The sequence below is a fragment of the Nerophis lumbriciformis genome, linkage group LG09 (genome assembly GCF_033978685.3).
Source record: "Nerophis lumbriciformis linkage group LG09, RoL_Nlum_v2.1, whole genome shotgun sequence".
NCBI lineage: Eukaryota > Metazoa > Chordata > Actinopteri > Syngnathiformes > Syngnathidae > Nerophis > Nerophis lumbriciformis.
Genome location: NC_084556.2, coordinates 39,051,343 through 39,180,478, shown reverse-complemented (window position 1 = coordinate 39,180,478; position 129,136 = coordinate 39,051,343). Strand labels below are relative to the sequence as shown.

General features: G+C 40.0%; 4 protein-coding genes across 6 annotated transcripts; all 4 read right to left on the bottom strand.

Moving 5' to 3' along the window:
* Nucleotides 1–16,495: 16,495 nt before the first annotated feature.
* Nucleotides 16,496–30,030, bottom strand: thap12a (THAP domain containing 12a). Of its 2 annotated transcripts, XM_061961816.2 has the most exons (6): nt 29,810–30,030; nt 27,119–27,176; nt 22,875–22,989; nt 22,657–22,755; nt 20,021–20,051; nt 16,496–19,944 (listed from the first exon to the last, which is right to left on the bottom strand). In XM_061961816.2, the coding sequence occupies exons 4-6, from the start codon at nt 22,735–22,737 to the stop codon at nt 18,140–18,142; spliced, it is 1,917 nt and encodes a 638-aa protein (XP_061817800.2). In that variant the 5' UTR covers nt 22,738–22,755; nt 22,875–22,989; nt 27,119–27,176; nt 29,810–30,030; the 3' UTR covers nt 16,496–18,139. The 2 variants fall into 2 exon arrangements, with proteins under 2 accessions (XP_061817800.2, XP_061817798.2); XM_061961814.2 differs by lacking the exon at nt 27,119–27,176.
* Nucleotides 30,031–35,557: 5,527 nt separating this feature from the next.
* On the bottom strand, nt 35,558–51,018 carry LOC133607079 (uncharacterized). The gene is made up of 7 exons (XM_061961538.2): nt 50,919–51,018; nt 47,482–47,545; nt 46,752–47,413; nt 42,957–43,263; nt 42,833–42,893; nt 39,582–39,831; nt 35,558–36,614 (listed from the first exon to the last, which is right to left on the bottom strand). Exons 2-7 carry the CDS (start codon nt 47,524–47,526, stop codon nt 36,350–36,352), a joined length of 1,590 nt encoding a protein of 529 aa, XP_061817522.2. The 5' UTR covers nt 47,527–47,545; nt 50,919–51,018; the 3' UTR covers nt 35,558–36,349.
* A 2,006-nt stretch (nt 51,019–53,024) lies between these two features.
* Nucleotides 53,025–90,869, bottom strand: stt3a (STT3 oligosaccharyltransferase complex catalytic subunit A). 2 transcript variants are annotated; one of them, XM_061961823.2, is made up of 18 exons: nt 90,728–90,869; nt 90,055–90,166; nt 86,792–86,852; nt 86,592–86,713; nt 74,390–74,535; nt 72,147–72,237; nt 71,953–72,059; nt 69,074–69,238; nt 68,809–68,989; nt 68,569–68,724; nt 66,576–66,667; nt 64,777–64,932; nt 62,872–63,060; nt 59,972–60,088; nt 59,798–59,900; nt 57,921–58,109; nt 57,657–57,772; nt 53,025–53,393 (listed from the first exon to the last, which is right to left on the bottom strand). In XM_061961823.2, the coding sequence occupies exons 2-18, from the start codon at nt 90,140–90,142 to the stop codon at nt 53,355–53,357; spliced, it is 2,118 nt and encodes a 705-aa protein (XP_061817807.1). In that variant the 5' UTR covers nt 90,143–90,166; nt 90,728–90,869; the 3' UTR covers nt 53,025–53,354. The 2 variants fall into 2 exon arrangements, with proteins under 2 accessions (XP_061817807.1, XP_061817808.1); XM_061961824.2 differs by lacking the exon at nt 90,728–90,869 and adding an exon at nt 90,579–90,623.
* A 730-nt stretch (nt 90,870–91,599) lies between these two features.
* On the bottom strand, nt 91,600–119,927 carry ei24 (EI24 autophagy associated transmembrane protein). The gene is made up of 11 exons (XM_061961817.2): nt 119,789–119,927; nt 117,637–117,773; nt 114,623–114,768; nt 112,744–112,804; nt 112,575–112,641; nt 112,374–112,498; nt 109,209–109,328; nt 106,786–106,897; nt 106,589–106,700; nt 92,750–92,824; nt 91,600–92,677 (listed from the first exon to the last, which is right to left on the bottom strand). Exons 2-11 carry the CDS (start codon nt 117,676–117,678, stop codon nt 92,515–92,517), a joined length of 1,023 nt encoding a protein of 340 aa, XP_061817801.1. The 5' UTR covers nt 117,679–117,773; nt 119,789–119,927; the 3' UTR covers nt 91,600–92,514.
* Between the last annotated feature and the right edge of the window lie 9,209 nt (nt 119,928–129,136).

Below are 129,136 nucleotides of genomic sequence, written 5' to 3'. Positions count from 1 at the left end.
TGTTTTTTAAACCTTTATTTATAAATTTCAATTACAAACAGACGAGAAACAAAAACAGTACAGAACAGTGCCAGGGGGTTATAAATTCAAAGTAACTAAAATGGAATACAAAAAAGTATATATACAATAAACCTTGTTGCTGCTTCTGTATCTGCCGCCTAATGATTGAGCTACATAATTTTCTGGGATGTGTCACAGGGCATTTCCTGTGAGACGGGTTCGTTCCCAGGGATTCGAATAAAAAAACAACTCTTTTTCTTTACTATAGTGGCCTCGATAATGGGAACCGGTCCTCAAAAAGGGATTAGAGTCCATGGAATCGGTTCTTTTCTTATCGAACAACTGAGAGAACCGGTTTCGAACATCATCCCTAGCCACGGCACACAGTGTGCCGTGAGATACAGTCTGGTGTGCCGTGGGAGATTATGTAATTTCACCTATTTGGGTTAAAAATATTTTTTGCAAAGCAGTAATTATAATCCACAGGAGACGCCGGAGGCTGTCGTAATTTTAGAGATGCAGATGAACTAGGTAGCAGTGTAAAGTTAAAAAAGGGGGTATTTATTAATGAAACAAGCAAAAACAAAAGGCTAGAGCAGAAGGGAAGTGCTCTAACCGGCCAGACTATGACAGACACAAAGCAAAATGCTGGAACGCAGCAAAAAGCACTTACCCTATTTTCCGCACTATAAGGCGCACCTAAAAACCTTCAATTTTGTCAAAAGCTGAGAGTGCGCCTTATAATCCGGTGCGCCTTATATATGGACCAATATTGAGCTTCCAACAGGTAAAAGTTTCAATCAATCGCAACTACGGTAAGCAGCCGCCAACTTAATTTTCCCCCGTAGAAGAAGAAGAAGCGTGCGGTGCATGCTGGGATATATGACTGCGCGAGGCTTGCCGTTTCATTTCCATTTGTTTGTTTATGTAAAGACCCCTAAATGGCTCCTATTAAGAGACACGCCTACGACGCAGAGTTTAAACTTAAGACGATCAGTCACGCAGTAGAACATGGGAATAGAGCAGCAGCTGCGACACTGACTCGATTAATGACGACTTCGACGAGACGGAGCCGGGCATGTTGGATGCCGTATTCGCCCAACTGTTTAATTCGGGCACTGAAGAAGAAGAATTCGAGGGATTCGTGGATGAGGAATAACTTCATAAAGTGAGCTTTACATGTTTATTTTGTGTGTTGTGTTGTGTGACATTAACGTTTGAACAACGTTTAGTTATTGATATATTGTTATTGCTCTGCACTATTTCGAGTGTTGCTATATTGTGATTGCACTAACGTTTGATTTACCGTAACAGTATCACTCTTTTTTACCTGTTTATTCAATCAGGGAAAAGTTCCCCTCCACTATGTGATATAAATGTTATACCTTGCTGTTGTTAAAAGATAAACAAAACACCACGTCACTGACTTTACCTCGGGGTAAATAATAAAACAGCTGTTTATTCATTTTGGGAGTGAACAGAGTTGTCAGAACGCTGGTTTGTAATCTATTAATAAAGTTTGACTGACCTATCTGACTGTTTTGTTGACATTCCCTTTAGCGCAGCTCCATCTAATGGAACCCCAGCCTCTACTGTAGCGTCTACTCTATGCGCCTTATAATGCGGTGCGCCTTATATATGAACAAAGTTTTAAAATATGCCATTTATTGAAGGTGCGCCTTATAACCCGGTGCGCCTTATTGTGTGGAAAATACGGTACTATGAAATGTGGAGCAGACGGCGTCCACAAAGTAGGCGCGTACTAGAGCGCAGCTTGAAAAAAATCGTCTGTAGTCACCAGATAACAGCAGCATCAACAAACAATGTCCCGACAACCGAAGTAGAAAAAGGATCAACTTAAATAGTCTTAACAGGTGAGGTGAAATGCGCTGGGACAAAAGTGAAGTAGCCACGGGAAAAACACCAACAAAACTGGAAGAGCCACCAAAATAAAAGCACAGGACAGGAACTAAGACAAAACACCGGAGAACACTAACAAAACTCAACATAAAGGGATGGCTATGGAAAACGAAACGAAAACTGAACTGACTGCAAAGTAAACAAAAACAGAATGCTGGACGACAGCAAAGACTTACAGCGAGTGGAGCAGAGACGATGTCCACAAAGTACATTCGTACATGACATGACAATCAACAATGTCTACACAAAGAAGGATAGCAACAACTTAAATAGTCTTGATTGCTAAAACAAAGCAGGTGCGGGGAATATCGCTCAAAGGAAGACATGAAACTGCTACAGGAAAATACCAACAAAACAGGAAAAGGCCACTAAAATAGGAGCGCAAGACAAGAAGTAAAACACTACACACAAAAGGAAAACAGCAAAAGACTGTAAATAAGTCATGGTGTGATGTGACAGGTCATGACAGTACACCTACTTTGAAACAAGAGCTATAGTGATGCATGGTTGGTTATGGTTTGAATTTGTATCCAACAATTGCGAGAATGACTTTTTACTGTCAATATCGCCGGCTGAGTTACATTTTTTAATGTTTTCTGCTAGTGGTGTGCCTCTGGATTTTTTCAATGAAAAAATGGTGCCTTGGCTCAGAAAAGGTTGAAAAACACTGACTTAGATAATGGGTTTCACTATGTAAAGCGCTTTGAGTCACTCAAGAAAAGCGCTATATAAAATATAATTCACTTCACTTGTAATAATTTCACTTCGCTAAACACAACTGTATTTTCAAAAAGTACATTCCCCTTCAAACATTTGTATAATTTATTTACTATAATTTGCTTTTTTATGTTTAGTTTTTTCCTGCTGGCCCCACTATGGACTGGACTCTTACACTATTAACTAGCACCACTCGACGTCTATTGCACCGGTTGCCCAGGGGGTTGTTGGGTGTTCCTCACATCTGCGGTCCCCTCCAATGTTTGTCATTGTCATCCCATTGGGTTGAGTTTTTCCTTGCCCTGATATGGGATCTGAGCCAAGGATGTCATAGTGGCTTGTGCAGCCCTTTGAGACACTTGTGATTTAGGGCTATATAAATAAACATTGATTGATTGATTGAGTATATCAAGCCGAACATTTTCAATTAAATGAGCCGTTGCATAGGAGTGCTTTGCAGTAAAAGTAAAGCTAAGCAAAACATATGTTATGTTTGCAAATGACCTCACCTGTTACTGAAAGTGACTGAATTTGTATTATCGGAAATTTGCAGCAAAGTTTGCGATTTTTTTTTTTTTAACATTGAATTAAATTGTGATTTGATGAATTTGTTATCATTGTTTTTGGGAATTTTGCCTATCGTTCACGATCCCGGAAAGGTACACGCGGTAGAAAATGGATGGATGAATGGATGGATGGATGACGAATAGATTTTTTCTTGTAAATAAAAGTAAATGCGAGTCCGCTTACAGCGGCGCCAACGGGAGCTACCTCTATTTCGCCCATAAAATCCAATAACTAATTTAAAAAGCGCCAACAATACTCCATTTACATTTTGGGATTTGAATATTAACCAAGTATTAGTGATATTGTTATAAGCGCTAACTCAAACTATAGCAGCGCCGTGATCACTTCCATGTGTCCCTGTTTACGTCGAGTGGTCTGCTGCTTCCCCGCTTCTTTGCTCCCTGTAAGTTTATTGTAGATCATAAATCATGCATCTCACCTGGACAGAAGAAGTCTGAGTAGGTATTCCGAGAAGTCGGGACACTTTGACAACCATTTAGGACCCAAAACTGGCAAGAACGACACGAAAAGACGCTTGGTCCCCCCCGCCCCACCCAGTTTCTTTGTGAGAATTGAGTCATTCTTCACCTAAATGGGAATTTATTAACATCCATGCAGTCAGCATCCTAATGACAGCAGACATTGTACAGTAAGTCATGTTGGCTCTCATGGTCTGCAGTGAGTAATAATCAGTGATGAAGTAAATTAAATTAAATTTAATGTGCCACGTATGCTTAAAATGATCAAAACATGTAAATATTAAACATAAATGTACCTGTTACTACATTACATATATTTACATCATGTATATAAAACCTCAATGGAAGTGTTTGGATGTTTTTAAGGGCTTTATAGGCTCCATTCCATTGTAAGCAAACTTTTGATCGCATGTATTTAATATTCATGTGGCGAAGTAGCAATTAGATAATAGGAAACAAAGCTCGATAACGACACCTATAGGGGAAATTTCACCCACCCAGGAATAAACTCGCCCTCGAAAACCAGGGTCATTAACTTAAGGCACACATGTTCATTGACACAGGGCAGAGACGTTATAAAAAAGATAAAACATACGTTTATTTAATTGTTTTAAAAGACAGAACAATTCTAAAATGTAGCTGGGACACACACGGCGGAGGAGGCAGCAAGTGAGGTCTGGGGCTTACCACGGCGGCAGGGCAACCAAGGAGTAAATAACCGAACCAAACATCACCAGTGAATCTAACCAAATGACTTGTGATAAAAACCACCACCAGGATGAGGGACTGCTGCTCATGTTGGCCCGCAGCACCTCTAAACACACAGATTATATTAACAAAACAATCAATCACTTCAATATCAAAGGACACCAAATTGACGAACAATTAAACGAAATAGCGGATTCTTGTTCACGAGTGGGGGAGGAGTGGATCGTAAGATCGACAGGCGTATCGGTGTGGCGTCTTCAGTAATGCGGACGCTGTATCAATCCATTGTAGTAAAAAAGGAGCTGAACCGTTTGGAGGTAGCGGGGGTATATATTTCTAACAATGTTAGAGTTGCTTATACGGCCACTCTCAGTGTAAACTGTATCGCTGTAGATGAAGTATGCGTTGCATTCATTGTGTGCGTGTAGAAGCCGCTTATATCTTGTGACTGGGCCGGCACGTTGTTAGAAGGGATGAAAAGTGGACGTGACGTCAGCTCGTAGAGGACGTTAAAAGCGTGCCTTACCAAGAATGTGGAATACGAGATATAATGACTGATGAACACCTTCGTTCGATAATGAAGGTTGGCTCAGCTCAAAGCGTGAGCCCTGACATTAATGAACTAGCATCCAAGAAAAGATGGCAGGTATCTGGCTTGGGCACATCAGATTAGATCAGTGTGTTGCAAACTGAGCAGTTTAAAGTCCTGAATGGTTGGTTTATTCATTATTTTATTTTCAAATGTATTAGCCTGTGGAAAAAGTTAATGTTGATATTTACCTCAGAAAGTTGCAAATAGAAAATAGGCATTACATTTTTATTTAAATTGTATTTGATATGCCATTGATATTTTTTTATTATTATTATTATTATTTGAAACTCGATTTTGCATGTCACTATAAAGTTATATAAGCCTTGCAAGTTCAATATTTAATGCAAAACTGGTTTGGGTCCCTATCAAAAAGGTTAATTTGTTCAACCTTGGCCCGCGGCTTTGTTCAGTTTAAAATTTTGGCCCACTCTGTATTTGAGTTTGACACCCCTGCTTTAAGTCATTTTCTCCTCAAACACTACACCAAGAAATGTAAAAGTTTTGACCCTTTCAATTGATTTGTTTCTGACTTTTTATACCCAAACACAACATACTTTGATTTGAAAACATGTCATTAATAAATAATACCGGGCTGATTGTGGGGTTCCGTTGATAGCGGTTTTTACAGAGGACAGGGCCCCTCCCACTCTTACTTGAAAGGTTCTTTCCCTCAAAAAAATATTTTATCCAATCCAACATTCTTCCCCTAATGCCACACCATGTCATACGCCTCTATACCTAAGAACAGGGGATGGCGTGGCGCGGTTGGGAGAGTGGCCATGCCAGCAACCTGTTCGATCCTTGTCCTTGTTTGAGCCCCACCTTCTACCAACCTCGTCACGTCCGTTGTGTCCTTGAGCAAGACACTTCACCCTTGCTCCTGATGGGTCGTGGTTAGGGCCTTGCCTGGCAGCTACCAGTGTGTGAATGGGTGAATGTGGAAATAGTGTCAAAGTGCTTAGAGTACTTTGAAGGTAGAAAAACGCTGTACAAGTATAACCCATTTACCATTTAACAGCCATACGACCCGCCCTATATCCACTTTGATACGGAACGAAAAAACCCTGCGTTTCAAGCGTGTACACCAGCCTATCTGTGACCATGCGTTCCATTATTTTACTTATTACAGCTGTTAGTGCGATTGTTAGGTATGATGCAGGCTGTGTGCTGGCTTACGTATAGGAACAATGATTGCGTATATTTGGCAACTTGCCTTCCTGCCATACTACATTAATTAACGTCAGAATGTCATTCAGCAATTCTTCTTCCAGGTGTTTAAATATCTGGTATCCCAGCCCGTACCTTCCAGGTGATGTATCTTTACCTCTCTGAAAAGCTTGTTTTAGTTTGCATCCTGAAAAGAGAATGTATTGCACATGTATTGTCATGGCTGTGTTTAAGATTATTACTTTCTTCCCTACTCTTCTCCTGTCTTCTACAATTTTCTGAGCTGTGCACTGTTTCAAAAGGTTTTACCTAGCATGTCTCCCTTTGTATGGTTATCTGCTGCCTCCTGCACTAGAACTGGTACTATAATTGGCCTGTACACTCCTGCCATTTTATGAACCATTGCCAATAGCTTTTTCACTTCCATTTGCAGCCCTAATGTACTGCAACATTTCTGCCAGGTCTTTTTTTTCTGTCTTTTATAACCCTCCTGGCTTAGGCTCTAAATTTGTTGTATTCCACTGCATTATTTTCAATTGGGTTTTTCTATAATCTCTTACATGCTTTATTTCGGGCACCTATGGCACGCTTACACACTGCATTCCACCATGGCACCATCTGAAACTCTTTTAGCACATTTGTTCTTGGAATGCACTCATGATCTGCCTTTGTCAACATTTTGCACAAAGATCTATTCCATTCCTCTATGTCATTACCCACCTCCTCCCAAGTTTTTAATCTAAATTCCTCCCACCTAGCTCTTGAAAAACTATACCTCCCTGGTGTCATGTCTGTGATCATGTTTAGTTTAGTTATGTTTTGCTTGGTTTTTGGACACTTTTTAGTTCTTGTCTTCACTCCTTTTGTCACCACAGTAACCATTAGTTTCACCTGGTTCACATCGTCATGTCACGCACCTGTCTCACATTTTCACATTTTGAGTCACGCACCTGTTTTCACTAATCATGTCATCACTATTTAAGCCTGTAGTTGCCAGGCAGTCAGCCTGGCGACATCACTCTTGTCACACTCCTGACACTCTGTTTCATGTTCATAGTCCATGCTGCCCTGTTCATGTCATCGCAAGTAAGTTTTGTTGATTAATGCCACAGTTAGTGTCTTTTGTTTTTTTAGTCCATAGTTCTTCCTTTGTGCGAGTTTTTTTGTTTTTATAGCCAAGTTTTGTACTTCCGCCCTTGTGCGCACCTTTAGTTTATTCCTTTTTTGAGTGTTAAAATTAAATATGTATTCACCTTCACGCCATGTCTGGTCCAAATCCTTTGCACCTCGGGAAAACAATCCACGCCAAAGTCCAAGTCTTGACACCTAGCCTATTATTATGCTCTTTAATTTACTCCTTCCCAAACCTGCTTAGAATTGGAGACTGATTGCTTCCCATTGTGTATCTGTCCATTACTTACTTACCCCCAGTTTGGCCGGTCTGTTCTTACACTTTTCTTACACTTTGATACCCTTGGGATAACAAACTCTAAACATGGCTTAAGCCAGGTTTCCTGCACACATATAAAATCAGGTTTTTCTTTTAAATCATTAACTACTAGACTCCTAGCATTCCACTGTAGTATAATAAACATAATTCATTTCATTTTCATCTGATTCTGCATAGTCCTCATCTGAATTTTCTCTACTATGACTTCTAGGTTTTTGCTGACTGTGTCTTACTGCTGCATTCATGCACGTGTGTAGTGCTTCAGGAGAGAATTCACTGCCACTACTTCCCTTGCAACATCTGACCTGTGTTTTGCCACTTCTTTGATGCACCCTTTTTTAAAATCACAATTGAGTCTTCTGGTTCTGCTGACTCACTGGACTTCCCAGCTTTGGTCCCTCAATTATTCTCAACGCCTCTGCATATGAAATCTTGTCTTTGTCTCTGACTCACTGAAGCAGTTCAGCCTTTTGTCTTTGAGGACATTCCCGAAACCCCCACCACAATTACAGCACATAATTTGACCATGGCACTCTTTGATGTCATGGTCCTAACCACATTTCCCCCTGCACACTGCTGCCACATGGCCAAATCACTGGCATTTGAACCACCTCAGAGGTAGTCTTTCTTGTGCTTTAACTGAGGAACATACCTAACCCAACAATACTTTTTCTGGCAACTCTTTCCCCTCAAAGGACAATAACTCAGGTGAGCTTCTTCGAACTTCACTTTGACTTTTCCGCCTGCGAGTTGCTTTAATTACTTTTCCTCCTTTTAAATGAGCTTTCAATTTATCTTCTGAGATATCTTTTGATTATAAATCTTTCCTTTTATCACCCAAGCTCCAGGGATAAATGCTTTCCCACAATGCTGTTTATTTTTTCTAGCTTTAGCTTGCTGCTATGCAGACTTGCAGAACACCAACATCATTTCATTTGACAACATTTTAACTTGGCATATTTTCCCAATCTCTCGTTTATCATACTTGTTCATTTGAGGGGTTGATAGCTACAAATCCCATTCCTGCATCTTTATTTTACATTCATTGCCACCATTGCTTTGTTCAGTCTTCCTACACTTTGCCTTTATATCTAAATCAGTCTCCGCTGAGACTTTCGCATCTGCAGTTACCTTCCACCCTCTTTTTTCCTTCTTCCTTCCACCACTTCCCTCCATCTTTCCATTCCACCCCACGCTCCCCCGGCATTATCGGACTCGTGGTGAAGCACGCTGATCGTGCAACAGGTTTGCAGTGAGCAGTTGGCTTATTACTCACATAATTAGCACAGAATTTGAGCTCATTGTCAAGTAACGGTACTTTTTAAATTAATTACAAATAATAATAATAATAACACAAAAATAATTAATTATAAATACAGAAAAAAACACCACCAAAGGCTTTATGTTTTTTTTCAGCAGTCGGCTCCGTTGTCAACAAGTTGCAGACATCCAATTATATTACTTTTACCCAAGTACGTTAAGAGCATTTGCAAACTGTTAATGCTAAATTGTGTTGGTAAATGAGACGAAAAGAGATTATCATCACACGTCAACATCTCTATCACGTAAAAGCTGCCTCTTTGCGAGGTCACCATCACAAATGAGAATAAGTTCTTAATTGTCTTACCCTGGATAACTACATGTTAAATCTATAAATACGTGTAAAGTAGGAAGTGAGGACGGCGGCGTGTTGCTATTTGTTACGGATTGCTTATTGCAGCTTCCTAAAGGATATGTTGTCATGGAATCATCGCCATTGGCTTTAATGGCGTCTCCTTAAAAGGCCCTTTGATTCACCCCGGCCTCCCCTTCAACCCTACTGACAAACTCTGAGTCTTGGGTTGTGAGTGGATCAATCATTTTCAGGACTTTTCTGTTTATCCTTTGTCAATTTCAGAAAAGAAAAAAAAAAAAACATTTCAGCATGAAAAAATAAAATTATTCTCTTTAAAATGTGTTTTTCGTTAACATTTTTGGGTGTCTGGAACAAATTACATTTACTGTAGTTCTCCCGGGAAGAATTGTTTCAGACCCTTTGGGAACCAATAAGTGAGTTAATGCTGTAACTTTCAAAGGATACTTGATATCCATCCATCCATTTTCTACCGCTTGTTCCTTTCGGGGTCGCGGGGGGTGCTGGAGCCTATCTCAGCTGCATTCGGGCGGAAGGCGGGGTACACCCTGGACAAGTCGCCACCTCATCGCAGGGCCAACACAGATAGACAGACAACATTCACATATGAAATGAAATAATGAACGACAAAAATGTACCCCTTTAAAACAATCTTACACTATTGAAGGTGACAATATATGGGATGCATCGACTTTAATATGTATATGGTCATGTGATTCACAAGCATTAGGTACACATCCCATTAGGTTTTGTATTAATCTGAATAGAACTTTAGTTTTTTCCATGCAGGAAAAATGAACAGAAGACCCTAAAACCACACAAATCCAATTGAACGTGGAATCAACATGGAAGTGCTTTTTTATGAAGCCCAAGTACAAATTACAGATCATCCTTTCCTACCTTACTGCAGGAGTTCACAATCTTGTACTGTGTGGTTAAAAACTTTGATGAATATGCAAGTTTGGCACTGAATCAACAAATCCCGTTTAAAAATCAAAATGACGATATGAGAATTACCAGCAATATCACGGCGTGGCGCTGTTGGGAGAGTGGCTGTGCCAGCAACCTGAGGGTTCCTGGTCCGATCCCCACCTTCTACCATCCTCGTCATATCTGTTGTGTCCTTGAGCAAGACACTTCACCCTTGCTCCTGATGGGTCGTGGTTAGGGCCTTGCATGGCAGCTCCCGCCATCAGTGTGTGAATGTGTGTGTGAATGGGTGAATGTGGAAATACTGTCAAAGCGCTTTGAGTACCTTGAAGGTAGAAAAGCGCTATACAAGTATAACCCATTTACCATGTATCACAACACATTTACTAAGTAATCGACAGCGTACACAGTGGAACTCGCTTACGTCAACATAACCAGATATAGCCCTCACTTGCACATTTACTTGAGACTTCCATCCATCCATTTTCTACTGCGTGTCCCTATTGGGGTCGCAGGGAGAGAGTTCTGAAGTTTTGAAGGTAAGTGGTATACTTTCCTCCCTCGCCATATCGCGCTTTAAATTTAGCAGCCTCAAAATCACGTTTTTTAAAGAAAATGTTCGATGTTTCTGGCCTAAATTAAGTGTGAAATTAAAATACCATGCTCATGGTTACATTTTTCAAACCAAAATTATAACTTTGCTGCCATTGGTGGTTTAACAGAATATTTATACATTTTTAAATGTCCATATTTGTCATAATTGTTAATTATATTGAATAAAAATTGCTCATCAGTCCAAGAAAATTGTTTGCCATTCAGGCTTGTCCCCTCACCACTATCTCATACACATACATGCAGGGAGTGTGTGCATATACATACATAAAAGCAGTTACAGAGACACAACTAACCATTTGCTGTCATGTTGTTGTTATGATAGACCAGGGGTAGGGAACCTACGGCTCTCGGGCCAGATGTGGCTCTTTTGATGATTGCATCTGGCTCTCAGATAAATCTTAGCTGACATTGCTTAACACGATAAGTAATGAATAATTCCACTGGGAATCACAGTGTTAAAAATAACATTCAAAATATAGAACATTCTCATGCATTTTAATCCATTCATCCATTTTCTACCGCACCTGTTCAAGAAGTCGCATTAATGGTAAAAAGTATTTTATTTATTATTGGTTAGCTTCAGAATACCAATGTTATTAAAAATAATAAGATAATTATTATACTCTTTTTGTTTTAGCTGACCACAGAACTTTCATCCATCCATCCATCCATCTTCTTCCGCTTATCCGAGGTCGGGTCGCGGGGGCCGCAGCCTAAGCAGGGAAGCCCAGACTTCCCTCTCCCCAGCCACTTCGTCCAGCTCTTCCTGTAGCACCCCGAGGCGTTCCCAGGCCAGCCGGGAGACATAGTCTTCCCAACGTGTCCTGGGTCTTCCTCGCGGCCTCCTACCGGTCGGACGTGCCCTAAACACCTCCCTAGGGAGGCGTTCGGGTGGCATCCTGACCAGATGCCCGAACCACCTCATCTGGCTCCTCTCGATGTGGAGGAGCAGAGGGTCTTATCTTTGTCCATGTGATGTCAGATGAAACAAAAATTGAGCTGTTTGGCCACAATACCCAGCAATATAATTGGAGGAGAAAAGGTGAGGCCTTTAATCCCAGGGACACCTTCCTACCGTCAAGCATGGTGGTGGTAATATTATGCTCTGGGCCTGTTTTGCTGCCAATGAAACTGGTGCTTTAAATGGTACAATGAAAAAGGAGGATTACCTCCAAATTCTTCAGGACAACCTAAAATCGTCAGCCCGGAGGTTGGGTCTTGGGTGTAGTTGGGTGTTCCAACAGGACAATGACCCCAAACACACGTCAAAAGTGGTAAAGGAATGGCTAAATCAGGCTAGAATGAAGGTTTTAGAATGGCCTTCCAAAAGTCCCGACTTAAATGTGTGGACAATGCTGAAGAAACAGGTCCATGTCAGAAAACCAACAAATGTAGCTGAACTGCACCAATTTTATCAAGAGGAGTGGTCAAAAATTCTACCAGAAGCTTGTTGATGGCTACCAAAAGTGCATTATTGCAGTGAAACTTGCCAAGGGACAACCAAATATTAACATTGCTGTATGTATACTTTTGACCCAGCAGATTTGGTCACATTTTCAGTAGACCCATAATAAATTCATAAAAGAACCAAACTTCATGAATGTTTTTTGTGACCAACAAGTATGTGCTCCAATCACTCTATCACAAAAAAATAAGTTGTAGAAATGATTGGAAAATCAAGACAGCCATGACATTCTGTTCTTTACAAGTGTATGTAAACTTTTGATCGTTACTGTACATTTTAAAATATTTGGCTTTCATGGCTCTCAGAAAAAAGAGTTCCCGACCCCTGAGATTTTACCATGAATTGATTTACGTGGACCCCAAATTAGACAAGTTGAAAAACTTATTCGGGTGTCACCATTTAGTGGTCAATTGTAAGGAATATGTACTGTACTGTGCAATCTACTAATAAAAGTTTCAATCAATCAAAATAGACTATACATGCAATGATAGGCTAGCTAACATTAGCTAGCCAAATCTCGATCATTAGCTAACAACAAACAATGCTCATGCGAATGTTACGTATTGGCGTAGTTATGTCTTTAGATAGTAAAAGCCATTAGAGGGCAGGATATACAAACCCCGTTTCCATATGATTTGGGAAATTGTGTTAGATGTAAATATAAACGGAATACAATGATTTGCAAATCATTTTCAACCCATATTCAGTTGAATATGCTACAAAGACAACATATTTGATGTTCAAACTGATAAACTTTTTTTTTTGTTGCAAATAATCATTAACTTTAGAATTTGATGCCAGCAACACGTGACAAAGAAGTTGGGAAAGGTGGTAATAAATACTGATAAAGTTGAGGAATGCTCATCAAACACTTATTTGGAACATCCCACAGGTGAACAGGCAAATTGGGGATAAGTGGGTGCCATGATTGGGTATAAAAGTAGATTCCATGAAATGCTCAGTCATTCACAAACAAGGATGGGGCAAGGGTCACCACTTTGTCAACAAATGCGTGAGCAAATTATTGAACAGTTTAAGAAAAACCTTTCTCAACCAGCTATAGAATTTAGGGTTTTCACCATCTACGGTCCGTAATATCATCAAAGGATTCAGAGAATCTGGAGAAATCACTGCACGTAAGCAGCTAAGCCCGTGACCTTCGATCCCTCAGACTGTACTGCATCAACAAGCGACATCAGTGTGTAAAGGATATCACCACATGGGCTCAGGAACACTTCAGAAACCTACTGTCAGTAACTACAGTTGGTCGCTACATCTGTAAGTGCAAGTTAAAACTCTCCTATGCAGGCGAAAACCGTTTATCAACAACACCCAGAAACGCTGTTGGCTTCGCTGGGCCTGAGCTCATCTAAGATCAGAATCAGAATCAGAATCAGAATCAGCTTTATTGTCATTACGCAAGGTAACGAGATTGAGGCCATTCCATACAGTGCGATGTGTGCATGCTAGAAAAACAATGTGCAGATATATAAGAATATAAAAAATGTAGAAGTGCAATGAATATGGTGTGAAATGAATATATACATTTAAAAAACAAAAACAAAAACAGGGTGGTTGGTGGAATGGGTTATTGCACCGAAGAGAAGGCAGTTATGAGGGACAATGGGGCAGTCCGTTCAGGATGGTTATGGCCTTGGGGAAGAAGCTGTTCTTTAGCCTGTTTGTTTTGGTTTTAATGCACCTGTAGCGCTTCCCAGAGGGCAGCAGGTGGAACAGGTCAGAGCCAGGGTGGGTGCTGTCCTTGATGATGGCACTGGCTCTGTTGAGGCAGCGGGAGGTGTAGATGTCCGTCAGAGAGGGGAGAGGGCGGCCGATGATCTTCTGAGCCGTCTTGACCACTCTTTGCAGCCTCTCCCTGTCTGCTGCAGTGCAGCTACCGTACCATACCGTAATACAGTAGGTCAGCAGGCTCTCGATGGACGAGCGGTAGAAGGTCAGCAGCAGGTCAGGCTTCAGGTTGTACTTCCCGAGGACTCTAAGGAAGTGTAGCCGCTGCTGAGCCTTCTGATGATGGACTGATACAAAGTGGAAAAGTGTTCTGTGGTCTGACGAGTCCACATTTCAAATTGTTTTTGGAAACTGTGGACGTCGTGTCCTCCGGACCAAAGAGGAAAATAACCATCCGGATTGTTATAGGCGCAAAGTTGAAAAGTCAGCATCTGTGATGGTATGGGGGTGTATTAGTGCCCAAGACATTGGTAACTTACACATATGTGAAGGCGCCATTAATGCTGAAAGGTACATACAGGTTTTGGAGCAACATATGTTGCCATCCAAGCAACGTTACCATGGATGCCCCTGCTTATTTCAGCAAGACAATGCCAAGCCACGTGTTACATCAACGTGGCTTCATAGTAAAAGAGTGCGGGTACTAGACTGGCCTGCCTGTAGTCCAGACCTGTCTCCCATTGAAAATGTGTGGCACATTATGAAGCCTAAAATACCACAACGGAGACCCCGGACTGTTGGAACAACTTAAGCTGTACATCAAGCAAGAATGGGAAAGAATTCCACCTGAGAAGCTTAAAAAATGTGTCTCCTCAGTTCCCAAACATTTACTGAGTGTTGTTAAAAGAAAAGGTGATGTAACACAGCGGTGAACATGCCCTTTCCCAACTACTTTGGATCGTGTTGCAGCCATGAAATTCTAAGTTAATTATTATTTGCATAAAAAAAATAAAGTTTATGAGTTTGAACATCAAATATCTTGTCTTTGTAGTGCATTCAACTGAATATGGGTTGAAAAGGATTTGCAAATCATTGTATTCCGTTTATATTTACATCTAACACAATTTCCCAACTCATATGGAAACGGGGTTTGTAATACTTAAAACACATTGGAAAGTTAGCGCCCTCTAGACAAACCACGGTAATTATGAAGCCAACGATGCTGCAACACATGAACATAAGAGTTTACTTCTTTCATAGAAATTATCCCTCTGGGTCTTGAATTTGATGTCAGCGGGCACTTTTTAGTAAGAACGGTGGATTTGATGAGTTTGTTGGTTAGCTTGGACAGGTTGGCTGGCGACAAACGGGTTCCATTGTAATAAGGAATTGTATATTACAGTATGTATACAGGTGGTCATCGGGTTAGGGGCAAGGTTCGTTCCTACAACTGTGATTTACTGTAGGTCACAATTTTTACCTGAATTAGTCACTCACACTTAAAAATTTAACAAGATTATACAGGAATATTTCAAACTGAAATTAAAAGAGAACTTACCTTCATCCCTGTGGTTATCTAGCGCAGTCTGTCTCCAACCCCCAGTCAGACGGTTCGTATTGGGCCGGAAATAAATTTGTTCGAAATTACATCCTTTTTACTTTTTTAAGCAAGCCTCATCCATCATTGCATGCGATTAAAGTAAGCAAGCAACATGTGTTACAGAGAAACAAGGACAGGGGTTCCACTAATGTTGCATTAAGATGAGTTCCCCCTTTGTTCATATTACTATCTGGCACCGTCACTTTATGTGAGAGGACTACAGGACCGAGAGCCGGTTTTTGGGCTCAAAAAGTTTTGGGACGACTGGTCTAGCGCACTGGAAGGGGTGTTGCAGAATGGGACAGACATGAAATGTCAATAATGAGCCCACTACACTGCATAGTTGTTGCAAGATAACATATTTATTCTTGATGATGGTCACAGCATTTGAGGGGCCACAAAGCCAATGTTGACTTCACCACCGAGCATCTTACGAGGTCTAATTTTGCTCCACTTCCACTGTCTTTTTTGTTTAATACCCTACATGACACTATTACACATCTGTTTTGTACAATAGAGTGGTTTTTGTATGAATTGGTTTTTCAATGCAAATATTTGCCAAAGATTTTGTCTGCCGTCTCGGTAATCCTAAAACCAAACATTGCGCGTAACAAACTACGGTAGTGGGTTTGCCCGCATCCTCCATCCATCCATTTTCTACCGCTTGTCCCTTTCGGGGTCGCTGGAGCCTATCTCAGCTGCATTCGGGCGGAAGGCGGTGTACACCCTGGACAAGTCGCCACCTCATCGCAGGGCCAACACAGATAGACAGATAACATTCACACTCACATTCACACACTAGGGCCAATTTAGTGTTGCCAATCAAACTATCCCCAGGTGCATGTCTTTGGAAGTGGGAGGAGCCGGAGTACCCGGAGGGAACCCACGCAGTCACGGAGAGAACATGCAAACTCATTCAGCGGAATTTAGTGCCTATAACAAAGAATTCCATACGTTGGTAACTCAGTCTCTGTGCTTTTTTATTGAGTACAACTGCAAAATAATTCACCATGGGACCAAAGAAAGTTGCGAGTGGCAGCACTCGTAGTTAAGTACAGATAAGGTTGCATCTGTGTGGCTCTCCCCTCCTCTTCCATCTCTCCGCTCAAAAGGCTTCAACAAAAAGGTATGTTTAATGTTCATTTATACATTGCATTGGTCATTTCTATGTGTTTTCCATGGTTCTCTACATGCAAAACTATAATCACTCTCTAAAAGTGTTGTGTGTTCATATTTTTGGGTGTTTGCAACGGAATCATTTGAATTGCATTGTTACTTATGGGAAAGATGATTCGGTTTTTGTACAATTCATTTTTGTCTAACTTTTTGGAAAGGTTCACTAAACAAACCTGAGGTCGCACTGTATTGATAATTCATGCTTTCACATTTAAAGGGGAACCACACTTTTTTGGGAATTTTGCTAATCGTTCACAATACATGAAAGAAACAAAAAAACATTTTTTCATTCTAATTTGTAATACGTAATCGGCTCGAGGTGGCTGGCAATGCAGCAAAATGGGAGCAATCAATTCTGCCTCTAAATCACTTTGAACATAATCCAAAAACCGCCAACAAAAGTTACATTCTGTAACTTGTATAATAACCAAGCTGTAGATACATTGTTTTTGTAAGCGCAAACACAGAGGAACTGTTTTTCTAGCGTAGTAACATCGCTTTGACGGCATGCTATGGCATTAGATGCAAGCTAGCTTTTGCGTCAGTAGCTGAATGACTTGAGTTTGTAATGCACAACACAATACAATACAATAGGACACAAATCTGTACTGACTGAAAAACATGAACAGTCAGGTTACAGTATCTGTAAAGTATTAGCCCACATTTCATGTTTTGTTTGTACACAGCTAACTCAACATTGTATGTAGTTGTACTAACAAGCATGGCGTGCTGCATGTTTCAGGATCAGTATTACAGTGACTGTTGTCTGATTGGTCAAGCTGGCTGGGGACAGTTTTTTTTCCCAGCTGATTTTGGGTATGCACTCCATTTCTGGCTCAAAGTTCCACATTTGCAACGTGAAGTCATGTCGGTCCTGACTATCTCGACTACCATCTGCTCCAACATTGTCACGCTCACTTCGTGCTCGCTAAATTCTATAACCAGCCGTTTATCCTCAGTATATTCAGTTTCAAAACGATAAGGTTATAAATCCTCATTTGTCTAAAAAGTAGAACTACACGTTTGTTGCCGTAAGTACAAAGTGCGTTGCTATGGGCACTGAAATAAATGCACCCCGGAAATAAGTTCCGGTAAGGCTTAAAATGACCAAAATACGGTAACGGTAAATATTTTACATATTGTTATGAATGTGTTTGTTACACCTTACAAGGGTGACTCATTAGCTACATCTTGCAAGTGTTTTTTATCTTTAGAATCCTAAAAAAAGGACGTAATTTTGTCTTTTATGATTGTAAATGATAGGCAAAATTCCCCCAAAGGTTTATTTTCCCTTTAAAACCAGGACCACCTGAATTGTAATTTATACTTTTTTACTTACAAGCTAACTTTTGTTTGCTACTGCTAAACATCAAAAGTGGCCTGAAAGCCCAAAAGTTTGACCACGTGACTAAATTGCAGATCAAGTCAGAACTATGAAGAGTCGTCACCACCAGGGTACATCTTCATATAGACTTCAACCATTGAATCCAAATCATAGCCAATGTCATTATTGATTTTCAGAAAAGCTAGACTCTTGGATTTAGCGATGTCAGGAGTGTTTTCCATGTATGCCTTGAAGCGCTCGTATGCCGCATTCAAATTGCTCTCCAAAGCTAATGTAGGCACGACGCCCAAACGTCTCAAGAGTGCAAGCATGTTTGGGAAAAACTTGAGGTCCGCTTGCTGCAGTGTTTCATGCAGGCTAGAAGGCAGGGTTTCTCCTTTAACTTTTTTGCTCCATTTAACCCACCAACAATGTAGCTCGGCGGTGAGAGAAGCCGCGTTCGGTATGTCGTTTTTGAACGCCAGCATGTTTTCTTCCTCGGGCTGAGTGGCCTTGTTCTCTTCTATGACCGAGGGAATCAGTGACAAGCATCTCAGAGCCTTCATGTGGTCATCGGTGAAGAGTTCGCCAACTTCGTTGAGCGCGTGTTGCACTACAGGAATGGCTAGGTGCTGCTTGTAGTACGTCTCTGGTTGAAGGAAGTCGGACGGATGCTTCCTCAAGATTGACCGAGGAAGTTCTACTGCAATCTCCATGGTAGCAGCAAGGTTGACCGCCTCCTCTGTCCAGAACTCATGATACACCTCGATATTGTCGGCCACTTCCTTAAGAGAATGTAATACTGCTTTCACACTGTTGGCTGCAAAATGGGTGTTAGTTGCATCCCCTTGAATGTTCCTCCCAAAGGCCTTTAAAAGCGTCATGGTGTTTTTCAGAACAACCAAAGCCATAATGAACTCAAAATCTGCCAGAGCTTTCGAGATCTCCAAGGCATTATACGTGATCGTATCGCTCCATCGCAAGTCTTCGTTGTCGTGTACACTGTCCACACACAGCAGCAAAGCCTCGACGAGCTCCACTCCCACCTCAAACACATCGTGTCTTCTAGTCCAGCTGGTGCTGCAAATCTCTTTCAGTTCCAGGACCTTTTCTTCTTTGTCGGGGTAGATGATGGAGATGGCATGCTCCAACTCCAAGCACAGTAACGAGGAGTGATTGAAGAAAGATTCAATTTTCTCCAAGGTGCACATGACGAGCTGGACTCCCGACAAAGCCATACCATTGGCTAGCGATATGTTCAAGGCGTGGGTGGGTCGGAATGTGAGCACCGTCAGCGGATACTTCTCCATCACTTTGGTGGCAAATGCTTTGACTTTAGTTATGTGTGTCCAGGAGCACGAGTGGGCTTGGCCTCTACACTGCTCCATGTTCAAACCCCATTCATCAACCATTTCAGACAACAGTTTTTCCGCCAAAACATCCGCATCTCCATCAAAAGACAAGAAGCCAGCAAACCTCTCACATTGATGGTTAGACTGGTCCACATAGCGCAAGAACACAGGGAGGAACCAACCTTCTGAAATCTTTACCAAATCCTCAGTTATAATTGAGAACAAGCCGTTTTGCATCACTTCCTCTATCACCTTACGGCGGATGCATCTTTCGCACGCTTCAGTCAGCTGACTCAGCTGAAGCGATGAACAGCACTCTGTATTGGTGTCGTGCATTTTCTTCATCGCTTCATCTTCACAACTCTTGCGATACTGGAGCAACGCCTCAAAATTGCTTAATGTGTCCCGTTTATTACCATCGGACATCGTCACAGGAATGTTCTGCTCTCCTAAAAGTACAAGGGCCTCAAATAACAATGTGAGATATTCTTTCTGTTTGTCTTCCTTCGAAGAGGCCTGAGGACCCTCCGTAGTTGTGTCATCTTGGGGCTCTTTGAGTTCTGCAGGTGTGAAACAAATTGCAATGATCAGAAGTCGAATCAGACAGATAATCACTCTTGCAAAAAGTGTACTTACTTTTTCCTCCATTACTCTCTGCGTCTTCCTCCTTAAGAGTACAAAAATATACATACATCAAATATACTTTAAAAAAATGATACAGACAATTAAACTAAAATATCAGTGTGTGGAGGGAAATTATGGAATGAAGTGAGTAAAAAAGTTATACAACGTTGTAATATGAGCCAGTTTTAGTTAAAGTTAAAGTACCAATGATAGTCACACACACACTAGATGTGGTGAAATTAGTCTTCTGCATTTGACCCAGCCCCTTGTTCACCCCCTGGGAGGTGAGGGGAGCAGTGGGCAGCAGCGGTGCCACGCCCGGGAATAATTTTTAGTGATTTAAACCCCAATTGATGCCGAGTGCCAAGCAGGGAGGTAATGGGTCCCATTTTTATAGTCTTTGGTATGACTCGGCCGGGGTTTGAACTCACAACCTACCGATCTCAGGGCCGACACTATAACCACTAGGCCACTGAGTAGAGCAGTGGTTCTTAACCTTGTTGGAGGTACCGAACCCCACCAGTTTCATATGCGCATTCACCGAACCCTTCTTTAGTGAAAATTTTGATAAAAAAATGTTTTTTAATTCAAAGTTATATGTTTTTGGTAACACTTTAGTATATTCTAAGTAACATATTCTAAGTAACAAAGACTTTATTTAGAGTTATTTGGTTAGGGTTAGGGTTACAAATATGATTATAAAGCCAAATGTCCCGTTGTGGTAATATTTCAGCTTCAAATCGGTAGGACAATATGAGCCCATCAACATGGACAAATGAGCGAGAATGCTGTGATCACACTATCACAAAAAGACAACGTTCGACCTTGTTTTTACACCATGGGAAAAAAATGCACTATGAAGATGTTCAGTACCGTATTTTTCGGAGTATAAGTCGCACCGGAGTATAAGTCGCACCTGCCGAAAATGCATATTAAAAAAGGAAAAAAACATATAAGTCGCACTGGAGCCCGGCCAAACTGAAAAAAACCGCGACTTATAGTCCGAAAAATACGGTATTTATTTAAGTTATTTTTATTTATTTACAGGAATTAGTCCATTTTATATTTTTGTTTATGTATTTAGGATTACTAAAACCTAATTACAGTACATTGGTAAGCAATTCTACATTAGTGAGAAATACAAATTTACATAGTTTCAAATGGTTACTTGCATTATTACTATATATTCTGATTACATTACAAACACTGTATAATTTTCTCGGTTACTTCTTCAGTTTAAAAGCATGATGTAGACAAAAACTGAGTTTGTCTGCATAGAACCAGATATTTTTTAAAGTAATTTATTGCACACTGTTCTAATGTGTGACACCTTGAGACAATATGTTGATTGACGGCCTAAATATTGCATGTCTTCCTTTGCTCGTTTTGTTTCAGTTGTATGCATTTTTATGAATATATACTTTTTAAAAATCGCAATTAGGTTTTTTTCTCAAGATTGTGCAGCCCTGCTAGCCGCTGAGGTAGCTTGAAAAAAAAGCCAAGAAATAGGTGCTTAGTAAAGTTTCAGAAGTAGAGATGGAAGCACGTTACAGCAGAAAGTAAGCAGTTGTTAACAGCAAATGAACAAGTAAATTAATAAGAGTGAAAGAGAGAATAATATAACTTGTGTGTCAGTATTGACACAATCAATACACAACATGTAAGAGGAGGGCAGATCGATCCAAAAATGGGTGGTGGGAATACCAAGGGTAGTATCAGTGAATGGTCGATACTAAAGTCATGAATAGAGAGAGTATAGCCCACTTGGTTTCAGAATTAGTCCCAAACATATCGCTCTGTAGTCATGTGAGGGGCTTTTGACCAACCATTTAGGCGTTCGTCTGGCCATACTCTGATTGGTCCAAAAATCCATTTTTGGGACCAACTCTGAAACCAAGTTGGCCATACTCTATGCACGGCTCTGGTCGATACTACAGTGATTAGGTCGATATCTTATTTTAATAAAAATACTTTTTTGTTGTTTGTCAATGTTTATAAACTTAGGGAATAATTCCCTGGACACACAAGGGCAAAAACCAAATTATTTAAATTTTAATGATTATAATAATGGATTTGATTTACATAGCTAGCGCTTTTCAAGACAAGACTGAGCACCCACAATTCATTCACTCCACATTCACACCTTGATGGCGGTAAGCTACATTTGTAGCCACAGCTGCCCTGGGGTAGCATGATGGAAGTGTGCCTGCCAAATTGCCACGCCACCACCAGATATTCATTCCCATTCATACAACAGTATGATCAAGTGGAAGCAAGAAGGGTGAAGGGTATTTCCAAAGGACACAACTCCTGAGTAACAAAGCTGGTACTCTCCAGTTGCTGTCACGGCCGCTCTACCATCTGAGACACACTGTCCCAAATGCGTATTTGCTAGTAGTTTTTGTTTATTTATTATGTACTATTGACATTGTTTTGATCAAACAACAACAAAGGAACTAGTTCAAATATTGTGTTGATAGTGTTAATCACACTCCCTATAAATCCACTGAAAAATGTACATTTAATACGTGTGATCGGTATTGATATTTTATCGGACACTTTTCCATGGATGGTCGGTATCGGCAGCATGAAACTATGATCCAAACAACCCTAATGTTAATGCCATCAATATTTTAAACGTTACATACCGTCTCTTTACTGCGCTTCGTGGATTTTTTTGGAGGTTTGTCGGGTTCATTAAAAATAGTCGGTATGACATCATCCTTCATCACGATGCTTTGGTCACTCTAAGAAAACAAATGCACATTAACACTTATGATAGCCACTGTTTGAGTGTTTAACATTATACTTTAAAATGGGAGAAGCAATGGTTTCTCTGTGGATTGGTCCTGTTTACATAACTTACGCTATCAGTCAACTTTTCAAAATGCTTCCCACAAAGTCTGTAGTATCTGAACAGCTGCTCTGGGGATTTGCCTGCAAGATCTTCCCGCTGGCATTTTTCCACCCATGTTTTACACCTGAAATGTGAAGGGGAAAAAAAGGTGACACAAAAGTTACCGCAGAGCCAAACGTTTTCTCAAATACAGCAGAATTAAGTGTTCTGTAGCGATGACTATTTGATTCCAGGTAAATACAGCGTCATTTGTTCAAGAAGTTGTTTTTTTTCAGTTTGTCTTTGATTTGTCAATTATCCTTATAATCAGTAAGAAAAAACACAAAGCAAAGATTTTAGGAAAACAAAACATTTACATCAACAAACTTACTTTGCGCATAATTTAACAATCTACAGCAAGGGCATCAAACTGGCAGCCCGCAGGCCCATATTTTGTGGCCATCTATTTAACTTCATTGCTTAGTGTATTTTGGCAGTTAATTGTAAAACATATTATTGGGATGTTGAATCCAACTAAAAAAAACACTAAATGCAATAACGTTGCAGACACAAAAATGACAGCACAACAAACACACAAATTGTGCAACACAAAGAGCAAGCTGAAGTGTCTCTAGTCTGATCATGTCCTGGCGAATCAAACAGTGTCAAAATATAAAATTTTTACATGTACCGTATTTTCCGCACTATAAGGCGCACCTAAAAACCACAATTTTTCTCAAAAGCTGACAGTGCGCCTTATAACCCGGTGCGCTTTATTACGATTCATTTTCATAAAGTTTCGGTCTCGCAACTTCGGTAAACAGCCGCCATCTTTTTTCCCGGTAGAACAGGAAGCGCTTCTTCTTCTACGCAAGCAACCGCCAAGGAAAGCACCCGCCCCCATAGAACAGGAAGCGCTTCACCCGCCCCCGGAAGAAGAAGAAAAAACGCGCGGATATCACCGTACGTTTCATTTCCTGTTTACATCTGTAAAGACCACAAAATGGCTCCTACTACGCGACAAGGATCCGGTTCATAAAAAGACGCAATCTCTCCATCCGCACACGGATTACTACCGTATTTCACAGCAACTGATATTCCTGTGAACTGCACTGTGGAACGGGAGCACGTACGGTGAATATTCGCACCACAGGGAATGAGAAGTCATCCTTCACTGTGGTTCTAGCTTGCCATGCTAACTTCCACCCAGGGTGATATTCAAAAGGAAGACCTTGCCAAAAGAGACCTTTCCAGCCGGCGTCATCATAAAAGCTAACTCGAAGGGATGGATGGATGAAGAAAAGATGAGCGAGTGGTTAAGGGAAGTTTACGCGAAGAGGCCGGGTGGCTTTTTTCACACAGCTCCGAAGGCGAACACACCTTCACTAAGACGGGCAGATAGCGCCGGTCGACATACGCCAACATCTGCCAGTGGATCGTAAATGCCTGGGCAGATAGTTTCGGTCACAACTGTGGTCCGAGCTTTCCGGAAGGCAGGATTCACAGAACTGCTGCACAACAACAGCGACACTGAATCCGATGACTTCGACGAGGCGGAGCCGGCCATTTTTGGATCCCACGCTTGCGCAACTTTTCAATTCGGACACCGAAGACGAAGAATTCGAAGGATTTACGAATGAAGAATAACTTCAGAAGGTGAGCGCTATGTTTATTTTGTGTGTTGTGACATTAACGTTCGAGCAACATTATGTTGCTATTTATTGCTCTACACCATTTTGAATTTTACTATGTTTGTGATTGCACATTTGCGTACATTTTGGGACAGAGTTGTTAGAACGCTGGTTTTCAATATATTATTAAAGTTTGACTGAACTATCTGACTGTTTTTTTGACATTCACTTTAGCGCAGCGTTTTTTTGACATTCACTTTAGCGCAGCGTAGGCGCGGCTTATAGTCCGGGGCGGCTTATTGGTGGACAAAATTATGAAATATGTAATTCATAGAAGGTGCGGCTAATAATACGGTGCGCCTTATAGTGCGGAAAATACGGTATAATGACTTAAGGCCTACCATAGGTGCTGGTAAAAGCTGTTAAGAAATTAGGTCACATGGTTAAAACGGGATTCTGATTCGTGGGGCCCAGACTCGACCTTCAACTTACAACAGTTAATTAAGAGTTTGGGGACCCCTGATGTCCATTAAATAAAACAATATAAACAATACCTACAAATTACATCAAATGCCCCAGTTTTCCTACAACCCACTTTTCACATTATTCGTTTTTGGCAAAAACAAAAATGCCAATAGTTTCTACCGTTTTTTGTATATTCTTTTGGATTGTTTTCGTACAGTTAAAGATTGCGCATAACAAACTAGTCCGTTTGAGCATGCACCGTGCTGCGCAAACGGGCTTCTAAACAAAGAATCCCAAAAACTGGTGACTTTTTCGTCGTGTTATACTTTGTAGCTGTATGTAAATGGCACCGCTTAAGCGGCAGCGACTTGCATCACCTCTGATTCAAGATTGTTTATTGTCATATGCACAGTTAAACAGACAGTTTGCCGTACAATGAAAATCTTACTTTGCTCGTCCACCCATCAACAAGTCACACGGTTCTTAGCTAAAATAAAAAATACATTTTTTTAATATGTGGAACAGGGGTTAGTGCATCCATCCATTTTCTACCGCTTGTCCCTTTTGGGGTCGCGGGGGGTGCTGGAGCCTATCTCATATGCCTCACAATACGAAGGTCCTGAGTACGGTAGTCTTGAGTTCTTTCTGTGTGGAGTTTGCATGTTCTCTCTGTGACTGTGTGGGTTCCCTCCGGGTACTCCGGCTTCCTCCCACCTCCAAAGACATGCACCTGGGGATAGGTTGATTGGCAACACTAAATTGGCCCTAGTGTGTGAATGTGAGTGTGAATGTTGTGTATCTGTGTTGGCCCTGTGATGAGGTGGCAAATTGTCCAGGGTGTACACCGCCTTCCGCCCGAATGCAGCTGAGATAGGCTCCAGCACCCCCCCGCGACCCCAAAAGCGACAAGCGATAGAAAAAGGATGGATGGATATACAAGGCACAGTGAGTGACATAACATTATTGCACATTCTGATTCACAGTCAACAGCAGGGGTCCCCAAACTATGGTCCGCGGGCTGGATCCGTCCCCCCAGCATCCAAAATCCGGCCCACAGGAAGTCCCAAGTAAAAAAAAATGTTTTTATTTTTTAATTAAAAATCTTTCCTTTCTAATCCATTTTCTACCGCTTGTTACTCTTGGTGTCTCCTAGCCGCTCAGGCAAATCATATTGTCTAAAAATGAATTTTCCCATCGATAATGTGACAATGTTAAATGTTGATGATCAATTTTAATTGATGTTAAATGACAAAACGGATTATAAAGACAATGTATATATATATATATATATATATATATATATATATATATATATATATATATATATATATATATATATATATATATATATGCCCTTCACCCCTTAACTTCTGACCTGAACATTGCATTATTTTGAAAAACAAGCGCTAGCTGCTTGTTGTTGGCGTACATCAACATGCTAACCGAGCTAGCTCTACCGAGCTATATATATATATATTAGTGCTGGGCAAGTTAGTAACCCATCAATCTATTAACGCCGACAAATATTTGATCGCGCGTTATTGCGTATGTTTTTTTACATGCTTTTATTTTGTTAACGCCTATTGCTGGCTCCTGCGGAAAAGGAAGGAGAACGCGGAAGAAAACAAAACAAGCATGGAGAAGAAGGGTAACTCAACAGAACTTTCACAGGGTCATTTTCATTATAAAGTACTTCCAGGCGGCGGATTTGACAGCTGTATGTTAGCCCAGGCCAAAAGTCGTTTGTAGCCACTGCCATGCTGAATTTTCTTATCACAGGAGTACTTCCAGTCTAAAATATCACCTTAACGCCAAGCACACTGTTGATGCGAGCAAACCATTCAACAAAGCAGAAAGTGGAGCCATGCTACGGCAGACTACGTTAAATGCAGCGTGGGGGAGAAGTATAGATAAACGAGAGCAAGAGAAGCTAACAAATGCCATAGCGAAGTGGATAGTTACAGACTGTAGGCCCATTAGTGTGGTGGAAGACGCCGGCCTGAGAAACATTGTGCGAATCGTGACAGCACGTATGAGCCGCCATCAAGACGCACCATCGCACCAAGAATACACCAGTTGTATGAAAAGGAGAGGACTGCAAAAGTGACAAGTTTACAACGTGCAGCTGTAGTTGCTCTCAGTGGGGACTACTGGACATCAATCGGTAAGCATAATTACCTCAGAGTTACAGTGCATTATATTGATGAAAAGTGGGTGCTGCATTCACATGCTCTGTCTATAATGAAAACAGAGGAGAGGCATTATGGAAAGGAAAATGTTTCTGCTGTTACCTCAGAAATTGCCTGTTCGGATGTTATGATTGTGGCTCAAGGATTTGTATGTAGATTATATTTATGTTCCATAACAAACAGGATAACTTCCAGTGTTTCCCACAGGACAGGCATCTATTTGTGGTGGTGTGGTCAGGGGGCGGGGGGTGGCGGCGGCAGCGGCGATGACCAAGAAGAACGCGGAGTTGGAATATAATTACAACATTTTATGTACATATTTATATACAGATTTGAACAATTAGTGATTGCAATATTCAGTGTTGACAGCTAGATTTTTTGTGGACATGTTCCATAAATATTGATGTTAAAGATTTTTTTTTTTTTGTGAAGAAATGTTTAGAATTAAGTTCATGAATCCAGATGGAGCTCTAATACAATCCCCAAAGAGGGCACTTTAAGTTGATTATTACTTCTAGGTGTAGAAATCTTTATTTATAATTGAATCACTTGTTTATTTTTCAACAAGTTTTTAGCTATTTTTATATCTTTTTTTCCAAATAGTTCAAGAAAGACCACTACAAATGAGCAATATTTTGCACTGTTATACAATTTAATAAATCAGAAACTGATGACATAGTGCTGTATTTTACTTCATCTTTTTTTTTCAACCAAAAATGCTTTGCTCTGATTAGGGGGTACTTGAATTAAAAAAAAATTCACAGGGGGTACATCACTGAAAAAAAGGTTGAGAACCACTGACCTAGTATATACAATAATATAAACCAAGTCATTGTATTTCATTTAGGATTATTTCATAACTTCATTTAAATAAAAATATATTTTTTGTCTTTTTTAGATACAGTCAATAAATAATGTGAACATGTATCATAACATGGAAATCTAAGAGAACGTGTTGTGAATGAGGATGCTTGTGGACCTGGAAATTATAAATTTTTTTTTTTACACATTTTTATTTTTTTTTAAAAACAGTTTTTCCAACGTATTAAATTTTAGACGCTTTCTCTTCTTAGTTATTATTTCTCCGGCTGTAGAAAAGACCCGCTCACAGGGCACAGAGGAGGCGTCAGTGCGACACAGTTCGCGTATCGGTCACGTGACCAAAACAGCTCATGATCGGTCACGTGACTTTCTAAAAGCGGTACGCGTAACGACACAGGGTTTTGCTCTATGAGCTCGACGCATGCGCCGATGCATCGGTGTTGCCGGACCCATCACTACTATCTACCTATAACACCTGTAAAAATGAAGCAATGCTACCACGCTAGCAAGCGTTAGCTAGCCGGCTATGAGCCACCAAGCTGCTAACTATCGCTAAAAGGCACCATTTAAGTTTTTTTCCCCCATGGCATCCTGGATCAAGGCTTCCAGCAGATTTTGGATGTTTGAGGTAGAAACGTAGGAAGCGCCATTATTATGAAAAGTAGCCGGCGAATATTTTGATACCGTCCATCCGTCCCTCTTCTTCTTCTTCTGGCCCACCAGGTGAATTAAGTGCTATTGGCGGAGTTACCGCCACCTACTGCACCGGAGGTGTAACTACAAGCAACATTCACAGACAGTCCCATTGCTTTTATGAGCGGTCGAGCGAGTCAAAAGCCGAAAAATCCATTTGTGGCGGACATAATTCTTTCGTGGCGGGCCGCCACAAATAAATGAATGTGTGGGAAACACTGACTTCAATACCCTGGCAGTGGCAATAAACTTGAATGTTTGTATTGACATTTTTTGAGTTGATTTTCATAAAATATGCTATTTAACTGCTACTGTTTAACAAGTACTGATTTAAATTGTGTTTGCACAACAAATGTTTTGGCGCTTTTGTTCATATGGGAGAATATTCCAATAAAGGTGCACTACACACTACTTTTGAATTCATTATTGGGTTTTGCGTATACAATGCAGTTAATCGTGATTCATCGGAGAAATAGTGCGATTAATTATGATTAAAATTTTTAATCGTTGCCCAGCCCTAACATATATATATATATATATATATATATATATATATATATATATATATATATATATATATATATATATATATATATATATAGTCTGGCCCCAGGCCAATTTTTTTTAACTCAATGCACCCCGAGTCAAAAAGTTTGGGGACCCCTGGTCAACAGTTAAAAAAATGTGCTCTTTTAATGTATTTTATCTGCTTTATATTATTAGATGTTTCTCTCTTGTTTTCATGTGTTTTACCTTCATCTTTTGTGTACTGTTTGCAACAACATACTTTACCCTTTGTAGGATAAGTACATTTTATCCTATTCTATTTTGATTATATTCATCAAACAGATGAAAAATCAGTTAACGCAAATTGTTCAGCAATAAAGAGTACCGACGTTGAGCTGTGCTTCTTCCTGCTCCTTTTCGGACATGTAGTCTGGTGCAAATGTTAACATGTGATATACACTTGACTGAACATTCGTCAAATAAAGCCATGACCAATCTTACACACCTACATGACATACATAGCAAACATATGCCATGTCTGTCTCTAGTTAGTTTGTTGTTTAGAGCAAAGTGGGGATAGTTGCGTTCGAATAATAATTAATTGCAGTCGCATTGTCACACATTGCCAGCTTTAAGCGTCGATGTAGTTGTGTCTTACCTTTCTGCGTCGAGCGGGAAGCGGAAGAGTGAATAGGAGTCCCGTTTGGCATTGGGACAGTTGGGCGCAGCGCAGCGATTCTGCATTTTAGTTTGCCTTAAATCGAAGGGAGTGATATTTATACTTGTATTTGTACTTTTCATATGAGCTAACTGTCCTAGCTGTAGCGCTCAAAGCACCGGAAAAGTGCGGTCTCTAAATGGTCCTCAATAGTCGCAACTTCCTCTTCGGGTTTCCGGCGGTTGGCATTCATCTTAGTGGTGCACTACCGCCATCTTCTGCTCGGAGTCGGACTTACATTCTTGCACTTATTCACACCCAATTACACTTTTGTAATAATATTTATTAGGTGTGTGGGAAAAATCGATTCAAATTCGAATCGCAATTCTGACGTTGTGCGATTCAGAACCGATTCTCATTTTTTTTAAATCGATTTTTTTTTTTACATTTATTATTATTGTTTTATTTTTTTAATTAATCAATCTAACAAAACAATACACAGAAATACCATAACAATGCAATCCAATTCCAAAACCAAACCCGACGCAGCAACACTCAGAACTGCAATAAACAGAGCAATTGAGAGGAGACACAAACACGACACAGAACAAACCAAAAGTAGTGAAACAAAAATGAATAATATCAACAACAGTATCAATATTAGTTACAATTTCAACATAGCAGTGATTACAAATCCCTCATTGACATTATCATTATTTATTTATAATTTAAAAAAAAGAACAATAGTGTCACAGTGACTTACACTTGCATTGCATCTCATAAGCTTGACAACACACTGTGTCCAATATTTTCACAAAGATAAAATAAGTCATATTTTTGGTTCATTTAATAGTTAAAACAAATTTACATTATTGCAATCAGTTGATAAAACATTGTCCTTTACAATTATAAAAGCTTTTTACAAAAATCTACTACTCTGCTTGCATTTCAGCAGACTGGGGTGGATCCTGCTGAAATCCTATGTATGAATGAAGAGAGAATTGTTTTGAATCTGGAAAAAAAATTGTTTTTGAATCAAGAATCGTGTTCCATCTATCCATTTTCTACCGCTTATTCCCTTCGGGGTCGCGGGGGGCACTGGAGCCTATCTCAGCTACAATCGGGCGGGAGGCGGGGTACACCCTGGACAAGTCGCCACCTCATCGCAGGGCCAACACAGATAGACAGACAACATTCACACTCACATTCACACACTAGGGCCAATTTAGTGTTGCCAATCAACCTATCCCCAGGTGCATGTCTTTGGAGGTGGGAGGAAGCCGGAGTACCCGGAGGGAACCCACACAGTCATGGGGAGAACATGCAAACTCCACACAGAAAGATCCCGAGCCCGGGATTGAACCCAAGACTACTCAGTATCTTCGTATTGTGAGGCAGATGCACTAACCCCTCTACCACCGGGCTGCCCGAGAATCGTGTTGAATTGAAAAAAAAAAAATCGATTTTGAATCGAATCGTGACCCCAAGAATCGGTAATGAATCGATTCGTGGGACACCCAAAGATTCACAGCCCTACTATTTATCTCGTCCGATTAAAAAAAGTTATCCAGTATGTATTTCACTGTCTTCAAATGAACATTTATTTTATCCACTTGTACCTGTAATTGCTGACTCTTGTCTTGTAGTCATTGGGTTTTTTGATTGATTGATTGAAACTTGTATTAGTAGATTGCACAGTACAGTACATATTCCGTACAATTGACCACTAAATGGTAACACCCGAATACGTTTTTCAACTTGTTTAAGTCGGGCTCCACGTTACTCAATTCATGGTAAGGTTTGCTTTCATTCATTTCCAATTCTATTTTTCTTGCTTCTGTAATATTTCGTACGATGTGGGATTTCTGACTACACATCCTCAATAAGACACTGTATGACTTACTATACTGTAACATTTGACATTTTTCTTATTTCTACATGATCCATATTCCCCTACTCATATTCCAATACTTTGTTTAGCTCTCCATACACTAGCTATGTGTCTCAGCACTGCATTGACGGTGCAATACGAAGTCTCACGTAGTACCTTGGATTGATTTTCAAACGCCCAACTTTTAATATATATTTTTTTCTTCCAAAGTAAATAGGACTGCAAAGGAAGCCACTATGGGACCAAAGATCCAGCCCATCAAATTCCAGGGCCGGGAGGTGGCACTAGTGGGGCAGTACAAGTACCTGGGAGTCCACTTGAACAGCAGACTGGACTGGAAGGACAACAGCAAAGCTGTATACAAGAAGGGCATGAGCAGACTCTTTTTCCTGAGGAACCATAGGTCCTTTAATGTGTGCAGCAAGCTGTTGTAGATCTTTTATCAGTCTGTTGTGGCCAGTGCCCTGTACTTTGCAGTGGTTTGTTGGGGGAGCACCACCAGCAAAAGGGACTTAAACCGGATTGACAAACTGATCCAGAAAGCCGGCCAAACTATTGGCGCGCAGTTGGAGGCGTTTGTGTCAGTGAGGGACAGGAGGACACTGGACAAACTGCTCGCCATCATGGACAATCCTGCCCACCCACTCCACCTGACAATTGAGGGACAGCAAAGCTCATACGCCAACAGGCTCCTTCAGCTTCGCTCCCACAGTGTTCAATTCCAGAACTCCTTCATTCCGCACTCCATCCAGTTGTATAATCACCCGTCATACAGTAATAGATGATATTTGTGTATTACCTGACCGCTTCTATGTTAGTTACTGCAGTGTTTTTCAACCACTGTGCCGCGGCACACTAGTGTGCCGTGAGATACAGTCTGGTGTGCCGTGGGAGATTATCTAATTTCACCGATTTGGGGTAAAACATATTTTTTGCAAACCAGTAATTATAGTCTGTAAATGATGTGTTGTTGTTGAGTGTCGGTGCTGTCTCGAGTTCGGCAGAGTAACCGTGTAATACTCTTCCATATCAGTAGGTGGCAGCAGGTAGCTAATTGCTTTGTAGATGTCAGAAACAGCGGGAGGCAGCGTGGAGGTAAAAGGGTGTCTAATGATTAAACCAAAAATAAACAAAAGGTAAGAAAAGGCATTGAAGCTTAGGGAAGGCTATGCAGAACGAAACTAAAACTGAACAGGCTACAAAGTAAACAAAAACAGAATGCTGGACGACAGCAAAGACTTACTGTGGAGCAAAGATGGCGTCCACAATGTACATCCGAACATGACATGACAATCGACAATGTCCCCACGAAGAAGGATAAAAACAAAGTAGTTGCGGGAAATATCGCTCAAAGGAAGACCTGAAACTGCTCCAGGAAAATACCAAAAAAAGAGAAAAAGCCACCAATATTGGAGCGCAAGACAAGAACTAACTCAACTCAGCAACAAACTCCAAATAAGTCACGGCGTGATGTAACAGGTGGTGACAGTACACCTACTTTGAGACAAGAGCTATATTGATGCATGGTTGGTTATGGTTTAAATTCATATCCAACAATTGCGACAACGACTTTTTACTGTCAACTGAGTTTCGTTGTTTAATGATTTCTGCTGGTGGTGTGCCTCCGGATTTTGTCGACACAAAAAATGTGCCTTGGCTCAAAAAAGGTTGAAAATCACTGAGTTACTGTACCTCTCTTTGTTTATAATGTATATTTTATGCTGGATCTACTCTTAATTTATGCTGCAGATGTTACATATACTGTAATATTGTACATGGTAATTGTTATAATATAATATAATGTATCAGTATACATCATATACCAGTGGTTCTCAACCTTTTTTCAGTGATGTACCCCCTGTGAACATTTTTTTAATTCAAGTACCCCCTAATCAGAGCAAAGCATTTTTGGTTGAAAAAAGGGATAAAGAAGTAAAATACAGCACTATGTCATCAGTTTCTGATTTATTAAATTGTATAACAGTGCAAAATATTGCTAAAGTGCCAATGATTGTCACACACACATTAGGTGTGGCTAAATTATTCTCTGCATTTGACCCATCACCCTTCATCACTCCCTGGGAGGTGAGTGGAGCAGTGAGCAGCAGCGGTGGCCGCGCCCGGGAATCATTTTGGTGATTTAACCCCCAATTCCAAACCTTAGTGGTCTTTCTTTAACTATTTGGAATAGAAGATATAAAAATAACTAAAAACTTGTTGAAAAATAAACAAGTGATTCAATTATAAATAAAGATTTCTACACATAGAAGTAATCATCAATTTAAAGTGGCCTCTTTGGGGATTGTAATAGAGATCCATCTGGATTCATGAACTTAATTCTAAACATTTCTTCACAAAAAAATAAATCTTTAACATCAATATTTATGGAACATGTCCACAAAAAATCTAGCTGTCAACACTGAATATTGCATTGTAATGAATGGAATAGCCTATTTGATTTGATGTTCAGTTTATGAATTTACATTCATATTTTGTTGAAGTATTATTCAATAAATATATTTATAAAGGATTTTTGAATTGTTGCTATTTTTAGAATATTTAAAAAAAAATCTCACGTACCCCTTGGCATACCTTCAAGTACCCCCAGGGGTACGCGTACCCCCATTTGAGAACCACTGTCATATACTGTATATATAATAGGTAAATATTACATGTTATTTTTATATTGCTACTACGGTACATTTTTAGTCTACTTTATACCTGCATTATTCTTTCCATCCTTTGCAACTGAGCTACTGTGTGGAACAATTTCCCTTGTGGATCATTAAAGTTTGTCTAAGTCCAAGTCAATGTCTAAGAAACTTGTGATCAAGTACCAGCACATTGATAAAGGTGAGAAACAGTATATAGAGCTTTTGATGTGACGTCACCAAAACGGAACTTAGCCATGTTGGAGGACAACACAACAATAGAGCATCATTAGCTCATTTAGTATATGCTAGATCAGGGGTCACCAACGAGGTGCCCGCGGGCACCAGGTAGCCTGTAAGGACCAGATGAGTAGCCCGCTGGCCTGTTCTAAAAATAGCTCAAATAGCAGCACTTACTAGTGAGCTGCCTCTATTTTTTAAATTTTATTTATTTACTAGCAAGCTGGTCTCGCTTTGCTCGACATTTTTAATTCTAAGAGAGACAAAACTCAAATAGAATTTGAAAATTCAAGAAAATATTTTTAAAACTTGGTCTTCAATAACTGACAAAGAAACAGATAACAGATTTGGTGTCCAGTTCAAAGTGTGACATGATTTATTTAAAAATTTGAGAGTTGACTTTTGTATTTTGCATGAGTTATTATTTGTACAAACATGGTGCAAAGTAATTCATGATTTGTTAAAAAATGTTAGTGGCTAGCTAGTTAAAATGGGATATTGTGATTTCACAAGACTGTCTTAGAAGTGATCATTTGAAAATGTTCAATTTGAAAAATGTGCACTTAGAAAAAATATAAAAATAAAGTGTTGCATATTGATATTTATCTGTTTCTATATATATTTATTGTGAGAAATCATTAAGATGGTCAGTGTTTCCACAAAGATAAATATCATTAATTATTAATAATAACATAGAGTTAAAGGTAAATTGAGCAAATTGGCTAATTCTGGCAATTTATTTAAGTGTGTATCAAACTGGTAGCCCTTTGCATTAATCAGTACCCAAGAAGTAGCTCTTGGTTTCAAAAAGGTTGGTGACCCCTGTGCTAGATATTTCACATCTCAAAACCGCTATCCATGAACTCTGACTCTAAGTAAAATCACCCCCTTCAGCTCATTGGCTCGTGCTTTTGAATCTTTATCAGGGAACCCAGGCAGGAAGCCATGACTCAACGCAAGCTGCATTGGTGCCGTGACCCGGATGGTCACTGAGTGTAACACATGTGAGTTCAAAGTTCAACCTGGAGGCCATTTTCATCCTGCAGAAGTTTAATTTCTTTAACTTTATTTTAACTAATTCATCAGCAATGTGGCGTATTAGATATAACAAATTACTATTTGCTTTGTCACCTATTTTACTCATACAATTTCCTCTGTATTTTAGCGTGTAGTTTTATGATTGTTATTATTGCAAATGTTTGGATTAAAACCTTTTTACAAGACATGTTAATTTTTTTCACTTTAAAAAAGCACTAGGAGTGTAATAAATACACATACCGTACTCATATCTAAAGCACTAGGTGCATAACAATTACATATAGTGTACTCTAGAGATCTAGGAGTGTAACAAATACTTGCACTGTCCTCGTATCTAAAGCACTGGGGTGTAACAATTACATGCACTATACACAAATCAAAAGCGCCAGGGTGTAACACATACAAGTACCAATTTCTCACTTAGTACAAATTTCAAGTGAGGACAAAAGTCTACATTCGGTAAGCTGTTTTTGTTACCAGGTCAGACAATATTGCCTTTATTGCTGTGCACTACAAGTATACATTGTATTGAAAAGGCAAATTGGAAAAGGTTTCAGGGGAAAAAAGTGTCTGTCAACTTTGTTAATGTTTGTTGAAAACAATGATCTGAATAGATGGAGTACATTCAATTAGAAAACATCTGTATAAGGTGTCTATTAGTACAGTCCCATAAATATAAATACCGATATAGTCATACCTACATATAGATTTCTTTGAGAGTTACGATTTGGGCTGGTCTGGCAGCTCTTTCATGAGAGCAGGGTTTTTCCTGTAAATGTAAGCATTGAAGTCATCATCCAGCTGGACCAGCTCAGCCAGTGATGACACACACAGGTCGTGGTCCGCCAGCATCGGGGGCAGTTGTGAAGACCTGCGCTGGATGCGGCAGGAACGACGCACCGGCGTCAGAAACTTCAGATCTTTGATGTTGCTTTTCTTACGGGATGAGCTTGTTTGGACCTCCCCTTCCAACGTCTTCTTTACACTGCAAAACATAATTTTTTAAAGAGGAATAAGTTAGCCAAAGTATCACACATAAAAGCGAGAAGTGTTGTATACAACAATGAGGTAAAAATGCTTTGTACACGGGTACCTAGGTTTTCAATTCAAACTTTCGCCAGTTTTCTTATACATTATGGAAAAGTTGCTACTATCAGCACTTTTGGGAAAAAATGTTCCCTCTAATTTTTCATGTGTGTGAGCAAACGCACAAACACCCTGAGCATTCAGTGGAATACAGACGTGCACACTGTGGCCATACCAGCAGCACATTTGTCTCAAACCTGACATAACAATTTAAATGTCTTATTATTATAATCTAGTCAATTTCAAGAGATTATTTTCTAATATATGTGATTTGGCCCACTTGGATATTGTTTTGTTTTTTAATCAGCTATGCACTATAGTATTTTATGCCTGGGTGGGGGTCCTGCTTTGGAAAGACAGTGTACCCCTTTCAGAGATCACATTTAGTTCCCCTTAAAACATTCACATGTTGCATGAGATGAAGTGTTTATTAACTTTCTGTCCGTAAAATAAATATTTTTATTAGCAATTATGTAGTCCTGTAACATCATTTCATGATTAATATCCAAAAAATAACATTCTTAACAAATGACAGTAGAATAAGCACACTGATTGAGGAGTCATAGTAAAATGACCTGAAATGTACACTTTACGTGTAGTATTGGAGTTGTCCAACTTTTTGTGTGGCCATAAACGCACCAGTGGCTAATTGCCATAGTGTATGTGTTGGTGCAGGTGAGAGAGAGAGCAAGCGGCTGCTGTTGATATAACAGATGACAAAGAGTTGCTTCTGGCTTGGTTTGTACGGTAGACAACGACCAGTTTTGATAGATAAAAGTATTTTACACATTGTTTTGGTGTGGTTATGGCCAACAAACAATTTTGCTAAATAAAGGGACCGATGGAATTCCTGTCCTCCTTTATGTGTCTCCAAAGACGTTACAAAAATGTAAGTGTTGACAAACATTGTTTTATCTGTTGTGGCCGCCTTTCGTCACCTATTACTCACAGTTGCATTACAAAATCATACAAAACAAACGATTTGTTTATTTTGTTTAGAGTGGGATTTGATTTTTTGCGCGGCATAGATTTGCTGTGCGCAGAGGACGCGTGAGCAGTGCGCAATTGCCTTAGAGGGAACGTTGGTGGGAAACCCTACCGAATTTGAGAAAAAAACTTGCGGCAAAGTACAAAAGTGGCATCAGTGGATTATTAACAACAACCCTACTTTACTTCAACATTTCTGGTAAGGCTGACTTTTACTCGACAATATTTTTAAAGGAAAATGGGATACTTTTACACAGATGAAAAGAGCATTATTGCTACTTCTTACATTTAGTTTTGAATAAGAGTGTCGGTATCCGACATTAATCAGATAACGGTTTGCATGTGCAAAACTGTACAGCCAGTTAACATCTAACATTAACATTTACAAAAGGTAAACATGGTAGGCTATAGGTTATTAGGAGCTAGCAGCTACACAACAGCTAATCACACAATAGCACACGAGCTAGACAAACATAAAAAGTTCTCTTAATTGAACAACATTGCTGTCTAAAACAGCACATTTGGCAATATGAATATGTATTAAATAATAATAGTTGTATATTGGTGTTGTCTGTCTATCTGTGTTGGCCCTGCGATGAGGTGGCGACTTGTCCAGGGTGTACGCCGCCTTCCGCCCGATTGTAGCTGAGATAGGCTCCAGCGCCCCCCGCGACCCCGAAGGGAATAAGCGGTAGAAAATGGATGGATGGATGGAGTTGCATATTGGAAGCGTATTAGGAATGATCAAGTAACAAATGTGTCTGCATCATTCAACGCACTGCTTCATGAGCTTAAAGGGGTTGTTTGCAAAATTTATACAGATGCCAAGAGAGTGCCAAGTTTGCACGGTATTTGACAGTATATTCCACCCTCTTACGGCTTCTAGAACGTACATGCACTAGAGGTGGGGGAAATAACCGATTTTTAGATGCATTGCAATTCGGACATATATGATTTTTTTAAATCGATTAGTAAACGTCAATAATCAATATTGGTTTTATTTATTATAAATAAAGTAATGCAGACAGTTGCAGCGAGCCACCTCACCGAGAGATACGACCGGCTCCTTTATTATAGGGCACTTATGTTCCAGTTTTGCACACATTTCCATTAATTTGATAAACATGATTAGTGAAACAAAACAATTGTAAAACTGCATCAATATATATAAATTAAAGATTAATCAATAATTGATTTTAAATGGAATCGTGAGGTTCCCAAACATTCCCGCCTCGAACAAGCATTACACTACAAATGATACTGTGTTGTTAGCTAATGATAGCAATTTGGATAGCTGGCGTTAGCTATTACAGAATGTAGTCTATATTCTATCATAACAACAACATGGCTGCAAATTGTCCATTACCTCTCTTAGACTGCTTTTTGTGTTCACACGGTCCATGCGCGTACGTGTGGATGAGACAGGGTGAGTGACCGCCATAAACACCAATTATTTAATCTGAGCCGGTAAATTTTTTTGTAGAATAAACTTAGTAATTGTGAAAAGTATAAACAATCGTAAAACAAATGTGGGCTGTTAAACCACTAACGGTAACACAACCTAGCCAACGGTGTTAGTTATATTTTTGCTTGGAAAAATTAAACTCAGAGCAAGTTACTAACAGCCTCTTTAACTTAAAAAGGATCGGGTGATTTAATTGTTTTGTACATTTACGATGAGGTGGCGACATGTCCAGGGTGTACCCCGCCTTCCGCCCGAATGCAGCTGAGATAGGCTCCAGCACCCCTCGCGACCCAGAAAGGGACAAGTGGTAGAACATGCATGGATGGATGGATTTAAAAAACACATTCTGAACTAAATATTTATTTTGGTATTGTTTACATGTCTTGCGCACATTTTAAGTATCAATTATCGTACCTTTGCAAATATGGCGTCGTCTTCACACTGTATTTAACCACAGAGGCTTGTCCCCGATGAGGGGTCCTCATGTCCTCATCACTTTGATCATCGTCATCGTCATTGTGGTTGGTCAGCACTTTCTGCCCCGTTTCATTGCTCACTCGCTCATGGACGCCTTCACTCTTCAACGCCTTCTTGACACTTCTGTCCTCCATGCCGCCTACCTCCTCTTCGGCATCTTTATTTGCATCTGTTGCCTGCGGAAGTTCTATTTGGGAACAGCAAAGGCACCAAAAGGTATGACGTGAAGGTGTCAGGTGGAAGAAAAATAGTGAGAGCTTTTACAGGCAGTGAGGTCATACAGTCATAAAGGCAACGCAAAAAACTGTAATCAAGAGTGACATCAGCAAATCACACATTGGATGCCTCTATTAACACATGTAGAAATCTAAGAGAAAAAGACATGAAAATCAGGAGTCCAAATGATGTAGAAAGAATGTAATAATTAGTGAGTGTAATATGTGTTATATTTTATAGTCTGTTCAAAGTGGCTGCTGCTGTGTGGTTTTAGTGACAGTCCAATCACTTTCATAGCCCATGTACGATTATATATATATACACAGTATATAAACATGCTACCTTACACAAACCATCTTTTTAATTTGATGTATTTAATATGTCTATAAAAAAGTATATTTTTGTAGTTTTATTTTAATAAGTACATAATTCATTATTTAATGGATGGAATTACATAAACATCTGTATAATGTAAACATATTAATACAGATATACAGTTTTTCACTATACTAGCTCTCAGATCATTGTTATGTTTTATGTTGAGAGGAAAAATTTGAGTCACATGCCTCTGGCGTAATGAATGTTACAGAGAAACCCTTAAGATCCGATTAAAACATTGTGTCATACACGCCAGCATTAGCTCATAGCTAAAGATGGACATAACTTTGTTTTTCCAACCAAAGGGAGAAAGTAAGTGTGAAGGACAGTGCTGAGAAGAAGTAATGGATGTTAAAATTATATTTAAACGGTGGAATTGTATCCATGAAAATATGTAGAAGCTGCTGATGGTGTGTTTGATGGAGAAGCAGCTGGAAGGAGATATCATAGAGGTCCACTCTCAATGCTGTACATTATTATTAGTATACTACTTCATAAAACTACGGTACTGCCGTTTGTACCACAATTTATTGTATGGTTTTTCATACATTACCTGAAGGTTGTTTTTCTGTTTAAAAAGCATGTTACATGTTAAAATTGTGCTGTTTCGGTGGGATCAATCATAGATTAAATTGATTTCAGTTATTTTCGATGGGAGACGCTGTTTAGCAATGCAAGTTTTTCCACGGTATTTTAGAGACTTTTGTGCAGTACAGTATTTCATGTCTTTTTCAAAGTGTATAACAGTTTAGGGTGTTTTTTGATAAAGATAACGTTTATGTAATCGTTGAGGTTTGTGTTTGTTTCTGAGTTAGCAACATAATTCTGAACATTTTGGGCAGATTTTCAAGAAACTTTCAGGAAAGTGGGACGTTGCGGTACTCAGTTGTAAAACACTTTCCCCACCACTTGTGGCAGTAATAACAATATCACACAAACAGAAGAAGTCTGGAGCTAAAGTCACAGGGAAGTTTCTTAAGTGCAAGCTGTATTTTCATTTGCACTTTAATTTTACTGACAGTTTGGTAAAATATTTTCATTTATAATTTAGTTTATTTGTACTTTTGTCAGTTATCTATGAGTCCCTTTTCATGCAGTATATTTGGTCAGTACTTATTTTTCTAATTAGCCTGACCTAAGACTAATGGTTATGTACTCAATAAATAATCTTTGTGATTAAAACATGGTTTCATATTAGGTTGTAGACTGTAAGTAGGTTAGATATAATTATTGAATACAAATAAAATCAAGAGTAAGATGACTAATTCAGTGTTAAAGAAAACGGCTCTTTTCTTTGGAATTTTGCATATTGTTCACAATCATTATGAAAAACATGACGATGGATAGATTTTATGTACAGTATTCTAACTTGTAAATAAAAGTCCACTGACAAGTAAGCCAATGGGAGATCCTCTATTTCGCCCATAAAATCCAATAAAAAAACATTCAAAAACTGACAACAATACTTCATTTACATTTTGTGACTTGAATATTAACCAAGTATTAGTGATATTGTTATTGTAAAGGCTAAAGTAGACAAACTATTTATAGCGGTGCAGTGATCACTTCTGTGTTCCGATGTTTACGTCGAGTGGTCTGCCATTTCCTCGCTTCATTACTCCCTGCAAATTTATTCTAGATCATCAACCTTGCATCTCACCAGGATGTGAAATGTCTGAGTAGGTATTCCGACAAGTTGGTACACTTTGACAGCCATTTAGGACCCGAAACAGGCGACACTAAAAGATGCTTAGTGCCCCCCCTACGTGAGGATTATGACACATTCTTCACCTAAATGGGAATATATGAACATTCGAGCAGTCGGCATCCTAATGACAGCAGACATTGTACAGTAAGTGATGTGTTATTATGTTTGTTGGCTCTCATGATGTCCCGCAGTGAGTAATAATCAATGATGTAGAAAAAACAACAACAAACATCATGATGCGGTATTGAAATTAATTAGCCGCATATGCTTAAAATGATCAAAATACGTTAATATTATAAATGTGCCTGTTATTACATTACATAAATACTTACATCGTGTATATATAAGACTTCAATGGTGGTGTTTCTGTGTTTTTTTAAGGGCTTTAGAGGCTCCATTGCACGGCTCATATAGGTTCCATTGGAAGCGGACATTTGATCGCATTTATTTAATATTAATAATGTAAAAAAACAAAAAAAAAGGACCATCGTCATGTCTTTCATAATGATTGTGAAGGATAGACAAAATTACCCCCCAAAAATTGCAGTTCCCCTTCAATATTTGAGTGGGCCCCAGGCCCCTCTGTAGTGGACCCCGAGGTAAAAAAGGTTAAGAAATCCTGCACATCATTACGTCATGTTTCGGTACAAAGCTCAACTTCTGTGTGTGTATGCAAGCGGCCTTGCTTTCACCCACAGACACAAAGAGAGTGAATGGATGTCTAACAAGAGGGTTCACTTTGTTTATTTAATTCCACAAAAGTGAACCCTCTTGTAGCCTTTTTAGAAGCAACAGATAAACAAACCAAACACACAGAGTAGTTTCGTAACGGTTAAGGCTCAACCTTTAAGCTTCCACGGATTTGTACACAATGAAGTCAACTTACTTTCCTGGCTTTGTGAGGATGTCTGCAAGGCTTCCAATGCTTCACACAGGTTGACAACAATCTGTGGAAAAGACGAGTGTTTACACATAAAAAGCGTCAACCAAAAAAACTATACTTTTCTTACACTATCAACTCCATCCTGCAGAGCACACAGATCGGAATCAGAGTTTTCCAGAAGGTCCAAAGTAGTGTTCATTATGACTGAAGTCTGGCTGGACGACATCACAGCTTCCTGCGCAGGTGGACATGCCGCAGTAGAGTTTTCCGTGTTAAAACTTGGTTTCGGTTCTGCTTCTGGCTTGGAGGTGACAGACTTAATTTGGTTATCAGCCTTGGCTGTTGACAAGGTTTTAGTTTTGGGGGGCGCTGTGGTCATGGCAGGTCTCTTAAGTGTCTTGCCCTTAGAAGCCAACCACTCTGCTAGTTTTGCTCTGCAACACAAAAAGTAAACAGTATTAATTAGGAAACAAGCATCTTTTTATAATAAGAGTGTAGTGTTTGCCATAATAATATGATCACATCAGAAGTCATCAAACAACACTTTTTATAGAGAATATATTTATGCTATGTTATTTTGCAACACAAATATTCTAATCTCATTTGTCTTATTTACAAGACAGAATGTAATCCCTGTCTCTACATGGGCCACATTTTAATCATATGCTCTCTACTTTTCATGCAGAGGAGCGATCGCATTCGTTAAATGACAGGTCCTTATTTTGACTATGTGAATTGCTGGGTTGCGTATGACGTTACATCCGTTTTTCTTCTCCACGGCTTAATCCACACGATGGTCAAGCAGCTTGAGCGTAGCATTAAAACAAGTGAGAGTGAGTGTAGAGTTTGAGTAAAAAATGCCGTATTGCTGTTCTGTTCTTGGGTGTTCTAGTTGTTCAAATAAGAGTGATCGAAAAGAGTGTTCATAGAGTCCTGAAAGAAAGTGGCTCATAAAAGGAAATAAAATCAGGGGAAAAAAATTAAAGTGTATCAACGGAAATGGCTCTTTAAAATATCACTTTCATCATCATGTGGAATACAATACAAAGAAATTTTCTGAGATGCAATCGAGTTTATTCTCAACTATATTGGTAGTTTAGTAGTGTTAGAGAGCAGAACTAAACGTAAAGAAATGACAAGTGATCGCATTAGTTTGTGTTCTTTTGTGGTCGCTATGCCTAAATATAACTATGGCAACCTGGTTGTGCAAATAAACTAACGTCATATTAAGTCCCAGTAATAAATACTGTGATTGTTGGTCCAATCTACCATATTTTTGTTGCAAATTTTCATAATAAAAACTAAAAGCTTAGCTGTTGTTGTTGTGTTGCGTCTTTGGTGGTATTCTTTAGCATCAAGTAAATATCCTCAATAGTATTACTAAACTAGATGAATAAATCTCTTGTATGCTCAACGACATATACAGAATCTTGATATCGCTAGCAAACATTGCTGAACAACAGGGACATCTATAGCTAAATAAAGAGACAAAATATGAACTTCACACCATAAAAACAACTGCAGACATGAATTGTAGATCAGACTAATATTTGTAGCAGGAAATCTGCCTGCATTGAGGTGGCTACTTGTCCAGTGTGTACCCTGCCTTCCGCCTGAGTGCAGCTGGGATAGGCTCCAGCACCCCCCGTGACACAAGTGGCAAAAAATGGATGAATGGAAGGAAATCAACTGCAAACAAACATCCTTTTTCTCATTAGCGTCACGATCACAGCAGCACGGCACTCGTTATGTTAATCAAATACGTTACTTAGCGATGCACGAATAAATCCACCTTTTGTCTTTCGCAGATTAATGCTTAATTTGTTGACCCCTCTAGATATAAGAACATAAAGTGCCTCCAATGTTTTATCCTCTAAATCTGTGTGAGTGTCAAATGAAGTGAGGTTGTAGCGAGCAGAAAGGTATTGGTGATGAATGGTTCAAATCTTTCAAAAATAATTTTTCTTAAAAGGAGTATAAATCCACTCCATTCCAATTTAAATATTTTTTCCATGATCGCTTACATATTTGCCTCCAAACCTTTCAAAGTACTCCCAAATCTGCACTGATGCAGGTAAATAAACAGCAGCCTAATAGGACTCTACACCATCGCCTGAAACCCAGGCGTGCCTCTAGGTCACGTGACTGCAACCCAGCAATTGATGTGAAGTTTCCTATTTCTCGCAGTAATGAAAAATAGTGGAATGTAAATGGGGGAGCAATTTCAAAACGGTCAGCTACACTGCACATGCTTGTTTCCAAGTTTGTATCGGTAATCGTCTGCTTAGATCGTCTCCCTAAATACGCAAATAAGATGTGCACATCCGAAATGTAACTGTAGAGGAGGGATTGCAAGACTATGGGCTACACTAAAGCCGTGCATGTGTGCGCAAGGCTGTGTCTATTGTCCATGCATGTTGGTGATCCGCCCAATGCTCCTTCCCCAACATACACATGCAAACTAAATGTAACTGCGTAGAAGCGATTGCAATATCAGTAGGCTCCTATGTGCGCGTGCATGTGTCAATAACTGTAAACCCAATGCACTCTCACATTTATACACATTTGGTGTGCGCACTTGCACAGCGATAGAGGAGCGATCGCAATACAGTTTGGCTACGCACCACAAATGTGTTTAAGTCAATAATCGTCCACCCAACGCACCTCCACATACACACACATTTGGGGTGTGCACAGCTTGTAACTGTGGAGGAACAATTCTATTACAGTTGGCTAACCTACACATGTGCCTAGGGATGATACTCCAGCCCGGTTTCCCGGTTGTTTGATAAGAAAAAGACCGAGTCCTCGGACTCCGATCCATTTTTGAGAACCGGTACCCGTTATCGAGACCACTCTAGTAAAGAAAAAGAGTTGATTCTTTATTCGAATCTCTGGGAACGAATCCCGTCCCGAGAAGAAATGCCCCGTGTGACATCACAAGAAATGACGTCACGTAGCTCAGTCATTAGGCGCAGATAGGAAAAGCAGGAACAAAATGGACCGGAAAAAGCGCTCTAAGGCATGGCTTCATTTCACCAAAAAAAAAACAGGAAGCAGCAATATGCAATTATTGCCAGGCTTCGCTCTCGTGTAAGGGGGGGAGCACAACAAGCATGTTGAAACATGTGCAGGCTGCGCATAACCTGAAAGTTCGAGAACCGTGTCGTGTCTTCGACACATGGAGAAGCAGCGGCAGAGACGACGAAGAACGCCCCTCTTCTTCTGCCAGCTGCCCAAGTCCCAGTTACAGTGGCGGTGACGCCGCTGAGTAACTAACGTTAACTGTTGCCGATTAAATTCCATATCTGCTCACTTGTAGTAACGTAAGTGTATAAATAATTTATTTATATACCTATAGTGATCACAGAGACAGGTTGTTTTTGTGTTACTGTATATATTTGTTTTTCTGAAAAATCCCACTTAATATACTTTGGGTTACAACAGTCAATATTTATTTATTTTATTTTTTTAGGGGGGTAACAGTCAATATTTATTAGATTTTATTTTTTTCTTATATAATAAAAGTGAGCTTTTGTTAAACCAAATATTGTGTGTTTTTTTCCATATACAACAACCTATCTGGACTCGATAAGGAATCGGTTCGATAAGAGGATTCGATAATAGGCTCGAACTCGATAATTTCTTATCAAACATCATCCCTACATGTGCCCCCTCTCAAGCTGTGCAAATGCACGTGAATATCCCAAATGTAACTGTGGAGGAACAATTGCAATATTTATAAAAATATGATACACACATCCGCCGGTTTGTGTCAATGATCGTCCACACAACACGCTCCCACATACAACTTACAAGCTTTACACGAGTATGTGATATAGCGATTGCATTAGTCAACGTTGTATCACACGTTTGTTGATTTGTAATCCACCCTCCCTCTAAAGTGTACACCCGGCTGTACCTTTTTTCCTCGGCCGTTTCCGTGGATCTGTGTTGACTGAGAGTGCTCTTTGCAGGCGGCTTTCTGATCTTGTCTGTGACCGGAACCTTTGTCTTGGTAGGACCTGTGGTGGTGTTCCTGGAGCTATTGTTCCTTAGCGCTGTTGCAGTAGTCATTGTCTGGAGAGTGGACTGAAGCCGGCGGCTGGCGACGGTGGGTTCGAGGCGGTGAACGCGTCCATCAGACACGGACTTAGACCTCGGCGGTGCAGGTTTCTCGGGGCCACGCCCAGGGACACCATGAACAGACGTGGACCTGCTTTTTGCCAAAGTATCCACACTTTGGCTTGCTGTTTTTGATACTGCACTTGCCTTCCAAATGGATCCAATTTTGGACTGCACAATCTTACCTTTGTACAAGCCAGGAGCAACTTTGGGAGGGACTCGTTGGCTGAGACTGACCTGACTGGGAGCTCCGCTAACAGCTTCTCTCTTCACATCTTTCAGCACAGACTTGATCTTTGTGTCGGCTTGCTCGGACGTGGCTTTAGTGGGACCATTTTTTACCAGTATCTCCTCCTCATTTAGGTTTTTACGCTGCAATGGCACTGTCAATGTTGATTTTAAAAGGCCTTTTTTGATTAAAGATGTGCTTCCATCACGATGCGGGGCGTTTTCCTTTCCCTAAAACGAACACAGAAATGTTTAACTTCTATTTCAATATTAGAGCCAGATGAAGAACATAAACTTACTTTTCGATTTGGGTGTTTTTGTCTTGAAACTGCAGTGTTGTTCATGATAATACGCTGATTAGTCCTGAAACAGAAATGAACAGATATTGCATTCAGATATGCGAAATTCTGTAGCGCTTAAATATTTTGTATCCCCTGCCGCGGGAGCGCGCATGGGGGCGGGGGTGCATTTTGTAGCGTCCCGGAAGAGTTAGTGCTGCAAAGGGTTTTGGGTATTTGTTCTGTTGTGTTGTGTTACGGTGCAGATGTTCTCCCGAAATGCGTTTGTCATTCTTGTTTAGTGTGGATTCACAGTGTGGCGTATATTTCTAACAGTGTTAAAGTTGTTTATACGGCCACCCTCAGTGTAACCTGTATCGCTGTTGATCAAGTATGCGTTGCATTCACGTGTGTGTGCGTACAGAAGTCACACATATCCTGTGACTGGGCCGGCACGTTGTTAGAATGGATGAAAAGCGGACGTGACGACAGCTCGTAGAGGACGTTAAAGGCAGTGCCTTTAAGGCACGCCCCCAAGACTGTGGTCCGGGTGGACTACGAGATATAATGACTGATGAACACCTTTGTTCGATAATGAAGGTTGCCTCAGCTCAAAGCCTGAGCCCCGACATTAATGAACGAGCATCCAAGAAAAGATGCCAGGTATCTGGCTTTGGCACATCAGATTAGATCTGTGTGTTGCAAACTGAGCAGTTTAAAGTCCTGAATGGTTGGTTTATTCATTGTTATTTTATTTTCAAATTTATTAGCCTGTGGAAAAAGTTAATGTTGATATTTACCTCAGAAGGCTGCAAATACAAAAGAGGCATTCAATTTTTATTTAAATTGTATTTGATATGCCATTGATATTTTTTTATTATTATTATTATTATGTGAAACTCGATTTTGCATGTCACTATAAAGTTATATAAGCCTTGCTTGTTCAATATTCAATGCAAAACGTGTTTGGGTCCCTATTAAAAGGTTAATTTGGTTAACCTTGGCTCGCGGCTTTGTTCAGTTTTAAATTTTGGCCCGCTCTGTATTTGAGTTTGACACCCCTGTACTATAACATCATGTGGATTATATGTACGGACTTGGCATTGTACAAAACTTGTGAATTAGGACTGATGTTATTAATGACAGAAAAAGTTAGTAGGGGATACATAATATTTCGGTGCTGCCATAAAATGTGTCCCCCTTCTATTACCCTCAAATTATGTACTAACATCATGTGGTTTATTATGTACACTTTTAGTATCTTTTACAGATAAATGTGTACATTTGGACTAATTGTATTAATTACAAAAAAGTTAGTAGGGGATACAGACTATTTCAGCATATTTATGTGCTGCAATAAACCCCTCTTACAACCTGTACTACTGGGACATTAACAAAGTTGGTCCTGACATGGAGTTGGAAAGCAAGGTACAGTGATTTTATTTAACTTTATAATTATCATCTTTAAAAGAGTCAATCTTTCATCATGCGGGTAATCAATGCGTATCTGGCTGTCATAATGTGCAAATAAGAACAGTCCAGCAAAATACTTTGCAATGACTGCTATGTGGGGAAAAAAAGCATCAAAAACTCAAAAAGGTATGCATTGCTGTGATGTATTGTATGTTTTTTGCTCAGATTTCGATACTTTATATTTGAAATTCCAAAGCTAAAAAGAAGACAACGTACTGTAATGTATTGCACATACAGCTATTGTAAACATTGGTGTATGTATATGTATATGTCAATAAGTATTGTGCTTTGGATATTTGTATTTCATTTTAGATTCAACCGTTAGAGTATGAGGTCATCCTGGGAGTTGTGAATGAACATTATCAAAGGACACTCGTGGAAAAAAAATTAACCAAAGCATAACATAACAAACATGGACTAATGCAGGGGTCCCCAAACTACGACCCGTGGGCTGTAGCCCGCCACTGTCCAAAATCCAGCCCGCAGGACAGCCCGGCACCCGGCCAATTTTTTTTAACCCAATGCGGCCCCCGAGTCAAAATGTTTGGGGACCCCTGGACTAATGCAATGTTTGCTGTAAAGTAAGTTAAGAAATAAAGTCCAATCACCTTTCTTCAAACAATATTTGTAGGTCATGTATCCACAATAATAAAGATCCCTGTTTTTTAATTCAATGGGGGAGTCTAGAGAAGCCATTCAAAAATGATTGAACACAACTAGGTGAGGATAGCAATTTTAAAACACGGTGAGAGGTATTACAACTAATACCTACAAATTGGCACATGGATGGATGAATAATATTAATCCATTTGTGCAAGTGTTTTAAAACATAGCTTTTTAAATGACAAAGTAGAACAATATAATATTTTTATATAATTCCTTTATTTCTACAGGGCTTTCATGCAAAAAGAAGGCTATCATTTTTCTAGGTGGACATGCGGTACTGTACTGTACATTTTGCACGACACCGCACTTCTTCCTCCTACCAAGGATAGTAAATTTGGTGTGTTGTTCCATCCATCCATTTTCTACCGCTTATTCCCTTTGGGGTCGCGGGGGGCGCTGGAGCCTATCTCAGCTACAATCGGGCGGAAGGCGGTGTACACCCTGGACAAGTCGCCACCTCATCGCAGGGCCAACACAGATAGACAGACAACATTCACACTCACATCCACACACTAGGGCCAATTTAGTGTTGCCAATCAACTTATCCCCAGGTGCATGTCTTTGGAGGTGGGAGGAAGCCGGAGTACCCGGAGGGAACCCACGCAGTCACGGGGAGAACATGCAAACTCCACACAGAAAGATCCCGAGCCCAGGATTGAACCCAAGACTACTCAGGACCTTCGTATTGTGAGGCAGATGCACTAACCCCTCTTCCACCGTGAATGGTGTGTTGTTGATTTATTTATTTATTAGTTAGTTTGTTTTTAAATACACATTGGTTACAAGATTGCAGGGGGTATATAAGTATTTTGGAGCACATTCAACAATACCGTGATAGTATAACCGCGATAATTGCGGTCACAATAACCGCGATATGATATCTTCATATCATCACATGATCCGTACAACACCACAGACAACCATTCCATTGTATCACGTGTTTGAACAAAACCAAAAGTACACATTCAGCAATGAAAAATACATTATTTTGGCTCTTATTCACATCATTTGTGTATTATCCATTGACTTATTTCCTGAAACGGTTAACGATTTTCACTATGTCTACAATACAACGTTATAAACAACACAACACACAACTGAAATATTTTTAAACCAAACAGATAACTGATAAATATTAACCTTACCAGGCTAGTATGAATTAAATATAGTATATTAATAAGTCATTAAATAAATAGTGATACAAATTAGCGAAGTTGTAGATTGTCAGTCGATTATTTGTCATCGTAAAACACAAATCACCAACAATTATCTCGTTATCATAAAATACTTACATGGCTAATACTACAAAACAAGTTTACCTTTGAAGTTTTGTCGTTCATAAAATTCAGAAGGTTCCAGAGTGAAGTCAACGAGCTTTGAACAGTCTGTCAGCTTTTGAACTCGAATATTTGACTTGGCATTGCTACACGCTGATTGGTCAGAGAGGTCTCGCGATAACGTGACACTGACCAATGGTATGTCTCAAAATAAAAGCCGCAACGAGACGATGACGAATAACTTTTGAATGTTTTTGAAACAAAATATAATTCCACAATAAACGCTCGCAGAGGTCATTACGTCTTCAAGGCAACTTACTCCTTTTTTCGCCAAAATAGAAGATAATACATGCAAAATATAACCATATCTACTGAAAATATTTGTTGATTTTAACAAAACTAATATCAGTATCATGGGTTTGAATAAGAAATGTACAGTAAAACTAATTTCCACCATCAATATAATCAACACAAAGAATGAACGAGTCAACAATAACACCAATGTGGTTATTGCTGCTGGCAAACATTCATTGGTACAACATTCCACCATTGTTCCAAAAATATTGTCTGACTAAAAGAAAATTGAAAAGTATATGTATTAGCCCATCCGAAGCAACATTATTTCATTTTTGCACAGAATTCCTAAACTGAGATTATTCAGCAACAGGACTGAAAGTAACAGGAGTGAGTTTTTAAGAGAATAAATAGCAGGCACATACAAAATAGTCACAATTAAGGCATTCATGCTGACAACATGTTGATAACACGAAGCACGAAGTTACCATATTTTTCGGACTATAAGTCGCAGTTTTTTTTCATAGTGCGACTTATACTCAGGAGCGACTTATGTGTGAAATTATTAACACATTACCGTAAAATATCAAATAATATTATTTAGCTCATTCACGTAAGGGACTAGACGTATAAGATTTCATGGGATTTAGCGATTAGGAGTGACAGATTGTTTAGTAAACGTATAGCATGTTCTATATGTTATAGTTATTTGAATGACTCTTACCATAATATGTTATGTTAACATACCAGGCACGTTCTCAGTTGGTTATTTATGCCTCATATAACGTACACTTATTCAGCCTGTTGTTCACTATTCTTTATTTTAAATTGCCTTTCAAATGTCTATTCTTGGTGTTGGGTTTTATCAAATACATTTCCCCAAAAAATGCGACTTATGTTTTTTTTTTTCTTCATTATGCATTTTCGGCCGGTGCGACTTATACTCCGGTGCGACTTATACTCCGAAAAATACGGTAAATGCTTTTAAATGAACAAAAATAACATAACAGGAATGCTGGAAAAGAAAAAAAACCTATGTATTTTATTTGAGTAAACCAGATGTATCTTATTGTTTCACTGTGTCCGATACTTGAAATTTGGGTAGCGATCCAATACCAAGTAAAAAGAGTATTGTCGTAAAGGATGCCCATACTTTGGACTTGAAATGTCAAACATTGAATAATTGTGTCCAGCCAACCCCCCCTCCGCGACTCCTAGAGGATGGATGAATAGAATTACAATAACATTTGTTCACAATACGTTTAACTGCATTGAAATATGCAAGAAAAAGTTGCTAGTGAAAAACACAAAACTAGTTTTTTGCTTCAAGTTAGTGGATTATGATGATACAGGAAAATATTTTATTCAAATAAAAATGTTTTTACAATCCATCCATCCATCCATTTCCTACCGCTTGTCCCTTTCGGGGTCGCAGGGGATGCCGGAGCCTATCTCAGCTGCATTCGGGCGGAACAATAACACAATAATGTTATTTGCTATAACACAATAACAATCAAAATTAATTCCCATTACATTTACATTGAATTACAAAAGAACAAAGGTACTAGTGCAAAATAACAACCATGTACATACAAAAAAGTCAAAACAAAAAAAAGAGTTGTCTTTTTTTGGTACTATAATGCTATTGAGATTTACACCGATCCACCCAGTCCTAGTTTCTACTATGTTGTAGCTGTTCAATAAAAAATGTGTCTTTAGTGAGAATATTTCACTCCGCAACAGTACTAACTTGAAATATTGGCAGCCAAGTTGCAATCCGTATCGGTGGAAAGTAGAGAGTACACAGTATATCTTTAAGTGTCCCCAGAGAGAAATAAAACACCTGCCACACTGTTCCCATTGATGATCCAGTTTTATTTGACCACACTGTACCAATCAAAAAGGTGCTCCATTGAGCACTGCTGCCTTTGGCCACTTTTGTCAAATTAGGCTTCATGACGTCAGGATGTTTCAAGTGAAACCTGCTCCCCTTGGATTCCATACGAGACATTTCATTATAACTATAAAAAACTGATTCACACCCACAAAAAAAAAAAGAATCTCTTTGCAAATTTCTTCCCGTCAACAAAAAAGTATAAAAGTATTGTTGACCAGCTGGTCTGCTGATCACAGTGGGAAGGTGTTCAGTGCTGTGCGCTCACAGGATATTTCTTTTATCTCATCTTATGTTCTTGAAAGGCCTCGGTTGTCCAAATCTTTAACCTGGAAGGAAGAAAAAAAACAACTCAAACATCATGGAAGTCTGTCACAAATGTGGATTAGGCGTTTCTGGTTGGCCCTCGCCCAAGAACAAAGTTGATGATTGAAGGGAAGTGTAGCATATCTGAAGGTGTGGCGTGACACCTCATAGGACATAGCAGAATTGATCTGTGATGCACTTTAGCCAGTTTGTTGCTATATTCCCTAAAGCCATAACCACAGTGAACTCTCATAGGCACTGATTTTATAGTTTAGCAGCTCTCTATGTACAAATTTTACTTGCCACCCAGTCTGAATGCTTCTGTATATATAGTATAATATTGAAACAATACACTCAGAATATTCGTTCTCAGGATTGGACTGTGCACTTCACCTCCTTTTTCACTATTTTCTTTTTCTTTTCTTTCTGTTTTGCATATTTATAGACTGTCGCACTGATACTGGAGTTGCTTTTAATCTCATTCTACCTGTGTGTAGTGACAATAAAAGGCATTCTATTCTATTCTATATTTAGCAAGTCGAGGTACATAACAAAAGTGAAAGAGAGGCGTATCTTGCATCATGAATTTCTTTAGTAATAAAATAGAGCGGTCACTAAAGTATTCGCTGTTCGAGTGAGAGCAGAGATCGGCCACCACAAGCCCACTTCTATAAGTGCTAGGAAAACACAGCTTGGAGACACTCTTCTGTGGTTTGGCAACACTTTGAACACTACTGCTTTATTTATTCTACCAGGAAGAAAGGCAGAAACCAAACCAATCACACACTTCCAGCTTCAAAATAAAAGCGCTACGTGTTACATCCGGTCTAACTAATGAAAAAATGTCTAACATTACAATCATGCTTTGTCAAAGATGTTTTGTAATGTAATGTGATATTCCTATTTAAATACATGCTTGTACATCAATTGAGAAATAGGTCATTTTGTGGCAGATTGAAATAAAGTGTATATTTTATAACATTATGATGTTTGGTCCTCACCTACAGAATGATTAGCAGGCTGAATATTATATTTTATCAATACATAGAGAAGGTTAAAACATTGTCATGCAGAGATATGAATACCATTAACTTGTGCAACATGTCGTGTACAAAATATGAGAAGCATTTATTCAGGTAAAAATATCACAGATTACATTACCAAACATCTTTGACAATCAAACCATGATTGTAACAATACATATTTTGTGTTATAGGTGCATGAAACTGGTATCTAAACATGGTGTAGCTCTGCCTCTAAATGCAAATGCTTCTACAGCAGGAATACAAATTCTGTATTACTACAAAATCCAAAATCTGGCAAGACAGCAACACAGCTCATGTAATCATTAAAAGCATGTTTATGTCCTTTTTGTGTTGAGCTGTTTAAAAAAAGCTTAATATTTAAAGGGGAACTTTGCCTATTGTTCACAAACATTATGAGAGACATGAACAATTTTTTTTTTAGGATTTTAAAGATGATAAAAAACCCTTTAAAGATGTGGCTAATAGGAGTCACCGTTGAAGCCTTCAAAGCCCTCCATCAACATTTTATATACCGTATTTTCCGCACTATAAGGCGCAACGGATTATAAGGCGCCCCTTCAAAGAATGGCATATTTTAAAACTTTGTTCATATACAAGGCGCACCGCATTATAAGGCGCATAGAATAGACGCTACAGTAGAGGCTGGGGTTACGTTATGTATCCATTAGATGGAGCTGCGCTAAAGGGAATGTCAACAAAACAGTTAGATAGGTCAGTCAAACTTTATTAATAGATTACAAACCAGCGTTCTGACAACTCTGTTCACTCCCAAAATGAATAAACAGCTGTTTTATTATTTACCCCGAGGTAAAGTCAGTGACGTGTGTTTTGTTTATCTTTTAACAACAGCAAGGTATAACATGTAGTGCAACATTTATATCACATAGTGGAGGGGAACTTTTCCCTGATTGAATAAACACGTAAAAAACAGTGATACGGTTACGGTAAATCAAACGTTAGTGCAATCACAATATAGTAACACTTGAAATAGGCCAGAAAAATAATGTAGCAATAACTCAACGTTGCTCAAACGTTAATGTCACACAACACGATACACAAAATAAACATGTAAAGCTCACTTTATGAAGTTATTCCTCATCCACGAATCCCTCGAATTCTTCTGCTTCAGTGCCCGAATTAAACAGTTGGGCGGATACGGCATCCAACATGCGTCTCGTCGAAGTCGTCATTAATCGAGTCAGTGTCGCAGCTGCTCTATTCCCGTGTTCTACTGCGTGACTGATCGTCTTAAGTTTAAACTCTGCGTCGTAAGCGTGTCTCTTAATAGGAGCCATTTTGGGGTCTTTACAGAAACAAACAAATGGAAATGAAACGGCACGCCTCGCGCAGTCATATATCCCAGCATGCACCGCACGCTTCTTCTTCTTCTACGGGGGAAAATGAAGTCGGTGGCTGCTTACCGTAGTTGCGATTGATTGATTGATTGAAACTTTTACCTGTTGGAGGCTCAATATTGGTCCATATATAAAGCGCACCGGATTATAAGGCGCACTGTCAGCTTTTGACAAAATTGGAGGTTTTTAGGTGCGCCTTATAGTGCGGAAAATACGGTACACATTGCAAGTATGTATATATATATATAATGTAGTAACCGACACATTCATATCTAGATGTAAAATGTACAATATTTAACGTATTTTAGTCATTTTAATCATTCCCGGAACTGATTTTGGCATTGATTTCCGTTTCCATAGCAGCGCACTTCGACTTCTGGCAACAAATGTGTGTTCCTATGTCTGGAAACAAACGCAAGTGTGTTTTCTAAACATGGCAGACTTAGTACTAGACAACGAAGACGACTGTTTTTGGACAAATGAGAATTACAACTTTATATTTTTTAAGCTGAATATACAGAGGATGAACTTCTGCTTCTAGAAGCCAGCACGAAGGAAGGGTGAGACATTGGAGCAGACCGCAGCTGTGAGAGTGAGGTCGGCGTGACTCCAAGCTTTAAATGTGGAACTTGAAGTGAAGCTATTTTGACATAAATGGAGTGCTTACCAAAATAAACTGAAAAAATGTCCCGGCCAGCTGGACCAAATGCAAAACTGGCCATTGAGTGAGTGACACATTAATATTGATCATTATACACACAGCACTTCATGCGTGTTAATACAACTACTGTCTGGCTAGCTGTGTACGAACAAAACATAAAATGTGGACTAATACTTTACAGATGCTGTAATAAGACTGTTCATGTTTTTCAGTCAGTACATATTGGTGTGTTATCACAGTGTTGTGCATTACAAACTCACACGTGTTTTGTGCTGACGTAGAAGCTATCTTAAATCATTCCGTAGTTAGCTTTTACGGCTAATACCGAAGCATGCCGATGTGTTACTGCCCTAGAAAAATAGTTCCTCAGTGTTCACTCTAACAATAACAATGTTTCTGCAATTTGGTTATTATACAGGTTACGGAACGTAAATGAAGTATTGGTGACGGTTTTTGAATGCATTTTTAAAGTGATTTAGAGGTAGAATTGATTGCTCCTGTTAGTTGCATTGCTAGCCACGATTTTTACATGTTAGAATGCAAAAAAATGTAAAAACATTTTTTGTCTCTCGTAAGAATTGTGAATGATAGGAAAATTTCCAAAAAAAATGCAACTCCCCTTTAAAAACATTTTAATAAAGTAACTAATTGTCCAGTAATGGTATTAAAACACTTTTTAGGGTACATTTATTAATGATGAAGAATTATATTTATCTGTGATTAATTGCAATTAAATTAATTATGAACAACATTTGAATATCATGATTAAATATTTTAATCGCTTGACAACCCTAGTTTTATTACACATTAGTTGTTTTTGATGAACACAAACAGTATTGTTTGTTTTGATACACTGGGAGACTATAGAACACTGTTACTATTTTTTTGAATGTATATTTACCTCTTGGCAGCTAATACATAGACTTATAAGGACATTGATCTTAAACACTTGACACTTTGAAACACTTCAATTAAGAAGTGAATTTAAAAGTACATGGCCATTTTTTGTATTTTTATCATGGTAATGAAGTATTGAGAATCGTGGAAGTTAACAGATATCTGTATCGACTGCTGAAATTCTGCTATCATGACAACTCTACAAGATACATTGGGGATTATATTGGACACTCGGTGTCCTACAGTCCCTGCAGATATGTTTCAGAGTATTCATAGGTAAACAAAAACATCTGTGGATGTAAAGCAAAGATAGTATTTGTAAAGTACCTTGTATATCCTAACTAGCCAGTGCTCTGTCGTGTAGGCCTCTTCCAGCACATCCAGCTCAAAATCTTTGTTGCCAATCTCAGCATTCCTGACTCTGTCATAACCTGGCGGGCGCTCTGCAAACATCAACTTTGATATTAGATTCAGACAATTAGGCAGTCGGGAATAAATAAGAGTGCACCATCAGCGTTTCAGGTCTGTGACATAATTGTCAGTCTGTTCATCAGATTGTGTTTAAAGACAAGCTAAGACATTTGGACTCACTGGCTTCAGTGTACACTTGGCCAAAGCGATAGTAGCACATCTTGTACATGAGGCAATTGAGCAGCACAGGAGAGCCTTCGCGATCCACTCGGAACTCTCCCGTGGGCGTATAGTAGTCGTGCTCCTTGATGTGCTTCCCCGTGTCTGTGCTCCCCCCGATGCGGACCATCCACAGGAACTTGTTTATATCTGTATCAACATTACACAACATAGAGATAAGAGCTGCTGGTGCTATGTGTATTTTTAGGCATTTAAACATTAAGCAGTGTTTTATGTAGTTCTTTTTTTATATAGTTTTTAAAAAAATGTCTGTGCTGTAACCTTTTTTCATAGCCTACTCTAAAACTCCTGTCCAAATAACAACCACATTACAATCTCATGAATTTGAGTGTCTAAAAAAGTTCTATGTAAACCAAATCCATAATTATTACAAATATCTTAGTTACACTTGAAATGCTGAAGTTTAATGCAGTTTATTGATAATTTTATACGTTTGTATAGTGGAGGGCGGTACTGTACAACAGAACATGTAGCGTGAACGCTGTTTTTGTTTGTTTTGGTTTTTTCCCCCCAAAAAGGTGTCATTCTGTTAGTCGGACATTATTAATTATGCACTTAATTTGGTTTAAACTAACTTTTTAAAACACATGTAAAAATATTATTTAGATTTTTGGCTTTTTAAAAGTGGAATGAACCAGTTCCATCGTGCATGTAAACACTCCCAGCCATCCACCATTGGATCTGGCGTTCTCCATACAGTACATGCCTTCCTAACATGATAACCAGGAAGTACAGTAAATGACGCACTCCATGATCAGAAACCCCACAGTATTTACTTGTTTAGGTCTTAGTTTCATCAATTATTTCTTATTGAAGCATTGGAATGAGTGACGTCATTAGGCCTTTTTAAGAGGGCTAAAAAGGGGTTCTTAAAATATCCTTAAACCCTACCAAGTTATTTGGTGTTTTGTTTTGAAAAAAAGTGTTTGAAATCAAAAAGTTTAGTTTGAGTTTTGATAACCTTTGAACCTATCATTATTAACCTGAATATGATTATTATCATTATGTCAAGTTTTATTTACTTCAAAGTGTAGAGATTAGCCGATTCATGTATGATTATCATCAGTGGATAATAATCATAATACAAAATTATTATTATTATGATTATAATTATTTGTGCGTCAGTCGTGAGTTATGCCATCTCGGTCTATAAAATTCAAAAGGTCCTTGCACACATCACAGTTATATAATTTGAGATGTAAAAGTGAAATTTAAACATAACTTTGTCCAATGCTGCCACAAATAGATTAATTATTTTTTTCTTTTTTTTCTGTCATTTCATCCTGGTTCCCAAATGTGGGCGCTGTGTGTGAATGTATAAAAGTAAGCTTTGATGATGTTATGACGTCTGTGTTGAGTGAACTATTTTGCATATTTGCAAAGGGGTGTAAGTTGTGTTACACATACCTAATTGGATTCAACTTTACCGACAGATTTATAAAGAAAAGATAAAAGCCCCCCCGACTTTTCCCCCCCAAACACACGTTTGTTTCTTAGGACAGACTGAGTGATACCGAGGCTTAGCTGCCTGAATTTACATCAAATCAGTTACCCCTACTATTACATTAGGAGAAAATTATTATTGTTTTCGTTATAAACCAAAGTAATTTCAAGATACATTTTTGTAGAAGTTCTACACCTTCCTTTGGATTATGTAACCTATTGTGTTATTTACATCTATCATCTTCTCAATCCACTTGCACCCCTAAAACTAACTGTGTAGATGAGCGATTACATTTAAAATCTAGGAAAACCATTGATGAGTATATCCATAAAACTGGTAAAATCAAGGGAAATGTGTTGACTTGGCGACGTACCATCTGAGGAATAGCCTGTAAGTCCTCCAAAGATGACCAGAACATAACTAACATCCAGCTCCCTCATAATCTCATAGGCACGCTCTTCTGTGGATGCCATAGCCTAAAAAAACAAAATATAAACTTGTCAAAGTAATTCTCGTTAACAAAGCAACATTTCCTCGTCTAGCTCACCTGTCCAACTCTCGAGATGTGCGTGTTATTCCACGTGTTGTTGTCCACTAGAATGGTTCGATTAGCCATGGCTGTTATCTGGTAGCCATAATCCCACCATGACATAACCTTGGAATCCTGAACAATGACAAAACAATTCAGACACTTTTCCTCCAAATCTAATTAGCTCAGCCTTTCTCACACTAATATATTCAAGGGGCGTGGCGAGCACACAGTCACACGTGCACCAAATGTAACAATTAAATTCAGTGTTTCCCCATACAATAATTTATACGTTACATTAAATTCATTTGTAAATTTGAACCGCCACAAAAAGTATTTTTAGATTTGGCGTGTTGACATTTGCTCAAACACATTGAAAGGTGGACCTGTCTGTAGCATGTCACTCAAACTATATAAAGTCGGTTGCATCGTAACATCTGCTTCCTAACAGACTTTAAACGTGCTGACTTGGTCCTGCATTATGACGCATAAATTCGATAATATAGCATACATGCAATGAAGTGTAAATTATAGGGGTGTCCTGATCCGATATTGCTATTGGTCCGATATTTTAAAAAAAAGTATCGGATGGTATTGGCTTGCATATAAAATATCTAATATAAGCCCGGATGTATACCGGTAATGGCCAACATGCAAGGCTCCAGTATCTGTATCATATCGAAAGTGAAAAAGTTGTACAGTACATCAGGACAGCCCTGGTAGTAGTAGTAGTAGTAGTAGTAGTAGTAGTAGTATTTTGTCTATTATGGTTAGTATATGAAATTGTTGGCAGTCCCAAATTGTCTTATTCACTAATCCTCTGAGTTATTTTGCTATTGCCTCTAGATGTAGATGAGAGACTTCTTTCAGTGTGTGTCATAAATTATCTTAAAAAATCAGCGCACACGAGGGATTACCAGTATTAACTAACACCGCTAATCGCTCGCGTCGCTGATTGACATAGAAAGACATACCCTAATCTAAACTTACTTAAACACATTGCTGTCTGAGCAACTAAGATATTCAATTGTGCACATTGAGCCTACAGGCTGTGCTCTAAGATAAAGATGCATACAACAACATTTCTACAACAGGAAGTGAACCCACGTGATGTTACAAAAACAACCGTTTTGCCTTATGATTAAAAATTACTCTGAAAACCTTGACAAATCAAACAAAAAACAACAACATTTTAAACACTCAAACTAACAATAACACTGTATGGCTCGTAAAGTCAGAACAATATTTAGGGCCTGATTTACTAGGCTCTAAGTTCATCGCTCTAAACAGCGTTTGCAATCTCTAAAATTACGTGTTGCGTGCAATTTATTAACACTGTAGCAATTGTATAGTGGTGCAGACCACCTTTTTTGCGTGTACTATAATTGGCTTTCACCACGGAGACACTCTCATTCCCTGCACCCCATGCTCATACTTAGCGTTTTGCTATGTTTTCAAACATGCAGGAGACATGACACGACTTTTTATGGCCATTTTTACCGCTGAAGTTGCGCTCATTGGAGAGAGGCTGAACTTACTCTGCTCAAGAAGCAAAAAAATGCATAATTAAAGAAGTTTTTTTCATATAAGAAATATTTAAAGAATATTTCTATTTGAAAAAAATGAACTAAATTTAAAAAATACTTAAGGACGCCAAAACATATCGGTTGAATGTTTTATAATCAACCCCTCAAGCAGCTATAAAATTATGTTGCTGAATAGACGTTATATTTCATATTTTTTATTTCTGTCCGTCCACCAAAATGTTGACACACAAATGGGGTGTGGAGAATTGTCGTCTATCCATCGTCTGTCTGTGAAGCGGGAGCACTGATCCTGCAGTGCTACATAAAATAATGCTTGCAAAACGGTGGTGAGTGTTGATAAATCACATTGCGCGTACTAAATAATTAGATTTGAATCTTCTTCTCACAGTATTTTGGGCGTTTTGATGATCAGCATATATTTTGCATATTATTGAAGACAGACGTGTAAAATGGATTGCATGCCTTATTCTGCTCACTTATCAGATGCAATCCACTCTGCACACCTTTAGTAGATCAGCTTTGCGTGTTTTTTATTCCACGTAAACTTTCAGTAAATCAGGCCCTCAATGTTTCTTCTGCTAAGGTAAGTATATTGGGTGTCTGTTTTTTTATCTATTTGGTTAAAAATATTTTACAACTATACCATAATAATGATAACCGAGATACTTTTGGTCTCGATAACCATTATATGAAGTGTTCATGTCGTTTCTGCCACACATTTACACGCTGCCATGCTGTACACATGCATGTGTGCACTCCAAACCTAACTGCTAAGGCTGTAAAGAGTCGTTTTAACAACGATTCAATTCGATTCAGAATTTGTGGTTGCTGATACAATTCAGGGATGTTATTGGGATGTTATTTTTTTAGAATGATACAATCCGAAACGATTCAGTGTGTTGAAATTGCTTCAGTAACTTTTTGGCAAAAACAAAATCGAGCAGTGAGACTGTAAAAAATACTTGATACTGGACACTGCAAGTGAAGTTTTCTATATTGATGTTATTATTTGTAAGGGAATTAGGTATAAATACATTATGTATACAAACAAACTTTTTAACAATTATTGGCCAATGCATTTACATCTTATTTGAATAAATTGCAACCAACACTTCAGGTTGAATTAACAAGAGGAAACCTTTTTCTGCTCACATTTTCAACATTCTAATTTTGCTGTTGTTTTCCAACATAAAAACAATACAATATTAATATAAACAAAAGTGCAACCAGGTTCAGTTGGCAGTAGATTTGCCTGATAAATGGATTTCAACCAAATCTTTTCAAGTTAAATGAGTAGCGGTTTGACCTGGATTTTCATAAAGCAAAACGGAAGTGACAGCAGACAAGTTTCGGTTTGTGGTTTTGACTGACCTCAGGAGTGTTGTGACGAAGCCAGTAGTAGGCCTCCCTGAAGTCATCAAAAATGATGCGACTGCCATCGCCTCCACGTGCAGACAGGACAATTGAGGGAGAAGAGTAGGCTTCGCTTGTCACCCAGGTAGAGTGGAAGGTGTATGTGATGAGGAAGAAGGACATGACCAGAATCATTCCAGAGGCAACCTTGGACAGACAACATTGTATTGTCAGCAATTAACTGTGTCAAAGCAACATATTGATGATAATCAAACGTTTTGTAAGTCCATTCTGTGTATCTATCAACCTAACATGCATATTGTATACCAAGACTGTGGAAGAACGTCAGAGGGTCTGCAGAGAACAAAAAAGTGAGGCTGCAACTGTTGTTAGGAAACAAACTACTGGACTACTATGATCAGCCCAACCCCTGGAGTTTCACTCGCTAGCATTAGTTTATAGCTATAGATGGACATAGCATTGATTTCTAACCATGGCAACGAAGGAAGTTGAGCGGTATGAAGAAGTGGATATTATCTAGTAAATTAAAAAAAATTAATCATCGAAAACATGATCGTAGGGCTGGACAATTAAATCAAAATCAGATTTCAATTATGGCTTCTCATGATCATAAAAAAATAATTGGGAAAAAAAACCCAGATGAATAAAATAGATGAGGAGCGAATGCGTGAAAAAACAGTGGGATCTCACCATGGTTGCTACTTCTTATTTGACACAGTGCTAGTATGCCTATCCAATAATCACTAAACACAAAAAAAGTAGGGCCAAATGATTTCCACATTTACTTAACGGACGGATTCACAGAATTGGCCAATAAAAAGGAATCCGTCTTTGAATGCAGAATACCACGGAAATGTACATAAATGTGACTGAAATGCTGCCATTGTGAGTAGAAGGAACATTTGTTTGGGAAAATAATGTGTCCCGGACAGCTCATTCATCCCCGAAGCAAAACAATCAACCACCTGGTCCTGAATTAAAAAACAATATCGAGACAGCCACCTGAACCACCGACTGAACTACGAAGCTAAAGCAAGCAAGAACAATCCATTCACCCAGAACACATCTCATCTGCCTGTTTTGTAGTAAAATACATCATTGATGTAACATTAATGTACAACAGGAGGACAGCAGTCGCTACTTGAGCGGCTTTCTCTTAAGCCGTCTCCAGAGAGTTGTAGTGGTCGTGTTGGTGGCCGGGCGACGGCCATAGCAATGACGCTTGGTGGATCCTCCGGGCTACCAGTGAGTACTGTTCTCTACAGTAGAACACACTCAAGGCTACTACTGTATTGGGTGAAACGAGTGTAAAGGTGACTAAATAAGTGTTATTTTATGTTTAGAGGGCTCTAAATATGTTAAAAATACTTTTTAAAAGGTCGTAAACAGTTTTTGCTCTTGAAAATATCGGATTTATTCATAATAATCCTACTTTCGTTTACCACGGTCAGGATGACTATACGACGACTATACTGCTAAAATAACATCAACTGATTAAATACAGCCAACAAGGTAAGACACTGGACACATCACAAGTCATCAAAATAAAATAGAAAAAAGTAAGAAGTAAAGCTATAATTAACTCCTAAAAACACAATAGAAATTAAATGTGCCTTGCTCAGCATTGCTTTCTCTCAAAGCATTTCAACAGGGTTTTCATTGTGTCCAAGGTTGATCAAATCAATTTAAATGGTACCTTTTGATTTTCGGAGTCAATCAAACCCATCCATTTATCCATTTCCTACCGCTTGTCCCTTTCGGGGTCACGAGGGGTGCTGGAGCCTATCTCAGCTGCATTCCGGCAGTAGGCAGGGTACACCCTGGACAAGTTGCCACCTCATCGCAGAGCCAACACAGATAGACAGACAACATTCACACTCACGTTCACACACTAACACTTACTTCATTTTTGATGGGGTAGGTGGAGTCCTGCTGCTTTTTGCTCTTTTTGTCTGGCCGGCTGACATCCAAATTCTTCATGTAGGTGGTGAGTACCTGGGACACACCGATGCCAGACAGGATACACATCACAGGCGCCAACACCAACATCAAACGAACCTAGAGAGACAAGAAACATGATGTACATTTCCACACAGGATATGAACTAGGTGTGACTCTCTAGATATGCCTAAGTGATTGATTGTATTAACATGTTACACTGATTTGCCGTAAAGTTATTTTTATTTTAGACAGCGCGGGTCTATCATGCCCTTCTTGTCACTCTTCTAACATTAATGATAGTATTTACCAGAACTATAAATTCATTGCCTTAAAAATATAGGGTCCCGATAAAACTTATCCACTTCAAATATGATACCGATATTGCAGGCATTGATAATGGCCGATACCAATTTCGATCTGATACAATATCAGCAATAATATTGTTTACTTATTTTGTAGCTCTGTATGCTGGATCGTGGTACTGCTGGAAAGAAGTAAATGAGAGGAGGCTGGAATAAACAGTATACTATTTAGTTGTTATATCTTGTTTTCTTAGACTTCTGAGTCTCATTTGCAAGTAGGCATTAATTTCAGTTTGTCCTAGGTGTGTTACTGTAGTCAGGAAGTAGTATTTGCCATTAGGCTAAATGTGCCAGTCTTGTCTTTTGTTGAGCTACAAAGTGTTTAAACCAAAGGTCTTCAACATTTTTCAGGCCAAGGCCCCCCAAACTGACAGAGATGGAGCGAGGACACCCTAATATGTTCTGTGCAAAATTGTGTTTTAAATGAAACTGATCCTAAGGGTATCTTGTTATTGCGCAATACTAAGATAAATAAATAATTCAGTATAACACAGCCTGGCTAGCGAGCCAATCGCTAGCTGGCGACTAAACTGCAAATGGCAAGCTGACATCTAGAGCGCCAATCGCTGGCTGGTGACTAGAGCGCCAATTGCTGGCTGGTGACTGGAGCGCCAATCACTGGCTGGTGACTAGAGCGCCAATGGGAGAGTGGCCATGGCACAGCCATTTATAAACTACAATACAATGTATTAGATACATTTTAATGTGCATTTAAAGACATTTAAATTTGAGAAGAATTGCAGAGGGAATTAAAAAATATTTATTAAAAAAGTATAATCAACCAAAAATTTCACAACCACCTGCGTACGGTACCGCTGCGGACTCCCTGTTGAAGACCTCCTTTTTTATACAATAAACAAAATAAAATCTTCTATGCTAACAAGTAGCATATTTTTGGCACATCAAGCGAGTGCATTTATTTTAATGCATTTCTTTTATGTTTGAATGTCACACAAAAGTTATTTTATATCTCATGTAAGCCCTATTGATATACTTTGTTCAGATTTACAGGTGTTTTGAAATCACGACTCTTAAAAGGCTCCCACATTGACACAAGCTGTTTTATGTCTGCTAAGCGAGCAAAAAGAGAAGTTAGCAGGAGCAGAACAGACAGCTTGTATTAGAGTTTCGATATCAGACGTTTTAGATGCAGGCCGATATTGCTGATATCAGACCGATGGCTAATATTAATATCAGATCATAACAACCTTACTTAAAAGGGTTCAAACCTGCTTATTTCAATGATATTTAAACTGAAACTGGATCCCAGAGGTGGACAATAGTAAGTTTATTTTAAAATAACTTCATTAATCCACATTCTTCTTCTCCATTTAAAGATACACAAAGGTGGAGCTGACTTTGCGTAAAACAATCCAAGTGAGCTTATACAAGACGTACCATGACAGCTGAGAAGTACATGCTGGTCACACCATACATGATGATGAAAATCCTTGCATCTGACAAGTTGTTGAAACAGTAGTAAAGACCAACTGTTTGAAAAAGGAAAGGAAACAAATTAGTGCTCAGAGCATTCGAAGACCTGTGTGAGGTGCACCCATGGACGGATGGATACTTTATTTTGACCACTTGTCCAATCTAATAACATCCGATACAACAGCTGTATGAAATAATATTAGTTTAAATGTCAGAGAACAATAAACAAAAAATCTTGAGCCCGAGGGAAAACTACAAGTATGTTAGTGGATTGTAACAGAATCAAGAGAAAAAAAAATAAAGAGCTCATCAAAAATTTAAGCTTACAGCCTCCAGAAGTAAAAATCTGTCTTTCACATTATTTTCTGTTAGTCACACTGTAATAACCTTCTCCTAATAGCAAAGACAAAACAGCTTTCTGTCTTTGAATGTGACATCGTTGAGGTGTGTGAGAAAGGCCTCTTATAATACAGGGATCACAGTTAGGTAAAATAAAAATACAGGAATTGAAAAATATCAGCTGGGGGTCAAGGGGCCCTTTTGGGATTTCAGGGGGCACCGATTTTAAATATTTTAAAATGCATTTCCGACAATAGAAATTCTGTAAAAATGCAAGAAAACTGACCCATGGTTTCTATGTATTAAATGCAATTTAACTGAAAACTACAATTATTTTTCATGACTGTACCACAGCATAAATAGTGTGTTTTAGTTTAGAAAATATCTACACCATATCAATAATAATAGCTATTCACAAATATACATGCATAGTTTATTTTATTAGGTCAATGTTTTGTTTGGTTTGAGAAAATCTCTTCACTAAATCACTATAAGGTATTTCATTAATACATGAGATATGATGGCTATATAGAAATGTACATGCTGTATAGCAAAATCTTGACACATCTGTAAGAAATCGTTCTTTTTTGGAAAGATTTTACTGCAGAGGAACCTGACAATCTTTTTCTTGGCTTCCCTGACCTGGCTTTCTCCTTCTGTGTTGAAATAATCGTGAGCACGCCAGAACAAGCAATTACATGAAACATGTTTGTGTTATTATATTGGGGACGGCGTGGCGAAGTTGGGAGAGTGGCCGTGCCAGCAATCTGAGGGTTACTGGTTCAATCCCCACCTTCTACCATCCTAGTCACGTCCGTTGTGTCCTTGGGCAAGACACTTCACCCTTGCTCCTGATGGGCCTGGTTAGCGCCGTGCATGGCAGCTCCCGCCATCAATGTGTGAATGTGTGAATGTGTGAATGTGGAAAGTGTCAAAGCGCTTTGAGCTCCTTAAAAAAAAAAAAAAAAAGGTAGAAAAGCGCTATACGAGTACAACCCATTTACCATTTACCATATTTCTAAACAAAATCACAACACAATCTTTATCAACCCTACACTACCTATATTAACATATAAAGTACCAAAAATTGTGAAGATGTTTAGGACACAGTTTCTAGCAAAAACGCAGCAAAGCCGCTGCTATTTTTGTTTTGTCGTTTTATAGCGTGCAGTTTCGCGCCATTCCGAGCGTTTCCGAATGTCGACAGAAGCAACCAACACAGACCAAGACATACGTAATCAACACAAATAAATCAATAAACTATTAAATAAATAAATTGGTTTAGTGTTTTGTACAGAAATCTAAAAAAATACCACTTTGGCAAGAATAGCAGAATTAAGATAAATAGCAGACGTTTGGGATCCCTGGAATTGTCACCTGTAGTGGGGCAACAAATTGTGTTACTAACATGCTTTTATTTTCAAGGCCGGGCTTTATAAGCTACAAAGAAAAAATTTGTTTTTAAATAAAACATATTAAATATAACACTGCCCCTGCCATGCCCGCGCCACCACAAATAGCCTACTATCGTGTGGAACCACTGAGGTCTGTCTTTAGATTTTACAAGTGGTCACAATAGTGTCAAAAGAAGGAATGTGTTGTTCAAGTGCACGCTTGCCTGGGTACATAAAGACCAGCAGCTGCAGGTCAAAGTAATAGGAGGACCATGTTGTGGGCTGGTGCTCAGAGACAGAGGCAATGATGGGGATGTTGTTCTTGGCATACGAAGGGTCCAGCAGGGAGTAGAAACGACCAGTCCATGGAGAGATCTTTCCTGGGGGCACAGCAATCAATGACATTTAGTTACTTTTGTGATCCTCCTGAAACAATCCAGTTCAAAAGACATCTTAGTACCCACCTGTCAGCATGAGAACTGTGCCCACGGACAGCAGGAAGAAGCCCACCAGGGAGATGACGCTCTTAAACAGCACCTCAAATTGCTGAGCGTTGAGCTTGCTGCGAAGGTAGTCTACAAAGGCGTGAATTTGGCACAAGCCGAACACACCGAAGGCCGCCATGTGCTCAGATGACTGCACCGGCTAAATGGGAGCGATAGACAAACTGTAGCTCACTGAAATTCTACCAAACATTTCTAAAAATCATTCTCTCAAACCGATCATTACCTGGAAACCAACAAAGGAGATCTGCATGGACAGGATGGTGCCCAGGCAGTACACGGTGCAGTAAGCCACATAGATGCGGTGAGAAAACCTTCCTGTGAGCATCAGAACCAGGACGTGAAGAGGGATCAGGTTGATCAGGAACACGTACCCACCCCAGGAAGAAACCTACACACACAAAAACATGTCGATAATGCCCACTTAAGAAAACAACAAAAAATACCATTAGACGATACACATGGATAAAGATTGAGAGGGACAAGAAATCCGACAAAAGAAAAATACATTCGGTTGATTTTTACAATAAAACAGTAGGTAGAGTGGCTGTGCTAGAAACCTGAGGGTTCCTGGTTCGATTCCCGGCTTCCGCCACCTTAGTCACATCACTCTTTGCTCCTGATAGGTCGTGGTTAGTGCCTTGCTTGGCAGCTCTCACCATCAGTGTGTGAATGTGTGTGTGAATGGGTGAATGTGGAAATAGTGCCAAAGCGATTTGAGTACCTTGAAGGTAGAAAAGCGCTATACAAGTATAACCCATTTACCATTTATTGAGATGTCGATACCAACATGCAAAAAATGCATTGTGTGAGTAAACACGCTCATTAAAAAGTTTTGTTCTAAGAATTACTGTTGTTTGTTTTATATCTACACCAAAATCTCGCAGCACACGCAATGTCCCTTTGCTCAAGCCAGTGCATGTTAAGGCCCGTTTTAAGTTTGCCAATGACCATCTGGATGCGGATTTAAGCGGAAGTGAGATCTACATGATTGTATAAACACTTTTGCGCACGCGCTGTTTTTATCCCTTTTTAACGTTCTTAATCTATTTTTATTAGTTTTATTTTCCTTCTCTTAATGCACACGTTAATTTAAAAACGCTTATGTGGAAGATTACTTTTAATAATTGGACTTAAATCCGTTACCGGCAACAATGAATAAAGACGACGCCATCTCACACGAAAGTTAAAAAGTTGTCTCACCTGCTAGTCATGTATGAGGATGCTAGACCACGGGAACAATTACTTAAAAAGATGTCTCACATGCATAAATACATCCAACACATGTAGGACGAGACGCAGAGGAAAGACTCACTCTTGGCCATCCTAAAGTCTCATCTTCCGGCGGTGTCCAGCTGGCTAGAAACATCTCAGACTGGTGAGTCCCCCCTCTGCAAATGGAGACACAGTTTTCTGGGATCTGACCTCTTCCTGCCAGCAGCCTTTGTGTTTTTCACTCCAAGTAAGGGGGTTTCCTGGACCAAGGTGGTTGTTCGCAGGCGCAGAAGGCCGCCGAGCACGATTCACTATGTGGCTCCTTCACTCCTGAGCTTGCCACTATGCGGCTCTGTCCGTGAGTGAGAAGACGACCACCCTTGACCTGCACCAGGAAGCTGCACCTGCCCCGTGCCACAGACACTGCAGCCATCCCTCCACTTACAGCTATGTGTGCTTCAGCAGACGGATGTCCAATACAAGGGGCTGTCGCCGCCCCACTCTTCCATCTCCTTCCAGTTCAGGCGGCTGATTAAGGGCATGGTGCGCTGGCACTCCACCCCTCCCTTCATCTGACGAGGGTACTGTTGTGGGAGGCGGGAAACCTGAACTAGCTTGCTTCTCTGACGATTAAGTGGATGTTCCCACAACCTTAATTATCAGTGATTTCATTGTACGGCACGTCCGCACGATGGGGCCGGGCCGTTCACCCCACCGTTCTTCGGTTCCACTGTTATGGACGTAACAGAGAAAATACCGGACATCCTGAAATCTCACGAGACGACGAAAAGGACATAATTTACACATGGGCAAACGACATCCGCAGGTAGCAGTTCTAAAGCAGGACTTCATCCACTTCCTCACCACCGTCGCTCAGTTCCAGGCAAACACTTTTATCTCCAGTCCCACCCCCACCTGTAGCAGAGGGATAGGCAACTTCAGCAGGCTGTTTAGCCTCAACACCTAGCTCTCTTTTGCCTGTCGCTCGCACCATGGCGGCTTCATCGACAACTTCATCGACAACTTCGACGTGTTTGGGAGGGACAGAATCTCCTTGGGACATTTAAACAGAACTGGAACCCACATGCTGTCTGCCAACCTGGCAACAGCTCAACTGTCCATTAGTGACTGACGTACCCATACACTCAGTTCCACCTTCATCAATTTTAAATAACTCACTGAAATTAAATTGAGCGGCTTTTAACAACAATTACACGTCATTTGAGCAGCACACCTTTGTTTTTAGCAGCCCTCCCATTCTGTGTTTATAGACCCTTCCCCAAGCCCCTACCCACCAAGTACGTCACACAACAGGGCACACACCTGGACTTGGTCATAAGCCATTGACTGGTAACATCTGCTTACTTTCTGCTGTAACATGCTTCCATTTACACTTCTTAAACTTTACAAAGCAATGATTTCTCCGTGTTGTTAAAAGCTAGCTTACCTAGTTGATAGCTTAGTTATTAGCATGCCTGCTCCTGGCTTGCTCTCAGTGTGTAACATGTTTAGCCTTGTTCTTCAGTGATAATATACCTGATAAAAATATTTGAGACACTAAAAATGCAGTTAATTTGCCATAATGTAGGTGATTAATATTAACTTAGAGGAGCTGCTCCTCATTGTGTATGGAGACACATAATGAGCTGCTAGTGTGTCATCTAGTAAGGATTAGCGTTTGTGATCTGCTTTAAAAAGGTATTTATCGGCAACGATGATGTACTTTTTCACGAAAATCGGCTGAACAATGGGCACATCCCTCCCTAATTGCAATATCTTTAGAAGCTAAAATAAAGGGCCCTCCCACAAACTGTGTTTTTTCCGTCATCAAATTGTGTGGAAAAATTTTTGACACCCGTAGTCTTTGCTTTGTTTGCTTGATCTGCTCACCATGTAGAAGTAGGCAAGAGCGCACATCGAGGACCAGTACACAGATCCTGACTTAACGGCCTTGATCCACATGTAGTAAGTCAACAGCATACAGAAGATGGCAATACCTAAGTTGGACATAGGGCAAAAAAAACCATGTTATTTTCGGGGCTTCTAAAAATGCAATCTACATGTAATGTGTATGCAATGTAAACCTTCATTATCATAGGAGCCAGCAACAGAACGAGAGATATAACCAGGCACCACAGCGATCATGGCTGCAGCCAGAAGCCCAGCACCCGCATCCTAAACAGACAGAAGACCAGTAAATAGCAATACTTAGCTAATATTAGAGAGGCCAATTTTATGCAAAACCAACTTTTTTTTACCTATTGGTACCTGATGTGTATTTTGGATCTTCATAAGTCCCAAATCAAACCGAGGAGGCATTGCGGAGATATTTCGAAACCAATTTTGCCTTCCTTCATACTTCTGCTAAATGATCCGTTTGGAATTTGCTCTATTTTTGAACAGCTGTGTGCATCTGCCATTGTCGTCCGATGCTGTGGTCAATAAACTCCTTTTTCGCTATCCTTTTGTTGTCTATGGATGTTCTCATTCATCCAAGTCATTGTAATCTCAGGGCATTCAATCGATCGCAACTGGACTGTTTGGTCTGTCTTAGACGTGTTGCCTTTCTTCCAAGTAGGCTTCATCAGTTCATGCTCATATGCTTAGATTGGTCAGATCTAAGTATACAAAGTAGCGTATAGTTTGAAATAGGGTTGTACTGTATACCGTTACTAGTAAAATACCGTGGTACTAATCAATTGGAAACAGTACTACACTACCTTTAAAAAATATCGGTACCGTTTATGCTGCTGTACGGCGGGGACTACAGCGCCGAGGCGCATGATGTTGAGTGTGTCAAAACGCACACACAAAGTGCTTACAAGCAATAATATCGTGGAGAAGAATGGCAAAAAACTTCAATTCTACTGGTTAATAAAGAGGGTGCGTGAAGCGCAATATTAAAGTATTTGGGTTTCAAAACAAACAATAAAGGCGACGCTTTAAACAGGGAGGCGCCGCGCTGCAAGTGTTGCTTTAAAAACACGCCTTGCCAAATGTGGCAATTAGTATTACCACCTTGGCTTCAAACGTAGGTAAACATTTAAATAATAAGCATTCAGATCTGCACAAGGAGTTATAAAGAGTGACCGGTAATGTCGTTGTTACACTTTTCCAGCTGTTCAGCTCTTGTGCAGACCGTAGTCGAGGAGCACAGGGCAGATGTTCCCTTCAGGGTCGATGTTTTCCTCGGGGGGTGTGCTAAGCCCTGCTTTTGGGTCAGACTGACAAGGCGGCCGAGTCGTGACAATCACTTTACTATTCGTTTTGCAGGACACAACAGGGAACGTTCATCACTCTACTGCAAAGTGCACCCGCTCCCTCATTCTCGCTTTACTCGCCCATTCACTCAGTGACGTCATTCGGCCAACACGTTGCCATTCTCGCAAACAAATATGCTAGTCTCATAAGTAAACCAGCTTCTCTGTTGTGCACATATAGATACGTAGATGCGCACACAGCTGCTTGGCTTGATGCCAAATATTAGCGGAGCTAAAACCGCCCAATTAGCGTCAACTAATGCAAGTAAAATGACTGAATTTTGTAACAAATTCCTACAATTGGGGTTTTATCTTTAATTATATTCTTGTATGTGTACTTTTATCCATAGTTTTGTTTTTAGTATTTACTAATAATTGTATTTTTCTTAAAGCACAGACCATCATTGGCAACCATAAATCATGAAGCATTTAATATGTCAATAAAGCTTTTGTTCTATTCTAACCTAATACTTGATTATGGCAGACTATGTGTAATATGGAAAATTGTAAATTGTTCTTTGAGTGCAACAAGAAAAGCCCCTTTAACCTTCTAAAGTTCTTATTTAAGTGCAATAGGAAACATATGTTTAATGTATTGTAAGATTTCTCAATATGGACATTTTTTGTACTTTCTTTTATTTTAAAAAGTTTTGAAAAATATCAAAAAGTATCGATATACATTTTGGTACCGGTACCAAATTAGTAGTAAACGGGACAACCCTAGTTTAAACTTAATCGGTCAGTAGACTCATTATGGAAGCGTTAAAAACTACAACAAAAATGACCGGGAGAAGACACTGTCGAAGTGGAACCACGTAAATAAGATCGCCCACAAAACGGTGCATCCTGAAGAGACGGCCAGAAAGCAGATTGAAAACGGTGTTTTGTAAAACTTTGTCTATGCAAAATTTTGACCAAACACCATTACATGTTATGTAGACCACAAGGAGGTGTCTCAAATGTAGAAAAAAAAATCTAAATCTGACCCGTTTAAGTCACTATTCGATGAATGCATACATGAACATTCATGTCATTCATTGTGGCAAGTTATCCTTCATTTAAAATACCTTCAGCTCCTTGGTGAAGTGATAGGTGACGATGGCGGTGAAGGAGGAGAACAAGGGAGCAAGAAACACGCAGACATTGCGGATGTCGATGGTGATGTGGAAAAAATGCAAGGTGTGGTACAGGGCAGCTGAGGTGATCATCAGTCCTAGTGAGGGAGAGAATAAAAAATCCAAAATTAGCCATATGAAATAAACCAATGTTTCTACTGGATGTCAAACAATTTTTTATTGAGGGCCACATTGCAGTTATGACTGCCCTCAATAGTCTGAAACAGTAAAAATATATGAATATTAATGAATAACCGCCTGCACACTAACTGCACACTTCTTGATGCATTTTGTAGGGCTGTCAAAAAATAACTACTGTGAATGATCACAAAAAATAATTGCATAATCATGTATAAACACAGATTAATCACAAAACGAACGCACATTCCTTCACCTTAAGCGTGGAAGGTGTGTGTTGCTATACAATCAGGAATCTGGTCAATGCATACGGGAGTGAGAAGACTTCGACTGGTGTACTCGCAGGCCTATCTTACTTCAAAATACACCCAGATGGTATTTTAGATAAAACTGTTAGCAAGTTTTGAGCAATTTAATGACAGACATTCAAGAAAACATCTAAAAATTAACTGTATGACATTCTAACAATAATATGGCATAATCGTAAGTAATATCAATTATGCAAGTAAGTAATAATGTGATTAATCAAGATGAATACAAATTGATTAATCTGATTTAAAAAAGTAATCATCTGACAGCACACTTTTTTACGGGATTGGTTTGAAATTATGAATCAGGGTGACAAGAAGATATTTATTTATTTATTTTACAAAAAATGCTTGGAACACATGTTGACACTATTATGTTAGATCCACTATGGACTGGACTTTCACAATACTATGTCAGACCCACTCGACATCCATTGCTTTCGGTCTCCCCTAGAGAGGGGGGGGGGGGGGGGGGTTACCCACATATGCGGTCCTCTCCAAGGTTTCTCAGAGTCATTCACATCGACGTCCCACTGGGGTGACTTTTCCTTGCCCTTATGTGGGCTTTGTACCGAGGATGTCGTTGTGGCTTGTGCAGCCCTTTGAGACACTTGTGATTTAGGGCTATATAAATAAACATTGATTGATTGATTGATTGACCTAATGTTTGTTGCATGGTCAGAAAATATTAAAGTTAAAGTACCAGAAAAGTGGAAAAACAAGTTGACTTTATGTGCTTACGGTAATTGTGTTTCATTGTATCCATTAATCATATCGAATTGTATTTACAATCTGTCTAAACATCACAAAATGCCACAAAGTCAGTCAGCCATTTTGATTTTCAAACGTCAATCTCCGGTTATTTCCGGAGATTGACATCACTGGAGGAACGCTTCTGCACTGTGACCATAGTATAAGATCGGTCATACTGGAAATATTCAAAAATTAGAGAGATGTGCTGTCCATCATTTGCACTCCTTATATGAGACATGAACACATTTGACTTTTTTTATGCATCCATCCATCCATTTTCTACCGCTTGTCCCGTTTGGGGTCGCGGGGGGTGCTGGAACCTATCTCAGCTACATTTGGGCGGAAGGCATTCTAAGTCGTAAATAATTAACTAAATAAAAAGTAAGCTAACAATCATGGAGTCAATGAGGGCTCCTCTCTATTTTGCCCACAAAACTCTCTAAATAACCATCCAAAACCCACCAACAACACTCTATTTATATCTCATGACATGAAAAGTAATCAATTATTAGTAATGTTATTATAAACACTAACGCAAACAAAGTATTTTAACACTGATAACTGAGAGCTAACTATAATTTATGCTGCACTGGACTTAAGGAGAGACTGAAGATGGCAGTAATGCAACATACATGGATGCAAACTTCCGTAAAACTGTAAAGAACAAGAAGAAGCTCATGCAGCTTGGCAGCATAGTCTCGGCGATGGCTTTGTTTTGGGGACGGCGTGGCGAGGTTGGGAGAGTGGCCGTGCCAGCAACCTTAAGGTTCCTGGTTCAATCCCCACCTTCTACCAACCTCGTCACGTCCGTTGTGTCCTTGGGCAAGACACTTCACCCTTGCTCCTGATGGGTCGTGGTTAGGGCCTTGCATGGCAGCTCCGCCATCAGTGTGTGAATGTGTGTGTGAATGGGTGAATGTGGAAATAGTGTCAAAACGCTTTGAGTACCTTGAAGGTAGAAAAGCGCTATACAAGTATAACCCATTTTTCTGCCGTTTTTGCTACTGCTGCATCGCGTCTCGGGTCGTCAAAGTTATTCTAGATTATAAATCATGCCTTTCATCTGGATAATAGGAGGATTTAGCCATGAATCTAGAAGTTGTTCATCTGTGACATTCAGTTTATACCCGGGGATGGAGGCAAACAGTCTCAGCAGCAACTATTTTAAACCTTCGTAGGATTAAAATTAACTCTTGATTTAAACTGGAATATATGGACATCCTATCAGTCGTCATCACACAGTAAGGGCAGACATTGTACAGTAAGTTATTGTTTCATTATGTTTGTTGTTTGTATTTTTTGTTTAGCACTGCTACATGATGCTTAGTGTTTTACTAAAGCACGGATCTGTTTAGCAGAGCTTCTAAAACTTGTAACTCACCCTCCTTGTATTCAGGACCAAAAACATACAATTCTGGACTATCATTTGTCCATAAGTAGTCATTGTTGGCTCCCACATAATCTGCATGATTTGCATTGTTGTTGGTGGGGGAAGGGATCTGCCGTTTCTAACCCTACGTCACACGATTACGTGACTGGCGAGCTCATTATCTCCCTAAATGGCTCAGGAATCTCTGTGAGATTGATACTATTTGGATCGTATCTATTTACTCAAACTTTGCAAGTATTTCAATGTCATAAATCAGATAGATATGACATTAGCTTCAATATAGAGGCAACTTGTTTTTCCACTCTATTGGTACTTTAAAAGACATGCAATTGCATGTATTACATGTAATTTTTCTGTCAAAATTTAAAGAATGAACACTTAAGCAAGAAAGATGAAGTGATTTATTGATGCACATTATTTGCAGGCTTTTGTGACGGGCTACATTAAACAAAGTGACGGGCCAAATTTAGCCCCAGGTCCTCGAGTTTGACACCTGTGCCCTAGATATTAAACTTTAAAGACGCAAGAAAATGCACAATTTGGACACCCCATACTCTGTAAAAACTAATGCTGACCTCTAACTTTGTACTCCTCAGTGCGTGCCCTGCTCCTGCGGCACACACACCACTGTGTGTGCTGACTACCTAAGGAAGCATGTTGCTCAAACTTTTAATTTTAAAACAAATAACGGAGTCGATGTTTTGTATAACATGATTGCAGGAGATGGAAGCACATATGTCAGCTGGAAGATAAAGTGTTACTTAATGTATCACAAAATCTAAAATGTTTACTTTTGGTAGCTTTATATTATACATGTGGCCACAATTACATGAACATATGGGAAATACTGCCCCTCTATGAGTAACACAACTCTTAGTAAGCCTTTAGCTTGCTAGCTTCCTATCGCAAGAGGATGGTAATGAAAGACATTGCAGATTATGCACATTTTATGATGCCGTCATATAGGTTGTATTGAGTCACATTACTTTTGAACGAAAGTAAAGAAAGTGGTGAGCCACCAAACCAACATGGCAACTGTGCAGCAAACAGAGTGCTAACTATCGGAGTACGCAAGCGGCCCAAATCTTACCACTAAAAGCAGATACAAGCAAACTATAAAAATATGCAATGGCAGAGATCCACGTACGTTACCAAAAAAGATTTGTCGAGTGACCTCAAATATTATCCGTTGGTCACGTTCCCAGATATGTCAAACTATCTGGTGCGCCAGACATCAATCTACACGAAAAACAGATAAAAACTTGTGAGGGAGCAGGGTTGGGGTGGGGGCGGGGTTTGGTGGTAGCAGGAGTGTATAATGTAGCCCGGAAGAGTCAGGGCTGCATGGGATTCTGGGTGTTTGTTCTGTTGTGTTTATGTTGTGTTAAGGTGCAGATGTTCTCCCGAAATGTGTTTGTCATTCTTGTTTGGTTTTGGTTCAAAGTGTGGCGCATTATTAGAAAGAGTGTTAAAGTTGTTTTATATGACCACCGTCAGTGTAACCTGTGTGGCTGTTGACCAAGTATGCCTTGCTGTCACGTATGTGTGCAAGCAGAAGATGTATATTGTATAACAAGTGTTGGGCTGGCACGCTGTAAATACAGATTGTAGAGGGCGCCAAATGTTGTACCATCATGGCACGCCCTTATTATAACCGAAAGGGTGAAAAATCGGTGAATATTAATCCCGGGAGTTTTTTGCGAGAGGCACTGAAATCCGGAAGTCTCACGGGAAAATTTGGGGGGTTCAGCAAGTAAGCTGCTGAGCCGCATCAGAGTGATCAAAGAGCCGCATGCGGCTCCGGAGCCGCGGGTTGCCGACCCCTGGCCTAGGGGGTCTGTATCGCTTCCACTGGCAATAAGCAATTTTGTGGAGGGTGAACCTGCCACACAAAAAACTACAAATGTGTTGACTTGCTTTACGGCATATGTCACTTCCCTCTTTTCCCATTTGTTAAAAGACGGATGTCAACTCGAACGCATACGTGCAATTACTGCTATCATGGCAGAAGCTGCAAAACAACAAAAACTCTAAAAGTTTTGTCTGAGGAAACAAAAAAAAAGAAAAAGGGACGCTACCTGGATAAAAAGACAGTCAAGGATCAAGATTGGCTCGAATTTCAAATTTCTCGAATATCTGGCACAAGCTCAAATCAATGATAATGCTAATGTTATCGGAAATTTGCATGGGAACATTAAATAGCCACCAGCTTGATAGCTCACAGTTCCACACTGACACGACCAGTCTTGCAACAAACTCAAAAGTACTGTATAAAGAAGAAACAATGCACTGACTGCAAACCGCAAATCAAAGTTTAAGTAAAATATGTAGTTTCTTACTGTGGAAAGATCAGTCATACTGAATCATTGTGGTATTATCGTGTCAGTTTATAGGTACATGGGAAATGTCAACGGCGCCGCCAAAATCTACCAAAACTGAAAGTTCTTAAGTAGGGATTTAAAGACAAATCTGTGTTGTTATTAATTATTAACGTATATTTTTTATATTATGTCGTTTTGCTCTATTTTAAATTGTTGCTACTTATTGTACAATATACTTTGATGAAAATGTTTCAAGTGTCTACTCTAGAGACTTTTTGTCCTTTTTGTCTTTATTAAAAACGCATAGAAACAAATCTAGCATCTTTTTTTTCTAGCAGGGCCCTTGGCGATTCGATTCTGTGCTAGAGAAGCTAGCTCTTGGGGCGCGGATCGTCATCTCGTGAGCTGGTGCGCGAGGTGGAGAAGTTACAGTTGGATCAGGTCGGACTCACATCGACAGACAGCAAGGGCTCTGGAACCAGTCACCTCGAGAGGGGCTGGAGACTCTTCCATTTTGCCGTTGCTAGTGGTGAGAGGTGATGGGCTGGGCTGGCATTTCTTGTTGCCCCCCCGGCTCGGGGCCTGTATGTTAGAGTTTAACTCAGTAGACGAAAGGGGATATTCCATCTGCCTTCGGATGGGGGGACGGGTCCTAACTGTTGTTTATGCTTACGCACATAACGCTTAAAGCTTAGCAAACCAGCCACAATTAAGTGCATCCCGGGGGCCCGAGCACCTGACATTGAGGCTAATCTTAGGGAGCTAACTCGCAACAGGCCTAGTAAACACGTACGACAGGCTAATCGCACCACTAGTTATACGAATATAGTTGTACACGTTGGCTCCAATGACACTAGAATGAGACAGTCAGAGATTACAAAGAGAAACATAGCCAGGACTTGTGATCTCGCTAGAAAGATGTCCAGGAATCGAGTAATTGTCTCTGGCCCCCTGCCTGCGAGAGGCAATGATGAGAGATATAGCAGATTAGTCTCGCTTAACAAGTGGCTGGCTAGCTTCTGTAGACAACAGGGACTAACGTTTATTGATAATTGGCCCTCTTTCTGGGGCAAACCAGGCTTGCTGATGAGGGACGGCCTTCACCCTAACCAGGAAGGCGCCATCATCCTGTCTAAGAATATAGACTACTGTTTAAGTCACATTTGACTAACTACACCAGAGCAAGCCCGGTCACAGGCAATTACAGAGCCTGCTAGTCCGGGTGAGGAGTCAGTTAAGCTAGAACTAGCCAGCACCAGGCTGGATAATTCCTGTACGCATAGCAATTTTCTTAGAATAACACACAACTCACATAATGTGTTTTCTGTTGTGCATGTGTCCGGGGTAGATATGCATTCTACTGAGGTGGCAAATCATGATGCGTTCAGTCGATCGCAGCATCAAGCAAACAATCTGAAAATTCCCGTCGTATCAATTCCTAGATATGGTCGAAACTATTTAAAGTGCACTACGTATAATAAACGCAACATTATTAATATTTCTACTACGGATAATTTAAACAAAAACTCGTCAAAACAGCCCAATACTTATAATATGGGCTTTTTAAACATAAGATCATTGTCTCCCAAAACGTTATTAGTTAATGAGGTCATTAGAGACAACAATCTTAACGTCATTGGTCTTAGCGAAACCTGGCTCAAACCAGACGAATTTTTTGCGCTAAATGAGGCATCTCCTCCTAACTATACGAATGCGCATATTGCCCGCCCCCTTAAAAGGGGTGGGGGGGTCGCACTAATACACAATGAAAACTTTAACCTTACCCCTAACCTAAATAATAAATACAAATCGTTTGAGGTGCTTACTATGAGGTCTGTCGCACCGCTGCCTCTCGATATGGCTGTTATCTACCGCCCCCCAGGGCCCTACTCGGACTTTATTAATGAATTCTCAGAGTTCGTTGCTGATCTAGTGACGCACGCAGACAATATAATCATAATGGGGGACTTTAATATCCATATGAATACCCCATCGGACCCTCAGTGCGTGGCGCTCCAGACTATAATTGATAGCTGTGGTCTTACACAAATAATAAATGAACCTACGCATCGCAACGGCAATACGATAGATCTAGTGCTGGTCAGGGGTGTCACCACCTCCAAAGTTATGGTACTCCCGTATACTAAAGTAATGTCCGATCATTACCTTATAAAATTCGAAGTTCTGACTCATTGTCAACAAACTAATAATAATAATAACTGCTATAGCAGCCGCAACATTAATGCCGCCACAACGATGACTCTTGCTGACCTACTGCCTTCGGTAATGGCACCATTCCCAAATTATGTCGGCTCTATTGATAACCTCACTAACAACTTTGACAATGCCCTGCGCAAAACCATTGATAGTATAGCACCGCTAAAACAAAAAAGGGCCCCTAAAAGGCGCACCCCATGGTTTACAGAGGAAACCAGAGCTCATAAATTATCATGTAGAAAGTTGGAACGCAAATGGCGCGCGACCAAGCTTGAGGTTTTCCATCAAGCATGGAGTGATAGTTTAATATCGTATAAACGCATGCTTACCTTAGCTAAAGCTAAATATTACTCAAATCTCATCCGCCTCAACAAAAACGACCCTAAATTTTTGTTTAGTACAGTAGCATCGCTAACCCAACAAGGGACTCCTCCCAATAGCTCCACCCACTCGGCAGATGACTTTATGAATTTCTTTAATAAGAAAATTGAACTCATTAGAAAGGAGATTAAAGACAACGCATCCCAGCTACAACTGGGTTCTATGAACACAGATACAACTGTATCTACGACGGATACTGCAATACAAAATAGTCTCTCTCTTTTTGATGAAATAACATTAGAGGAACTATTACAGCGTGTAAGTGGGATAAAACAAACAACATGTTTACTTGACCCACTTCCTGGGAAACTTATCAAGGAGCTTTTTGTATTATTAGGTCCATCAGTGCTAAATATTATAAACTTATCACTTTCCTCTGGCACTGTTCCCCTAGCATTCAAGAAAGCGGTTATTCATCCTCTGCTCAAAAGACCTAACCTTGATCCTGACCTCATGGTAAACTACCGACCGGTGTCCCACCTTCCCTTTATTTCGAAAATCCTCGAAAAAATTGTCGCACAGCAGCTAAATGAACACTTAGTGTCTAACAATCTCTGTGAACCTTTTCAATCCGGTTTCAGGGCAAATCACTCTACGGAGACAGCCCTCGCAAAAATGACTAATGATCTACTGCTAACGATGGATTCTGATGCGTCATCTATGTTGCTGCTTCTTGATCTTAGCGCTGCTTTCGATACCGTCGATCATAATATTTTATTAGAGCGTATCAAAACACGTATTGGTATGTCAGACTTAGCTTTGTCGTGGTTTAACTCTTATCTTACTGACAGGATGCAATGCGTCTCCCATAATAATGTGACCTCGGACTATGTTAAGGTAACGTGCGGAGTTCCTCAGGGTTCGGTTCTTGGCCCTGCACTCTTTAGTATTTACATGCTGCCGCTAGGCGACATCATACGCAAATACGGTGTTAGCTTTCATTGCTATGCTGATGACACCCAACTCTACATGCCCCTAAAGCTGACCAACACGCCGGATTGTAGTCAGCTGGAGGCGTGTCTTAATGAAATTAAACAATGGATGTCCGCTAACTTCTTGCAACTCAACGCCAAGAAAACGGAAATGCTGATTATCGGTCCTGCGAAACACCGACATTTATTTAATAATACCACCTTAACATTTGACAACCAAACAATTACACAAGGCGAATCAGTAAAGAATCTGGGTATTATCTTCGACCCAACTCTCTCGTTTGAATCACACATTAAGAGTGTTACTAAAACGGCCTTAATATCGCTAAAATTTGTTCTATTTTATCCACTAGCGACGCTGAGATCATTATTTATGCGTTCGTTACGTCTCGTCTCGACTACTGTAACGTATTATTTTCGGGTCTCCCTATGTCTAGCATTAAAAAATTACAGTTGGTACAAAATGCGGCTGCTAGACTTTTGACAAGAACAAGAAAGTTTGATCATATTACGCCTATACTGGCTCACCTGCACTGGCTTCCTGTGCACTTAAGAAGTGACTTTAAGGTTTTACTACTTACGTATAAAGTGCTACACGGTCTAGCTCCGTCCTATCTTGTCGATTGCATTGTACCATATGTCCCGGCAAGAAATCTGCGTTCAAAGAACTCCGGCTTATTAGTGATTCCCAGAGCCCAAAAAAAGTCTGCGGGCTATAGAGCGTTTTCTATTCGGGCTCCAGTACTATGGAATGCCCTCCCGGTAACAATTAGAGATGCTACCTCAGTAGAAGCATTTAAGTCCCATCTTAAAACTCATTTGTATACTCTAGCCTTTAAATAGCCCCCCTGTTAGACCAGTTGATCTGCCGTTTCTTTTCTTTTCTCCTCTGCTCCCCTTTTCCTTGAGGGGGGGGGGGGGGGGCACAGGTCCGGTGGCCATGGATGAAGTGCTGGCTGTCCAGAGTCGGGACCCGGGGTGGACCGCTCGCCTGTGCATCGGCTGGGAACATCTCTACGCTGCTGACCCGTCTCCGCTCGGGATGGTGTCCTGCTGGCCCCACTATGGACTGGACTCTTACTATTATGTTGGATCCACTATGGACTGGACTCTCACAATATTATGTCAGACCCACTCGACATCCATTGCTTTCGGTCTCCCCTAGAGGGGGGGGGTTACCCACATATGCGGTCCTCTCCAAGGTTTCTCATAGTCATTCACATCGACGTCCCACTGGGGTGAGTTTTTCCTTGCCCGTATGTGGGCTTTGTACCGAGGATGTCGTTGTGGCTTGTGCAGCCCTTTGAGACACTTGTGATTTAGGGCTATATAAATAAAGATTGATTGATTGATTGATAACAGCAGCTCGGCGTACCAGCCCTTTTTGATTCCCTCGAGTCCCCGCACCCCGACCTCGGATAAGCGGAAGAAGATGGATGAATGGATAGTAGGTTGCTGTTCGCGGGTGTATCTGGGATACATTAAAGTTATGTCTACATCACAGATATGATGAGTAAGGTCCAGACAATCACGTGCATCTTGTTTATTACTTCATCACAACATTCTGTTTTGGCAGCGCTGTTTGAGCTGATCAAAGTATTTTTTTGTCGGCTGAATTTTCAGGGCATTACTTGTCAATAGTGCGCAAATAATAGGCTATATATATATATATATAAATATATATATATATATATATATATATATATATATACACATATATATATATATATATAACTATAACTATTCATACTGTAACCACATGCCAGTGTAATGTTTTATGTCTGTATGGTTTTGATTTTATGTTCATTTTTCCCATAATCCCAAACACACCATCTGTGCCTGAAAGGATTGGTCGGGAATGAGGAAGTATTGTGTGTCAAGGAAGCATGGAGACGAAGGTTTGTGCACGGGAGGTAAAAACGGTTGGAATTATGATTACCGGCTGTTATCACAATTTCGGAAATAAAAGTTAAAAACTTTGTGTGACTTTTCCTGGAGGCAACAATACATTTTTTTTTTTTCACATGGAAAAAAACCCAACGTATTTTTAAGCTTTGGCTGCAATTATTTTGCCATGGCGGTGCGCCACGTTTACCGTATTTTTCGGATTATAAGTCTCAGTTTTTTTCATAGTTTGGCCGGGGGTGCGACATATACTCTGAAGCGACTTATGTGGGAAATTAACACATTACCGTAAAATATCAAATAATATTATTTATCTCATTCGCGTAAGAGACGAAGCAAATGTCCGCAATCGTCACACACACGTCAGCAATCGTCACACACGTCAACCAATAGGAATTCGGCGGGGGCGGGTCATGGCAGAAGTGCATTGTGGGTCATGGGATGCTAACTGCTGCTACATCCGTAGCTATTAAAATGGATTATTTCAACATTGGCGGTAACTTATAAAAACTGAGAAGGGCTGAACTAAAATGGCACCGAAAAGGAAATCATATACTGCAGATTACAAGCTGGACGTAGTGAAATATGCAACAGAAAACGACGATCGAGCAGCAGAAAGAAAGGAAACGGCGCATACCAGAGGCGACACCGGGGTGGAAGATTTCATCGGATTTACCGATCGGGAGTGACAGATTGTTTGGTAAACGTATAGCATGTTCTATATATTATAGTTATTTGAATGACTCTTACCATATGTTACGTTAACATACCAGGCTCGTTCTCAGTTGGTTATTTATGCGTCATATAACGTACACTTATTCAGCCTGTTGTTCACTATTCTTTATTTATTTTAAATTGCCTTTCAAATGTCTATTCTTGGTGTTGGATTTTATCAAATAAATTTCCCCCAAAAAAGCGACTTATACTCCAGTACGACGTATATATGTTTTTTCCCTTCTTTATTGTGCATTTTCGGCCGGTGCGACGTATACTCCGGAGCGACTTTTAGTCCAAAAAATACGGTAGTTACATCAAGAGAAAACCCTGAAACAAACCATTAACAAAGTGATAGTGATCACTGCAAACTTGTGCGTTCTTCAACTTTGTTCCCATGGTCTGGATTGCGTGCCACTTGTCTCGTCGTCTTTCGTAAAATCTTGACATCTGTCGTCCTTCTTGATTACCTCTCGAGGAACTCTAAAGAAACTTTTCCTTTGCGCAATTTTAACGGTTCCAAGAGCCCAAAACATCGCAAGCATAGCATATTTTTCTTCGACAAAAGCAAAATGCCTTTGAAAAACGCTATGACAACTGACTCTCGCTGGTCCACCACTTCGAGCCTTGCATAGTTAATGAGTTGGACGTGACATCAGGTGAATACAATCTAATGACGCTGCCCTGGTCACGCCCCACCACACCCCTAGACGCGCCCCCCACCACCACAAGTATATTGATAATCTGTGGGAAAAACCGGCGTCCATGTGGCTCTCCCCACCCCTCCTCCTCCTCCTCTTTAGTAACAAACCTTTTCAATACAGACAAAAGTGATGTTAAATATTCCATCCATTCATTTTCTACCACTTGTCCCGCTCAGAAATATCAATTTCCATTGTTTTATGCATGTTAAATTATAATTATTTTCCATAAAACGTGTTTGGTGTTTTTGGTCGATTTGGTTTAACATTAATTCCTATACCATAAATTACTTTGGTTTTTGTACGATTCAGTTTTTCTCAGACCTGTTGGAACAAAAAATTAGGTACCACATCATACACAGAGAGTCATTATGTCGTTTTCTCTTGTTCCTACCTGGATAAATGGTGCCACCGATGATCCTACCAAGTGGATACCATGCTCTGTCGTCAAACCAGTTATGGAAGTTATAAAATCCTTCTTCTGCCAGAAACCGGGTCGTACGGTAGTTGAAGTACCTTGAAGGTCAGAGACAAGTGTAATGTAATTTATTGTTTTAGAACGATCCTGGCACCGCTCAAGGGGACGCCACTTACGGATCAAATTCATGGATGACACTTTCAAACCTCAAGACGGAAAATAGTCTAGTGGAGAATGCTGAGGAAAGAAAGGAGTTGTTAATTACAATAGTAGTACACGTAGTAGCAGTAGGGGTGTATCACCAAATTCTGGGCACCCATATACAAGACTTCTAAAGGGTCCCTCATGCCACCCTAAACCCAACAATTGTCACCCCAATACACACACACACACACTTGGTATGTTTGCATACACTAAAAACAAAATATTGCCTTAATTAGGTTGAAACTAGCTTTTTTTTTAAAACATGAAAACTTTAATTAGGTTTTTGATTTTAAAGGGGCCCTATTATGCAAAACCTACTGGTACCTGCTTTTGTGTATTTGGGATCTGCATAAGTACCAAAATTTGTAAAAAAAAAAATTAAACCATGGAGGCTTTGCTGCGATATTTATAAAACAATCTAACCTTGCTTCATACTTCTGCTAAATGATCCGTTTGGAATTTCCCCCATTTGGGATGTTTTTCCCATTGGCGACATCAGCGGATTATCCATATATGGTAGCTTTACCCGAAGAGCTTTGCATCAACATGCAGAAAATGATGCTTGTTATTACAACTACGTACACTGTCGAGCTAGCTGTGGACAAAAAAACATGAAATGTGGGCTAATGCTTTACAGTAGGGCTGTGAATCTTTGGGAACCAGACGATTCGATTTGATTCTTGGGGTTAAGAATTAATTAATTAATTGAGGTTAATGATTCAGAATCGATTCTCGATTGAAAATCTATACTGTTTTAATAGCATTGGATGCCAGTTCAATGATTACCTACATTCCTCCATAAAATGGATAAACAGCTCTGAACAATTTTAAATTACTTAAAAGAAAACTTGTTTTTGTTTAATAAAATTATACCCAAACATTTAATAAAGTTAAATACAAATAAGGCTACAAGAGAAGTATTCAATACTTCTCTTTTCTAAAGTAAATTTGTACATCAAATATGGGCATCTACATCAACAATATGATTTGCCTGAGTGGCTGGACAGGACTAACCTGACTCTTGCCAGATCCTTGTAGTTCGCTGAGCTCCAGACAAGGATCTGGGCTTGAGAGCATTGCAAACTCCTTCAAGATAGCAAAAAATAATGAACCATTCAGGATCGCCGGGCGGGATTTCATAGAAGCGACTGTTTGATTCAAACAACAATGGCGGCACGCAGCGAGGAGTCGTGTGCTGACATTGATTCTGCTATTGCAACTGTTTTGCGACATCGATCGTCTACTGACATTGCTGCGTTGTTTCAGTAAAACTTCTCTAACTTTTCGCTCTGTCGTTATCCAATACGTCTGCTGTTCTGTTTTGGATTTCCCAGCGTCGCTCTCATCAGCATCACGGGTTGATTTGGATGTGAGTGGTTGAAGTAGCACGTCATTCAAGATAACGGACAAGTGGTTTATCCAATCACATACAATTATTTTTTTTACAAGGGCCCGCCTTCTGAAATACATCTCCTATTGAGAAGTCCCAGATCCTTGTGTGGAGCTTAGCGAACTACAAGTATCTGGCGAGAGTCAGGTTAGGACAGGACAGATTGGGAAAAAAAAAATAAAATCGATTTTTTTAAACCATTAAGAGTAGTTACAAAAAAGAATTGCAGTTAACCTGAAAATCGATCTTTTTTTGACACCCCTACTTTAGAGATACTGTAATAAAATTATTCATGTTTTTTAGACGGTACAGATTGGGCTCCTATCGCATTGTGTTGTGTATTACAAACTCAAAAGCTATTCGGCTGCTGACGCAGAAGCTAGTTTTCCTCTTGCTAAATCTGTAGCAGTGTGAGACTGTGTCTCTGTGAGCAACGCAATGTGTTACTATGCTAGAAAAACAGTTCCTCAGTTTTCACTCTTACGACAACAATGTCGCTACAGCTTGGTTATTATAGTGGTCACGGAACGTATATAAATGAAGTATTGTTGGCGGTTTTTGAATGCATTTTTAGAGTGATTTAGAGGCAGAATGTATTGCTCCCATTAGCAGCATTGCTCGCCACCTAGAACGAGCCGACTATTACAAATTAGAATGCAAAAAACCCAAAACACAAGTGTTCTTGTCTATCATAAATATTGTGAACAATAGGCAAAATTCCAGAAAAGTTTAGTTCCCCTTTTAAGTTAAGCTTTGATGACTTTGTGACGTCTGTGTTGGATGAATTGTTAAGAAATTTGCTAACCTGGTGGAACAAATCATTTTGCATTTTGATAGGTGTAGATAGTCTTTGACATGCCTCATCAGTGTTGGATAATGTTATTTTTATTTTATCTCAACTTTTTTTAGGGATGTCCGATAATATCGGACTGCCGATATTATCGGCCGATAAATGCTTTAAAATGTAATATCGGAAATTATCGGTATCGGTTTCAAGATTATCGGTATTGGTTTCAAAAAGTAAAATTTATGACTTTTTAAAACGCTGCTGTGTACACGGACGTAGGGAGAAGTGCAGAGCGCCAATGAGTTCAAACCCCGGTCATACCAAAGACTATAAAAATGGGGCCCATTACCTCCCTGCTTGGCACTCAGCATCAAGGGTTGGAATTGGGGGTTAAATCACCAAAATGATTCCCGGGCGCGGCACCGCTGCTGCCCACTGCTCCCCTCACAGGTGGTGATCAAGGGGATGGGTCAAATGCAGAGGACAAATTTCACCACACCTAGTGTGTGTGTGAAAATCATTGGTACTTTAACTTTAATAAACCTTAAAGGCACTGCCTTTGCGTGCCGGCCCAGTCACTTAATATCTACGGCTTTATGCAATAGCCATACAGGTCACACTGAGGGTGGCCGTATAAACAACTTTAACACTATTACAAATGTGCGCCACACTGTGAACCCACACTAAATAAGAATGACAAACACATTTCGGGAGAACATCCGCACCGCAACACAACAGAACAAATACCCAGAACCCCTTGCAGCACTAACTCTTTCGGGACGCTACAATATACACCCCCCGCTACCACCAAACCCTGCCCTCCTAACCCCGCCCACCTCAACCCCGGTAATTAAGAGTTGGACAATATCGGACATCTCTACTTTTTTTGCATTGTTTTGTATGACTTACATATTTAAATGACAGGGGAAAAAATCTTCAAACTTTACAACAACCTAGGGTGCAACATCCCCACTTTTCCTTCCACTTCCACATCGACACCTTGAGTAGTAGTAGTATTGTAGTAGTAGTAGAAGTATTGAAGTAGTAGTAATACTCACATAGGACAGCAGCCATAGAAAGGATGAGCAGCTTGAGCAGGGTGTCCTGCTTCTCATAGGACAAACGCAGGAAGCCCATTTTGGTCATTTTTGATGGCTCACCTTAACTGCCCTGATGAAATTAAAAAGCTGTCAAAATACACATGGCAGACACGTTTCCATCTTGCAACTTTCCAACCAGACAAGGCCACGCACTGACTTGTCAGCAACAAGAAGGTGCACAAGTTATTGGGAATGTACTGCAGAAATTCAAAAATGCTTCTGCTTGAAGTCTGCATACATAAGCAATGTTTTGCACAAAAACATAGATAATAGTTCAACGCTATTCTAAAGCTAAAGTATGACAACTTTCAATGAAATACCACAGAGCTGTTCACAAACTGTTGGGTAAATAAGCTAAATGCATTTATTGCACAATGGCAATGAAAGAACACAAGTATGTGCACACTTTTCCAATATAGTATTGTAGTGCTGGTTAGCTAGCAAGAGTGTACACGGCTAGTAAATGACTCCTGCTAATGTACCTACTGTACAGTCATGGCCCGTTTACCAATCCTAGTTAAATCCCCATTGTGAATACCAACTAAAAAGCCAACAAAACAACCTAACTTCTATTTTTAATTTTGCCTCCGAGTAAAAATATTCTACTATCAATGTTGAATTAGCCACTTACCAGCTCGGCTCCCGTGAATCATAGGCGTTGGACACAACCGAACCCACACAGTTCCCGCCCAACGAATCCTCTGTACCCTCCCTATTGGTTGAGCGTCAGTCAACCATGATCATAAAAGGCTCTGATTGGCTTTTCAAGCTGTCAGTCACATTTATTTCCCTGCCTTACGCAGGCGTGTAGTGACGTGTCCTTAGTAAAGTTAATGTAGCCTCGCGTTGCCACAAGTAAAGTGATGATCGTAATGATGTCCTTTCGCTATCACACACGATACATCCTTCACTGCGTCGGATGTACCGAAACTATTTGCAAGGTACCCTAAACAAAGTATGTAGTGGTTTTGCTACAGACTTTGTTTTACCGAGCAACGTCAAATCGGTTATGTACTACCAATTTCATCAAAAAAGCGATCTAACATTCTGGTATGATAGTTTTGTCATTTCGCATCTGGCAACCGTTAATGTCACCCTCTATTGGCCAAAACATGACACGTCATGACTTTGATTGAAATATGCTAAATTAAAGGAACGCTGCCTTAGTGATTTTTTTTTTAATTTAACGAACGTTGCCAAAATATTGTTTTTCGCTCGATATTGTTACGATTCAACCCTGAGTACAACATTTCTGGTGAATATCAAATACTGATTTTATTTATTGAAATGAGATGCATTTCCAATACAAAACTTCACTCACACTCACACTTTTTTTTAACAATATTTTTAACAATAGTTATACTTGTGTGGTCAGAAAGGCCGCTCGGCAACCAGTTGAGCGCTGGGTGGGGTCATTGCATGGTGGTGGGACCTTCAGTATTACTTACAGCACTAAAGAAGAGAGTAGAATATATACTAACATGAATTTTGGAGAAAGCAAGAGTGGTTTGTCAATATTTTAGTTTTGTAGCAGTGGAAATAAATTGCACATGTCACGGTCATCTCATTTATCACTTTGATGTTGTCTGCAAACAGTGACACAGCTTCTTGGTCACCTTGTAGTTTGCAAGAAGTACTTCGGATTTTGACAAAGGAAACCATTCATCATCTTGTAACAACAATGTTGTTTTTGGTTTGTGTCAAGACAGGTCCCAAGTCCTTGCAGATCCCCATTTGTGAATTCAAATATAAGATAAGTAATAATACAACATCCTCCCTTTGACAGAACACAGTCCTTCCCGGAACTGCTGGCACATTATAGACAGAAAGAAATGAGACAAACAGGTAAAAAATATAACCTATTTGCTTCGAAAAGCAAAAACGTTCCTTCAAACTTTACATTAGGGGTGTCCAAAGTCCAAACCCTTTCTTTAAGTTGTTTTTTTTTAATAATAAAAAAAAAATCTCTAAAAACAGTGTAGGTGAAGATATACAATGAGAAGTATATTTGAACAATTAGTTTTAATAGTGTTATCTTTGTTTAACAAGGCCCTCCAAGTCCGTCAGCATATAGTTGATGTATACTTGTATAGTATATTACAATAAAAATCAAGCAATTAGCCTCCAGGTCTCGCTTCGGACACCCCTGCTCTATACGATGCATCGTGCTGTTATTTCTAAAAGGAGAGTCCGCTTAGATGGCACATAAAAAAAATAAAATTTAAAAATCCTAAAAAGGAAATTATTTTTTTGAGTTCGAGACACAGCGCTCAAACAGACACTTTGAACAAAATGTATGCATCACAAAGAGCCAAGAGATTAGATAAAAAGACGTTTTCTTGTTGTGCAACACACTTGAGTTCGTAAAACCCTTTCTGGAAGAATGATTACTATGCACAGCTCCTCCATGTGATGTCATCAATGGGCGGGCGCAAGCCTCTGTCTGGCCGGGGACGTGTGCGGAGACGTCAGCCTCTCGGAGGACGTAGAGGATGTCATGGAGGACTGCAGGTGGACCGTCTTGTGGAAAAGCTTGTTGCTGATTAGCACAACCAGCGAGAAGAGACGCAGCTGAAAATGGCTACAAATGAGACAGACCGTGATGAGCGAAGTGGTGGAAGGGAAACATATCTTTTTGCTTTGATGCACTTACTAAAGCTTTGTGGGTGTCTTGGCCTCATTAGCACTGATGATGAAGAGTGGGAAAAGAATGGAGAACAAGCAGCCACTGCGTAGAAAATAAAGAGCACACATTTAGTTTCTTATGTTCATGCTTCAGTTTTCTTACGCTAAACTTTTCCATTTCAAACTTTTTCCCTGGTTATCATGTACTGTCTCAGTTATTGTACGGCCAAAATGTTGTGCTTAAAGGAAAACTGCACTTTTTGGGCAAATTTTGCCTAACGCGTACCCCTGCCTTTTGCCCGGTGCAGCTGGTTTGGCTCCAGCCCCCCCACGAACCCGAGAGGGACAAGCGGTAGAAAATGGATGGATTTATTTATGGATTTATTTGACAGGGACAGTACAATGAAACATTGCTACCCACAGGTAACCGATGTCAATGTGCATACGACTTCTAGCCACAGGCTAATTTGCAACCCTTGTACCTGGTTAGGCTTTTAAAGAAAAGTTGAGGAAAGTGTAAAACACATACAAAAGGATTAAGACAAGTACAAAAATAAAAACACAATCAAAATAATTGGCCCCATTTGTCCATACTACATCCAGTTCTAGTGCTCACACTTCTGATTTTCCTTAAGCCACTTTTTCAGTTTTGTGGAGAAAAGTTTAAAGTCCGACTGTGACTTTAACTCCAGTGGCAAAAAGTTCTACAGAGGTGAGGCCTTCACTGAGAACATAGACTGACCCAAAGTCATCCGGCACCTTTTCACTCTACACGTCCCGCTGACTGCAGCTCGAGTCTGCACACCTTCACTACTGTATCTTTGTATTTCTTGACACATCACATCAGGGCTAATCCATTAAGACACCTAAAAATGGCTTTTAAAAATGACAAATGTATAAAATTATCAAAACTCATTATGCTATATTTTTGGGTAATATGGCAGTGCTTCCTTGGTTTTTGGTCAAATATCTTTAGTGTTTGTTTATATAATGACAACAGAAATCCACAGTGAGAGACAAGAACACACATCTTTCCCTTTTCTGTGCGTTCTTAATAGTAAAAAATGGCTAGTAAGAAGCGGCTAACAATGCAGGTATTTGGGATTCTACTATTCCACCTGTAAAACCCTCTTAAAAAACGTTCAAAAACCTCCAACTATACTCCATTTACATACTGTGACTTTCATATTAATTAACCAAGCTATAGCGACATTTAGGGTTGGGCGATACAGATGAATACAGTATCTATCAATCTGATGATAGAGCTTTTAATACTACTGTAATATTGTGATAATTCATGTTGATGACACATTCTAGCTGTGTCCCACAAATTTGACCGCGACAAGCAAACAAAGGTGTCCTTAACGCAATGTAACATTCTCGCTAGCGAACTAATTGCTAATGTCCCTCCACAGTGCAAAGCCTCTTCAAGTGTCAGTAATCCTCGTCTCCAAGGCAGCCAAAAAAAGACATCACTGAAAGATGCTAAACATGCTACATTACACAACATAGGAGGATACAAATAGCTATGCTATTGCTAACCGCTAAGGTATCTGCATAGCAATCAGCCATTCGCATGCTGCAAAGAGCTCCTGAATGTAAACAGTGGTGGCAAATCAATACAAATATAGTGATGATGACGTGATGCAAAAGTATAGTATCCATATATGGTTGATACAATAGTGATCAGATCGATATTTTTAATCACAAAATCTTTTGTCGTTTTTGTTACTTTATACAAACTCAGGAAATACGTCTTTGGACACAGGAGGGCTTTAAGGGCAAAAACCAAAGGATTTAAATCAGAGTAGAGTAGGAAATAATTCAAATATTTGATTGGTATTGTTACACCGGCATCCTGTGTTTTTGTCAGATTATAAGTATGATCCAAAATAAAATCATTCAATGATCTTGAAAATGTAAAGTATCAGCATTGGTATGACCAATACTTCTCCTGTAACTACCGGTACTTGGTATTGGATAGACAGACAAGTTTGTAGTATCGCCCAACACTAATGTAAAGTATCCAAACAAACACAGAATACATGCTTATTACATTTTAACAGAAGTGTAGATAGAACCAAAGTAACCACATATTAACTGTAAATTAGTTAGTAGTTTAGTAACAGTTTTTAAGAAAATAATACAACTAGAAATGACACAAAATGTTACTGCATAGGACAGCAGCCAAACAGTGAGGCTTTGTAACCCATTTTGAAATGGTTCTATTATCATTTACATACAAAATAATACAGTGCATCCGGAAAGTTATGACAGTACTTAATTTTTTCCACATTTTGTTAAGTTACGGACTTATTCCAAAATGGAATACATTCAATTGTGTCCTCAAAATGCTAAACACAAAACCCCATAATGACAATGTGATACGTTTTATTTTTATATTTGCAAATGTATTAAAAAAACAAAAATCATATGTACATAATTATTCACAGCCTTTGCTCAAGACGTTTTTGAGGCACCTTTGGCAGCAATTACAAAAAAATGCTTCCCATCCAATCTGATGGAGCTTGAGAGGAATGGGGGAAAACTGCCCAAAGATAGGTGTGCCAAGCTTGTGGCATCTTATTCAAAAAGACTTGAGGCTGTATTTGCTGCCAAAAGTGCATCAACAAAGTATTGAGCAAATGCTGTGAATACTTATGTGCATGGGATTTTTTTATTTTTCACATTGTCATTATCGGGTATTGTGTGTTGAAGTTTGAGAACAAAATATTTATTACATTTGGGAATAAGGCTGTAACATAAAATGTGAAAAAAGTGAAGCGCTGTGATTACTTTCCGGATGCACTGTATATTATGAGATATGTCGTTATTGTAGGAGGTTGCATAACCTACTCAGTGGCCTAGTGGTTAGAGGGTCCACCCTGAGATCGGTAGGTTGTGAGTTCAAACCCCGGCCGAGTCATACCAAAGACTATAAATATGGGACCCATTACCTCCCTGCTTGGCACTCAGCATCAAGGGTTGGAATTGGGGGTTAAATCACCAAAATGATTCCCGGGCGCGGCACCGCTGCTGCCCACTGCTCCCCTCACCTCCCAGGGGGTAATCAAGGGGATGGGTCAAATGCAGAGGACAAATTTCACCACACCTTGTGTGTGTGTGACAATCATTGGTACTTTAACTTAACTTAACTTGCATAATATCGCAATATAGTTTTAGGCCACATCGCTGTAATCATCACTGTTAGTGGAGGAAATAACACAGAGGAAGTACTTTTCTGAAGTAGTGACATAGCATCTTGCTCACAGCACCTCAGACCACTACCAAGAGGTAGACTAATACTAGCGACAAGAGCTGCTGCTGCGGCATCAGCTTAGTTAGGAAAGGTTAATGCTGGATTATAAATCATGCCTCACACCTGTGTAGTAGAAGGTTGTTGCAGTAAGCCAAGAAGTTGGTCAACTTTGAAACTTTACACGCTACCAACTAAAAATCAGAACCGAACCCATGCATACTGGCTCTCAACTACCTGACAACATCGCTAGGAAGACTCAGCAAGTTGCTTGTTTGCTCAGCATTTTTAATATAAGAATTATTTTGAATTAACAAAATAAACAGACTTGTGCTAAAAGATATAACCATCTTATCAGTCGGCATCCCGGTGAGAGTGGACATCATAAGTGACTGTTTTCTTATGTTCAGATTTTTTCGTGTTTCACTATAGCTGGATCTACTTAGAACCCAGATTGTAAGTTAGTAGTTGATGATGGAAGACTCTTTCACTCTGTGCCAAAGAAAAAAATTAAGGGAATATTTAAAATTAGCAAAATACTGTAAATATTACATTTTATCATGAATATGCGTGTCACTAAATTAAAATACTTAAGAGAAAGTTTATAAAACATTGTTGGTTTTTGGATGTGTTTTAGAGGGATTTATAGGCAGAATAGATCGAATCCCCATTACCTGCATTGTTAGCTGCCTCTGGCTAGCAGTTTTGCAGTATCTAGAATGCACAGAAAAGAGGAAGATATGTGTGTTCTTGTCTCATGTAAAGATTGTAGATAATGGGGCAAGATAAAGAAAAAAAGTTCTGTTTTCCCTCCACGAAGTCGAGTGCCCAAACAAAGAATCCCACGCATTGGTTACTCAGTCTCTGTACTTTTATATTGAGTACAACTGCAAAATATTCCACCATGAGGCCAAAGAAAGATGGAAGTACCAGCACTTTGATAAAAAAAGGTAAGAAACTATTGAATTCAAGAAAAAACTTGGCGTCCGCGTGGCTCTCTGAATCAGAGGATATCACATCCAAGTGCACTCAGGTTTGTGGTGTGAACAAAGCAGGCAGATCATGCTCTAAAATTAGACTTGGTAAAGTATACCCAGCAGGCCATCCCGAACAAGCAACAAGGCTCTATGCCATCAATGATGAACAAAGTAACAGATCGTTAGTATGTCCTGAGTTCTTTGAATTGATCAATGACCGTGGCCCTAGTTCCCACCACTCACTAAAGACATGTGCAGGTACTAAAGAAGCAATGGGCAGGAGAGCCACAGGATATGGAGTGGCAGCCATTGATGGTTCCGTCCACATCCCATTGCCTCGCCTCAGTGAATGTAGAAATATCGCAAACGATAGAGATGAAATCCCCACACCCAGTGCGGCTGTGCAACGCAGTCACCTAAAGTCAGTAGCTCACCTTATACCTGACCTGGACTCCAATGCACCCATACTAATGTTTATCCGACAGGATGTTATTAGAGTTCACAAAGTCCGTAAACAGAAAAGTGGCCCTAACAATGCACCTTATGCACAGAAATTGGATCTCGGGTGGTTCATAGTAGGAAACGTCTGTTTAGGTGATGTCCACAAAACCCTCGCTGTATAGACGCTGTTCACTATTATAAACTGAGAAGGCCCGTCCTACAATGTTTGAGCCATGCCCCAATGTATTCAACATAATAGAGAGACATTGTGAGATACAAGTTCCCTTCTGCTTCAGCATTCAACTTGTGGATAGCGCTTGTGAACATGATAATTTAGGATGCAATATGTTCAAACAAACCAGACATGACAATTACATTGCACCCTCCATTCAGGATGCCAAAACCAATGCATTCTTGAAAATAAAGGACACAGACAACAGCTGGACAGCTCCATTACGATTCAAGTCGCCACGTCAAAAACTCCCTCACAACAGACCGTATGCCCTAAACCGCTTAATGTCTTTCGTTTGTAGCTTTAAAAGAAAATAAGAAATGAAGAAACATTTCATCACGTTGATTGACAAAATATTTGAAAACAAACATGCAGAGCTTCCCCCTCCACTGAAAGACGAAGAGGAATGTTGGTATTTGCCACTATTCGGTGTATACCACCCCTGCAATCCCAAACAGATTAGGGTCGTCTTTGACAGCAGCACGAAGTACGAGAATGTGTCACCAAATGATGTGTTGCTGACATGATCAGACCGTAACAACTCACTGTCAGGCGCCCTAATACGCTTCAGAAAGGAAGCTGTTGCCTTCACAGCCGACATTGAACAGATGTTTTACTGTTACAATGTTCGAGAGCAAGACGTTTTTTGTGGTTTCGTGACAATGACATTTCCAAAGGATATTGTAGAGTATAGGATGAGAGTCCACGTCTTTGGTAATAGCCCATCACCAGCAGTGGCCATATATGGCTTACATCAGTCTGTTCTACGCAACCAGCCAGATTGCGATCCAGATGTCAAGCAGCTGGTCACACACGACTTCTACGTAGACGACAGACGTAAATCCCCCCCACTGTTGAAATGGCTGTGTCCCTACTACAAAGAACCAGTGACACACTTGCAAACTCAAATCTAAGACAAAATATCTAAGATAAAATAGCAGCGAACAGAAAAGAGGTACTCGAAGCATTTCCTTCACAAGATCATGCCAGAGATCTAAAAGACTTGGACTTTGAAGCTGATTCAGTCCCCATGCAACATAACCTGGGTCTCCTCTGGGACCTAAAGAAAGACTGCTTCACCTTTAGAGTGTCAGACGAGACAAAACCCTTTACACATTGTGTAACCTGAAAAAGACTTCGTACCCCTCTGAGTACATAAAAACATGGAAGTGTAGTGCAAGTGCTCCTAAAGCAGGAATACAAATTCTGCATTCTTACAAAATAGGACTTATGGCAAGAAACTGACGCACTGTAGGTTTTTTTTTCTCTTTAAAAATGTGTTTATAACCTTTTTGTGTTGAGCTGTTTCAAAAAGCAAATTGTTTATAAACATCTCATAAAGCAAATTAATTGTCCAGTCATGGCATTAAAAACTTAATGATCTATCTAAGGTACACTTATTAATGAATAAAAAGTATGTTTCTGCGATTAATTTTTAGGTAACTATGAACAAAATGCAATTAACTGCGATTAAATATTTTAATTGTTTGACAGCCCTAGTTATTAGTTATTAATAATAACCTTATTTTTTCTTATATTATCAGAATCAGCTGTAATTGTCCAGTATGTTTAACACGCAAGGAATTTGATTTGGTAGGCTATGATCTCTATGTTGAATGTAATTTCTATTGTTGTTGCTTATTGTAAAAGGTAACACTATATTCTGCCCTCCCTGAATGTTGCAATTTAGTTTGCCAAATATGTGAACAGTCTTTTGAATTAGAGTGAAACAAATAACTTGAAGTTTTTTGTTGCCCTTCTCCACAATAAAGTCACTGTAAAAAAGTACATTATATATACACATGAAGTGAACATACATGTAGGAATACCATTAAATTAATAATATAATTTTGAATAAACTGAAAAAAGCAATACAATTATGTAGGAAAAGGTTGAGCTCAAATGCCGCTAGCTTAATGCTAACGTAAAATGGACCAGCTCATAGACAAGCTAACTCAAATTAGTATGGCCAATTGCAGTGCACATACAGTATAGACAATTATTCAGACTAAAATTCATAACTATGGACAATTTGCCATCTCCAATGAAGCTAACACGCATATTTTTGGAAAGTAGGAGTCTCACTTACAAATTAGGGAACGGTCTGAAATGTTCATCATAGATGTATTTCCACTGTTAGAGACATAATCTAAAAAAAAAAATCCGGAAATCACATTGTATGATTTTCTTGTATGTTACTGGGGTTCATAAGTATTTGCACACATGAGAACATCAGTGTTAATATTTAGTGCACAATGCAATTACAGAGGTCAAAAGTTTCCTATAGTTCTTCAGCAGGTTTGCACACACGGCAACAGGGATTTTGGCCCACTCCTCCACACGAATCTTCTCTAGATCTGTCAGGTTTCGGGGTTGTCGCCAAGCAACACAAAGTTTCAGCTCCCTCCAAAGATTTTCTATTGGATTTAGATCTGGAGAATGGCTAGGCCACTCCAGGACCTTGATATGCTTGGTATGGAGCCACTCCTTGGTTATCCTGGCTGTGTGCTTCATGTTGGAAGACATAGCCACGACCCATCTTCAATGCTCTGACTGAGGGAAGGAGGTTTTTGGCCAAAATTTCTCAATACATGCCCCGTTCATCCTCTCCTTAATAGAGTGCAGTCGTCCCCTTTGCTGAAAAGCACACCCAAGCATTATGTTTCCACCCCCATGCTTTACTGTAGGGATGGTGTTCTTGGGATGATACTCATCCTTCTTTTTCCTCCAAACCCGACGAGTGGAGTTTATACCAAAAAGTTATATTTTGGTCTCATCTGACCACATGACTTTCCCCCATGACTCCTCTGGATCATCCAGATGGCCATTGGCAAACTTCAGACGGGCCTGGACGTGGGCTGACTTAAGCAGGGGAACCTTCTGTGCGATGCATGATTTTAAAGCACTATGCCGTAGTGTTCTACTGATAGTAGCCTTGGAAACAGTAGTGCCAGCTCTCTTCAGATCATTCACCAGCTCCTGCCGTGTAGTTCTGGGCTGATTCTTCACTTTTCTTATCATGAGTGATGCCCCACGAAGAGAGATCTTCCGTGGAGCTCCATTCCGAGGTAGATTAGCAATCATGTTTAGCCTCTTCCATGTTCTAACAATTGCTGCAACAGCTGATCTATTCTCACCAAACTGCTTCCCAATTGTCCTATAGCATTTTCCAGAGTTGAGGAGCTCTACAATTTTGTCTCTTGCCTCTTTTGACAGCTCTTTGGTCTTGCCCATGGTAGCAGTAGGATCTTGACTGACTGTGGGCTGCACAGCTGACTTTAATGAGCTCAAAGGGGTGGTGGGTGGGTGATTAGTTGTGGGGTAAAGGTGGACTCTTTTTTTTTTAAGTAGACTGACGGCTCTTTGAGAGTCATAATTCTTGCTGATTCTCATGTGTGCAAATACTTATGAACCCCAGTAACATACAAATAAATCATTAAGAAATCATACGATTTGTCCTTTTAGATTATGTCTCTAACAGTGGAAATACATCTATGATGAACATTTCAGACCTCTCCTTAATTTATAAGTGGGAGAACTTGCAAAATTGCAGGGTGTGCAAATACTTGTGGACCTCACTGTGTATATACTGTATATATATATATATATATATATATATATATATATATATATATATATATATACATATACATATATATATACATATACATATACATATATATATACATATACATATATATATACAGGTAAAAGCCAGTAAATTAGAATATTTTGAAAAACTTGATTTATTTCAGTAATTGCATTCAAAAGGTGTAACTTGTACATTATATTTATTCATTGCACACAGACTGATGCATTCAAATGTTTATTTCATTTAATTTTGATGATTTGAAGTGGCAACAAATGAAAATCCAAAATTCCGCGTGTCACAAAATTAGAATATTACTTAAGGCTAATACAAAAAAGGGATTTTTAGAAATGTTGGCCAACTGAAAAGTATGAAAATGAAAAATATGAGCATGTACAATACTCAATACTTGGTTGGAGCTCCTTTTGCCTCATTTACTGCGTTAATGCGGCGTGGCATGGAGTCGATGAGTTTCTGGCACTGCTCAGGTGTTATGAGAGCCCAGGTTGCTCTGATAGTGGCCTTCAACTCTTCTGCGTTTTTGGGTCTGGCATTCTGCATCTTCCTTTTCACAATACCCCACAGATTTTCTATGGGGCTAAGGTCAGGGGAGTTGGCGGGCCAATTTAGAACAGAAATACCATGGTCCGTAAACCAGGCACGGGTAGATTTTGCGCTGTGTGCAGGCGCCAAGTCCTGTTGGAACTTGAAATCTCCATCTCCATAGAGCAGGTCAGCAGCAGGAAGCATGAAGTGCTCTAAAACTTGCTGGTAGACGGCTGCGTTGACCCTGGATCTCAGGAAACAGAGTGGACCGACACCAGCAGATGACATGGCACCCCAAACCATCACTGATGGTGGAAACTTTACACTAGACTTCAGGCAACGTGGATCCTGTGCCTCTCCTGTCTTCCTCCAGACTCTGGGACCTCGATTTCCAAAGGAAATGCAAACCAAACCATGCCATGCCATGTCATCTGCTGGTGTCGGTCCACTCTGTTTCCTGAGATCCAGGGTCAACGCAGCCGTCTACCAGCAAGTTTTAGAGCACTTCATGCTTCCTGCTGCTGACCTGCTCTATGGAGATGGAGATTTCAAGTTCCAACAGGACTTGGCGCCTGCACACAGCGCAAAATCTACCCGTGCCTGGTTTACGGACCATGGTATTTCTGTTCTAAATTGGCCCGCCAACTCCCCTGACCTTAGCCCCATAGAAAATCTGTGGGGTATTGTGAAAAGGAAGATGCAGAATGCCAGACCCAAAAACGCAGAAGAGTTGAAGGCCACTATCAGAGCAACCTGGGCTCTCATAACACCTGAGCAGTGCCAGAAACTCATCGACTCCATGCCACGCCGCATTAACGCAGTAATTGAGGCAAAAGGAGCTCCAACCAAGTATTGAGTATTGTACATGCTCATATTTTTCATTTTCATACTTTTCAGTTGGCCAACATTTCTAAAAATCCCTTTTTTGTATGAGCCTTAAGTAATATTCTAATTTTGTGACACACGGAATTTTGGATTTTCATTTGTTGCCACTTCAAATCATCAAAATTAAATGAAATAAACATTTGAATGCATCAGTCTGTGTGCAATGAATAAATATAATGTACAAGTTACACCTTTTGAATGCAATTACTGAAATAAATCAAGTTTTTCAAAATATTCTAATTTACTGGCTTTTACCTGTATATATATATATATATATATATATTAGGGAGGTGTACCGAACGAGTTTCCACACGAACATATTAAGCAGCATAACGCACGTTGTGTAAACAATGCACACCGAGACACAACACACGGCATGCTAGCAGCTAACGGGCTACGATAGACTGATCATACGTCCTCTTTTCACCAGACATGTCCTCTTTTGCAGAGCTGTCAGGGCGGAGTTTCTTAAATGCCTCAAATGTCCGGCATTTTGAGTTAGGGTTGCGTGTATTTTCAATGTACTGTAGCGCCCAGAAGAAGTGCACACCAAGTCTGACGCTCTTTTTAAACTTTTATTGAGTAACCTATACTAACACAGCTCAACTTATCTTGTTCCTTCCACACGCACGTCTATCCTCCCTCCTCATTTCCGCAACAACAACGCTTCCTCCTTCTTCGCCAATCACCTTACAGGTGTGCTATGTTCACAACAATAGGAATTCTGAATATCACTCACTCAAGAACACAACATCAACTTCAGCAGGTCATTACAGTACATTCAGGGTTAAGAAGGGGTTAAAAATAATAATAATAATAATAACTGGGATTTATATAGCGCTTTTCTAAGTACCCAAAGTCGCTTTACATGTAGAACCCATCATTCATTCACACCTGGTGGTGGTAAGCTACTTTCATAGCCACAGCTGCCCTGGGGTAGACTGACGGAAGCGTGGCTGCAATTTGCGCCAACAGCCCCTCCGACCACCACCTATCATTCATCATTCAATTCACCGGTGTGAGTGGCACCGGGGGCAAAGGGTGAAGTGTCCCGCCCAAGGACACAACGGCAGCGGTTTTTTTTTTTTGGATGGTAAGAGGCGGGGAGCGAACCTGCAACCCTCAGGTTTCTGGCACGGTTTCTCTACCCACTACGCCATGCCGCCCCCAAAACAAAACAACAAAACAAATTGTGCACGCAGCAGCATTCGTGAGGGAGGGGCAGAGACAGAGAGAGCGAGAGAGTTATGATAAACGCACATGCGTCGCCAGGCTCTGCTTTTTATCCATAGATTTATCAGATTTACTTTTTTATTATCTATAGCAGGGGTGTCAAAAGTGTGCCCCAAAGGCCATTTGCGGCCCACAGCTCATGTTTTAAAGGCCCACGGCACATTCTAAAAATACTATTAAAATAAACAAAAACATAACAAAAGTGAAATAAAAAAGCTTAAAGGTTAAATGTAATTTAGAAAAAGTTGCAATGTTGACTAATAAAACAAAGCTGTTTTTTTCTTTCAAACTGTCATTGCTCAAAACATAATATTGAATCAAAATCAATGTTATTATGAATTATTGACCTATCCAAGGTTCCGATTACTTCGCATCAAATATTCCACTAAGAAAAATATTTTTGGTGGCAGATTTTGCAAATTTGGTAAATAAATAACCCAAAAATGTATATTTTGTTGTTTTCTTACTGAAAATGAACCGAACCGTGACTTCTAAACCGAGGTACGAACCGAACCGGAATTTTTGTGTACCGTTACACCCCTAATATATATATATATATATATATATATATATATACATACATACATACACACACACACACACACGCACACACATACACATATAAACACACACACATATATATATATATATATATCCATCCATCCATCTTCTTCCGCTTATCCGAGGTCGGGTCGCGGGGGCAGCAGCTTAAGCAGGGAAGCCCAGACTTCCCTCTCCCCAGCCACTTCGTCCAGCTCCTCCCGGGGGATCCCGAGGCGTTTCCAGGCCAGCCGGGAGAGATAGTCTTCCCAGCGTGTCCTGGGTCTTCCCCGTGGCCTCCTACTGGTCGGATGTGCCCGAAACACCTTCCTAGGGAGGCGTTCGGGTGGCATCCTGACCAGATGCCCGAACCACCTCATCTGGCTCCTCTCGATGTGGAGGAGCAGCGGCTTTACTTTGAGCTCCTCCCGAATGACAGAGCTTCTCACCCTATCTCTAAGGGAGAGCCCCGCCACTCGGCGGAGGAAACTCATTTCGGCCGCTTGTACCCGTGATCTTGTCCTTTCGGTCATGACCCAAAGCTCATGACCATAGGTGAGGATGGGAACGTAGATCGACCGGTAAATCGAGAGCTTTGCCTTCCGGCTCAGCTCCTTCTTATATATATATATATATATATATATATATATATATATATATATACATACACATATATATATATATATATATATATATATATATATATACATATACATATATATACATACATATATATATACATATATATACATACATATATATATATATATACATATACATATATATATATATACATATATATATATATATATATATATACATACATATACATATACATAAATATATATACTGTACGGTATATATTTCTCGCGCACTAATTGACTGAAAGAGCGCGCACTTGCCGATGGGAAAATACATTTTTGGACAATACGATTTGCCTGAGCGGCTAGGAGACACAGAGAGTAACAAGCAGTAGAAAATGGATTAGAAAGCACAGATTTTGGAAAAAAAATTCAATTAATAAAAACAATTTTTTTTTAACTCGGGACTTCCCAAGGGCCGGATTTTGGACGCTGGCGGGCCGTATCCGGCCGTAGTATAGGGACCTCTGCTCCTCACAGACGTCCAAACGGAGGTCCCAAGACACACACTGTGTACATTTTCCTTTCTCTTTCTCCTTTCTCTTCAACTTTCTCTCCTTACTTTTGCCGAGTGCCAACTCTGTTTAGGGGCGCGACAGATAGGCGATTTACAGTAGATGTACCTTTTTTTCCCCAAAATAAAGCATAGAGGAACGTTAATGATATTTGAGATGTTTTTCAAACTTTTGACTAATAGTTTGTAAATAATAGACGTTATACCGTGTATCCATTCATACAACACATAACTTAAATTTGGTTTCATGTAAAAAAAAAAAAATAATAATAATAATATATATATATATTTTGAAGGTGTTGCGGAATTTATCTTGCAGTCGCCGTGCGCCACGATCAGTTACATGTAGAGGAAACCCTGCTATCCTTACCAAGAAGGCCTAGCGCTTTAGACAGGAACAGGAAGTAGGTCTGCGCTACGCACGAGGACTTCAATTGTGCCGTTTGAGCAATATATGGTTAATATGTTGTTTCACATTGTTGTTCCTGCTTTGTCAACACAAGAAATGTACATACGTTTTGATTAGACAGTTGACGTGTGCGTTTCTTTGACAAAAATTTAGCTGACTGGCCAAAATGTGCTGCAAAGCTGTGGTTATAAACAGTACGTAGCATGCGGGGATTGGTTAAATTTGTATGAATTGGACTGCGAAGGGACTCAATATCGAGCATATGGAGTTCATTGTATTTTTTAACAGAAGAACATTTATTTTTCTGACTATGCCGAGAAACAATGTCTTCTACTGTTCAAAGTTGGAATTAGAAACCACTCCTATAGCCCAATTTAAATAAAATTGGAAACCCTGCTGGAATAAAAATGGTTGCCAAAATGTGAGGGTATACTAAATTTTGTGAGATTCTGCAAATCCGTTATGACAAAGCCTAACCCCTAGCATCATCATTCTACTAGAACAGACTGTGTCGCACCTACAGTGAAGCTGTGCCAAGAACAAAATATAATCATGCCAGCAATGGAATATGACAAAAATATTCCCAGTGTACTCGAGGCCTCACCTGATGATGTACGACGAAGGCAAGGCTGTCAGCAAAGCCATGGGCAAACCAAAGCCGAAGTAATAGGGCCAGTTCCTCTCAATATTGGACAGCCGTTGGTGCATCTCAATGCCTAGAACATAAATGCCCACGCGGTTCAGTTTCATTTCAACATTCATATTATTTAAATGTGTGTGGAAAGTATGAGGATATCTCACCATGGTTGAACCAGCGATACTCAAAGCAGTACAGGGAGTAGAGTAGAGACATGTGTAATAGGCTGACCATCTGTCCAATGGCGTCGATGGGAAATAGGCTGACAATCATACCCTAGAGGACACAGACGGGCACAATCAGATTACAATGAACAGTGGTGGAAATAATGATTTCATTTAATTACATTTACATCTCTGGTAAGTCTACACTAGGGATGCACAATAATGTTTTTTTAAAGCCGATAGAGATACAGATAACTTCCTGCTTTTTAAGACCGATACAGATAACTTATTTATATTTATTATTTTTAAGATGTAGATTGTCAGTGTAGTTTGTGCAGACCTGGAAGTAAGAAAGAGTCAAAAATAGGTGGATTTGACAAACTGTATCTGTAGATTTGTCCGAACAAAATATGACATCACTACAATGGTAGAGCTAACATCACATCCATAAATCAATGCATCTTATGTCCAGATTAGGGATGGGCATCGTTTTAACTGATACTAGTACCAATTCCGAAGTTTAAAAATTGTTGCCTAAACGGTGTCCAAACCGGTACTCAAAAATGTTTAAACTTAAAAAAAAGTGTTAAAAAAAACAATGCCTTGTTATATTTAGGCACATTTGTGACATTCAAGTTGAACAGACTAGTAATTTAAATACTTCAGGGATATACATTTAATAATATCTAACTAATACATTTTTATATAAGAAATAAAATATTCCACAAATTATCTTAATTATTGGGCCCTGCGATGAGGTGGCGACTTGTCCCGGGTGTACCCCGCCTTCCGCCCGATTGTAGCTGAGATAGGCTCCAGCGCCCCCCGCGACCCCAAAGGGAATAAGCGGTAGAAAGTGGATGGATGGATCTTAATTATTGCAGAAATACAGAACAAACAAGAACTGTCAAACAAACCTGACTTAACTCAAGTAGTAAAGCTTTGATGCTTAAAATTCTGGGTGTTCCTGAATGCAACCTTGTTACCGTCATGAAAAGTGGTGTGTTGTTGCTGTGGCTACTGTCTTGGCGAGTGCTGTCACGCTAACGTGTAATGAGCGCTGCTGTTGGCATGTTATTTTAGGAAATAAAGTTTAAAAAGAGCGTCTGTCAGGACGCTACATTACTTACAAGATTGTTACCTGCACGATTTTACCGCTGAGCACTTGTTGCAGATGGTCTGCATTCACTTAGCACCGGAATAAGGCACCCATAGTTTCTTTTTTCGGTGTGGATACTAGTGTGTGGCCAGTGAGGGTTAATGTGTCAAAGCCAGGTTTGTTTTTATTTCCTCGAGTGTTTGCCGGGCTTTTGGTTCAATGGGCATGCGAGCTGTCCTATTATGATGAGTAGTGAGGTCATGTGACCTTACAATTTGTAATCATCATACATGGCAGGAGCGCTTCATTTGTTCACCCTAACCCACCTAACGCACAGTAGGGTAGGGGCAATGTTCCCTCGAAGGAGCCCGCCTGTGCAATACTTATGCGTCCCAATTCTAAACTGTGCACAAAATAAAATTCTACCAATTACCTAAATAAAGTAAACACATAATTCATTCTGTACAATTTTGCAATGCAACCATGTGAATGACAGGTGAGACACAGCAGCCACAACAGCTAAAACAATGTAAAACAATGTTGGTTAACGCTGTTCAATTTTTGTAATGTCTGTAAAGACGCTTCAGGGACAGGAGGTCCATCGATCAATTTATTGAACATAGCGGTTTATTGTCGGCCTAAACTACACCAAAAACATTAGTAAAAAACTAGTATCTATCAAAAAGGCTCATTTTCTGCCGTACAAACCACACCCAAAATCTATCATATCAACAGCAGCCACTCTCTCTTTCTTACTTGGCCAACAGACACGCTCAGACTTAGCCACTGATGCGTTTACAGCCACACAAAAAGTCTGACAGCTCCAACACCACACAAACTGTAAATGCAAGGTCGTTACACTATGATACGGCCACACGCAGCCAATCAATGACATTAGCAATGAGTTATGCGTGCGTGTCACTGTTTTGCTAGAAATTTGACTGGTTATGTCAGGTTTGGGACAGGTGTGCTGCTAGTGTGACCACATTTGTGCACATTTGATGTGTGTTTGATAAGACACATAAAAACTTAGGGGAAACATTGGTTGTGTGTAAACTTGCCTCAATGGAGCGTTATTTTTTTGTTTTTATCGGTGTCGTAGCTTTTTTTAATGTTATCTGATTATTGGTGTGACAACATAATTCCCAATATCAAACTGATATTATAAGACCACGCGTTAACACCCTTAACGACATCACCACTCCATACTTTTTTATAGTAGGTTTTTTTACAACTGAGAGAGACGGAAGAGTATTGAGATGAACAGAAAAACAGGTTCTGAATGACGAGTAATCAAAGACAACCACATATTCAAGGTACTGACCTGAATGAGGAAGAGTGCCTGAAGGAGGAGATTGAAGAGCATGTCTGCAATGATCTTGCTTACACTGGGGAACGGCTGCGCTTTACAGCCAGATACTTCGAATGCGAGGTCAGCTATATCCTGCAAAAAGGTCAGAATGATTAAGATTATTCTGACTGCCGTGTGGTTTGTGAAACTCTGAGCAGGCAGTTTTCAACCATTACTGGAGCTTTCATTCTACACTTTTGCATACCCTACAATTCACACCAATTCAACTAATTCCTGCCAATTTATCCCTCACAACTTTCCCAGACATTTTGGCTAATTGTCGTTATTTCAGCCAATCAAATTTATCCCTGAGCAGCACTCAAACGCAATGCAACTGTCTAACTAACCAATCAAAATGGAGCCGACGCAAATTTCTCTAAAATAGGATCAGAAAACCAAAATGGCTGATGGCCTGTGTGTCTTACTGCATATGCTCGTTGATGATTTCCGTGCTTTCTGTCATGATAAACATTTCTTTGCAGGATATGGTACATTTTCGATTTTGCTCAGACTATCAAAAAAGTTTTAGTTGGCGGAATATTAATCATAATAGTAAGGAATAATATTAAAAACAAACCATGTAATATCGCAAGGGGGTTAGATATCAAATGTGCTTTGTTATACCTATGACACAAGTCTAGGTTGTGGATGTTTGGTTCAGATGGATTAGCTTGTATTGATTGACCTAAATTGTATTGGTTTCAGTATCTTTAATGTAAAAAATGTATCGACCTCGCCCCCGCATCCTTACATTTTTTTCTATGCGGCCCTCGATGGCCAAAAGTTTGGACAACTCTGTCCTACGGGGACTGATTATTTATGCCCCTAATTTGAAACAAACTGTTCGGTAGACAATTTGGCATATTCGAAACTCTGATATTATTATATATGTGATTAGGGATAGGCACATCTGTGTTGGCCCTGCGATGAGGTGTTGACTTGTCCACAATGTACGCCACCTTCCGCCCAGTGCAGCTGGGATAGGCTCCAGCACCCCCGCGTCCTCAAAAGGCACAAGCAGTACAAAATGGATTGATGGATAGGTCAAGACACCAAATTCCGAATTCTGTCGTACCAATTCAGGTAAAATCAAACGGTACCAAGTATACCTTTGTTACGCACGTCACATCTGTTTGCAGACTCGGCACCAGCTCAAGCACTTGTCAGGCAAACAGGAATATTTGTAGCGGGCTACGTCTCGGTCATGTTGCAATTTTCCTTATCAACCGAGCAAGCATTCCTGATAAATACAACCATGAAAGTAAAGCTCCACTTTTCAAAATGCCGAGCTCAATTGGATATGCCATTTACATGCTACTGATTAGCATTACCGATTTTACATGCCAATTTGAACTCCTGTAAATTTGGCAATCAAAACGACACCTGAGATGCACATTAAAATTACAGTATACATACTTTTTGGGACTCGACAAAAGACAAGGCTGTCACATTAAGCTTAACCACAAAAACTCCTTACTGACTACGGCAACACACCAAGGACAAACTGCAAATGAGACTCAGAAGTGTAAGAAAACAAGCTCAACCCGACAACACAGTTATCATTCACACTTAGTTTATTATTTTAACAAAACATTTATTACCACCTGAACACAAAAAAGTACCAAAAATGTGTACGTAGGAATCGATACCATTCAGTTCAAATGTGAAAAGGTAACCATCCCTAGTACTGATAACTCACACTCAGTCCAACTTTTACAGTGCAGCACTTCCTCAAACACATGTTCACCCTCAATGTTACATGGCCTAAGGGAATGGGGATGCAAACTCATTTAAACAACAAATATAGACATTAACAGGTTTCTAATCGACATTCTGAACCACCGACTCATTCTAACCAAATAATCTCTTCCATAAAAAGCTTTCGTAGCTATAATGTGACCAGGTGGGCCCTAAGATTTGTGTGGCCCCAAATAAGATTGTTTGCTGCCCCATTTCGGACTTTACTATTACTCAATGAACACGCTAGAAGATAAGGCTGACTGCAGCCTAATGAGGACTGTATAGTCGTTCCTCGCCACATTCAAATTTGCGGCTTGTAAAGGTGTGGGTGTTATTTCATGTCATAGAAGAAAGTCGTAAACAGGTTTTTTATGGTCTAGCTATGAAAATATTACATTTTTAACTAATAATTCCTACTTTGTTGAAATTCAGAACCAATCAACAGCGATAAACATGGGTTTGCTGTATTACTCTTGGTGAACAGAATAAGCTTAAGAGACAAAACCAACAAAAAAGCAATCCAAATACATTTACAGTATAATAAAGTATTAAAACATTATATATTACTAATATTTTACAAGTTACCGGTATGTAAAAAATTGCATTTACCATAAATGATCACATATGAACAATGAACAAAAGGACGACATTGACAACTACATTTCAGTTCAATCCAATATGTCTAAAAGTAATGTGTTTATATTCCAGATAATGTCCAACGTTTATATGAAAAGGTAAAAGAATAGGTTGATGGTCAAATGAGAAAAGAAAAGAAAAGTATTCCAATCGCCTAACATTCAAAACTGCTGTGCCGCTTTGACATTAATGAAGAAAGTAAGCAACACACAATAAATGGGCAAAAACTATGAAAAAAACAATGTTTTTAGACACTATATCTTCAGGGAAAATGTTCAGCTACATAAGTAAGCTTAAAGAGTATGGCCGTTTTATAAATACGCGATGACGCCATTTGAAGCAATGCTAAATGTGTACTTATCTTTATGAGCGGTTAAACCTTACTATAAAAGTTTATCAGAAATAAAGTATCATTGTATCCATGAGACAATTCAGTCCATCAAAGTACAATAAGCAAACAACTGCACAGCACGACAACCACATAGATGATCAGCTACTGAAGTAACTGGTCACCATAATAATGTGGCACTCCTTTAATTTGTTGTGGTCAGAAACAACTGCATAAAGAGTTTATGCTAACCACGTAGATGATCAGCTACTGAGTGTGTGAAATCATTACACCTATATTACAAGCCGAACTTTCCATAGCAAAAGATCTGAATCCAAATACATGTAGCGTTACATCCCTATTCATTTTAGCAGATTTCCAGACAGTATCACTAATCCTATATTATATATTATAGTATAATATCAGTACCCAACCTGAAACCAAATGGCATTAACTATCTTGCTGAGGACAAATAGTGGGAGAACCCAGAGAGCACCAAAGACGGAGGTCAGGATGAACTCTAACCAGGACCAGACACTGCCATGGAGTGAGGGGTCACCTGGAGCAAAAAGATTGTTTCTTGTCAGGAATCGTAACAATCTATCCTTCTTTGACTAGCAGTTTTATATGCTTACCGATAATTTTTGCAGTGAGCGTCTGCAGCAGTGGGATAAAGACCCGGTAGAAGAGAAACAGACTAAGCTGGAAAGACAGTGATATTAAAAGTTAAGTTAACTGAGATCACCTTTTGTTCAATTCACAATGGTGCTGAGATTCAAAGAGGATAAAGGTTGAACATCTTACCCAGAACACTCCTCCATTCCAGGCACAGCACTGAAAGATCCTGCTAGCTACTTTAGGGTCACTGCAAAGGAAAGAAAAAAAATCAAGATAAAACAAGTAAAATGTGGATGTCTGTGGAGGACTTTAAATCGACCCTTGTATCTACGACCCTTGAAAATCATCAAACAACTATTCAAGGTAGATGTTTAAAAAAAAAAATCCCCCGTGAGGATTAAAGGACGTACGATGGAATCACTAGTTTTGGAGGGAAAAAAAGCAAATAACAGACGTGACAAAAAACTGTAATTATTTCAAATGGCAACTTTCAGGCTATAAGAAACACTAAAATGAATCAAGAATATAAATCAGTCAGTAAGTTTAATTTTTAGGCAAAAAAGAGTGGAAATAAATGAACACGCCACTAGTACTTTGTGGCTTTTATAATAGCTTGCAGTCTCTGAGGTATGGACTTAACGAGTGACAAACAGTACGCTTCATTAATCTTGCGCCAACTTTCCCTGATTGTTGTTGCCACATCAGCTTTGCAGGTTAGAGTCTTGTCATGGACCATTTTCTTAAATTTCCACCACAGATTTTCATTTGGATTGAGATGCAGACTATTTGCAGGCCATGACATTGACCTTATATATCTTTCTTTAAGAAAAGTGTTAACAGTTTTTGCTCTATGGCCATATGCAACATCATCCTGAAAAATTATGTCATCATCCACGAACGTCCTTTCAATTGATAGAATAAGAAAAGTGTCCAAAATGTAAATGTGTGCATTTATTGAAACTGTAATGACAGTCAACTCCCCAGTGCCATTACATGACATGCAGCCCCAGATCATCAATGACTTTGGAAATGTGCATGTTTTCTACACACAGTTGTCTTTATAAATCTCATCGGAACGGCACCTAACAAAAGTTCCAGAATCATCCCTTTGCCCAATGAAGATTTGCGATTAGTCATTCAGTCATCCATAGTCCACGATTGCTTTTCTTTAGCCCATTAGAGCCTAGTTTTTTTCTGTTTATTAGTGTTAATGACGGCTTTTGTTGAGCTTTTTTGTATTTAAATCCCATTTTGTCCTTCAGGGGGTTTCTTCCAGTTTGGTCTCAGACGGTAACACCAGTTTCCATTCCGTTCTTCATTTGTTTTGCTGTGCATTTTCTGTTTTGAAAACATATAGCTTCAAGTTTTCTGTCTTGACGCTTTTTAAAATGTTCCTTGGTCTACCAGTATGCTTGCATTTTACAACCTTCCCATTTTGTTTGTAATTGGTCCAGATTTTAGACGCAGCTGACTGTGGACAATCAACATCTTTTACAACATTGTGTGATGATTTACCTTCTTAAAGAAGTTTGATAATCCTCTCCTTTGTTTCAATTGGCATACCTCATGCTGGAACCATGATTCGTGTCAATACACCTGGTGCAACAGTTCTCCAAGGTGTGATCAGTCATTTCTAACTGCAGACTAACAGATTTAATCTGTTGCAGGTGTTATCTTTGGAAATTAAAATGTACATTTTCTTCAGAATTTAATGATTCTATACTTTTTCACTCTGCTTAATCTAAAAATGAAACTGTTACGGACTACTATATATATATTCTTGATTTTTTTAGTGTTTCTTAAAACCACAAAATTGCCATTTAAAACGACTATTGTTTTTTGTGATGTCTGTTATTGTTTTTGTCTACAAAATTAAACAACTGAATGAACATCCTCCAAGTCTGGTGATTCCATCATTTTTTTACCAGGAGTTGTCAATTAAAATCGGTCAGGCTTTCTCCATCCTGTTTTGCCAATTACAATGCTGACTTCACACTAGCTCTTCAGCTAACATGCAACCACAATGGATATGAAATCAAGGAATTTGGGCAACTGTTAGACATACCTGTCAGGTTTACGCTCCTCACTCTGTGCTCGTCTCTGTGCCAAAGCCCCACTGGCCCTTCTCCGACGCTGCTCCTCCCTTTTTTGCTGGATACGTGCATCCAGTTTGGAGATTGTTCCAATCCCCAATATGGAGTCCTTGATCCCCTGTTCCCACAAAAAAAGAAAAAACACATGTCTTACTTTATAAAACCTGCAGTATGAAATTATTGACAGCCTGTTGTGACTTGTGCAAAAATAAGGAATTCTGAGCCTACCCACCGCTATTTGGCGTAGCGAATGAAACAGTGAACCCCATATGAGTCGACAAAATCATCCGGTGTCGGACTTGCTAGCATTAGCTTATGGCTAATAATTTGTTTTTCCAACCATGAGAAGAAAGAACGTGAGTGTGGATGATAGATGTTGAATTAACAAAGGAAATTATCAAAAACATGAGCGAGCATGTAGCTAGCTAACTTGATGAAGCTGTTGGAGAGCAGCACTGCTAGTCTGTATCATATTTAAGCAGAATGAGTCCATAACGCCAGCCAAGGATATCAAAATAATATCGAAATGGCAGAACATTTTCCATGAAAATAGGAAGAAGCTGCTGATGGTGTGTTTGACGGAGAATCAACTCAAAAGGAGATACCGTGGTACTTCAACTTATGAGTAGTTTGGAATATGAGCGGTGCGTCACCAAACCGAACCACAAAACTGTGACAAGATCCAAACTGTTTTTTTGTAAAACGTTACGCTCCTAACCCATAAATAGTGCTTGCTGTCAACTCTGACCAGTGGTCCGTCATTCAAAGATATCCCTATGAAACATAAACAACAATAACAATTCTTATTGTTTATCGGTCCGATAAATATTGGGTCAATATTGGAAATTATGATGCCACATCAATAATAACCAATATATATATTTTTTAAACACTCCAATGAGGTGAGAATACCCATACTGTGCTATATAGGTGGGTTAGGGTAAACAAATGAAGCGCTTCTACTTTGTAGGATGTTCCAAACTGTCCCCAAGATCACATGACCTCACTAGTCATCAGAGACACTGCGTGAAATAAAACAAAAAGAAAACACCTGGCTTCGACACATCAAACCCCACCCACTAGAAAACACTGAAAAAACAAGCTATGGGTGCCAGTGTGGACGCCTTAAAGGTGGCGTTTTACCTCAAATCCTCAGCGCCATGCCATGTTTTGTTTTTGCTTTGTTATTGTCAATAGTGCTGTATGTGTGCATGTACGTGCGTGTGTTTTCTTCTCTTCTTCTATTATTGTTTTTTTTTTGCTTGTTTGTTTTGTTTTGTACAGCACTTTGTTTTTGCCACTTTTTTTTATGCATTCTAACTTGTAATTAAACATTAATAAAAATCCGCTTACAGCTGAGCTAATGGGCGGTCCTCTATTTCGCCGATAAAATCCAACCAATAACCATTCCAAAAATTGCCAACAATACTCCATTTACATTTCGTGATTGATATATTAACCAAGTATTAGTGATATATTTTGTTATTATTAGCGCAATTAGTGGTGTTCATCAATTGAACATTTTTGCAAACTCTGCATCTGCAAGCTACACCCAAATGTTACAGCTATTATGTAATGATATTTTAGGCCATGTCCACACAAACACAGGCAGTTTCAAAATCAAATATTTGGGGTTAAAACGATCTCCATCCGCACAAGTGTATTTTCAAAACTGTCTCTGTCGACACACAAACGCATACAGCTGCTGTAATGCACATTTTGTCCAATCAGAAGCCTGAAAAAAGCAGCCACAGCTGACTTGTTTGCATTACACCTCTGTAATGTTTATTTTGATATACTAGACGTACACAATGACATGTACAATATCTTTAAAACCAACCTGCACATACACAGAGCCCTGGGAACATTATTACCGGTATCTCTTTTTTTCCGTGTTTAAAGTGTGCATGCACGCCTGTGCTGCTGAAACCAAACATTGATAGAATTATAACATGTTTAGCAACATGGTGATGTATTACATGTGCAGTGAAGTGTACATTATTTCTAAAATCAGCATGCACTAACGAGCCAAGGAAACCATTTTGCATGTTTGAGTGCCTATATAAAGCACACGGACAGGTGTGTGCCGCTGCAAAACTCTCGTGGAATTATAAAGCATTTAATCATGGATATAGTGATATAGTGATATAGTACATGTGCAATGAAGGGTATATTGTCTTTAACATCAGTACACACTACAAGGAGGACGCTACATTATGTTTTTTTTTATTTGCGTGGTCGCTTTTTACGCACGTCCACGGTCGCGCCCGGTTCCATATACAAGAATGGAAGCATCACACGTAAGTTGACCTCATGATTTGTCGTTAAACAAGGACTAAAAACATAAGATAATGTTGCACCTTTCTTATGACAGAGCAAAAAGTCTTGCTCGTCAAAATTGTCCCATCATGGGGAGGTTCGACAGCGATTGTATCCAAAACAGCTGACTGTCATTAGCGTCGGCAGGAGTGTCGCAAAGTCCATTTTGATGTGTCTTTTTAATCAATGTAAAGTGAAAAAAGCAGCATGTTTACGTTCAAACATACAGTAATTCCTCTTATAGTGTGTTTAAAGGCAGCAAGGCAGTGTTGTTGAGCTCTGGAAATGACAGCACACAACCGTGACTTCATCACAAGTCTCCGTTGGTGTCGTGTACACGCATACGCTAAGCGGAGAGGCTTGGAACTCTACACTTTAGAATAGAATAGAAAGTACTTTATTGATCCCTGGGGGTAATTCAGCACCACAGTTCGCTCATAATAAACAATAAACACTTACCGGTAGGTATTTTTTACATGTGAATAAAATAAATATAGTCTATTATACTATTATATATTAGCCAACGTTTGCAAAAGTCTGCGTTTTTAAAGACAAAAGTATGCGTCTGCGTGTGGACAAGAGGCCTAAACGCAGAGATAAGTATGCGTTTATTAATAAGTATCTGTATTCATGTGAATGTGGCCTTAAAAGGTATGTTACCACTAACCGTCGCAACATTGCGCAGGAAGGCCCTGACGCTGTCTGTCATCTCTGTACCAGCTGCAGATCCATCAACTGCAGACGGAAGGGATAAGGTTGACTTGGTGGTCAGCTCTCATAGCAGGAAGAAGATCACACAGCAACCTAGCATAACCCAGACACAAGAAAGCAAGAACGATAAGGAGCATGATCGTTTTATTTTTGTTGCTGTATGTACAAACGGTGCCGTTGAAGTGGCAGCTGGTAGCAACACCTTTGTTCTCTTTTATGTGCTTCTTTGTGTTCTTTAATGTTTCTGTCTTGTTTTCATGTGTTTTTTTTTTTTTTTTTACTTTTAAAAACTTTTTTGGGGACATTTTGAATCGGCACTACAAACATATAATTTCCCCATTGTGGGATGAATAAAAGTTTATGAGGAAGCTTTGATGCTTTTGATCCAATCCTGGATGTTTAGTCAATCTATGGTCACATGAAAAATTACCACACAGATGTACTTGTGTGAATTATCTTATTTATGCTAATGAATACAACTTTTTTTTTTTTTTAAATAAAACAACAAAGCCACTGATGTTATTTTTGCTGACATAGTTGCGCTGTCTTTAACTTTGACCACATACGTTAGAATGACTTGAAATGTCTCACACAGCTCAATGTACTCTATAGAACAAAACACCTACTGTAACTTTAGATTGCTTTAAGCCCAATCACTTTAAAATACAGAAAAATAAAGGATGCATGCATAGATATATTTTGTACAAGATACTAAAAAACTACCCAATGTAGGTCAATATATACAAAGCTATCTGACCAAAACAATATATTAGCTTTGTGTTAACAGGTAAACCAAATTTGTGCGCTAAAAACATCTCATTATAAATAATAAATTGTGTTTATACAATATGATGAGGCAAAAAAAAGGAGATGTCCCCGAACACACTGTGGACACCCCTGCCTTTGGGGGACTGACAAAACTAGAAAGATTAGATACATTGGTCCTATCAAACACATTTTAGGAGCTTTTAAAATTATGTTGGGTTCCAGCAAGGCACTATCGTAAGTTTATTTGATTAAAATACTACATAATCCATACTCAATCTCAAGTTTTGTAAAAGGTAAATAGGCTTTCTTCTCCTCTTGGTGGAAACTCTCGGATTCCAAAGCCTGCTTGTCCCAAACTGTTGCAATTAGTCAAGCGGTCATTTTAAAATCGCATATTTTTCAAGGAGTTTGGCCCTTTCGTCTACATGTAAATGTTTTTGTTCTCCCAAAAAAAACTGAGGTTTTGGGGAACTCCAGCTTCACCGTTTGTGCAAACTGTGGCAAAAGGGAGCATTCTAGTTTGTCTCATAACAGTTGCAAAAAGTGATAACAAGATCAATTAAACAATAGGAAACAATGAAAACAGTAAGACTAGAAAACGTTGCGAAAAAAAATTGGTCTGAATTTGCTAAATATAACAACAAAGTTGGTATGTTGACAACACGGATCCTTCTTGCCAAGTCTTTTTGTTCTCTGTGTGTTACGAAATAAAGAGTTAACAATACCATTTAGTGTACAGAGTTGTAACAACAAGATACAGTCACTGGCAGTCCCAATATAAAGTGTTTTATATTTGTGGCAGCCAAAATTATTCGTCTCAGGTAACAAGTACATGAATGTATGGGAAACTGCAATTATATGAAAGTTATTTGTAAAGTGAACTATTATTCAGAGGGAAATAAGGTTCACGTCCAAGTCCTGTTTTAATAAATTGTTAAGAAGTTCAAAAGGGGGGTTTAATGTTTGCATTTATTCTCAAATATGGCTGGATGGATGGAAACTACCCCTGTAAATTGACATTAGCATGTAGTCTCTCTATATCTGTGTATTAGCCAACTTTCAAAGCGGTCTCTTGCTAGCCTACCCAAAGAGACACAATTTAATACGTAAATATATTTAATGTTCTCAAATCCACTAACAATTTATATAAAAGAAAGCTGGCGAATGGTTTATGTTTGTTGTCACAAAAATATATGTGCCCTGTTCGCTCGTTTATTTATGTAGCTAGCTAGCTCGCTAGCTGATAATGTTGTAATTCTGGTCACGGAAACACAAGATATGAAGACAAAACTTAAAACAGCAAAGAAAATGTAACGACAATGGCGTTATATGCTACTTACCTCGTACGGCAGGTTAGTGCTTAAATGACCCCTTCCTATGGCATTAACAACAGCAGCCTATAGACGGCCAACAAAGGCCATGGCAAAACATATTGCGCAAGCTCCAATTCCAAAGGATCATGGGAAATGTAGTTTTCATTCTCATGCTGTCATTAGCTTTGGGTTGGCAGACAGACCCTACTTTACTGGAAATTGTTGTTTAAACACAATTTCTCTCCACACAACACACTTATATGGAATAACTGTTACATTCTAGAGTGATAAAAAAATCCATATATATAGAAGAATGCAACGCTGTAGGTATTTGGGCTGTCAGACATTTTATGGACAGTTGTGGCAGTTTATCTACGTATTAAAAAATGTATGATAAGTATCAATGTTGTTGTTCAAAAAATCTGTTGCAAAAGATCATCAAAGCAATACCTCTATCCTTAAACTCTATGTTGACTCAATATGTTTTATATTCAAATTAGGGATAATGTTTTTTTTGCCGATATCCGATATTCCGATATTGTCCAACTCTTTAATTACCAATACCGATCTCAACCGATACCGATATAAACCGATATATACAGTTGTGGAATTAACACATTATTATGCCTAATTTGGACAACCAGGTATGGTGAAGATAAGGTACTTTAAAAAAAAATTAATACAATAAAATAAGATAAATACATTTAAAACATTTGCTTGAATAAAAAAGAAAGTAAAACAATATAAAAACAGTTACATTGAAACTAGTAATTAATGAAAATTAGTAAAATTAACTGTTAAAGGTTAGTACTATTAGTGGACCAGCAGCACGCACAATCATGTGTGCTTACGGACTGTATCCCTTGCAGACTGTATTGATATATATTGATGTATAATGTAGGAACCAGAATATTAATAACAGAAAGAAACAACCCTTTTGTGTGAATGAGTGTGAATGAGGGTAAATGGGGGAGGAAGGTTTTTTGGGTTGGTGCACTAATTGTAAGTGTATCTTGTGTTTTTTATGTTGATTTAATAAAAAAAAAAAAAAAAAAAAACCGATACCGATAATAAAAAAACCGATACCGATAATTTCCGATATTACATTTTAACGCAGGCCGATATTATGGGACATCTCTAATTCAAATACTACCCCTTGTCTGAGAAACCTTAATATTGAAGATGTTTATTTCTGTGATGGAAAATGTTCCAACAAATATATGAGGGCAGTTTTAGTGAAAGAATATTTCCCGGGCACAGTTCATAGACAATACATCCTGAAGGAGTTTACAAAAGTTGAGCTAAGGAAAATAAGAACAAGATATGCTGAAGACGAAACTCAGGGAGGCCAAGGAGAACTACAGGAGGAAGCTGGAAGGGAAGCTGAAGGACAATCACATGAATGCGGTTTGGAGACGTATGCAGACCATCACCGGCCTCAAACCGTCGGGGGGTAGGGGGGCGGACGGAGACAAAGAGAGGGCCAATGAGCTAAACCTGTTCTTTAACAGGTTTGACACAGTGGCTCCGACAAGTCCCCCCCCCCTCACCTCCCCCAAGACATGCCAGCTCGGCCCCCTGCTGACAACTTCAGCGAACCAATCCACCCCTCCCCCTCCTCACAGCACCCCAACTCCAATGACTACCTCCCCCCACGTAGCACCTCACCCTCAGCTTGATGAACCCCGCCTCCCCCAACCACCTGAGACCCCCTCCAGTGTGTCTGTCTGCAGACCAGGTGAATGCATGGCTAAAGAAGTTACACACAGGCAAGGCCGCGGGTCCTGACGGTGTGAGCCCCAGGGTGCTCAAAGACTGCGCCCCACAGCTGTGTGGTGTGCTTCAGCACATCTTCAACATGAGCCTTAGGCTGCAGAAAGTCTCCACACTGTGGAAAACCTCATGCGTGGTCCCTATTCCCAAGAGCACAAGACCCAGCACGTCGAAGGACTACAGGCCGGTGGCTCTAACCTCCCATATCATGAAGACCATGGAGAGGTTGGTCCTGGAACAACTGCGCCCGACGATCAAGCCCCACCTGGACCCACTCCAGTTTGCTTACCAGCCTCGACTGGTGAACCGAGCCCACACCCACCTAGACAAGCCTGCGAGCAGTGTGAGGGTCATGTTTTTTTACTTCTCCAGTGCTTTCGATACCATACGGCCCGGCCTACTGGGTGTGAAGTTAGAGACGATGCAGGTGGAGGCCACTTTGGTGTCCTGGGTTGTTGATTACCTGACTGACAGACCACCAGTGACGTGCAGTCACTAGAGGCAGGTGAGGCAGGGCCTTACCTGCCATCATGGAAAGAAAAAAATGTAAAAAGAAAAAAAAAATATTACGGTAAATTGTTATATGTATCCAGTGATTATACTATAAAGTTATTTTCCATTTAACTTAACCAGTTATAGATAATTTTTATTTAAAATCGCTGAATTTTCACATTTGCCGTTCAAATACTGAGAAGAGACGGTGCGGTGAACAGCAGCCAGTTGAGGCACGTCACTCAGTTGTGCCTCAACATGGATTGCGCAATGACTCGGCTAACTGCTGGTCTGCTGTGCAGTGAGACTGTATTGCTATATGAACTATATTATACATTTCCATAGTTTAGTTAGCTGAGGTATATAATGTACAGTGTATTTTGTCAACAACTGTATGTGTGTAAAGTATTTCTTGTGCTGAGCGATCATAAAATGGCGGCAAAAGACGCACTGGCTGAGGCTCGCAGTAATCCCGCCTCCTGCACCCTCGCTGTAGAATGCACCCTCTGACGGGAGTGTTGTATCAACTAAAGTCCACACTTAAACTTTCCACGTGCAAGATTGATTCTATTTAGAAAAGTTATTTCATAAGAAGCCAAAAAGTGCAAAAACAATAATGTTCGTGTTGGAAGAGTTGTGAATGACTGCAGGGCCACAACATTAGGTACACCTGCAGACTGCAGGTGTACCTAATTCACAACTCCTCCAACACGAACATTATTGTTTTTGCACTTTTTGGCTTCTTATTAAATAACCTTTGTAACCTATTTTTATGGGCTTTCCTCTTTGTGATGTTAAGTTCCTGTTATGCGCTGTTATACAGTATATGCCTTGAGCTCTTATTTTGAAGGCGCTAAGAGCGGAAGTGATGACACGTTGGAGTGGAGCGGAAGTGGTCCTCGTGTAAACTGGAGCCTCCGTGTTTGTTATTTTGTAGTTTCATACAGTATAGGCGACATTTATAAACCCTCGGTTACATTTTTTAAAATAGATTCAATCTTGCACGTGGAAAGTTTAAGTGAGGGCTTTAGTTGATATAACACTCCCGTCAGGGGGTGCATTAATCCAGCACAACAGCGGCGCATGGACTTCATTTATAAGTAAAGGTAAGACCATAATAAAGTTTTTTTTTTAATTAAATGTACTTTTTTGTGTGCTACAGTTTGTATGTGTAAAGTTAAAGTTAAGTTAAAGTACCAATGATTGTCACACACACTAGGTGTAATGAAATTTGTCCTCTGCATTTGACCCATCCCCTTGATCACCTTCTGGGAGGTGAGGGGAGCAGTGGGCAGCTGCGGCGCCGCGACCGGGAATCATTTTTGGTGATTTAATCCCCAATTCCAACCCTTGATGCTGAGTGCCAAGCAGGGAAGAATGCTGGTATGAGCTTTTAAACATAAACCGTTAACTGCTGCCAATCAAATGGTGAATAAGATACTCTTTAGGGTTCATATGTTTGTAAATCTGACTGTGATGAAGTCAGTGCCTCACCAGCCATCAACCTCACCGCACGTCACTGCAGACCACAGTACGTGCGACTGCAGGACTGTGTGTCTGACAAACTGGTCAGCAACACCGGGGCCCCGTAGGCCACAGTCCTCCCCCCCTTCCTCTTTACCATCTACACCACCGATTTCCACTATCAGTCAGAGTCCTGCCACCTTCAGAGGTTTTCTGATGACTCTGCGATAGTGGGGTGTATTGAAGATGGTGATGAGGAGGAATACAGGGCACTAGTGGAGGACTTTGTCACATGGTGTGGAAAGAACCACCTCCAGCTCAATGTAACAAAGACCAAGGAGCTGGTTGTGGACCTGGGAAGGAGGAGGAGTACTCCGGTGACCCCTGTTTCCATCAGGGGGGTCGATGTGGACATGGTTGAGGATTATAAATACCTCGGAGTACACATCGACAACAAGCTGAATGGATCAAAACACGCTGAGGCACTCTACAAGAGGCTCAGGAGGCTAGGATCTTTCAACGTCTGTACAAAGATGATGAAGATGTTCTACGTGGACCCCGACTTAAACAAATTGAAAAACTTATTCGGGTGTTACCATTTAGTGGTCAATTGTACGGAATATGTACTTAACTGTGCAATCTACTAATAAAAGTTTCAATCAATCAATCAATACAAGTCGGTGGTGGCGGGCGCCTTCTTGTACGCCGTGGCCTGCTGGGGCAGCGGACAGAGCGGGGGACGCAAACAGGCTGGACAAGCTGGTAAGGAAGGCCAGTAACGTTGTGGGAGTGGAGCTAGACTCTCTGGCGGTGGTGTCAGAGAGGAGAAGTCTAGCAAAGCTCCTAGCCATTATGGACAACACCTCCCACCCACTACACTTGGACCTGGCGGAGAGAATGAGCACGTTCAGTGGAAGTCTCAGACTCCCAAAATGCAACACGGAACGACACAGGAAGTCCTTCATACTGACAGCCATCAGACCGTATAATGCATATGTTCCTGTGACGACCGGGGCGCATTGTGATGCGGGGTTCGTTCTCTCAGGATGCAACGGACTTCGGACACAGCGTGAAGGTAAAATAAATGATTTATTTACCGGAATAAATTATACTGGAACAAAGAAAAGGGTGCTCATAGCACATAAGGCAAAAACTAAAAGAGCTAGCATGGGAGCTAGAAGGTAAAAACTAACAAAGATAAGCGTGGAAGCTAACAGGTACCGAGCCAGAATAAAAGTCGTCAACTGTTGCATGAAAACAAACTACGAGGCAAGAACGAATGACAGGGAGGACAGGCTTAAATAATAATGTCAGTGATGACAAACAGGTGCGTGTCGGGAACAAACGCGGCAGGTGAAAATAATAAGCAGCCATGGAAACAAACTCAGGTGTACAAAACAGGTACTCAAGGAGTCCAAAACTAACCAAAAACACAAGTCTCTTGAAAACGTAAACAAAAAATATGATCCGGGCAGCGGATCATAACAGTACCCCCCCCTTAAGGGACAGATTCCAGATGTCCCCTAGAAAAACTAAAACCCCCCCAACTATAACAAAGTTCAAGAGTCAAGGGAGGGTGGAGGGAGGATTTGGCGGAGGGTCGCCAGGTCACATGTCCCCGAATCCACCGGGGACATGTGACAGGTGGCGGCGGCGAATGGAACGCCGCTGCCGGAGGCGAGGCGGGCGAACACGGAAAGGCCACATTTGTGGCTGCCGAGAAGGTGGGCGTGAGTGGTGCCAGAAGTTCAGCAGCCGGAGAGTTCTGCGACTACGTCTCGGGTGTCGCTGCTGTTTGCACCACTGGCGTCCATACTCTAACCTCCGAGTGCGCCGCCAAACCACCCGAGGTCGCTGAGACGACGAGGAGAGAGCAGACCTCGCCGTGGAAGCAGGAGGAAGCGTCGTCGTCGCCGTGGAAACAGGAGGAAGCGTCGTCGCCGCCGTGGAAACAGGAAGCGTCGTCGCCGTGGAAACAGGAAGCGTCGTCGCCGTGGAAACAGGAAGCGTCGTCGCCGTGGAAACAGGAAGCGTCGTCACCGTGGAAACAGGAGGCGTCGTCGCCGTGGAAACAGGAGGCGTCGTCGCCGTGGAAACAGGAGGCGTCGTCGCTGTCGGCGTGGGCAGAGCAGGCGGCTCGTCTGTCGGCGTGGGCGGAGCCAGAGGCGGAGCAGGCGGCTCGTCTGTCGGCGTGGGCGGAGCCAGAGGCGGAGCAGGCGGCTCGTCTGTCGGCGTGGGCGGAGCCAGAGGCGGAGCAGGCGGCTCGTCTGTCGGCGTGGGCGGAGCCAGAGGCGGAGCAGGCGGCTCCTCCGTCGGCGTGGGCGGAGCCAGAGGCGGAGCAGGCGGCTCCTCCGTCGGCGTGGGCGGAGCCAGAGGCGGAGCAGGCAACGGAGTATCTGCGGGTGGTGGATGTCTCAGCTGGACTGCTGGGTTGGCCGTAGGGGGAATCATCACCTGCAGCGCGGAGAGTGTACTGCCCAGCTGTCTCTCCAAAACATCAAGGCGGGCGTCTTGGCGTTCCGCCATGGCATTGACGCAAGCCCCAAGAACGCCAAACTGTTCCTCCTGTTGTCCAAGTTGTTTGGCCTGTTGGTGCAATGCCCTTTTTACTTGGTTGGTCACTGCGGGGTCTCGTGTGCTTTGCAGCGATGGAGCAGGAGGTGGAGAGGATGGTGTTTGCAGGACCACCAGGGTTGATGGTGGCGTCAGAGTGGCAGGCGTCCGGGCTGTCGTTGTCGTGGAAACAGGTGCTGGTGCGGAAACCAGACTTGGATTCAGTGCTGGTGCGAGAACCAGCCTTGGAGCAGGTGCTGGGCGTGACTTTGGCGGAGGTGGCCTGGCCGGGGGTTGCGGCTTAGCATGCCGAAGGTCTGGTGGCGGAGGCCGGCATGGAGTTTTGGGCTTGGCTGGGCGCAGCTGTGCCCGCCCACTAGCAAAGCACCCAGTACTAGCCCCCCCCTCAAGAAGCGTATTCCAGACGCGTCTTGTGCAGTCTGGAAAAGTCTTTAGGGGTGGGAGGGAGGAGGTGAGGAGGTGGGTAGGCTCCTCCCCTTTTGATTGTCCAAATTGACTATTCTGCTCTTCAATAGTGGACTGTAGGGACGACCAGGAGGGAGAAAACAGAGGAGTGGGCGGAGCTTGAGCCATAGGGGGTGGGGCTTGAAAACCAGAATGTGACTGGTACTGACTAGACTTATAATTAACAAAAATGTCCTGATAGTATTTAATTGTTGAATTAAAGTCATTTGGAGGCGGCTGACAGAAAGAATTGACTGAATTAAAAAAAATGTCTTCGTCTATGACGTCATCACCAGCGCGGGTCTCCAGCTGACTGACAGCCCAATCAGTGAACGGTTTGGCAAAGTGAGTGATGGGATTACCAAACATCGGCGGAGGGGAATCCTGGGCTGCTTGGCTGTGTTCCGGAGGGAAGAATTGCGGGGGTGGCGCGTCTCTGTCGCGAGCTGAAGCCGTTTTGTGCGACTTCCGCCTTCGCTGACGCGTGCGAGCGGGCTGAGAGCGGACCTCCCCGGGCCAGATGGAGTCGATCGGGACCAGAACAACTCCAGGTCCCCATATCATCTCATCATCTGGAGAACAGCGGAGCGTCTATGCTTCCATCGCTCGGAGGACCATCCACGCACCTTCATCTACCTCCGCCATGCCCGATGCGAAATAACTTTTTGCTTGCCTCGTACTGTGACGACCGGGGCGCATTGTGATGCGGGGTTCATTCTCTCAGGATGCAACGGACTTCGGACACAGCGTGAAGGTAAAATAAATGATTTATTTACCGGAATAAATTATACTGGAACAAAGAAAAGGGTGCTCATAGCACATAAGGCAAAAACTAAAAGAGCTAGCATGGGAGCTAGAAGGTAAAAACTAACAAAGATAAGCGTGGAAGCTAACAGGTACCGAGCCAGAACAAAAGTCGTCAACTGTTGCATGAAAACAAACTACGAGGCAAGAACGAATGACAGGGAGGACAGGCTTAAATAATAATGTCAGTGATGACAAACAGGTGCGTGTCGGGAACAAACGCGGCAGGTGAAAATAATAAGCAGCCATGGAAACAAACTCAGGTGTACAAAACAGGTACTCAAGGAGTCCAAAACTAACCAAAAACACAAGTCTCTTGAAAACGTAAACAAAAAATATGATCCGGGCAGCGGATCATAACAGTTCCTTTTTCACTGTACTTGAATGGATGGATAAATGTATAATTTATTTATATTATTCACATGTGAATAATACTGTATAATAGACTGTATTTATATTATTCACATGTAAAAATACCTAAATGTTTATTGTCTATTGTGAGCAAACTGTGGTGCTGAATTTCCCCCAGGGATCAATAAAGTACTTTCCATTCTATTCTATATATTACATACCCAATTCTTCCCAATTTAAAATTATTAATGGAATATCAATCAATCAAAGTTTATTTATATAGCCCTAAATCACAAGTGTCTCAAAGGGCTGCACAAGCCACAACGACATCCTCGGCTCAGATCCCACATCAAGGCAAGAAAAAACTCAACCCAATGGGATACAATGGGGAACCTTGGAGGGGACCGGTGCAATGGACGTCGAGTGGATCTAGTTAATAGTGTGAGAGTCCAGTCCACATGGGGCCAGCAGGAGATCATCTTGAGTGGAGACAAGTCAGCAGCGCAGAGACGTCCCCAACTGATGCACAGATGAGTGGTCCACCTCGGGTGCCGACTTTGAACAGCTAGCGGTTCATCTGTGGTCACCTAATCTGTGCCCCCAATATACCCTTTCAAAGGATTTTTTGAAACTTAAATTTAACATGGAGGTTGACAGCTGTTATATATGTGGCGCTGTAGAGGATGTCAATCATCTGTTTGTGGAATGTGAGAGTGTACATGTGTTTTGGGAGGAGATCAGAGATTGGCTGAGAAACAAGGGTGTGGAGATGTCCCCATTCTCTATAGAAGAGATCAAATTGGTATTTTTTTTTATAAACGACTGTAACGTAGAAATGTTTGTCAACATTAATATGCTCCAGGCAAAAATTGTTCTACATAAATGTCGATTTATGAAAGTAAGGCCTACATTTTCTAATTGCCTTAATAATTTACAATTATCAATCAGATCTTGGAGGATGATTAAGAGTACAAAAGCCCTTAAATTGATATCTTTGTTAAAAACATTTAAAGTGATTTAGGTAGCCCTTTTTGTCTTTCATATTTTTTTACTATTATTATTTATTATTATTTAATACTCTGTATTTGCTTTTGTTTTCTTTCCTTGACATGTTTCGCTGATGTTGAAAGTGCCTTGACTTTTGTGTGCATTACAAAGGTACTGTATTTTTCGGACTATAAGTCGCAGTTTTTTTCATAGTTTGGCCGGGGTTGCGACTTATACTCAGGAGCGACTTATGTGTGAAATTATTAACACATTACCGTAAAATATCAAATTATATTATTTAGCTCATTCACGTAAGAGACTAGACGCATAAGATTTCATGGATTAGGATTAGGATTAGGAGTGACAGATTGTTTGGTAAACGTATAGCATGTTCTATATGTTCTAGTTATTTGAATGACTCTTACCATAAAATGGTATGTTAACATACCAGGCACGTTCTCAGTTGGTTATTTATGCGTCATATAA

Excerpts from the sequence above, each read along its gene's own strand:
- thap12a (XM_061961814.2), bottom strand. The coding sequence starts at position 29,952 with ATGAAAAGTACAAATACAAGTATAAATATCACTCCCTTCGATTTAAGG. Across the intron at positions 22,756-22,874 it reads TTGAAAAGTTGACTGATAGC|AGTGACCAAAGCATCGTGAT; the intron begins GTAAGTTATGTA and ends TTGTTTTCTTAG. Across the intron at positions 19,945-20,020 it reads AGAGAGTAATGGAGGAAAAA|AACTCAAAGAGCCCCAAGAT; the intron begins GTAAGTACACTT and ends TCACACCTGCAG.
- LOC133607079 (XM_061961538.2), bottom strand. The coding sequence starts at position 47,526 with ATGAACAACACTGCAGTTTCAAGACAAAAACACCCAAATCGAAAA. Across the intron at positions 43,264-46,751 it reads GAAACGGCCGAGGAAAAAAG|AGCAAAACTAGCAGAGTGGT; the intron begins GTACAGCCGGGT and ends TTTGTGTTGCAG. Across the intron at positions 39,832-42,832 it reads ATCCTCACAAAGCCAGGAAA|AACTTCCGCAGGCAACAGAT; the intron begins GTAAGTTGACTT and ends GTTCCCAAATAG.
- stt3a (XM_061961823.2), bottom strand. The coding sequence starts at position 90,142 with ATGACCAAAATGGGCTTCCTGCGTTTGTCCTATGAGAAGCAGGACACC. Across the intron at positions 68,725-68,808 it reads CACAGTTCTCATGCTGACAG|GAAAGATCTCTCCATGGACT; the intron begins GTGGGTACTAAG and ends CTGTGCCCCCAG. Across the intron at positions 66,668-68,568 it reads GCTGGTCTTTATGTACCCAG|TTGGTCTTTACTACTGTTTC; the intron begins GCAAGCGTGCAC and ends TTTTTCAAACAG.
- ei24 (XM_061961817.2), bottom strand. The coding sequence starts at position 117,678 with ATGACAGACAGCGTCAGGGCCTTCCTGCGCAATGTTGCGACG. Across the intron at positions 112,642-112,743 it reads GGAATGGAGGAGTGTTCTGG|CTTAGTCTGTTTCTCTTCTA; the intron begins GTAAGATGTTCA and ends CTGTCTTTCCAG. Across the intron at positions 109,329-112,373 it reads TTAATGCCATTTGGTTTCAG|GATATAGCTGACCTCGCATT; the intron begins GTTGGGTACTGA and ends ACCTTTTTGCAG.